The 139,613-nt window shown below is 59.0% G+C and overlaps 4 protein-coding genes across 4 annotated transcripts in view; 2 read left to right on the top strand and 2 right to left on the bottom strand.

Moving 5' to 3' along the window:
• Positions 1-5,581, bottom strand: part of FXYD3 (FXYD domain containing ion transport regulator 3) — a 5,962-nt gene extending 381 nt beyond the window's left edge. The window contains exons 1-8 of the mRNA XM_064440607.1: positions 5,542-5,581; positions 4,540-4,587; positions 3,759-3,794; positions 3,293-3,316; positions 2,517-2,591; positions 2,212-2,242; positions 1,673-1,716; positions 1-1,490 (exon numbers count right to left, since the gene is read on the bottom strand). The exon at positions 1-1,490 is cut by the window's left edge and continues 381 nt beyond it. Coding sequence (XP_064296677.1) covers positions 1,471-1,490; positions 1,673-1,716; positions 2,212-2,242; positions 2,517-2,591; positions 3,293-3,316; positions 3,759-3,794; positions 4,540-4,579 — 270 coding nt within the window. The 5' untranslated portion in view covers positions 4,580-4,587; positions 5,542-5,581 and the 3' untranslated portion in view covers positions 1-1,470. The remainder of the gene's footprint in view (positions 1,491-1,672; positions 1,717-2,211; positions 2,243-2,516; positions 2,592-3,292; positions 3,317-3,758; positions 3,795-4,539; positions 4,588-5,541) is intronic.
• Positions 5,582-25,195: 19,614 nt separating this feature from the next.
• Positions 25,196-73,726, bottom strand: FCGBP (Fc gamma binding protein). The gene is made up of 20 exons (XM_064440604.1): positions 73,674-73,726; positions 68,627-69,850; positions 68,198-68,532; positions 67,378-67,948; positions 65,001-65,602; positions 62,862-63,429; positions 60,790-61,376; positions 59,494-60,061; positions 58,691-58,890; positions 58,023-58,164; positions 57,121-57,452; positions 54,146-54,719; positions 52,234-52,832; positions 49,526-50,090; positions 47,104-47,711; positions 44,581-45,094; positions 42,860-43,059; positions 28,115-28,489; positions 25,851-26,135; positions 25,196-25,293 (listed from the first exon to the last, which is right to left on the bottom strand). The coding sequence occupies exons 1-20, from the start codon at positions 73,723-73,725 to the stop codon at positions 25,291-25,293; spliced, it is 8,904 nt and encodes a 2,967-aa protein (XP_064296674.1). The 5' UTR covers position 73,726; the 3' UTR covers positions 25,196-25,290.
• Positions 73,727-78,465: 4,739 nt separating this feature from the next.
• LOC104044312 (IgGFc-binding protein-like) lies at positions 78,466-108,928 on the top strand. The gene is made up of 19 exons (XM_064440605.1): positions 78,466-78,701; positions 79,286-79,330; positions 79,444-79,479; positions 79,851-79,981; positions 80,466-80,747; positions 81,691-81,828; positions 82,501-82,691; positions 90,270-90,343; positions 92,147-93,394; positions 94,686-95,002; positions 95,702-96,032; positions 96,455-97,050; positions 98,467-99,031; positions 99,921-100,513; positions 102,618-103,191; positions 103,738-103,937; positions 105,340-105,720; positions 105,920-106,206; positions 108,796-108,928. Exons 1-19 carry the CDS (start codon positions 78,551-78,553, stop codon positions 108,851-108,853), a joined length of 6,198 nt encoding a protein of 2,065 aa, XP_064296675.1. The 5' UTR covers positions 78,466-78,550; the 3' UTR covers positions 108,854-108,928.
• An 18,705-nt stretch (positions 108,929-127,633) lies between these two features.
• Positions 127,634-138,877, top strand: LOC135311475 (IgGFc-binding protein-like; the record flags this gene model as incomplete). Its single annotated transcript, XM_064440603.1, has 6 exons — positions 127,634-128,071; positions 131,763-132,171; positions 133,580-134,175; positions 135,507-136,020; positions 136,744-137,297; positions 138,289-138,877. Coding segments are annotated over exons 1-6 (3,100 nt in total), but the record flags the coding sequence as incomplete, so codon positions are not given.
• Between the last annotated feature and the right edge of the window lie 736 nt (positions 138,878-139,613).

The raw sequence follows: 139,613 nt of genomic DNA, 5'->3' as shown, positions 1-139,613 counted from the left end.
CGGACCCGGACACCTGAGGGACACGGCCATCAGCCATCCCATCACCACGGACGTGGCACCTGAGGGACACGGGGACGTGGAGACATCAGCCATCGTGTCACCTCACCACGGACACGGGTGCCTGAAGGGTATGGGGACATCAGTCGCCAGGTCGTCGTGCACCTGGGTGCCAAGGGGACATGGGGAGATGGGCCATCATGTCACCACAGAAGACCTGGTCACTGTGTCCCCAAAGACCTGGGGGACCTGGTCACCATGTCCCCATGGATGTGGGCACCTGGGGACATGGGGACATCAACCACCGCGTCATTTTGGACCTCCGTGCCTGAGGGACATGGGTTATTGGCCACCGTGAAGCTGGGCACCTGAGGGACACAGGGACCCTGGCCACCATGTCACAGCTGCCATGGCGGTGACGCCCCTGCTGGTGTCACCACCTGCACCACATTGTCCCCAAGCTCTCACGTCACTCCTGTCCCTTCCCAGTGCCTCCATCCACCCAACATTGTCCCCAGTGCCACCATTAGGCCCACATCATCTTGTCACTTCCTGGTGCCACCATCTACTTGACGTCCCCAAGGCCACCGTCAGCCCAGTGTCACCATCGGCCCCACGTCACCTTGTCACCTCCTGATGCCACCATCTACCTGACGTCCCCAAGGCCACCGTCAGCCCAGTGTCACCATCAGCCCCACCTCACCTTGTCACCTCCTGGTGCCACCATCTACCTGACGTCCCCAAGGCCACCGTCAGCCCAGTGCCACCATTAGGCCCACATCATCTTGTCACCTCCTGGTGCCACCATCTACCTGACGTCCCCAAGGCCACCGTCAGCCCAGTGCCACCATTAGGCCCACATCATCTTGTCACCTCCTGGTGCCACCATCTACCTGACGTCCCCAAGGCCACCGTCAGCCCAGTGTCACCATCGGCCCCACGTCACCTTGTCACCTCCTGGTGCCACCATCTACCTGACGTCCCCAAGGCCACCGTCAGCCCAGTGTCACCATCGGCCCCACCTCACCTTGTCACCTCCTGGTGCCACCATCTACCTGACGTCCCCAAGGCCACCGTCAGCCCAGTGCCACCATTAGGCCCACATCATCTTGTCACCTCCTGGTGCCACCATCTACCTGACGTCCCCAAGGCCACCGTCAGCCCCAGGCCACCCTGTCACCTCCAGGTGCCACAACCCACCCAACCTTGTCCCCAGTGCCACCACTGGCCCCTTGTCCCCCTGTCCCCTCCTTGTCCCCCTGATGCCACCACAGGGAACACTCCTCTTGCCTACAAATAACCAAATTTGCCTTTTTTTAACCATTTTTTTATTAATTTCCCCTTTTCTTGGATTTTTTTGGGGGGCTTCACCCCAAAATAAACCTGCTCCTCCCCCCTCCCTGCCTCCGCATGTCACCGGGGCCACCCGGACGCCAGGGTCCCCCCCGGGGCTGGGGGACACGTGGGGACACCTCAGCACGTGCTGGCGGCTCCTGCAGAGAGATGGGGGTCAGGGGGTGCCCGGACCCCTGGGTCCCCCCTCCCGGACCCCTGGGTCCCCCCTCCCGGACCCCAGGGTCCCCTCCCGGACCCCAGGGTCCCCCCGACCCGGACCCCTGGGTCCCCCCGACCCGGACCCCAGGGTCCCCTGGGCTGGTGGGGGGAGGGGACTTACCGGGGCCGACGAGGTGGGACATCTCTGGAGGGGGGCGGCGGCGGCTGCGGAGGGGAGGGGTTGGGGGGGGGTGACACCCCAATGGCCCCATGTCCCCCCCCGTGTCCCCCCATCCCAATGGCCCCGTGTCCCCTCGTGTCCCCCCCCCCGTGTCCCCCCATCCCAATGGCCCCGTGTCCCCTCATGTCCCCCCCCAATGTCCCCCCATCCCAATGGCCCCGTGTCCCCTCGTGTCCCCCCCCGTGTCCCCCCATCCCAATGGCCCCGTGTCCCCTCGTGTCCCCCCCCGTGTCCCCCCCCGTGTCCCCCCTCCCAATGGCCCCGTGTCCCCTCGTGTCCCCCCCCGTGTCCCCCATCCCAATGGCCCCGTGTCCCCTCATGTCCCCCCCCGTGTCCCCCCTCCCAATGGCCCCGTGTCCCCTCATGTCCCCCCCCCGTGTCCCCCATCCCAATGGCCCCGTGTCCCCTCATGTCCCCCCCCATCCCAATGGCCCGTGTCCCCTCGTGTCCCCCCCCCCCCATGTCCCCCCATGTCCTACCTGGCTTTGCTCCGGCACTTGCACTTCCCACCTTGGCGGGGGGGGGGGGACAGGGGGGACACAAGGGGGTGGACGGGTGCTTGAGGGGGGGGACACACACATGCCACACCCCCCCAGGGGACATCGAGCCCAGGGGACTCTGTGGGGACCCCCCCGGTGACACGGGGACACCCCCCCCCCAATTGCCACAGGGAAGCTCTGGTGACACAGGGATGCTCCAGGCAACACGGGGACCCTCGAGGTGACACGGGGACCCCCGCAGGTGACATGTGGGGACCCCCCCCACCCCCCCGGGTGACACTCACTGAGGAGGACGATGATGCCGATGACGCAGAGGATGGCAGCCACCACCAGCCCTGCCACGCGCAGGCGGTGCCAGTCTGGGGGGGGGACACACACACAGCGGGGACCCCCCTGTCACCCCCACCTTGGGGACACCCTGTAACCCCCCGTTGGGGACCCTCCTGTCACCCCCCCCTTGGGGACCCCCGTAACCCCCCCTTGGGGACCCCCCTGTCACCCCCCCCCTTGGGGACCCCCCGTAACCCCCCTTGGGGACCCCCCTGTCACCCCCCCCTTGGGGACACCCTGTAACCCCCCCTTGGGGACCCCCCTGTCACCCCCCCCCTTGGGGACCCCCGTAACCCCCCCTTGGGGACCCCCCTGTCACCCCCCCCTTGGGGACACCCTGTAACCCCCCCTTGGGGACCCCCCCTGTCACCCCCCCCTTGGGGACCCCCGTAACCCCCCCTTGGGGACCCCCCTGTCACCCCCCCCTTGGGGACCCCCCTGTCACCCCCCCCCTTGGGGACACCCCATAACCCCCCCTTGGAGACCCCATAACCCCCCCCCTTGGGGACACCCCATAACCCCCCCCTTGGGGACACCCCATAACCCCCCCTTGGGGACCCCCCTGTCACCCCCCCCTTGGGGACCCCCGTAACCCCCCCTTGGGGACCCCCCTGTCACCCCCCCCCTTGGGGACACCCCATAACCCCCCCCTTGGGGACACCCCTGTCACCCCCCCTTGGGGACCCCCCTGTCACCCGCCCCGGGGTCCCCCCTCCCCTGTCCCACTCACCATACTGGAAGGGACTGGTGGCATCTGGTGGGGAGGGGTCGGGTCATGGGGGGGGCACCAGTATGTGCCCCCCCCCCCGCCACCATATCCCAGTATCACCCACTCCCATTCCCAGTATGACCCCCCCTCACTCCCAGTATGAATCGCTCCCATTCCCAGTATGGCTCCTCCCCCCACCCAGTATGACACCCCCTCCGTGAGAACCTCCCCCGCCCAGTAAGACCCCACCCCATTCCCAGTAAGATCCACCCCTCCCAGTATGACCCCCCCACATCCCAGTATGACGCCCCTATATCCCAGTATGACGCCCCTATATCCCAGTATGACCCCCCACCCCTCCCAGTATGACCCCCCCACCATCCCCAGTATAACTCCTCCCCACTCCCAGTATAAGACCCCCCACTTCTCAGATGACCCCCCTCCCCAGTCCGACCCCCCCCCCTCCCAGTTTGTCCCAGTCTCTCACCGGGTTGGAGGGGGTTCCCTCTCGCCAGGGACACAACTGGGTGGGGCAGAAACCAGTTGGGGGGCTCAGCTGCCCCAGTTCCCCCAGTTGGGCCCAATTCCTGCCCACTTCCCCCCAGTTCCCACCCAGTTTCGTCCCAGTTTCCCCAGTGTCCCCCACCTTCCCTCCCAGTTTCCCAGTTCCCCCCAACTACCACCGGTTCCCTCCCAGTTCTGCCCCAGTTGCTCCCAGTTCCCTTCCAGTCCTTCCCAGTTTCCCACGTTCCCTCCCAGTTCCCCCCAATTCCCCCCAGTTGCTCCCAGTTCCCTCCAGTTCCCCCCAATTCCCCCCCAATTGCTCCCAATTCCCCCAGTTCCCCCCAGTTGCTCCCAGTTGCCCCCCCAGTTGCCCCCCAGTTGCCCACCCCAGTTCCCCCCCCCAGTTCCCCCCAGTTGCCCACCCCAGTTCCCCTCAGTTCTCCCCAGTTGCCCCCCCAGTTGCTCCCAGTTGCTCCCAGTTCCCCCCCAGTTGCCCCCCCAGTTGCCCCCCCAATTCCTCCAGTTCCCCCCCAGTTGCCCCCCCCCAGTTCCCCCCCAGTTGCCCCCCCCAATTCCCCCCCAGTTGCCCCCCCAGTTCCCCCCAGTCCCCCCCCAGTTGCCCACCCCAGTTCCCCTCAGTTCTCCCCAGTTTCCCCCCCCAGTTTCCCCCCAGTTGCCCACCCCAGTTCCCCTCAGTTCTCCCCAGTTGCCCCCCCCAGTTGCTCCCAGTTGCTCCCAGTTCCCCCCCAGTTGCCCCCCAGTACCTGCCAGCAGCACCAGGCCCCCCAGGGTGCCCCATGCCATCTTGTGACCTTTGACCCCCAGAGATGGGGGGGGGGAGGCAGTCCTGAGGACCCAGGCTTGGGGGTGGGGTGGGGGGGGTGCTCCCCTCCCCCCACGCTCCCAGTGGGCCCAGGCGTCCGGTGGGGGAGGGGCGGGTGAGTCACGGCGAATTCCTGACCGGGGCGTTACTGGGAGGGTCCCCTATGGAGGGGGGGGGGGGGGAGGGGCACACCCCGGGCGCCCGGAGCCCCTGTGGGTGGGGGTGGGGGAGGGGGCACAGCTCGGGTGCCCTATGGGTGGGGGTGGGGGAGGGGCACAGCCCGGGGCCCCTGTGGGTGGGGGTGGGGGAGGGGGCACAGCTCGGGTGCCCTATGGGTGGGGGTGGGGGAGGGGCGCAGCCCGGGTGCCCTATGGGTGGGGGTGGGGGCGCAGCCCGGGTGCCCTATGGGTGGGGGGAGGTGGGGGAGGGGGCGCAGCCCGGGTCCCCTGTGGGTGGGTGGGGGTGGGGGAGGGGGCGCAGCCCGGGTGCCCTATGGGTGGGGGTGGGGGCGCAGCCCGGGTGCCCTGTGGGTGGGTGGGGGTGGGGGAGGGGGCGCAGCCCGGGTGCCCTATGGGTGGGGGTGGGGGAGGGGGCACAGCCCGGGTCCCCTGTGGGTGGGGGTGGGGGAGGGGGCGCAGCACAGCCCGGTCCCAGATAAGGCAGGCGCGAGCCTGGCGGTACCAGCGTCCCCTGGGACACCCCGACCCCTGGGTGCTCTGCAGGGTGACACGGGGGTCCCCGACCCCTGGGTGCCCCCTACTCAGACCAAAGGCCCTGCCTTTGCAAGGAGGGACCCAGGCGTCCGAGGAACCCCCCCCCCAGGGGACCCCCCCCCATCCCAGGGCACCCAGGTGTCTGGGGGACCCCTCCCCCAGGGACACCCCCCCCCCCCCCCGGGACCCCCCACCCATGGGACCCAGGCATCTGGGGTGCTCCTACTCACCTTCCCACACCAGCAAAACAGGGAGGGGGGGGGGGAACCACACCTGGGGGGGGGGGGGGGGGGGGGAAGGACTACACCTGGGTGGGCGGGGTCACAACGAGGTGGGCGGAGCCACAGGTGCCAGGAGCCCCGCCCACCCCGGACGCCTGCTTCCTTGGGGCGCCCGATGGGGGGGCTGCCACCCTGCCTGGGTGCCCCCCCCCCCAAATGCCGGGGTTCCCACCCCCCCCACGGACGCCTGGGCCCCCCCCCCAGATACCTGGGTGCCACCGGGATGCCTGGGTGCCCCCCAAACTCCTGGGCTCCCCCCCCGGGTGCCTGGGTGCCCCCCCAGATGCCTGGGTGCCCCCCCCGGACGCCTGGGTGCCCCCCCAGATGCCTGGATCCCCCCCAGATACCTGGGGTGCCACCGGGATGCCTGGGTGCCCCCCAAACTCCTGGGCTCCCCCCTCGGGTGCCTGGGTGCCCCCCCAGATGCCTGGATCCCCCCCGGATGCCTGGGTGCGCCCCCCCCAGATGCCTGGATCCCCCCCCGGATGCCTGGGTGCGCCCCCCCCAGATACCTGGGTGCCCCCCCCGGGCGCCTGGGTGCCCCCCCAAAAGCCTGGGCCCCTCCCCCGGACGCGTGGGTGCCCCCCAAACTCCTGGGCTCCCCCCCCGGATGCCTGGGTGCCCCCCCCGGATGCCTGGGCTCCCCCCCCGGATGCCTGGGTGCCCCCCCCGGATGCCTGGGTGCCCCCCATCGCCTGGGGCCCCTCAGAGGGTTCAATAGAGCCTTGTTCTCCCCCGCACACCCGGACGCCTGGGTGCCCCCCCCCGGACGCCTGGGTGCCCCCCCCGGCCTTGACCCCGCTGCCCCCGGCCGCTGCCCCACAAAGGCCCCATTGAGGCCTTTTCCCGCCCCCTCCCCCCCCCCGTGGGGTCGCGGTGGGGACACCCGGACGCCTGGGTCCCCTCTCAGGGTGGGGGGTGTGTGACATATTCCTGACCGGCTGTTGGCTCTGCGCCTGACACCCCCACCGCACCCCCCGCACCCAGGGCACCCAGGCGTCCGGCCCCCAGGGCCATGGGGTGTTCCTGGTGCGGGTGTCACTGGTTGTATCGTGGTGCGGGTGCCGGGTGTCAGCTGGGTGTAGCACAGTTGCGGCACCGGGTGTTCTCCGGTTGTGGCACAGCGTGGCATCGTGCGGTGTTTTCTAGGTGTAGCCTGACACGGCAGTGCCTGAGCCGGGTGTTCTCCGGGTGTAGCGCAGTGTAGGCGTGTGCGAGCCGGCTGTTAGCCAGGTGTAGCCTGGCACGGCAGTGCCGGAGCCGGGTGTTCTCCGGGTGTAGCGCAGTGTAGGCGTGTGCGAGCCGGCTGTTAGCCAGGTGTAGCCTGGCACGGCAGTGCCTGAGCCGGGTGTTCTCCGGGTGTAGCGCAGTGTAGGCGTGTGCGAGCCGGCTGTTAGCCAGGTGTAGCCTGGCACGGCAGTGCCGGAGCCGGGTGTTCTCCGGGTGTAGCGCAGTGTAGGCGTGTGCGAGCCGGCTGTTAGCCAGGTGTAGCCTGGCACGGCAGTGCCTGAGCCGGGTGTTCTCCGGGTGTAGCGCAGTGTAGGCGTGTGCGAGCCGGCTGTTAGCCAGGTGTAGCCTGGCACGGCAGTGCCGGAGCCGGGTGTTCTCCGGGTGTAGCGCAGTGTAGGCGTGTGCGAGCCGGCTGTTAGCCAGGTGTAGCCTGGCACGGCAGTGTGTGAGCCGGGTGTTCTCCGGGGTAGCGCAGTGTAGGTGTGTGCGAGCCGGCTGTTAGCCAGGTGTAGCCTGGCACGGCAGTGCCTGAGCCGGGTGTTCTCCGGGTGTAGCGCGGTGTAGGCGTGTGCGAGCCGGCTGTTAGCCAGGTGTAGCCTGGCACGGCAGTGCCTGAGCCGGGTGTTCTCCGGGTGTAGCGCGGTGTAGGCGTGTGCGAGCCGGCTGTTAGCCAGGTGTAGCCTGGCACGGCAGTGCCTGAGCCGGGTGTTCTCCGGGTGTAGCGCGGTGTAGGCGTGTGCGAGCCGGCTGTTAGCCAGGTGTAGCCTGGCACGGCAGTGTGTGAGCCGGGTGTTCTCCGGGTGTAGCGCGGTGTAGGCGTGTGCGAGCCGGCTGTTAGCCAGGTGTAGCCTGGCACGGCAGTGCCGGAGCCGGGTGTTCTCCGGGTGTAGCGCAGTGTAGGCGTGTGCGAGCCGGCTGTTAGCCAGGTGTAGCCTGGCACGGCAGTGTGTGAGCCGGGTGTTCTCCGGGTGTAGCGCAGTGTAGGTGTGTGCGAGCCGGCTGTTAGCCAGGTGTAGCCTGGCACGGCAGTGCCTGAGCCGGGTGTTCTCCGGGTGTAGCGCGGTGTAGGCGTGTGCGAGCCGGCTGTTAGCCAGGTGTAGCCTGGCACGGCAGTGTGTGAGCCGGGTGTTCTCCGGGTGTAGCGCGGTGTAGGCGTGTGCGAGCCGGCTGTTAGCCAGGTGTAGCCTGGCACGGCAGTGTGTGAGCCGGGTGTTCTCCGGGTGTAGCGCAGTGTAGGCGTGTGCGAGCCGGCTGTTAGCCAGGTGTAGCCTGGCACGGCAGTGCCGGAGCCGGGTGTTCTCCAGGTGTAGTGCGGTGTAGGCGTGTGCGAGCCGGCTGTTAGCCAGGTGTAGCCTGGCACGGCAGTGCCGGAGCCGGGTGTTCTCCGGGTGTAGCGCGGTGTAGGCGTGTGCGAGCCGGCTGTTAGCCAGGTGTAGCCTGGCACGGCAGTGCCGGAGCCGGGTGTTCTCCGGGTGTAGCGCGGTGTAGGCGTGTGCGAGCCGGCTGTTAGCCAGGTGTAGCCTGGCACGGCAGTGCCGGAGCCGGGTGTTCTCCGGGTGTCTCCGTGTGCGTGAGATTGGTGCTGCCCAGGTGTAGCGTGGTACGGCGGCAGGTGTTCTCCGGGTGTAGCGCGGCGTGGCGCTGTGTGACGGCAAGCTGTGTGTCACCGTGTCAGCGCTGGGTGTCCCAGCATGCATCGGGGGGGTGTGTGTGTGGGGGGTATGCCTCCGCCTGTTGGCACTGGGCCCGTGGTGGCATCAGCGTCAGGCGGTGTCACCCCACACGGGGACAGCTGGGGGTGAGGACACGTGTGACACGTGTGCCGCTGCCCACACGCGTGTGTGCACACCCAGGCGCGCTCACAGGGTTCTTGGGGGGGTCTTTATTGGTGTTTCCATGGTAACATGTTCTCTGTGGTGGTGTCTCCTTCTGCGGGGGGGATGTGGGGCGCGGTTAGGGGACCCAGGAGTCCGGGTGTTCCCAGCTGGCACATCCTGCACCCCCAGCCCCAAATACTCGGGGTACCCAGGCATCCGGGCGCCCCCCAACCCCAGGGGACCCCAGCACCTGGGTGTCCCCATCCCCCCCCACCCCCAAGAAGACCCACACATCCCTGTCAGCCCCTCACCACTCGCAGATGTACACCTTCTCCTTGGTGGTCCTGCGCGGGGTGGGGGCCGGCGACTGGGTGCTGGGGGTCGGCGAGGGGGTGCTGGGGGTCTCCATGGGGGGTCCCTCGGTGACCGTGAACACGTCCACACGGAAGATCCAGCGCCCCGGCACCCCCACGTTGCTCTTCTGGCGGATCTTCAGCACCGTCGGCGAGCGCGAGCCCGGGATGTTGTAGTAGTGGACGTCGTCCCCGCTGTTGAACCCGGCCTGGGGATGTGGGGGGACAGGGTGGGGTACGGCGGGGGGTGGGGTGGGGCCTCCGGGGTGGGGGGACAGGAGCCGTCGGGGTCTGAGGAACCGTTGCTCTGCCCCAATCCCCTTCGCTCTGCCCCAAATCCCCTTAATTCCGCCCAAAATAACCTTAACTCTGCCCAAACCCCCTGAATTCCACCCCAAATCCCCTTAATTCCACCCCAAATCCCCTTAATTCCGCCCCAAATCCCCTTAATTCCACCCCAAATCCCCTTAATTCCGCCCCAAATCCCCTTAACTCTGCCCCAAATCCCCTTAATTCCACCCCAAATCCCCTTAACTCTGCCCTAAATCCCCTGAACTCTGCCCAAATCCCCTTAACTCTGCCCAAACTCCCTAATTCCACCCCAAATCCCCTTAATTCCACCCCAAATTCCCTTCACTCTGCACCAATTCCCTGAATTCCGCCCAAAATAACCCTAACTCTGCCCCAAATCCCCTTAATTCTGCCCAAATCCCTTAATCCCACCCCAAATCCCTTAATCCCACCCAAACCCCTTAATCCCACCCCAAACTCCTTAATCCCACCCCAAACTCCTTAATCCCACCCCAAATCCCTTAATCCCACCCAAATCCCTTAATCCCACCCCAAACTCCTTAATCCCACCCCAAACTCCTTAATCCCACCCCAAACTCCTTAATCCCACCCAAACCCCTTAATCCCACCCCAAACTCCTTAATCCCACCCAAACCCCTTAATCCCACCCCAAACTCCTTAATCCCACCCCAACCCCCTTAATCCCACCCCAACCCCCTTAATCCCACCCTAAATGCCTTAATCCCACCCCAAACCCCTTAATCCCACCCCAAACCCCTTAATCCCACCCCAAACTCCTTAATCCCACCCCAAATCCCTTAATCCCACCCCAACCCCCTTAATCCCACCCCAACCCCCTTAATCCCACCCAAATCCCTTAATCCCACCCCAACCCCCTTAACCCCGCCCCGGTCCCCTGAACTCCGCCCACCCGGGGGGTGGCGCCGGTCCCGTCGGGGGCACCCGGGGGTCGCGGGCACCCACCTGGGCCGGGGTGCCCCCGAGGCCGGTGCGGGCATCGCCCTGGTTGGAGATGCCCGTGGTCCATTGGAGGTCGCCGTAGTTGAGCAGGACGAAGGAGGTGGTCCCGTCGGTGGCCAGCACGGCCTGGAAGGTGTTCACCTGCGGGGGAGGTCCCCGCGTCACCCCCGCGTCACCCCGCGTCGCCGCTGTGTCACCCCGCGTCACCCCGCGTCGCCCCCGCGTTGCCCCGCGTCACCGCTGTGTCACCCCGCGTCACCCCCGCGTCACCCCCGCGTCACCCCCGCGTCACCACTGTGTCACCCCGCGTCACCCCCGCGTCACCCCCGCGACACCCCCGCGACACCGCTGTGTCACCCCGCGTCACCGCTGTGTCACCCCGCGTCACCCCCGCGTCACCCCCGCGTCACCACTGTGTCACCCCGCGTCACCCCGCGACACCCCCGTGTCACCCCACGTCACCGCTGTGTCACCCCGCGTCACCCCGCGTCACCCCGCGTCACCGCTGTGTCACCCCCGCGACACCCCCGCGTCACCGCTGTGTCACCCCGCGACACCCCCAGCGTCACCCCCGCATCACCCCCGCGTCACCCCACGTCACCCCGCGTCACCCCGCGTCACCGCTGTGTCACCCCGCTTCACCCCGCGTCACCCCGCGTCACCGCTGTGTCACCCCGCGACACCCCCGCGTCACCGCTGTGTCACCCCGCGTCACCCCCGCGTCACCCCCGCGTCACCCCACGTCACCCCGCGTCACCCCGCGTCACCGCTGTGTCACCCCGCGTCACCCCCGCGTCACCCCACGTCACCCCGCGTCACCCCGCGTCACCGCTGTGTCACCCCGCGTCACCCCGCGTCACCCCGCGTCACCCCGCATCACCGCTGTGTCACCCCGCGTCACCCCCGCGTCACCCCACGTCACCCCGCGTCGCCGCTGTGTCACCCCGCGTTGCCGCTGTGTCACCCCGCGTCACCCCCGCGTCACCCCCGCGTCACCCCACGTCACCCCGCGTCACCCCGCGTCACCGCTGTGTCACCCCGCGTCACCCCCGCGTCACCCCACGTCACCCCGCGTCACCCCGCGTCACCGCTGTGTCACCCCGCGTCACCCCGCGTCACCCCGCGTCACCCCGCATCACCGCTGTGTCACCCCGCGTCACCCCCGCGTCACCCCACGTCACCCCGCGTCGCCGCTGTGTCACCCCGCGTCGCCGCTGTGTCACCCCGCGTCACCCCCGCGTCACCCCTGCGTCACCGCTGTGTCACCCTGCGTCACCCCCGCGTCACCCCACGTCACCCCGCGTCACCCCGCGTCACCGCTGTGTCACCCCCGCGTCACCCCCGCGTCACCGCTGTGTCACCCCGCGTCGCCCCCGCGTCACCCCCGCGTCACCCCGCGTCACCACTGTGTCACCCCGCGTCGCCCCCGCGTCGCCCCCGCGTCGCCCCCGCGACACCCCCCGCCTCACCCCGCGTCACCCCCCGCGTCACCGCGACCCCCACCCCCGCACCTCCACCCCTGTGGCCCTTGTCCCCCTAAGTCCCCACATCCCTCCGCCCCCCACAATGTGGCCACCTTCTGGGTCCGTCCCCACGTCCCCACGTCCCCACGTCCCCACGTCCCGTCCCCACGTCCCATCCCCACGCCCCCACGTCCCCACGCCCCCACGTCCCCACGCCCCCACGTCCCGTCCCCACGCCCCCACGTCCCCACGCCCCCACGTCCCCACGCCCCCACGTCCCGTCCCCACGCCCCCACGTCCCCACGCCCCCACGTCCCCACGTCCCGTCCCCACGCCCCCACGCCCCCACGTCCCGTCCCCACGTCCCCACGTCCCCACGTCCCGTCCCCACGTCCCCACGTCCCCACGTCCCGTCCCCACGCCCCCACGCCCCCACGTCCCGTCCCCACGTCCCCACGTCCCCACGCCCCCACGTCCCGTCCCCACGTCCCCACGTCCCCACGCCCCCACGCCCCCACGTCCCGTCCCCACGTCCCCACGCCCCCACGCCCCCACGTCCCGTCCCCACGCCCCCACGTCCCGTCCCCACGTCCCCACGTCCCCACGTCCCCACGTCCCCACGTCCCCACGTCCCCACGTCCCCACGTCCCGTCCCCATGTCCCATCCCCACGTCCCCACGTCCCCACGCCCCCACGCCCCCACGCCCCCACGTCCCGTCCCCACGTCCCCACGTCCCCACGTCCCCACGTCCCCACGTCCCCACGTCCCCACGTCCCCACGTCCCGTCCCCACGTCCCATCCCCACGTCCCGTCCCCACGTCCCCACGTCCCGTCCCCACGTCCCCACGTCCCCACGTCCCATCCCCACGTCCCATCCCCACGTCCCGTCCCCACGTCCCCACGTCCCCACGTCCCCACGCCCCCACGTCCCATCCCCACGTCCCATCCCCACGTCCCCACGTCCCCACGTCCCCACGTCCCCACGTCCCGTCCCCACGTCCCCACGCCCCCACGTCCCATCCCCACGTCCCATCCCCACGTCCCCACGTCCCCACGTCCCCACGTCCCCACGTCCCATCCCCACGTCCCCACGTCCCCATGTCCCCACGTCCCATCCCCACGTCCCATCCCCACGTCCCGTCCCCACGTCCCCACGTCCCCACGTCCCATCCCCACGTCCCCACGTCCCCACGTCCCCACGTCCCATCCCCACGTCCCATCCCCACGTCCCGTCCCCACGTCCCCACGTCCCCACGTCCCCACGTCCCCACGTCCCGTCCCCACGTCCCATCCCCACGTCCCGTCCCCACGTCCCCACGTCCCGTCCCCACGTCCCCACGTCCCCACGTCCCATCCCCACGTCCCATCCCCACGTCCCGTCCCCACGTCCCCACGTCCCCACGTCCCCACGCCCCCACGTCCCATCCCCACGTCCCATCCCCACGTCCCCACGTCCCCACGTCCCCACGTCCCCACGTCCCGTCCCCACGTCCCCACGCCCCCACGTCCCATCCCCACGTCCCATCCCCACGTCCCCACGTCCCCACGTCCCCACGCCCCCACGTCCCATCCCCACGTCCCATCCCCACGTCCCCACGTCCCCACGTCCCCACGTCCCCACGTCCCGTCCCCACGTCCCCACGTCCCCACGTCCCATCCCCACGTCCCATCCCCACGTCCCCACGTCCCCACGTCCCCACGCCCCCACGTCCCATCCCCACGTCCCATCCCCACGTCCCATCCCCACGTCCCGTCCCCACGTCCCCACGTCCCATCCCCACGTCCCGTCCCCACGTCCCCACGTCCCATCCCCACGTCCCGTCCCCACATCCCCAAGTCCCCACGTCCCATCCCCACGTCCCATCCCCACGTCCCGTCCCCACGTCCCGTCCCCACGTCCCCACGTCCCATCCCCACGTCCCGTCCCCACATCCCCAAGTCCCCACGTCCCATCCCCACGTCCCATCCCCACGTCCCATCCCCACGTCCCATCCCCACGTCCCCACGTCCCGTCCCCACGTCCCGTCCCCACGTCCCCACGTCCCCACGTCCCCACGTCCCCATGTCCCCACGTCCCATCCCCACGCCCCCACGCCCCCACGTCCCATCCCCACGTCCCGTCCCCACGTCCCCACGTCCCATCCCCACGTCCCGTCCCCACATCCCCAAGTCCCCACGTCCCATCCCCACGTCCCATCCCCACGTCCCATCCCCACGTCCCGTCCCCACGTCCCCACGTCCCCACGTCCCCACGTCCCCATGTCCCCACGTCCCATCCCCACGCCCCCACGCCCCCACGTCCCATCCCCACGTCCCGTCCCCACGTCCCCACGTCCCCACGTCCCCACGTCTCCACATCCCATCCCCACGTCCCCACGTCCCCACGTCCCCACGCCCCCACGCCCCCACGTCCCATCCCCACGTCCCGTCCCCACGTCCCCACGTCCCCACGTCCCCACGTCCCCACGTCCCCATGTCCCCACGTCCCATCCCCACGCCCCCACGCCCCCACGTCCCATCCCCACGTCCCGTCCCCACGTCCCCACGTCCCCACGTCCCCACGTCCCCATGTCCCCACGTCCCCACGTCCCCACGTCCCCACGTCCCATCCCCACGTCCCCACGTCCCATCCCCACGTCCCGTCCCCACGCCCCCACGCCCCCACGTCCCATCCCCACGTCCCGTCCCCACGTCCCCACGTCCCCACGTCCCCACGTCTCCACGTCCCATCCCCACGTCCCGTCCCCACGTCCCCACGCCCCCACGCCCCCACGTCCCATCCCCACGTCCCGTCCCCACGTCCCCACGTCCCCACGTCCCCACGTCCCCATGTCCCCACGTCCCCACGTCCCCACGTCCCCACGTCCCATCCCCACGTCCCCACGTCCCATCCCCACGTCCCGTCCCCACGCCCCCACGCCCCCACGTCCCATCCCCACGTCCCGTCCCCACGTCCCCACGTCCCCACGTCCCCACGTCTCCACGTCCCATCCCCACGTCCCGTCCCCACGTCCCCACGTCCCCACGTCCCCACGTCCCCACGTCCCCACGTCCCCACGCCCCGCCCCAACACGGGTAGGTGACCCTGACCCCCACGCCCCACCTTGTTGGAGGCGGCCCCGAAGTAGGAGACACGATCCCAGGTGGCCACGAAGGCCCAGGTGGGCTGAGGGGGTGGGTCTGGGGGGGTCACGGCGGGGGCCAGCTCACGGGCCAGGCGGGCCAGCAGCTCCGGGTCCCGGCTCTGCCGGTAGAAGACATTTCCTCCCAGTCTGGTGTCCACGTCGGCCCAGTACGGAGCCACGAAGGGGCGGTGGCCGGGTAGGGGGAAGGGCTGGGGGGTGAACTCAGGGACCCCCGTCCCGAATGACAGCACCCCGTTGTTGTTCACCTGTAAGAGACAACCATCACCCCATGGTGACCCATCATCTGGGGGCCGTCCTCTGCGGTGGCCCTCAACCGCAGTGGCGCCAACCATGGTGGCCCCCCCAGGTCTTCAACCACGGTGGTCCCAGTCATGGTATCGCCAATCGTGGTGACCCCAACCACGTCAACCCCCAACTCTGGTGGCCCCAACCGTGCTGGCACCCAACCATCCTATCTCCAATCCATGGTGTCTTCAACCGTCTTGACCCCCAACCATGGTGGCCTCCAGTCATGGTGTCGCCTACCCACAGAGCCCCGGTTTTCATGGTGTCCCCAACCCCAGCATCCCCAACCCAGGTATCTCCACCCAGATTGGCTCCAACCCAGGGTACCTTCATCCACTGAGGCCCAAACCCATGGTGTCACCCAACCATGGTGTCCCCAACCCATGGTGTCCCCAACCCACGGTGTCCCCCAACCCATGGTGTCCCCCAACCATGGTGTCACCCAACCATGGTGTCCCCAACCCATGGTGTCCCTCAACCATGGTGTCACCCAACCATGGTGTCCCCAACCCATGGTGTCCCTCAACCATGGTGTCACCCAACCATGGTGTCCCCAACCCACAGTGTCCCCTAACCTACGGTGTCACCCAACCCATGGTGTCCCTCAACCATGGTGTTACCCAACCACGGTGTCACCCAACCCATGGTGTCACCCAACCCACGGTGTCCCCAACCCATGGTGTCCCTCAACCATGGTGTACCCAACCCATGGTGTCACCCCATATGGTGTCACTGAACCATGGTGTCCCCAACCCATGGTGTCCCTCAACCCATGGTGTCCCCCAACCATGGCATACCCAACCCATGGTGTCACCCCACCATGGTGTCCCCCAACCCATGGTGTCCCCCAACCATGGTGTCCCCCAACCCATGGTGTCACCCAACCATGGTGTCCCCAACCCATGGTGTCCCCCAACCCATGGTGTCCCCAACCCATGGTGTCCCCCAACCATGGTGTCCCCCAACCCATGGTGTCACCGAACCATGGTGTCCCCCAACCCATGGTGTCCCCAACCCATGGTGTCCCCAACCCATGGTGTCCCCCAACCCATGGTGTCCCCCAACCATGGTGTCACCCAACCATGGTGTCCCCAACCCATGGTGTCCCCAACCCATGGTGTCCCCAACCATGGTGTCCCCAACCCATGGTGTCCCCAACCCATGGTGTCCCCAACCCATGGTGTCACCCAACCATGGTGTCCCCAACCCATGGTGTCCCCAACCCATGCTGTCCCTCAACCATGGTGTCCCCAACCCATGGTGTCCCCAACCCATGGTGTCCCCAACCCATGGTGTCCCCCAACCATGGTGTCCCCCAACCATGGTGTCCCCAACCCATGGTGTCCCCAACCCATGGTGTCCCCCAACCATGGTGTCCCTCAACCCATGGTGTCCCCAACCCATGGTGTCCCCCAACCATGGTGTCCCCAACCCATGGTGTCCCCAACCCATGGTGTCCCCAACCCATGGTGTCACCGAACCATGGTGTCCCCAACCCATGGTGTCCCCCAACCATGGTGTCCCCAACCCATGGTGTCCCCAACCCATGGTGTCCCCAACCCATGGTGTCCCCCAACCATGGTGTCCCTCAACCCATGGTGTCCCGAACCCATGGTGTCCCCCAACCATGGTTCCCCAACCCATGGTGTCCCCCAACCCATGGTGTCCCCCAACCATGGTGTCCCCAACCCATGCTGTCCCCAACCCATGGTGTCCCCAACCCATGGTGTCCCCCAACCATGGTTCCCCAACCCATGGTGTCCCCCAACCCATGGTGTCCCCCAACCATGGTTCCCCAACCCATGGTGTCCCCCAACCCATGGTGTCCCCAACCCATGCTGTCCCCAACCCATGGTGTCCCCAACCCATGGTGTCCCCAACCCATGGTTCCCCAACCCATGGTGTCCCCAACCCATGGTGTCCCCCAACCATGGTGTCCCCAACCCATGGTGTCCCCAACCCATGGTGTCCCCCAACCATGGTGTCCCCAACCCATGGTGTCCCCAACCCATGGTGTCCCCCAACCCATGGTGTCCCCCAACCATGGTGTCACCCAACCATGGTGTCCCCAACCATGGTGTCCCCAACCCATGGTGTCCCCAACCCATGGTGTCCCCCAACCCATGGTGTCCCCAACCCATGGTGTCCCCCAACCCATGGTGTCCCCCAACCATGGTGTCACCCAACCATGGTGTCCCCAACCCATGGTGTCCCCCAACCCATGGTGTCCCCAACCCATGGTGTCCCCCAACCCATGGTGTCCCCCAACCATGGTGTCCCCAACCCATGGTGTCCCCCAACCATGGTGTCCCCAACCCATGGTGTCCCCAACCCATGGTGTCCCCCAACCCATGGTGTCCCCCAACCATGGTGTCACCCAACCCATGGTGTCCCCAACCCATGGTGTCCCCCAACCCATGGTGTCCCCAACCCATGGTGTCCCCCAACCCATGGTGTCCCCCAACCCATGGTGTCCCCAACCCATGGTTCCCCAACCCATGGTCTCCCCCAACCCATGGTGTCCCCCAACCCATGGTGTCCCCAACCCATGGTGTCCCCCAACCATGGTGTCACCCAACCCATGGTGTCCCCAACCCATGGTGTCCCCCAACCCATGGTGTCCCCAACCCATGGTGTCCCCAACCCATGGTGTCCCCCAACCCATGGTGTCCCCAACCCATGGTGTCCCCCAACCCATGGTGTCCCCAACCCATGGTGTCCCCAACCCATGGTGTCCCCCAACCCATGGTGTCCCCCAACCCATGGTGTCCCCAACCCATGGTGTCCCCCAACCATGGTGTCCCCCAACCCATGGTGTCCCCCAACCCATGGTGTCCCCAACCCATGGTGTCCCCCAACCCATGGTGTCCCCAACCCATGGTGTCCCCCAACCATGGTGTCCCCAACCCATGGTGTCCCCAACCCATGGTGTCCCCCAACCATGGTGTCACCCAACCCATGCTGTCCCCAACCCATGGTGTCCCCAACCCATGGTGTCCCCCAACCCATGGTGTCCCCAACCCATGGTGTCCCCAACCCATGGTGTCCCCCAACCCATGGTCTCCCCCAACCATGGTGTCCCCAACCCATGGTGTCCCCCAACCCATGGTGTCCCCAACCCATGGTGTCCCCCAACCCATGGTGTCCCCCCAACCATGGTGTCACCCAACTCATGGTGTCCCCAACCCATGGTTCCCCAACCCATGGTGTCCCCAACCCATGGTGTCCCCAACCCATGGTGTCCCCCAACCCATGGTGTCCCCCCAACCATGGTGTCACCCAACTCATGGTGTCCCCCAACCCATGGTGTCCCCCAACCCATGGTGTCCCCAACCCATGGTGTCCCCCCAACCATGGTGTCACCCAACTCATGGTGTCCCCCAACCCATGGTGTCCCCAACCCATGGTGTCCCCCCAACCATGGTGTCACCCAACTCATGGTGTCCCCAACCCATGGTGTCCCCAACCCATGGTGTCCCCAACCCATGGTGTCCCCAACCCACAGCCCCTCCCTGCCCCAGGGCCCGGGACCCACATAGACCGAGTGGTGGGATTGGCCATAGAAGGAGAAGGTCTCCCAGAGGAGGATCCTGGGGCTCATCCCGTCATCTTCACGGGGGGTGGCCTCGTCCCCCACCTCCGGCCCGAAGGGGTAGAGCAGCCCACCTGGGGGGCACCCAGCAGGGACCCACAGTGAGGAGTGGGACCCCCCCCCACACGCCGTGGGTCTGGGACCCCCCCCCCACGGTGGCCCAGAAGCCCCCATGTCACTGTGGGACCATCCAGGATGGGTCTGGGACCCACTGGGGTGATCCAGGACCTCTGATGTCACCCTAGGACCTCCCAGTATGAGTCGGAGACCTCCCAGTGTGGGGCTGGAACCTCCCAGTGTCACCTCGGAGCCACCCAGTATGGGTCTGGGACCTCCCAGTTTGGGCCTGGGGTCTCCCAGGGTCACCCCAGAACCTCCCAGTAAGGGCCTATGACTCGGGGGTAACCATGGGTGCCCCCCATGTCCCCATGGTGTCCCCACTCACCCGGGGGTCTCATGGGTGCCCCCCATCTCCCCATGGTGTCCCCACTCACCTGGAGGTCCCATGGGTGCCCCTCATGGTGTCCCCACTCACCCGGGGGTCTCATGGGTGCCCCCCATCTCCCCATGGTGTCCCCACTCACCCAGGGGTCCCGAGGGTGCCCCCCATGTCCCCATGGTGCCCCCACTCACCCAGGGGTCCCATGGGTGCCCCCCATGTCCCCATGGTGTCCCCACTCACCCGGGGGTCCCGAGGGTGCCCCCCATGTCCCCCCATGGTGTCCCCACTCACCCGAGGGTCCCGAGGGTGCCCCCCATGTCCCCCCATGGTGCCCCCACTCACCCGGGGGTCCCGAGGGTGCCCCCCATGTCCCCCCATGGTGCCCCCACTCACCCGGGGGTCCCGAGGGTGCCCCCCATGTCCCCCCATGGTGTCCCCACTCACCCGGGGGTCCCGAGGGTGCCCCCCATGTCCCCCCATGGTGCCCCCACTCACCCGGGGGTCCCGAGGGTGCCCCCCATGTCCCATGGGGCCCCCATTCACCCACGTGGCCGAGGAGGAGGAGGAGGAGGAAGAGGTGAGCCTTCATCTGCCCGGGCCGTGGGGAACAGGGGGGTGAGGGGTGCTCGCCCCTCCCCCGCCGTGTCCCCGTCCCCGTGTCCCACCCCCCAGCGCGCCCCCATGTCCCCCCCGACCCCATCTCCCCCCATGTCCCCCATGTCCCCCCCGACCCCATCTCCCCCCATGTCCCCCCATGTCCCCCCATGTCCCCCCCGACCCCATCTCCCCCCATCTCCCCCCATGTCCCCCATGTCCCCCCGACCCCATCTCCCCCCATCTCCCCCCATCTCCCCCCATGTCCCCCCATGTGCCCCCCGACCCCATCTCCCCCCATCTCCCCCCATGTGCCCCCCGACCCCATCTCCCCCCATGTCCCCCCGACCCCATCTCCCCCCATCTCCCCCCATGTCCCCCATGTCCCCCCCGACCCCATCTCCCCCCATGTCCCCCCATGTCCCCCCATGTCCCCCCCGACCCCATCTCCCCCCATCTCCCCCCATGTCCCCCATGTCCCCCCGACCCCATCTCCCCCCATCTCCCCCCATCTCCCCCCATGTCCCCCATGTCCCCCCCGACCCCATCTCCCCCCATCTCCCCCCATGTCCCCCCCGACCCCATCTCCCCCCATGTCCCCCCATGTCCCCCCATGTCCCCCATGTCCCCCCATGTCCCCCCCGACCCCATGTCCCTCCATGTCCCCCCATGTCCCCCCATGTCCCCCCATGTCCCCCATGTCCCCCCCGACCCCATCTCCCCCCATGTCCCCCCATGTCCCCCCATGTCCCCCCCGACCCCATGTCCCCCATCTCCCCCCATGTCCCCCCATGTCCCCCCCGACCCCATGTCCCCCATGTCCCCCCATCTCCCCCCATGTCCCCCCATCTCCCCCCATGTCCCCCCATGTCCCCCCCGACCCCATGTCCCCCCATGTCCCCCCATGTCCCCCCCGACCCCATGTCCCCCATCTCCCCCCATGTCCCCCCATGTCCCCCATGTCCCCCCATGTCCCCCCATGTCCCCCCACACCCCCATCTCCCCCCATGTCCCCAGTGTCCCCAGTCCCCCCCAGCTCACCAGGGTCCCGTGGGGCCAGTCCGGGCCCACAGCGCGGCCAGAGCCACTTTATCCCCTGGGGGGGGCGGGGGGGGCGGGGGGGGGGAGGTGGCACCTCCCAGGGCCCCGGGCAGTTCCGCCTCGCCCACACCTGGGGACTGGGATGGACTGGGATGGACTGGGATGGACTGTAGGCTCATGAAGGGGGGCACTGGGGGGGACTGGGACATGCTGGGGGGGGACTAGGGACACTGGGGGGGACTGGGACATGCTGGGGGGGGACTGGGACATGCTGGGGGGGACTGGGGACACAGGAGGGGACTGGGACATGCTGTGGGGGGGACTGGGACATGCTGGGGGGGGGACTGGGGACACAGGAGGGGACTGGGACATGCTGGGGGTGGACTGGGGACACTGGGGGGGGGACTGGGGACACTGGGGGGACTGGGACATGCTGGGGGGGGACTGGGGACACTGGGGGGGACTGGGACATGCTGGGGGGAACTGGGACATGCTGGGGGGGAACTGGGACATGCTGGAGGGGGACTGGGGACACTGAGGGGGGACTGGGACGTTCTGGGGGGCGACTGGGACATGCTGGGGGGTGGGCTGGGGACACTGGGGGGGACTGGGACATGCTGGTGGGGACACTGGGGACACTGGGGGGGACTGGGACATGCTGGGGGGTGGGCTGGGGACACTGGGGGGGGACTGGGACATGCTGGGGGGCACTGGGGACACTGGGGGGCACTGGGTACACTGGGGGGCACTGGGGATACGGGGGGGGACTGGGACATGCTGGGGGGGGACTGGGGACACTGGGGGGGGACTGGGGACACTGTGGGGACTGGGACATGCTGGGGGGGGGACTGGGGACACTGTGGGGACTGGGACATGCTGGGGGGGACTGGGACACTGGGGGGCACTGGGACATACTGGGGTGGCACTGGGACATGCTGGGGGGGACTGGGGACACTGGGGGGGGACTGGGACATACTGGGGGGCGACTGGGACATGCTGGGGGGGACTGGGGACACTGGGGGGGACTGGGACATGCTGGGGGGGGAACTGGGGGCACTGGGGGGACTGGGACATGCTGGGGGTGGACTGGGGCATGCTGGGGGGGGGACTGGGGACACTGGGGGGGGACTGGGACATGCTGGGGGTGGACTGGGGACACTGGGGGGGACTGGGGACACTGGGGGGGGAATGACACATGCTGGTGGGGGACTGGGGACACTGAGGGGGGACTAGGACATGCTGGGGGGGGACTGGGGACACTGGGGGGGACTAGGACATGCTGGGGGGGGACTGGGGACACTGGGGGGGACTGGGACAGGCTGGGGGGGCACTGGGGACACTGGGGGGGACTGGGACATGCCGGGGGCGGACTGCGGACACTGGGGGGGGAATTGGGGACACCGGGGGGGGACTGGGACATGCTGGGGGGGACTGGGAAATGGTGGGGGGGACTGGGACATGCTGGGGGGGGACTGGGGACACTGTGGGGGGACTGGGGACACTGTGTGGGGACTGGGACATGCTGGGGGGGACTGGGGTCACTGGGGGGGAACTGGGAACACTGGGGGGCACTGGGGACACTGGTGGGGACTGGAGGAGACGGGAGGGGACGGGGGGGCACATTTGGGCAGAGTAGGATAAACTGGGTGGACTGGGATGAGCTGGGAAAGACTAGAAAGACTAGGAGAGGGGACCCACGTGTCCGGGTGCCCCCCCCAAAGGGGACCCAGGTATCCGGGTGCCCCCCCCCAGAGGGGACTCAGGTGTCCGGGTGCCCCCCCCCAAATGGGACCCAGGTGTCCGGGTGCCCCCCCCAAAGGGGACCCAGGTGTCCGGGTGCCCCCCCCCAAAGGGGACCCAGGTGTCCGGGTGCCCCCCCCCAAAAGGGACCCAGATATCCGGGTGCCCCCCCCAGAGGGGACTCAGGTGTCCGGGTGCCCCCCCCCAAATGGGACCCACGTGTCCGGGTGCCCCCCCCAAAGGGGACCCAGGTATCCGGGTGCCCCCCCCAAAGGGGACCCAGGTGTCCGGGTGCCCCCCCCAAAGGGGACCCACGTGACCGGGTGCCCCCCCCCAAAGGGGACCCAGATGTCCGGGTGCCCCCCCCAAAGGGGACCCACGTGTCCGGGTGCCCCCCCAAAGGGGACCCAGATGTCCGGGTGCCCCCCCCAAAAGGGACCCAGATGTCCGGGTGCCCCCCCCAAATGGGACCCAGGTGTCCGGGTGCCCCCCCCAAATGGGACCCACGTGTCCGGGTGCCCCCCCAAAGGGGTCCCAGGTGTCCGGGTGCCCCCCCCAAATGGGACCCACGTGTCCGGGTGCCCCCCCCAAATGGGACCCAGGTGTCCGGGTGCCCCCCCCAAATGGGACCCACGTGTCCGGGTGCCCCCCCCAAATGGGACCCAGGTGTCCGGGTGCCCCCCCCAAAGGGGACCCAGGTGTCCGGGTGCCCCCCCCAAATGGGACCCAGGTGTCCGGGTGCCCTCCCCAAAGGGGTCCCAGGTGTCCGGGTGCCCCCCCCAAATGGGTCCCAGATGTCCGGGTGCTCCCCCCAAATGGGACCCACGGGTCCGGGTGCCCCCCCCCAAAGGGGACCCAGATGTCCGGGTGCCCCCCCCCAAAGGGGTCCCAGGGGTCCGGGTGCCCCCCCCCAAAGGGGTCCCAGATGTCCGGGTGCCCCCCCCAAATGGGACCCAGGTGTCCGGGTGCCCCCCCCAAAGGGGACCCACGTGTCCGGGTGCCCCCCCAAAGGGGTCCCAGGTGTCCGGGTGCCCCCCCCAAAGGGGACCCACGGGTCCGGGTGCCCCCCCCCAAAGGGGTCCCAGATGTCCGGGTGCCCCCCCTAAATGGGACCCAGATGTCCGGGTGCCCCCCCCAAAGGGGACCCACGTGTCCGGGTGCCCCCCCCAAATGGGACCCAGATGTCCGGGTGCCCCCCCCAAAGGGGACCCACGTGTCCGGTTGCCCCCCCCAAAGGGGACCCAGGTGTCCGGGTGCCCCCCCCCCCAAATGGGACCCAGGTGTCCGGGTGCCCCCCCCAAAGGGGACCCACGTGTCCGGGTGCCCCCCCCAAATGGGACCCAGATGTCCGGGTGCCCCCCCCAAAGGGGACCCAGATATCCGGGTGCCCCCCCCAAGGGGACCCAGATGTCCGGGTGCCCCCCCCAAATGGGACCCACGTGTCCGGGTGCCCCCCCCAAAGGGGACCCAGGTGTCCGGGTGCCCCCCCCAAAGGGGACCCACGTGTCCGGGTGCCCCCCCCAAAGGGGACCCAGGTGTCCGGGTGCCCCCCCCCAAATGGGACCCAGATGTCCGGGTGCCCCCCCCAAAGGGGACCCAGATGTCCGGGTGCCCCCCCCCAAAGGGGACCCAGATGTCCGGGTGCCCCCCCCAAAGGGGTCCCAGGTGTCCGGGTGCCCCCCCCCAAAGGGGTCCCAGATGTCCGGGTGCCCCCCCCAAAGGGGACCCAGATGTCCGGGTGCCCCCCCCAAATGGGACCCAGATGTCCGGGTGCCCCCCCCAAAGGGGTCCCAGATGTCCGGGTGCCCCCCCCAAAGGGGACCCACGTGTCCGGGTGCCCCCCCCAAAGGGGACCCAGATGTCCGGGTGCCCCCCCCAAAGGGGTCCCAGGTGTCCGGGTGCCCCCCCCAAATGGGACCCAGATGTCCGGGTGCCCCCCCCAAAGGGGACCCAGGTGTCCGGGTGCCCCCCCCCAAAGGGGACCCAGATGTCCGGGTGCCCCCCCCAAAGGGGACCCACGTGTCCGGGTGCCCCCCCCAAAGGGGACCCAGGTGTCCGGGTGCCCCCCCCAAATGGGACCCAGATGTCCGGGTGCCCCCCCCAAAGGGGACCCACGTGTCCGGGTGCCCCCCCAAAGGGGACCCAGATGTCCGGGTGCCCCCCCCAAAGGGGACCCAGGTGTCCGGGTGCCCCCCCCAAATGGGACCCAGATGTCCGGGTGCCCCCCCCAAATGGGACCCACGTGTCCGGGTGCCCCCCCCAAATGGGACCCAGATGTCCGGGTGCCCCCCCCAAAGGGGACCCACGTGTCCGGGTGCCCCCCCCAAGGGGACCCACGTGTCCGGGTGCCCCCCCCAAATGGGACCCACGTGTCCGGGTGCCCCCCCAAAAGGGCACCCACGTGTCCGGGTGCCCCCCCCAAAGGGGACCCAGGTGTCCGGGTGCCCCCCCCAGAGGGGACCCACGTGTCCGGGTGCCCCCCCCAAAGGGGTCCCAGGTGTCCGGGTGCCCCCCTCCCCCCCCAACACCCCATTTCCCCCCACACACATTTTTGGGGTTTTTGCTTTATTGCAAATCAAGGGCGGAGAAAAAACTCCATTTCTGGGAGGGGAAATGATCCGTTTTTAGGGTTTTTTTTCATATTTTCTTCCTTCCGGCCGTGATGACGTCAGCGATGACGCGCCCTGTCCCTCTTCCAGGCATTAAACGCCCTTTTTCTGCCTCACTGGGTAGGAAAAAAAACAGAACAATATGTTTAATCCCCCATTTTTGGGGCTGTTTTCCTGTTTTTTGGGGTTTTCTCCTCTTTTTAGCCCCCCCCCCCCTTTTAACATTTTTCACTCCTCTTTTGGGGCTCTTTCTCCCTTTTTCTCCACCCCGTTGAATCCGACAATGAACCCCCCCCCCCGCGGTTCCCCAGGGGTGATTTTGGGCCTGATTTGAGGTGAAAAAGGATTATTTTGGTTAAGATAAAGGTTGGCACCTGCAGGGGCTTCCCTTGCGTGAAATTTGGGGGAAAAAAGGCAGTTTTGGTTAATTTGAAGGGCTGAAGATGGGGGGGATGGCGGGATGAAGGGCAACGCTCCCCTTGGGTTAAATTTGGGGGGAAAAAAGGCGATTTTGGTTAATTTGAAGGGCTGAAGATGGGGGGGGATGGCGGGATGAAGGGCAACGCTCTCCTTGGGTTAAATTTGGGGGGGAAAAAGGCGATTTTGGTTAATCTGAGGGGATGAAGACGGGGGGGGATGGGGGGATGAAGGGTCCCGCGGTCGCCGCCCTCACGTGGGTGAAGTCGGGAGCCCTCCACGCCCGCGGCAGCCCCCCCGCGTCGGGCAGCAGCCGCCCGTCGGGCCCGCGGAGGTCGTCGCCGGCCTCCCCGTCGTTGTCGCCGCAGAGGCCGCAGGGCTCCGGGCCCCCACGGCGCGCCGTCACCGTCACCCCCCCGGCGGCGGGGTCGAGGCCGATGACGTAATCGGGGCGGCGGGTGACCCAGAGGGTGCCCCGGCTCTCGGTGACCGTCACCTCCCCGGGGACCTCCACGGGGAGGGCGGCGGCAACGCCGTTGACCTGCGGGGAGACAACGGAGAGGGTGGCGGCGGCGGCGGCGGGCGACGGGGGAGGCAACACCCACCCCCACCCCCCCACCCCCCCCACCCACCCACCCAGGAAACCCCATCGTTTCTCCGACGCCAAAATGGGGTGAAACGGCGCCGTTTTGGGTGCGGAGAGACGGAGGGAAGAGCCACCGGGGTGGGGGGGAAGACGTAGGGTGGGGTTGATTTCACGGGGGTCGTTCGCGCTTGGGGGGGTGGGGTGAGGGCGCGGGGGGTCCCCGCCGAGGGCCGGGAGGGGGGCGACGGAGGGCACCCATGGGTGCCCCCTTTCTGTTAAATTACTGAAAAAAACAGCAATTTTGGTCAATTAAAGGGCCCGAGAAGACGCATGGACACGTCGTGATGATGGTGGGATGAAGGACAGCGCCCGCGGGCACCTCGTGGGCGCGAAACTGCTGTAAAAACGGGCTGTTTTGGTTAAAACGGAGGGTTGGGTCAACGTGCGGCATCTCATGATGATGGTGGGATGAAGGACGGCGCCCGCGGGCGCGAAACTGCTGTAAAAACGGGCTGTTTTGGTTAAAACGGAGGGTTGGGTCAACGTGCGGCATCTCGTGATGATGGTGGGACGAAGGACGGCGCCCGCGGGCGCGAAACTGCTGTAAAAACGGGCTGTTTTGGTTAAAACGGAGGGTTGGGTCAACGTGCGGCATCTCGTGATGATGGTGGGAGGAAGGACGGCGCCCGCGGGCGCGAAACTGCTGTAAAAAGGGGCTGTTTTGGTTAAAACGGAGGGTTGGGTCAACGTGCGGCATCTCGTGATGATGGTGGGATGAAGGACGGCGCCCGCGGGCGCGAAACTGCTGTAAAAAGGGGCTGTTTTGGTTAAAACGGAGGGTTGGGTCAACGCGCGGCATCTCGTGATGATGGTGGGAGGAAGGACGGCGCCCGCGGGCGCGAAACTGCTGTAAAAAGGGGCTGTTTTGGTTAAAACGGAGGGTTGGGTCAACGCGCGGCATCTCGTGATGATGGTGGGAGGAAGGACGGCGCCCGCGGGCGCGAAACTGCTGTAAAAAGGGGCTGTTTTGGTTAAAACGGAGGGTTGGGTCAACGTGCGGCATCTCGTGATGATGGTGGGAGGAAGGACGGCGCCCGCGGGCGCGAAACTGCTGTAAAAAGGGGCTGTTTTGGTTAAAACGGAGGGTTGGGTCAACGCGCAGCATCTCGTGATGATGGTGGGAGGAAGGACGGCGCCCGCGGGCGCGAAACTGCTGTAAAAAGGGGCTGTTTTGGTTAAAACGGAGGGTTGGGTCAACGCGCGGCATCTCGTGATGATGGTGGGAGGAAGGACGGCGCCCGCGGGCGCGAAACTGCTGTAAAAAGGGGCTGTTTTGGTTAAAACGGAGGGTTGGGTCAAGGTGCGGCATCTCGTGATGATGGTGGGAGGAAGGACGGCGCCCGCGGGCGCGAAACTGCTGTAAAAAGGGGCTGTTTTGGTTAAAACGGAGGGTTGGGTCAACGCGCGGCATCTCGTGATGATGGTGGGAGGAAGGACGGCGCCCGCGGGCGCGAAACTGCTGTAAAAAGGGGCTGTTTTGGTTAAAACGGAGGGTTGGGTCAACGTGCGGCATCTCGTGATGATGGTGGGAGGAAGGACGGCGCCCGCGGGCGCGAAACTGCTGTAAAAAGGGGCTGTTTTGGTTAAAACGGAGGGTTGGGTCAACGCGCGGCATCTCGTGATGATGGTGGGAGGAAGGACGGCGCCCGCGGGCGCGAAACTGCTGTAAAAAGGGGCTGTTTTGGTTAAAACGGAGGGTTGGGTCAAGGTGCGGCATCTCGTGATGATGGTGGGAGGAAGGACAGCCCGTGTGGGTGCTTCCCTTGCGTGATACTGCCGGACGTTGCAATATATTGGTGGAAAAACATGGATTTTGGTTACAATTAAAGGCAAAAGGGGACTTTTTGGGTGGCAGCGGGGTGGGGACGACCTACCCACACCCTCTTGTCCCTCTTGACGGTGATGATGGACTGAGGGAGAAAGAGATGAAGGGCCATCACGACCGGCCGGTCCTGGTGCATCCCGACATCAGCCAGGAGCCGGGACCAGGCGGGGCGCTGAGGGTCGCACGTGGTGGTCAGCACGTAGATGCCGGGTGCCACGGCGGTGCCGGTGATCCCATCGAAGGTGACGAAGCCGGTGGCGGGGGACAGGGTGCAACGCCCCGGTTGCTCCACGCAACGGCGGACGCCGTCCTTGAGGCCACAGGCTTGGCCGAAGGGGCAGCCGGCCGGTTGGCAGCGCATGCCGCCGGCCGCTTGGCACGTGCACCTCTCGCTGCAGTCGGGGGACAAGACGGTCTCGGCGATCTGCGGGGTTGGGAGAGACGATAAAAACGCGGCGGTCAACAGGTTTCCCCTTGCGAAGGGGGGGAAGGTGAAGAAAGGCCGCGTGCAACCGTGTCATCCTTGCACGGATGGCAAACGTGCTCCTTGCAAGGGTGCAACGGTCCCCTTGCAAGGGTGCAACGCTCCCCTGGGGCGTGCAAGGGTGCAACGGTCCCCTTGCAAGGATGCAACGCTCCCCTGGGGCGTGCAAGGGTGCAACGGTCCCCTTGCAAGGGTGCAACGCTCCCCTGGGGCGTGCAAGGGTGCAACGGTCCCCTTGCAAGGGTGCAACGCTCCCCTGGGGCGTGCAAGGGTGCAACGGTCCCCTTGCAAGGATGCAACGCTCCCCTGGGGCGTGCAAGGGTGCAAGGTCCCCTTGCAAGGGTGCAACGCTCCCCTGGGGCGTGCAAGGGTGCAATGGTCCCCTTGCAAGGATGCAACGCTCCCCTGGGGCGTGCAAGGGTGCAACGGTCCCCTTGCAAGGGTGCAACGCTCCCCTGGGGCGTGCAAGGGTGCAACGGTCCCCTTGCAAGGATGCAACGCTCCCCTGGGGCGTGCAAGGGTGCAACGGTCCCCTTGCAAGGGTGCAACGCTCCCCGGGGTGTGCAAGGGTGCAACGGTCCCCTTGCAAGGGTGCAACGCTCCCCTGGGGCGTGCAAGGGTGCAACGGACCCCTTGCAAGGGTGCAACACTCCCCTGGGGCGTGCAAGGGTGCAACGGTCCCCTTGCAAGGGTGCAACGGTCCCCTTGCAAGGGTGCAACGGTCCCCTTGCAAGGGTGCAACGCTCCCCTGGGGCGTGCAAGGGTGCAACGGACCCCTTGCAAGGGTGCAACACTCCCCTGGGGCGTGCAAGGGTGCAACGGTCCCCTTGCAAGGGTGCAACGCTCCCCTGGGGCGTGCAAGGGTGCAACGCTCCCCTGGGGCGTGCAAGGGTGCAACGGTCCCCTTGCAAGGGTGCAACGGTCCCCTTGCAAGGGTGCAATGCTCCCCTGGGGCGTGCAAGGGTGCAACAGTCCCCTTGCAAGGGTGCAACGGTCCCCTTGCAAGGGTGCAACGCTCCCCTGGGGCGTGCAAGGGTGCAAGGTCCCCTTGCAAGGGTGCAACGCTCCCCCGGGGCGTGCAAGGGTGCAACGGTCCCCTTGCAAGGGTGCAACGCTCCCCTGGGGCGTGCAAGGGTGCAACGGTCCCCTTGCAAGGGTGCAACGCTCCCCCGGGGCGTGCAAGGGTGCAACGGACCCCTTGCAAGGGTGCAACGCTCCCCTGGGGCGTGCAAGGGTGCAATGGTCCCCTTGCAAGGGTGCAACGCTCCCCTGGGGCGTGCAAGGGTGCAACGGTCCCCTTGCAAGGGTGCAACGGTCCCCTTGCAAGGGTGCAATGCTCCCCTGGGGCGTGCAGGGTGCAACAGTCCCCTTGCAAGGGTGCAAGGTCCCCTTGCAAGGGTGCAACGCTCCCCTGGGGCGTGCAAGGGTGCAACGGTCCCCTTGCAAGGGTGCAACGCTCCCCCGGGGCGTGCAAGGGTGCAACGGTCCCCTTGCAAGGGTGCAACGCTCCCCTGGGGCGTGCAAGGGTGCAATGGTCCCCTTGCAAGGGTGCAACGCTCCCCCGGGGCGTGCAAGGGTGCAACGGTCCCCTTGCAAGGGTGCAACGCTCCCCTGGGGCGTGCAAGGGTGCAACGGACCCCTTGCAAGGGTGCAACGCTCCCCCGGGGCGTGCAAGGGTGCAACAGTTCCCTTGCAAGGGTGCAACGCCCCCCTGGGGCGTGCAAGGGTGCAACGGTCCCCTTGCAAGGGTGCAATGGTCCCCTTGCAAGGTTGCAACGCTCCCCTGGGGCGTGCAAGGGTGCAACGGTCCCCTTGCAAGGGTGCAATGGTCCCCTTGCAAGGGTGCAACGCTCCCCTGGGGCGTGCAAGGGTGCAACAGTTCCCTTGCAAGGGTGCAACGCTCCCCGTGGGGCGTGCAAGGGTGCAACGGTCCACTTGCAAGGGTGCAACGCTCCCCCGGGGCGTGCAAGGGTGCAACGGTCCCCTTGCAAGGGTGCAACGCTCCCCTGGGGCGTGCAAGGGTGCAACGGTCCCCTTGCAAGGGTGCAACGCTCCCCTGGGGCGTGCAAGGGTGCAACGGTCCCCTTGCAAGGGTGCAACGCGCCCCGGGGCGTGCAAGGGTGCAACGGTCCCCTTGCAAGGGTGCAACGCTCCCCCGGGGCGTGCAAGGGTGCAACGGTCCCCTTGCAAGGGTGCAACGCTCCCCCGGGGCGTGCAAGGGTGCAACGGTCCCCTTGCAAGGGTGCAATGGTCCCCTGGGGCGTGCAAGGGTGCAACGGGCCCCTTGCAAGGGTGCAACGCTCCCCTGGGGCGTGCAAGGGTGCAACGGGCCCCTTGCAAGGGTGCAACGCTCCCCTGGGGCGTGCAAGGATGCAACGGTCCCCTTGCAAGGGTGCAACGCTCCCCGGGGCGTGCAAGGGTGCAACGGTCCCCTTGCAAGGGTGCAACGCTCCCCCGGGGCGTGCAAGGGTGCAACGGTCCCCTTGCAAGGGTGCAACGCTCCCCCGGGGCGTGCAAGGGTGCAACGGTCCCCTTGCAAGGGTGCAATGGTCCCCTGGGGCGTGCAAGGGTGCAACGGGCCCCTTGCAAGGGTGCAACGCTCCCCTGGGGCGTGCAAGGGTGCAACGGTCCCCTTGCAAGGGTGCAACGCTCCCCCGGGGCGTGCAAGGGTGCAACGGTCCCCTTGCAAGGGTGCAACGCTCCCCGGGGGCGTTCAAGGGTGCAACGGTCCCCTTGCAAGGGTGCAACGCTCCCCCGGGGCGTGCAAGGGTGCAACGGTCCCCTTGCAAGGGTGCAACGCTCCCCTGGGGCGTGCAAGGGTGCAACGGTCCCCTTGCAAGGGTGCAAACGCTCCCCCGGGGCGTGCAAGGGTGCAACGGTCCCCTTGCAAGGGTGCAAACGCCCCTGGGGCGTGCAAGGGTGCAACGGTCCCCTTGCAAGGGTGCAACACTCCCGGGGGTGTGCAAGGGTGCAACGGTCCCCTTGCAAGGGTGCAACGCTCCCGGGGGCGTGCAAGGGTGCAACGGTCCACTTGCAAGGGTGCAAACGCCCCTGGGGCGTGCAAGGGTGCAACGGTCCCCTTGCAAGGGTGCAACGCTCCCCTGGGGCGTGCAAGGGTGCAACGGTCCCCTTGCAAGGGTGCAACACTCCCCTGGGGCATGCAAGGGTGCAACGCTCCCCTGGGGCGTGCAAGGTTGCAACGGTCCCCTTGCAAGGGTGCAACGCTCCCCTGGGGCGTGCAAGGGTGCAACGGTCCCCTTGCAAGCGTGCAACGCTCCGCTGGGGCGTGCAAGGGTGCAACGGTCCCCTTGCAAGGGTGCAATGCTCCCCTGGAGCGTGCAATGGTGCAACGCTCCCCTGGGGCGTGCAAGGGTGCAACAGTTCCCTTGCAAGGGTGCAACGCTCCCCCGGGGCGTGCAAGGGTGCAACGGTCCCCTTGCAAGGGTGCAACGCTCCCCCGGGGCGTGCAAGGGTGCAACGGTCCCCTTGCAAGGGTGCAACGCTCCCCCGGGGCGTGCAAGGGTGCAACGGTCCCCTTGCAAGGGTGCAACGCTCCCCCGGGGCGTGCAAGGGTGCAACGGTCCCCTTGCAAGGGTGCAACGCTCCCCTGGGGCGTGCAAGGGTGCAACAGTTCCCTTGCAAGGGTGCAATGCTCCCCTGGGGCGTGCAAGGGTGCAACGGGCCCCTTGCAAGGGTGCAACGCTCCCCTGGGGCGTGCAAGGGTGCAACGGACCCCTTGCAAGGGTGCAACGCTCCCCTGGGGCGTGCACGGGTGCAATGGTCCCCTTGCAAGGGTGCAACGCTCCCCTGGGGCGTGCAAGGGTGCAACGGTCCACTTGCAAGGGTGCAACGCTCCGCTGGGGCGTGCAAGGGTGCAACGGACCCCTTGCAAGGGTGCAACACTCCCCGTGGGGCGTGCAAGGGTGCAACAGTCCCCTTGCAAGGGTGCAACGCTCCCCTGGGGCGTGCAAGGGTGCAACGGTCCCCTTGCAAGGGTGCAACGCTCCCCTGGGGCGTGCAAGGGTGCAACGGTCCCCTTGCAAGGGTGCAACGCTCCCCCGGGGCGTGCAAGGGTGCAACGGTCCCCTTGCAAGGGTGCAACGCTCCCCCGGGGCGTGCAAGGGTGCAACGGTCCCCTTGCAAGGGTGCAACGCTCCCCCGGGGCGTGCAAGGGTGCAACGGTCCCCTTGCAAGGGTGCAATGGTCCCCTGGGGCGTGCAAGGGTGCAACGGTCCCCTTGCAAGGGTGCAACGCTCCCCTGGGGCGTGCAAGGGTGCAACGGTCCCCTTGCAAGGGTGCAACGCTCCCCCGGGGCGTGCAAGGGTGCAACGGTCCCCTTGCAAGGGTGCAACGCTCCCCTGGGGCGTGCAAGGGTGCAACGGTCCCCATGCAAGGGTGCAACGCTCCCCCGGGGCGTGCAAGGGTGCAACGGTCCCCTTGCAAGGGTGCAACGCTCCCGGGGGCGTGCAAGGGTGCAACGGTCCCCTTGCAAGGGTGCAAACGCCCCTGGGGCGTGCAAGGGTGCAACGGTCCCCTTGCAAGGGTGCAACGCTCCCGGGGGTGTGCAAGGGTGCAACGGTCCCCTTGCAAGGGTGCAACACTCCCGGGGGTGTGCAAGGGTGCAACGGTCCCCTTGCAAGGGTGCAACGCTCCCGGGGGCGTGCAAGGGTGCAACGGTCCCCTTGCAAGGGTGCAACGCTCCCCCGGGGCGTGCAAGGATGCAACGGTCCCCTTGCAAGGGTGCAACACTCCCGGGGGTGTGCAAGGGTGCAACGGTCCCCTTGCAAGGGTGCAACGCTCCCGGGGGCGTTCAAGGGTGCAACGGTCCCCTTGCAAGGGTGCAAACGCCCCTGGGGCGTGCAAGGGTGCAACGGTCCCCTTGCAAGGGTGCAAACGCCCCTGGGGCGTGCAAGGGTGCAACGGTCCCCTTGCAAGGGTGCAAACGCCCCTGGGGCGTGCAAGGGTGCAACGGTCCCCTTGCAAGGGTGCAACGCTCCCCTGGGGCGTGCAAGGGTGCAACGGACTCCTTGCAAGGGTGCAACACTCCCCTGGGGCATGCAAGGGTGCAACGCTCCCCTGGGGCGTGCAAGGGTGCAACGGTCCCCTTGCAAGGGTGCAACGCTCCCCTGGGGCGTGCAAGGGTGCAACGGTCCCCTTGCAAGGGTGCAACGCGCCCCGGGGCGTGCAAGGGTGCAACGGTCCCCTTGCAAGGGTGCAACGCTCCCCTGGGGCGTGCAAGGGTGCAACGGTCCCCTTGCAAGCGTGCAACGCTCCGCTGGGGCGTGCAAGGGTGCAACGGTCCCCTTGCAAGGGTGCAACGCTCCCCCGGGGCGTGCAAGGGTGCAACGCTCCCCTGGGGCATGCAAGGGTGCAAGGTCCCCTTGCAAGGGTGCAACGCTCCCCCGGGGCGTGCAAGGGTGCAACGGTCCCCTTGCAAGGGTGCAACGCTCCCCTGGGGCGTGCAAGGGTGCAACGGACCCCTTGCAAGGGTGCAACGCTCCCCCGGGGCGTGCAAGGGTGCAACAGTTCCCTTGCAAGGGTGCAACGCCCCCCTGGGGCGTGCAAGGGTGCAACGGTCCCCTTGCAAGGGTGCAACGCTCCCCTGGGGCGTGCAAGGGTGCAACGGTCCCCTTGCAAGGATGCAACGCTCCCCTGGGGCGTGCAAGGGTGCAAGGTCCCCTTGCAAGGGTGCAACGCTCCCCTGGGGCGTGCAAGGGTGCAATGGTCCCCTTGCAAGGATGCAACGCTCCCCTGGGGCGTGCAAGGGTGCAACGGTCCCCTTGCAAGGGTGCAACGCTCCCCTGGGGCGTGCAAGGGTGCAACGGTCCCCTTGCAAGGATGCAACGCTCCCCTGGGGCGTGCAAGGGTGCAACGGTCCCCTTGCAAGGGTGCAACGCTCCCCGGGGTGTGCAAGGGTGCAACGGTCCCCTTGCAAGGGTGCAACGCTCCCCTGGGGCGTGCAAGGGTGCAACGGACCCCTTGCAAGGGTGCAACACTCCCCTGGGGCGTGCAAGGGTGCAACGGTCCCCTTGCAAGGGTGCAACGCTCCCCGGGGTGTGCAAGGGTGCAACGGTCCCCTTGCAAGGGTGCAACGCTCCCCTGGGGCGTGCAAGGGTGCAACGGACCCCTTGCAAGGGTGCAACACTCCCCTGGGGCGTGCAAGGGTGCAACGGTCCCCTTGCAAGGGTGCAACGCTCCCCTGGGGCGTGCAAGGGTGCAACGCTCCCCTGGGCGTGCAAGGGTGCAACAGTTCCCTTGCAAGGGTGCAACGCTCCCCTGGGGCGTGCAAGGGTGCAACGGTCCCCTTGCAAGGGTGCAACGGTCCCCTTGCAAGGGTGCAACGCTCCCCTGGGGCGTGCAAGGGTGCAATGGTCCCCTTGCAAGGGTGCAACGCTCCCCTGGGGCGTGCAAGGGTGCAACGGTCCCCTTGCAAGGGTGCAACGGTCCCCTTGCAAGGGTGCAATGCTCCCCTGGGGCGTGCAGGGTGCAACAGTCCCCTTGCAAGGGTGCAAGGTCCCCTTGCAAGGGTGCAACGCTCCCCTGGGGCGTGCAAGGGTGCAAGGTCCCCTTGCAAGGGTGCAACGCTCCCCCGGGGCGTGCAAGGGTGCAACGGTCCCCTTGCAAGGGTGCAACGCTCCCCTGGGGCGTGCAAGGGTGCAACGGTCCCCTTGCAAGGGTGCAACGCTCCCCCGGGGCGTGCAAGGGTGCAACGGACCCCTTGCAAGGGTGCAACGCTCCCCTGGGGCGTGCAAGGGTGCAATGGTCCCCTTGCAAGGGTGCAACGCTCCCCTGGGGCGTGCAAGGGTGCAACGGTCCCCTTGCAAGGGTGCAACGGTCCCCTTGCAAGGGTGCAATGCTCCCCTGGGGCGTGCAGGGTGCAACAGTCCCCTTGCAAGGGTGCAAGGTCCCCTTGCAAGGGTGCAACGCTCCCCTGGGGCGTGCAAGGGTGCAACGGTCCCCTTGCAAGGGTGCAACGCTCCCCCGGGGCGTGCAAGGGTGCAACGGTCCCCTTGCAAGGGTGCAACGCTCCCCTGGGGCGTGCAAGGGTGCAATGGTCCCCTTGCAAGGGTGCAACGCTCCCCCGGGGCGTGCAAGGGTGCAACGGTCCCCTTGCAAGGGTGCAACGCTCCCCTGGGGCGTGCAAGGGTGCAACGGACCCCTTGCAAGGGTGCAACGCTCCCCCGGGGCGTGCAAGGGTGCAACAGTTCCCTTGCAAGGGTGCAATGGTCCCCTTGCAAGGTTGCAACGCTCCCCTGGGGCGTGCAAGGGTGCAACGGTCCCCTTGCAAGGGTGCAATGGTCCCCTTGCAAGGGTGCAACGCTCCCCTGGGGCGTGCAAGGGTGCAACAGTTCCCTTGCAAGGGTGCAACGCTCCCCGTGGGGCGTGCAAGGGTGCAACGGTCCCCTTGCAAGGGTGCAACGCTCCCCTGGGGCGTGCAAGGGTGCAACGGTCCACTTGCAAGGGTGCAACGCTCCCCCGGGGCGTGCAAGGGTGCAACGGTCCCCTTGCAAGGGTGCAACGCTCCCCTGGGGCGTGCAAGGGTGCAACGGTCCCCTTGCAAGGGTGCAACGCTCCCCTGGGGCGTGCAAGGGTGCAACGGTCCCCTTGCAAGGGTGCAACGCGCCCCGGGGCGTGCAAGGGTGCAACGGTCCCCTTGCAAGGGTGCAACGCTCCCCCGGGGCGTGCAAGGGTGCAACGGTCCCCTTGCAAGGGTGCAACGCTCCCCCGGGGCGTGCAAGGGTGCAACGGTCCCCTTGCAAGGGTGCAACACTCCCCTGGGGCGTGCAAGGGTGCAACGGGCCCCTTGCAAGGGTGCAACGCTCCCCTGGGGCGTGCAAGGGTGCAACGGGCCCCTTGCAAGGGTGCAACGCTCCCCTGGGGCGTGCAAGGATGCAACGGTCCCCTTGCAAGGGTGCAACGCTCCCCGGGGCGTGCAAGGGTGCAACGGTCCCCTTGCAAGGGTGCAACGCTCCCCCGGGGCGTGCAAGGGTGCAACGGTCCCCTTGCAAGGGTGCAACGCTCCCCCGGGGCGTGCAAGGGTGCAACGGTCCCCTTGCAAGGGTGCAATGGTCCCCTGGGGCGTGCAAGGGTGCAACGGGCCCCTTGCAAGGGTGCAACGCTCCCCTGGGGCGTGCAAGGGTGCAACGGTCCCCTTGCAAGGGTGCAACGCTCCCCCGGGGCGTGCAAGGGTGCAACGGTCCCCTTGCAAGGGTGCAACGCTCCCCGGGGGCGTTCAAGGGTGCAACGGTCCCCTTGCAAGGGTGCAACGCTCCCCCGGGGCGTGCAAGGGTGCAACGGTCCCCTTGCAAGGGTGCAACGCTCCCCTGGGGCGTGCAAGGGTGCAACGGTCCCCTTGCAAGGGTGCAAACGCTCCCCCGGGGCGTGCAAGGGTGCAACGGTCCCCTTGCAAGGGTGCAAACGCCCCTGGGGCGTGCAAGGGTGCAACGGTCCCCTTGCAAGGGTGCAACACTCCCGGGGGTGTGCAAGGGTGCAACGGTCCCCTTGCAAGGGTGCAACGCTCCCGGGGGCGTGCAAGGGTGCAACGGTCCACTTGCAAGGGTGCAAACGCCCCTGGGGCGTGCAAGGGTGCAACGGTCCCCTTGCAAGGGTGCAACGCTCCCCTGGGGCGTGCAAGGGTGCAACGGTCCCCTTGCAAGGGTGCAACACTCCCCTGGGGCATGCAAGGGTGCAACGCTCCCCTGGGGCGTGCAAGGTTGCAACGGTCCCCTTGCAAGGGTGCAACGCTCCCCTGGGGCGTGCAAGGGTGCAACGGTCCCCTTGCAAGCGTGCAACGCTCCGCTGGGGCGTGCAAGGGTGCAACGGTCCCCTTGCAAGGGTGCAACGCTCCCCTGGAGCGTGCAATGGTGCAACGCTCCCCTGGGGCGTGCAAGGGTGCAACAGTTCCCTTGCAAGGGTGCAACGCTCCCCTGGGGCGTGCAAGGGTGCAACGGTCCCCTTGCAAGGGTGCAACGCTCCCCCGGGGCGTGCAAGGGTGCAACGGTCCCCTTGCAAGGGTGCAACGCTCCCCTGGGGCGTGCAAGGGTGCAACGGTCCCCTTGCAAGGGTGCAATGCTCCCCTGGGGCGTGCAAGGGTGCAACAGTTCCCTTGCAAGGGTGCAATGCTCCCCTGGGGCGTGCAAGGGTGCAACGGGCCCCTTGCAAGGGTGCAACGCTCCCCTGGGGCGTGCAAGGGTGCAACGGACCCCTTGCAAGGGTGCAACGCTCCCCTGGGGCGTGCACGGGTGCAATGGTCCCCTTGCAAGGGTGCAACGCTCCCCTGGGGCGTGCAAGGGTGCAACGGTCCACTTGCAAGGGTGCAACGCTCCCCTGGGGTGTGCAAGGGTGCAACGGACCCCTTGCAAGGGTGCAACACTCCCCGTGGGGCGTGCAAGGGTGCAACAGTCCCCTTGCAAGGGTGCAACGCTCCCCTGGGGCGTGCAAGGGTGCAACGGTCCCCTTGCAAGGGTGCAACGCTCCCCTGGGGCGTGCAAGGGTGCAACGGTCCCCTTGCAAGGGTGCAACGCTCCCCCGGGGCGTGCAAGGGTGCAACGGTCCCCTTGCAAGGGTGCAACGCTCCCCCGGGGCGTGCAAGGGTGCAACGGTCCCCTTGCAAGGGTGCAACGCTCCCCCGGGGCGTGCAAGGGTGCAACGGTCCCCTTGCAAGGGTGCAATGGTCCCCTGGGGCGTGCAAGGGTGCAACGGTCCCCTTGCAAGGGTGCAACGCTCCCCTGGGGCGTGCAAGGGTGCAACGGTCCCCTTGCAAGGGTGCAACGCTCCCCCGGGGCGTGCAAGGGTGCAACGGTCCCCTTGCAAGGGTGCAACGCTCCCCTGGGGCGTGCAAGGGTGCAACGGTCCCCATGCAAGGGTGCAACGCTCCCCCGGGGCGTGCAAGGGTGCAACGGTCCCCTTCCAAGGGTGCAACGCTCCCGGGGGCGTGCAAGGGTGCAACGGTCCCCTTGCAAGGGTGCAAACGCCCCTGGGGCGTGCAAGGGTGCAACGGTCCCCTTGCAAGGGTGCAACGCTCCCGGTGGTGTGCAAGGGTGCAACGGTCCCCTTGCAAGGGTGCAACACTCCCGGGGGTGTGCAAGGGTGCAACGGTCCCCTTGCAAGGGTGCAACGCTCCCGGGGGCGTGCAAGGGTGCAACGGTCCCCTTGCAAGGGTGCAACGCTCCCCCGGGGCGTGCAAGGATGCAACGGTCCCCTTGCAAGGGTGCAACACTCCCGGGGGTGTGCAAGGGTGCAACGGTCCCCTTGCAAGGGTGCAACGCTCCCGGGGGCGTTCAAGGGTGCAACGGTCCCCTTGCAAGGGTGCAAACGCCCCTGGGGCGTGCAAGGGTGCAACGGTCCCCTTGCAAGGGTGCAAACGCCCCTGGGGCGTGCAAGGGTGCAACGGTCCCCTTGCAAGGGTGCAAACGCCCCTGGGGCGTGCAAGGGTGCAACGGTCCCCTTGCAAGGGTGCAAACGCCCCTGGGGCGTGCAAGGGTGCAACGGTCCCCTTGCAAGGGTGCAACGCTCCCCTGGGGCGTGCAAGGGTGCAACGGACTCCTTGCAAGGGTGCAACACTCCCCTGGGGCATGCAAGGGTGCAACGCTCCCCTGGGGCGTGCAAGGGTGCAACGGTCCCCTTGCAAGGGTGCAACGCTCCCCTGGGGCGTGCAAGGGTGCAACGGTCCCCTTGCAAGGGTGCAACGCGCCCCGGGGCGTGCAAGGGTGCAACGGTCCCCTTGCAAGGGTGCAACGCTCCCCTGGGGCGTGCAAGGGTGCAACGGTCCCCTTGCAAGCGTGCAACGCTCCGCTGGGGCGTGCAAGGGTGCAACGGTCCCCTTGCAAGGGTGCAACGCTCCCCCGGGGCGTGCAAGGGTGCAACGCTCCCCTGGGGCATGCAAGGGTGCAATGCTCCGCTGGGGCGTGCAAGGGTGCAACGGTCCACTTGCAAGGGTGCAACGCTCCCCCGGGGCGTGCAAGGGTGCAACGGTCCCCTTGCAAGGGTGCAACACTCCCCGTGGGGCGTGCAAGGGTGCAACAGTCCCCTTGCAAGGGTGCAACGCTCCCCTGGGGCGTGCAAGGGTGCAACGGTCCCCTTGCAAGGGTGCAACGCTCCCCTGGGGCGTGCAAGGGTGCAACGGTCCCCTTGCAAGGGTGCAACGCTCCCCGGGGCGTGCAAGGGTGCAACGGTCCCCTTGCAAGGGTGCAACGCTGCCCCGGGGCGTGCAAGGGTGCAACGGTCCCCTTGCAAGGGTGCAACGCTCCCCCGGGGCGTGCAAGGGTGCAACGGTCCCCTTGCAAGGGTGCAATGGTCCCCTGGGGCGTGCAAGGGTGCAACGGGCCCCTTGCAAGGGTGCAACGCTCCCCTGGGGCGTGCAAGGGTGCAACGGTCCCCTTGCAAGGGTGCAACGCTCCCCCGGGGCGTGCAAGGGTGCAACGGTCCCCTTGCAAGGGTGCAACGCTCCCCTGGGGCGTGCAAGGGTGCAACGGTCCCCTTGCAAGGGTGCAACGCTCCCCCGGGGCGTGCAAGGGTGCAACGGTCCCCTTGCAAGGGTGCAACGCTCCCGGGGGCGTGCAAGGGTGCAACGGTCCCCTTGCAAGGGTGCAACGCTCCCCCGGGGCGTGCAAGGATGCAACGGTCCCCTTGCAAGGGTGCAACACTCCCGGGGGTGTGCAAGGGTGCAACGGTCCCCTAGCAAGGGTGCAACGCTCCCGGGGGCGTTCAAGGGTGCAACGGTCCCCTTGCAAGGGTGCAAACGCCCCTGGGGCGTGCAAGGGTGCAACGGTCCCCTTGCAAGGGTGCAAACGCCCCTGGGGCGTGCAAGGGTGCAACGGTCCCCTTGCAAGGGTGCAAACGCCCCTGGGGCGTGCAAGGGTGCAACGGTCCCCTTGCAAGGGTGCAAACGCCCCTGGGGCGTGCAAGGGTGCAACGGTCCCCTTGCAAGGGTGCAACGCTCCCCTGGGTCGTGCAAGGGTGCAACGGACTCCTTGCAAGGGTGCAACACTCCCCTGGGGCATGCAAGGGTGCAACGCTCCCCTGGGGCGTGCAAGGGTGCAACGGTCCCCTTGCAAGGGTGCAACGCTCCCCTGGGGCGTGCAAGGGTGCAACGGTCCCCTTGCAAGGGTGCAACGCGCCCCGGGGCGTGCAAGGGTGCAACGGTCCCCTTGCAAGGGTGCAACGCTCCCCTGGGGCGTGCAAGGGTGCAACGGTCCCCTTGCAAGCGTGCAACGCTCCGCTGGGGCGTGCAAGGGTGCAACGGTCCCCTTGCAAGGGTGCAACGCTCCCCCGGGGCGTGCAAGGGTGCAACGCTCCCCTGGGGCATGCAAGGGTGCAATGCTCCGCTGGGGCGTGCAAGGGTGCAACGGTCCACTTGCAAGGGTGCAACGCTCCCCCGGGGCGTGCAAGGGTGCAACGGTCCCCTTGCAAGGGTGCAACACTCCCCGTGGGGCGTGCAAGGGTGCAACAGTCCCCTTGCAAGGGTGCAACGCTCCCCCGGGGTGTGCAAGGGTGCAACGGTCCCCTTGCAAGGGTGCAACGCTCCCCTGGGGCGTGCAAGGGTGCAACGGTCCCCTTGCAAGGGTGCAACGCTCCCCGGGGCGTGCAAGGGTGCAACGGTCCCCTTGCAAGGGTGCAACGCTGCCCCGGGGCGTGCAAGGGTGCAACGGTCCCCTTGCAAGGGTGCAATGGTCCCCTGGGGCGTGCAAGGGTGCAACGGGCCCCTTGCAAGGGTGCAACGCTCCCCTGGGGCGTGCAAGGGTGCAACGGTCCCCTTGCAAGGGTGCAACGCTCCCCCGGGGCGTGCAAGGGTGCAACGGTCCCCTTGCAAGGGTGCAACGCTCCCCTGGGGCGTGCAAGGGTGCAACGGTCCCCTTGCAAGGGTGCAACGCTCCCCCGGGGCGTGCAAGGGTGCAACGGTCCCCTTGCAAGGGTGCAACGCTCCCGGGGGCGTGCAAGGGTGCAACGGTCCCCTTGATAGGGTGCAAACGCCCCTGGGGCGTGCAAGGGTGCAACGGTCCCCTTGCAAGGGTGCAAACGCCCCTGGGGCGTGCAAGGATGCAACGGTCCCCTTGCAAGGGTGCAACACTCCCGGGGGTGTGCAAGGGTGCAACGGTCCCCTTGCAAGGGTGCAACGCTCCCGGGGGCGTGCAAGGGTGCAACGGTCCCCTTGCAAGGGTGCAAACGCCCCTGGGGCGTGCAAGGGTGCAACGGTCCCCTTGCAAGGGTGCAAACGCCCCTGGGGCGTGCAAGGGTGCAACGGTCCCCTTGCAAGGGTGCAAACGCCCCTGGGGCGTGCAAGGGTGCAACGGTCCCCTTGCAAGGGTGCAACGCTCCCCTGGGGCGTGCAAGGGTGCAACGGTCCCCTTGCAAGGGTGCAACACTCCCCTGGGGCATGCAAGGGTGCAACGCTCCCCTGGGGCGTGCAAGGTTGCAACGGTCCCCTTGCAAGGGTGCAACGCTCCCCTGGGGCGTGCAAGGGTGCAACGGTCCCCTTGCAAGGGTGCAACGCTCCCCTGGGGCGTGCAAGGGTGCAACGGGCCCCTTGCAAGGGTGCAACGCTCCCCTGGGGCGTGCAAGGGTGCAACGGTCCCCTTGCAAGCGTGCAACGCTCCGCTGGGGCGTGCAAGGGTGCAACGGTCCCCTTGCAAGGGTGCAACGCTCCCCTGGAGCGTGCAAGGGTGCAACGCTCCCCTGGGGCGTGCAAGGGTGCAACAGTTCCCTTGCAAGGGTGCAACGCTCCCCTGGGGCGTGCAAGGGTGCAACGGTCCCCTTCCAAGGGTGCAACGCTCCCCCGGGGCGTGCAAGGGTGCAACGGTCCCCTTGCAAGGGTGCAATGCTCCCCTGGGGCGTGCAAGGGTGCAACGGTCCCCTTGCAAGGGTGCAACGCTCCCCTGGGGCGTGCAAGGGTGCAACGCTCCCCTTGCAAGGGTGCAACGCTCCCCTGGGGCGTGCAAGGGTGCAACGGTCCCCTTGCAAGGGTGCAACGGTCCCCTTGCAAGGGTGCAACGCTCCCCTGGGGCATGCAAGGGTGCAACGGTCCCCTTGCAAGGGTGCAACGCTCCCCGTGGGGCGTGCAAGGGTGCAACGGTCCCCTTGCAAGGGTGCAACGCTCCCCTGGGGCGTGCAAGGGTGCAACGGTCCCCTTGCAAGGGTGCAACGCTCCCCTGGGGCGTGCAAGGGTGCAACGGTCCCCTTGCAAGGGTGCAATGCTCCGCTGGGGCGTGCAAGGGTGCAACGGTCCCCTTGCAAGGGTGCAACGCTCCCCTGGGGCGTGCAAGGGTGCAACGGTCCCCTTGCAAGGGTGCAGGCCTCGAGAGCAGCACCCACCTTGAAGTAGCGGCCGTGGTGCAGGCACCCGCAGGAATCCATGGGGACGCATTTGTCCCCGTTGAAGAGGAAGCCCTCATTGCACTGGCAGCCCTCGAAGCACTTGCTGGTGCAGGCGGTGGGGGCGGAGAGGCTGGCGCAGGTGTGCTCGCAGGTGTGGGTGCAGAGCTCGTAGTGGCTGTTGGGAGGGCAGGAGAGGGCTGGGGGGAGGGGGAGCGGAACGAGAAGCAGTGATTTCACTATTTGCTCTTTTATTTTCTCCAAGGGAAAGAAAAAAAAAAACCCACAACCTCTTTGCAGCAGCCCTTAGAAGGGTAAACACTGTGCAAAGGCGGGCGCTGCCGGCGAACCACTTCCTCCAGCAAAAAAACCCTCCCCAGCCGAAGGCGGGGACCCGGTTTCGCCCTTGCAAAGAAACGCAAAGCAAACCCAAATCCCTTCGTGCAACAGGCAATATTTGCAGAGCTAAAGGAGAGCGGCACGCGATGGCAACCCCGTGCAGAGACTGAAACCGGCTGCGTGCAGCCGACTTACTTCTCGCAGCATTGGCAAGGCGACAGATGCTGCATGCAACGAGTATCCCCTGCAGAAACACAGACCCGCTGCGTGCAACCCCTTTCCCTGCAGAAACACAGACCCGCTGCGTGCAACCCCTTTCCCTGCAGAAACACACACCCGCTGCGTGCAACCCCTTTCCCTGCAGAAACACAGACCCGCTGCGTGCAACCCCTTTCCCTGCAGAAACACAGACCCGCTGCGTGCAACCCCTTTCCCTGCAGAAACACAGACCCGCTGCGTGCAACCCCTTTCCCTGCAGAAACACAGACCCGCTGCGTGCAACCCCTTTCCCTGCAGAAACACAGACCCGCTGCGTGCAACCCCTTTCCCTGCAGAAACACACACCCGCTGCGTGCAACCCCTTTCCCTGCAGAAACACAGACCCGCTGCGTGCAACCCCTTTCCCTGCAGAAACACAGACCCGCTGCGTGCAACCCCTTTCCCTGCAGAAACACAGACCTGCTGCGTGCAACCCCTTTCCCTGCAGAAACACACACCTGCTGCGTGCAACCCCTTTCCCTGCAGAAACACAGACCTGCTGCGTGCAACCCCTTTCCCTGCAGAAACACACACCTGCTGCGTGCAACCCCTTTCCCTGCAGAAACACAGACCCGCTGCGTGCAACCCCTTTCCCCTGCAGAAACACACACCCGCTGTGTGCAACCCCTTTCCCCTGCAGAAACACAGACCCGCTGCGTGCAACCCCTTTCCCCTGCAGAAACGCAGACCCGCTGCGTGCAACCCCTTTCCCTGCAGAAACACACACCCGCTGCGTGCAACCCCTTTCCCCTGCAGAAACACACACCCGCTGCGTGCAACCCCTTTCCCTTGCAGAAACGCAGACCCGCTGCGTGCAACCCCTTTCCCTGCAGAAACACAGACCCGCTGCGTGCAACCCCTTTCCCTGCAGAAACACACACCCGCTGCGTGCAACCCCTTTCCCTGCAGAAACACAGACCCGCTGCGTGCAACCCCTTTCCCCTGCAGAAACACAGACCCGCTGCGTGCAACCCCTTTCCCTGCAGAAACACACACCCGCTGCGTGCAACCCCTTTCCCTGCAGAAACACACACCCGCTGCGTGCAACCCCTTTCCCCTGCAGAAACGCAGACCCGCTGCGCCCCCCGGCCCCCCCGGCCCCCCCGGCCCCCCGGCGCACTCACGGCACTTGGCGGCCCCCCGCCACTCCCGCAGCTGCCCCCCGGCCGCCTGGCACGCCGCCGCGTAGGCCTGCAGGACGCCGCAGCGCGCCTCGGCCTCGTGCCGCCCGCAGGCCTCCTGCGCGCACGCGGCCGCCGCCTCCCGCGGCGCCACCCACTCGTGGCACCCAGCAAAGGGCCCCTCCGCGTCCAGCAGCGCCTCGCAGGGCCCCGGGGTGGCCGTGGGGCAGGTGGGGGGCGAGGACCCATGGGTGCAGGAGGCCGTGAGGTTGCCCCAAGCGGCGCCCAACGCCTCGGGGTCGGAGGGGTCGTCGTCGGCGTTGCCGTTGAAGTCGCCGCAGAGGCCGCGGGTGCGGCGGCGGTAGGTGGCCGGGAGGGTGAGCAGCACGTAGCCGTCGCCGTCGTAGAGGAGTTTGGGGCCGCCGCGGAGCTGCAGCACCCGGTAGGTGCCCTCCTGCGACACCGTCACGGCCCCCTCGGCCAGCGACAGCGGCAGGAGGTGCTGCTCGCCGTCCACCTGCGGGGAGAGGAAAGAGAGGGGGTTGGCAGCCCAAAACAGGGTCTGCACGGCCTGCAGAGCGGCCCAAAGCAAGGGTTTGCAGCCCAAGGCAAGGTCTGCGCATCCCGCTGCGCGCCCCAACACCAGATCTGCACCCAAAAGCAGGGTTTGCAAGCTAAAGGAGGGTTTGCGTGCTGGGGTTTGCACCCCAAAAGCAGGGTTTGCAAGCTAAAGGAGGGTTTGCATGCTGGGGTTAGTACCCCAAAAGCAGGGTGTGCGAGCTAAAGGAGGGTTTGCATGCTGGGGTTTGCACCCCAAAGCATGGTTTGCAAGCTAAAGGAGGGTTTGCATGCTGGGGTTAGTACCCCAAAGCATGGTTTGCAAGCTAAAAGAGGGTTTGCATGCTGGGGTTTGCACCCCAAAAGCAGGGTTTGCAAGCTAAAGGAGGGTTTGCATGCTGGGGTTAGCACCCCAAAAGCATGGTTTGCAAGCTAAAGGAGGGTTTGCATGCTGGGGTTTGCACCCCAAAAGCAGGGTTTGCAAGCTAAAGGAGGGTTTGCGTGCTGGGATCCGCACCCCAAAGCAGGGTTTGCAAGCTAAAGGAGGGTTTGCATGCTGGGGTTTGCACCCCAAAGCAGGGTGTGCAAGCTAAAGGAGGGTTTGCATGCTGGGGTTTGCACCCCAAAGCATGGTTTGCAAGCTAAAGGAGGGTTTGCATGCTGGGGTTAGTACCCCAAAGCATGGTTTGCAAGCTAAAGGAGGGTTTGCGTGCTGGGGTTAGTACCCCAAAGCATGGTTTGCAAGCTAAAAGAGGGTTTGCATGCTGGGGTTTGCACCCCAAAAGCAGGGTTTGCAAGCTAAAGGAGGGTTTGCATGCTGGGGTTAGCACCCCAAAAGCATGGTTTGCAAGCTAAAGGAGGGTTTGCATGCTGGGGTTTGCACCCCAAAAGCAGGGTGTGCGAGCTAAAGGAGGGTTTGCATGCTGGGGTTTGCACCCCAAAAGCAGGGTGTGCGAGCTAAAGGAGGGTTTGCATGCTGGGGTTTGCACCCCAAAAGCAGGGTGTGCGAGCTAAAGGAGGGTTTGCATGCTGGGATTTGCACCCCAAAGCAGGGTGTGCAAGCTAAAGGAGGGTTTGCATGCTGGGGTTTGCACCCCAAAAGCAGGGTGTGCAAGCTAAAGGAGGGTTTGCATGCTGGGGTTTGCACCCCAAAAGCAGGGTGTGCGAGCTAAAGGAGGGTTTGCATGCTGGGATTTGCACCCCAAAGCAGGGTGTGCAAGCTAAAGGAGGGTTTGCATGCTGGGGTTTGCACCCCAAAAGCAGGGTGTGCAAGCTAAAGGAAGGTTTGCATGCTGGGATCCGCACCCAAAAGCAGGGTTTGCAAGCTAAAGGAGGGTTTGCGTGCTGGGGTTTGCACCCCAAAGCAGGGTTTGCAAGCTAAAGGAGGGTTTGCATGCTGGGGTTTGCACCCCAAAAGCAGGGTTTGCACACCTTGCTGTGCACCCCAACCTCTCATCTGCACCCTAAAGCAAGTTTTGCAAGGTAAAGGAGAGTTTCCATGGTGGGATTTGCACCCCAAAGCAAGGTTTGCACCCTGGAGCTGGGTTTGCACATCCTGTTGTGGACCCCAAAGCAAGGTTTGCACCCTGGAGCTGGGTTTGCACATCCTCTTGTGCACCCCAAAGCAAGGTTTGCACCCTGGAGCTGGGTTTGCACATCCTCTTGTGCACCCCAAAGCAAGGTTTGCACCCTGGAGCTGGGTTTGCACATCCTCTTGTGCACCCCAAAGCATGGTTTGCACCCTGGAGCTGGGTTTGCACATCCTCTTGTGCGCCCCAAGGCAAGGTTTGCAAGCTAAAGGAGAGTTTGCACGCTGGGATTTGCACCCCAAAGCAGGGTTTGCACCCCAAAGCAAGCTTCGCGCCTCTTGGCCGTGCACCCCAAAGCAGTTTGTGAGCTAAGGAGGGGCTTGCACGCTGGCCTTCGCACGCCAAGGCCATTTTTGCACCCCAAAGCAGCCCCGCTCACCGTCACCACCCACTGGGTGCCCCTGGCCACGGCGACGGTGACTCCGTGCGCGGTGACCAGCAGCCGGCTCATCACCGGTCCCTCCTTGCCGCTCCCCTTCTCCACCTCCACCGCGAAAGGCACCAGCGGTTCCTCGTCGCCGCCGCCGCCGTCTTCGACCGCCGCCAACATGTAGGTGCAAGTGCCGGCGAAATGCAGCAGGCGCCCATCGAAGGTTCTGTAGGAAACGGCGCCCAGCACCTGGCAGAGGCCGCACTCGCGGGGGTAGCAGCCTCGCACGCCGTCGTGCACCGCGCACTCCTCGCCCGCCCTGCAACCGTCCGGCTCGCACTCCAGCGCCCCGGCGCCTTTGCAAGTGCAACGCTCGCTGCACTGAGGGCAGGCGTAAAACACCTCGCCCGTCTTGTAGTAGCGACCCTCGTGCAAGCAGCCGCACTCGGGCAGGGGGACGCAGCGGTCGCCGCTCCGTAAGAAGCCGTCGTTGCAAAAACAGCCCTCGGTGCAAGGCGCGGTTTCGTCACACGCTTCCACTTCTGTTTGGCCCCAGCACGTGGCCGGGCAGGCTGGGCCGCAGAGCTCGTAGTGCTGGTTCCGGGGGCAGATGAAGCCTAGGGGGTGCGGAGGGGGAGCAAAATCAGCAGGGGTGGTGTTTGCAGAGCTCCAAACCTCCCGTGCAAATCTGCAAGCCTCCGTGCGTGCAAGCCCTTTGTGCAAACCACAGCGCCTTCGTGCACGCGAGCCCTAAACCCCTCGTGCAAAGCAGAAAGCCTCCATGCACGCAAGCTGCGAACGGCTTGTGCGTGCAAACCCCAAACAGTTTGTGCATGCAAGCCCCAAACCCTCTGTGCAAATCAGGCAGCCTTCGTGCGTGCAAGCCTCAAAACCTCTGTGCAAACTAGAGAGCCTCTGTGCACGCAAGCCCCAAATCCTTTGTGCAAGCAAAAAAGCCTTTGGGGTTGCAAAAAAATGCAAACCCAACCACCTTTGTGCGTGCAAACCCCAAAACTTTTGTGCAAACCCCAGAGCCTTCATGCAGGCAAGCCCCAAACCCTTCGTGCAAGCAAAAAAGCCTTTGGGGTTGCAAAAAAATCCATGCCCAAAACCTTTGTGCAAACTAGAAAGCCTTCGTGCATGCAAACGCTTCACTGTGTGAGCCCCAAAGGCTCCGTTCATGCAAGCCCAAGCGCAGCTGTGCAAACTAGAGAGCCTTCGTGCGTGCCAGCCCTTGGTGCAAACGACAAAGCACTCGCACATGCAGGCCCCAAGTCCTTTGTGCAAGCAAAGAAGCCTTTGGGGCTTGCAAAAAATGCAAACCCAACCACCTTTGTGCGGGCAAACCCCATAACCTTTGTGCAAACTAGAAAGCCTTCGTGCATGCAGGCCCCGAGTCCTTTGTGCAAGCAAAGAAGCCTTTGGGGCTTGCAAAAAATGCAAACCCAACCACCTTTGTGCGTGCAAGCCCCAAAACGTTTGTGCAAACCCCAGAGCCTTCGTGCATGCAAGCCCCTCATGCAAATGACAAAGCACTCGTGCATGCAGGCCCCAAGTCCTTTGTGCAAGCAAAGAAGGGTTTGGGCTTGCAAAAAATGCAAACCCAACCACCTTTGTGCGGGCAAACCCCCAAACCTTTGTGCAAACCCCAGAGCCTTCGTGCAAGCAGGCCTCGAGTCCTTTGTGCAAGCAAAGAAGCCTTTGGGGCTTGCAAAAACGCAAACCCAACCACCTTTGTGCGTGCAAGCACCGAATCCTTCTTGCAAACCCCAGAGCCTTCGTGCACGCAAGCCCTAAAGCCTCTGTGCAAAGCAGAAACCCTCCGTGCACACAAGCTGCAAATGGCTTGTGCATGCAAACCCGCAACAGTTTGTGCAAATCAGGCAGCCCTCGTGCGTGCAAGCCTCAAAACCTCTGTGCAAACTAGAGAGCCTTTGTGCGTGCCAGCCCCTCGTGCAAACGACAAAGCACTCGTGCATGCAGGCCCCGAGTCCTTTGTGCAAGCAAAGAAGGGCTTGGGCTTGCAAAAAACGCAAACCCAACCACCTTTGTGCGTGCAAGCCCCAAAACGTTTGTGCAAACCCCAGAGCCTTCGTGCGTGCCAGCCCCTCGTGCAAACGACAAAGCACTCGTGCATGCAGGCCCCAAGTCCTTTGTGCAAGCAAAGAAGCCTTTGGGGCTTGCAAAAATGCAAACCCAACCACCTTTGTGCGTGCAAGCCCCAAAACGTTTGTGCAAACCCCAGAGCCTTCGTGCATGCAAACGCTTCACCCCAAAGGCTCCGTTCATGCAAGCCCAAGCGCAGCTGTGCAAACTAGAGAGCCTTCGTGCGTGCAAGCCCCAAACCCTTCGTGCAAGCAAAAAAGCCTTTGGGCTTGCAAAAGTGCGAACCCCACCCCTCCTGTGCGTGCAACCCCCCAGCCCCACGTACTGCAGAAGGTGTCGGTGCGCCACGGGCCGATGCGGATGCCCTGGCTCTGGCAGGCGGTGGCGTAGGCGCTGACGGAGCGGCAGACGGTTTCCTGATGCCCCTCGAAGAGGCAGGTGTCGAAGAGACAATTGTTGAAGTAGGGGTTGGGGTCGATGGCGCCGTGGCAGGGGGCGAAGGGTCCCTTCTTCTTCACCAGGACCCCGCAGTGTTTGTCGCCCCGGTAGATGCGTTTCTCCGCTTCGGTGCAAACTTGGCACCCTTCGGTGCAGCCGGCCCCGCACCCGGGGACGTCGGCCACCTTCCAGGAGCCGGCAAACTGGATTTCGTTGGTGGCCCGTTGCCCGTTGGGCAAAGCGAAGTCGTCCTCGGGGTCGCCGTTGGCGTCGCCGCAGAGGCCGCAGACGGCGTGCGAGTAGGTGTCGGGGAGGATGACCCTGGCGTAGCTGTGCCAGTCGAAGGTGACGATGACCTCGAAGTCGGTCTTGATGAAGCCGTGGACGCCGCTGAGGTAGACCTGGAGTTTGTCGCCGTGGCTGAAGGGCAGGTCCACCAGGATCCCGTTGACCTGGAAGGACACCACGGGGCGCGTGACGCCGTGCAAGGACTCGGAAGCCCGCCAAGACACCGCGCAACAAGCTGGCAACCCGGCCGTCTGCCCTACAACCGTACGCCCGTGCAAACGCCGAGCAACGACCTTGCAAATGGACCAGGCACCGCGCAATGGCCTTGCAACCAAACCCAACACCTTGCAAGCCACCGAAACACCACACAAGGACTTTGCAGCCCGCCCAGATGCCATGCAATGAGCTTGCAACCCAACTTGACGTCATGCAACGACCTTGCAACCCATCTAAACACCACACGAGGACCTTGCAGCCCAACCCAGATGCCATGCAATGAGCTTTCAACCCACCGAGATGCCACACAACGACGTTGCAGCCCGCCCAGATGCCATGTAACGGCCTTGCAACTCAACCAGGCATCAAACAAACACCTTGTAACCCAGCTGGACACCATTCAATGACCTTGCAACCCACCTAGACACCACACAAGGCCCTTGCAGCCCAGCCCGATGCCATGCAATGACCTTGCAACCCAGCAGGACACCGTGCAATGACCTTGCAACCCCCCTAAAGACCATACGTCGACCTTGCAGCCCACCCAGATGCCATGCAATGAACTTGCGACCCACCTAGACACCACACAAGACCCTTGCAGCCCACCCAGGTGCCTTGCAACGAGTTTGCAGCCCAGCAGGACACCATGCAATGGCCTTGCAACCCAACAGGACGGCATGCACCCACCTTGCAACCCAACCCGATGCCATGCGATGACCTTGCAACCCACCTAGACACCACACATGGCCCTTGCAGCCCACCCAGCTGCCGTGCAATGACCTTGCAACCCAGCAGGACGCCATGCAATGAGCTTGCAACCCATGCAAACACCACACAAGGCACTTGCAGGCCGCCCAGATGCCATGCAATGACCTTGCAACCCAACTTGACGTCATGCAACGACCTTGCAACCCATCTAAACACCACACGAGGACCTTGCAGCCCAACCCAGATGCCATGCAACGAGTTTGCAGCCCAGCAGGACACCATGCAATGAGCTTGCAACCCATGCAAACACCACACAAGGCACTTGCAGGCCGCCCAGATGCCATGCAATGACCTTGCAACCCATCTAAACACTGCACGAGGACCTTGCAGGCCTCCCAGATGCCATGCAATGACCTTGCAACCCACCTAGATGCCACACAACGACGTTGCAGCCCGCCCAGATGCCATGTAACGGCCTTGCAACTCAACCAGGCATCAAACAAACACCTTGTAACCCAGCTGGACACCATTCAATGACCTTGCAACCCACCTAGACACCACACAAGGCCCTTGCAGCCCAGCCCGATGCCATGCAATGACCTTGCAACCCAGCAGGACACCATGCAATGGCCTTGCAACCAAACCCAACATTATTCAGTGACCTTGCAACCCACCTAGACACCCCACAACGACCTTGCAGCCCACCCAGATGCCACGCAATGACCTTGCAACCCACCTAGACACCCCACAACGACCTTTCAGCCCACCCCAGATGCCGTGCAATGACCTTGCAACCCACCTAGACACCCCACAACGACCTTTCAGCCCACCCCAGATGCCGTGCAATGACCTTGCAACCCACCTAGACACCCCACAACGACCTTGCAGCCCACCCAGATGCCGTGCAATGACCTTGCAACCCACCTAGACACCCCACAACGACCTTGCAGCCCACCCAGATGCCGTGCAATGACCTTGCAACCCACCTAGACACCCCACAACGACCTTGCAGCCTAACCCAGATGCCATGCAATGACCTTGCAACCCACCTAGACACCATGCAATGACCTTGCAGCCCACCCAGCTGCAGTGCAATGATCTTGCAACCCACCTAGACACCATGCAATGGCCTTGCAACCAAACCCAACATCATTCAATGACCTTGCAACCCACCTAGACACCACAACGACCTTGCAGCCCAGCCCGATGCCATGCAATGACCTTTCAACCCACCTAGACACCCCACAACGACCTTGCAGCCCACCCAGATGCCGTGCAATGACCTTGCAACCCACCTAGACACCCCACAACGACCTTGCAGCCCACCCAGATGCCGTGCAATGACCTCGAGCCAACCCAAGCAGGCGCTTCACTCTCCCCTACCTTGAGCTTCTGGGGGTGCTCCTGGCTGAGGCTGAGGGTCATGTTGTAGACTTTCAGGGTGACCTCCTTGGTGTAAGAGACCACCCGGCTGCCTCGGTGGTTGTTCTCCACCAGGACGGTGAAGGGGACGAGGGTGGGGTCGTCGGAGCAGAGGGCAGCCAGCTGGTAGACACAGGTGCCCATGAAGTCGTAGTGGCGCCCGTCGAAGGTGGTGTAATGGGGGTCGCCGGCGGCCACGCAGACGGAGCGGCTCTTGGCCACGCAGCGCCGCACGCCCTTCACCACGGCGCACTTCTCGCCCAGCTTGCAGCCGGCTTCCTTGCACACCACCATGCCCAGCTCCGGGTCGCACCGGCACCAAGACTGGCAGGTCTCGTCGGCCCAGAACTCCTCGCCGGGAGGGTGGTAGCGGCCGTTGTGGGTGCAGCCGCAGCTGGACGCTGCCACGCACTGGCTGCCGCTGAGGACGTAGCCCTCGTTGCAGGCGCAGGTCTCCACGCAGGGCTGGGTGCAGGCGGCCGGCGCGTCCCGGTTGGTGCAGGTGGCTGGGCAGGCGTTGCCACAGGCTTCGTAGTGGCTGTTTTTAGGGCAGGGTAATGCTGCGGGGGAGGAAAGGGGGTGATTAGAGAGGGAGGGTGCAGCAGCATCACAGGGTATTGCAAAGAGTTCATGCACCGAGTGGTGTGCGTGCAATGCCCTGGGGGGTGGGTATTGCACCGTGCAAATGCACCGAGTGCTTTGCATGCAAGTCCCTGGGGGGTGGGTATTGCACCGTGCAAATGCACCGAGTGCTTTGCTTGCAAGTCCCTGGAGACGGATATTGCACCGTGCAAATGCACCGAGTGCTTTGCGTGCAACGTCCTGGGGGGTGGATATTGCACTGTGCAAATGCACCGAGTGCTTTGCTTGCAAGTCCCTGGGGGGTGGATATTGCACCGTGCAAATGCACCGAGTGCTTTGCATGCAAGTCCCTGGGGGGTGGATATTGCACCGTGCAAATGCACCGAGTGCTTTGCATGCAAGTCCCTGGGGGGTGGATATTGCACCGTGCAAATGCACCGAGTGCTTTGCTTGCAAGTCCCTGGGGGGTGGATATTGCACCGTGCAAATGCACCGAGTGCTTTGCGTGCAACGTCCTGGGGGTGGATATTGCACCGTGCAAATGCACCGAGTGCTTTGCGTGCAGGTCCCTGGGGGGTGGATATTGCACCGTGCAAATGCACCGAGTGCTTTGTGTGCAACGTCCTGGGGGGTGGATATTGCACCGTGCAAATGCACCGAGTGCTTTGCGTGCAAGTCCCTGGGGGGTGGATATTGCACCGTGCAAATGCACCGAGTGCTTTGCGTGCAACGTCCTGGGGGTGGATATTGCACCGTGCAAATGCACCGAGTGCTTTGTGTGCAACGTCCTGGGGGGTGGGTATTGCACTGTGCAAATGCACCGAGTGCTTTGCGTGCAACGTCCTGGGGGTGGATATTGCACCGTGCAAATGCACCGAGTGCTTTGCATGCAAGTCCCTGGGGGGTGGATATTGCACCGTGCAAATGCACCGAGTGCTTTGCATGCAAGTCCCAGGGGGGTGGATATTGCACCGTGCAAATGCACCGAGTGCTTTGCATGCAAGTCCCAGGGGGGTGGATATTGCACCGTGCAAATGCACCGAGTGCTTTGCATGCAAGTCCCAGGGGGGTGGATATTGCACCGTGCAAATGCACCGAGTGCTTTGCATGCAAGTCCCAGGGGGGTGGATATTGCACCGTGCAAATGCACCGAGTGCTTTGCATGCAAGTCCCAGGGGGGTGGATATTGCACCGTGCAAATGCACCGAGTGTTGTGCGTGCGTCACCCTATGCTAGATATTCCCCTTCTTTGCTAAAACCACATAGCCCGAGGAGGAAACCCATTACTTACGGCAGTCCGATGGCGTCCTCCAGTCACGCACGACGGCCCCGTGCTTCTTGCAGGTGGATGCATAAGCCTCCAGCACCTTGCAGAGGATTTTCTTCGCCCCGTTGCTCATGCACACATCGTAGAGGCAGTTGCGGTAGAAATCACGGGGCTTGACGACGTTGTGGCAAGCCTTGAAGGGCCCTTGGAAGGTTTTCTTGATGAGGCCGCAGTAGTGGTCGCCCCCGTAGAGCTCTTTTTTCTCCTCCTCGCACACCGGGCAGGTGCCTTCGCAATAATCCCAGCAAAACGGGTCGTCCTCGTCGGGGGATTTCCAGCTTTTGGCCCAGTCCACCAGGGCGGTGAGGTTGCTGCCGTGCTGGGGGACGTCGTCCTCGGGCTTGAGGTTGAAGTTGCCGCAGAGGCCGCAGGTGTGTTTGTAGTAGCTGCTGGGGAGGTCGATAACCAGATGCCAGTTCCAGTCGTACATTACCCGGAGCCCAAAATCCGTCTCCAACACGGCGCTGAGCCCGCTCTGGAAGACCTGCACCTTGCCATCTTCCAGGCTCACTGGGAGCAGCGTCCCCACCCCGTTCACCTGCGGGTGGGGAGCAGCAGACGTGAGCCCGCCGCAGCAAGGCCGAGGCCGTGGAACGGCTGCTTGATGTGCAACGGGTGCTGCGGTGATCCTGCAGCGTGCAACCACCCCCTGCAGAGCGCGGTATTTGCTGGGGCGATGCTACGGGGTACAAACACCTGCCACGGCGTGCCAGCACTGCTGAGGAGCGCAATTGCCCGCCGCAGTGATGCTGTGCCCTGCCAACACCCGCTGCAGCAATGCACATATAGCGTGTGGCTTTGCAGCGTGCAACTGCCAGCTGCAGCGTGCAACCGCTCACCGGGGTGGGAAATCAATGCTGCAGCACCCCCAGAGCGTGCAACCCCCCGCTGCAGCGTGCAACCGTTCACCGGGGTGGGAAATCAAGGCTGCAGCACCCCCAGAGCGTGCAACCGTTCAGCAGGGTGGGAAATCAATGCTGCAGCACCCCCAGAGCGTGCAACCCCCCGCCGCAGCGTGCAACCGTTCACCGGGGTGGGAAATCAAGGCTGCAGCACCCCCAGCGCGTGCAACCCCCTGCTGCAGCGTGCAACCGCTCACCGGGGTGGGAAATCAAGGCTGCAGCACCCCCAGAGCGTGCAACCGTTCACCGGGGTGGGAAATCAATGCTGCAGCACCCCCAGAGCGTGCAACCCCCCGCTGCAGCGTGCAACCGTTCACCGGGGTGGGAAATCAAGGCTGCAGCACCCCCAGAGCGTGCAACCGTTCACCGGGGTGGGAAATCAATGCTGCAGCACCCCCAGAGCGTGCAACCGTTCACCGGGGTGGGAAATCAATGCTGCAGCACCCCCAGAGCGTGCAACCGTTCACCGGGGTGGGAAATCAATGCTGCAGCACCCCCAGAGCGTGCAACCGTTCACCGGGGTGGGAAATCAATGCTGCAGCACCCCCAGAGCGTGCAACCGTTCACCAGGGTGGGAAATCAAGGCTGCAGCACCCCCAGAGCGTGCAACCGTTCACCGGGGTGGGAAATCAAGGCTGCAGCACCCCCAGAGCGTGCAACCCCCCGCCGCAGCGTGCAACCGTTCACCGGGGTGGGAAATCAAGGCTGCAGCACCCCCAGAGCGTGCAACCGTTCACCGGGGTGGGAAATCAAGGCTGCAGCACCCCCAGCGCGTGCAACCCCCTGCTGCAGCGTGCAACCGCTCACCGGGGTGGGAAATCAAGGCTGCAGCACCCCCAGAGCGTGCAACCGTTCACCGGGGTGGGAAATCAATGCTGCAGCACCCCCAGAGCGTGCAACCCCCCGCTGCAGCGTGCAACCGTTCACCGGGGTGGGAAATCAAGGCTGCAGCACCCCCAGAGCGTGCAACCGTTCACCGGGGTGGGAAATCAAGGCTGCAGCACCCCCAGAGCGTGCAACCGTTCAGCAGGGTGGGAAATCAATGCTGCAGCACCCCCAGAGCGTGCAACCCCCTGCCGCAGCGTGCAACCGTTCACCGGGGTGGGAAATCAAGGCTGCAGCACCCCCAGCGCGTGCAACCCCCTGCTGCAGCGTGCAACCGCTCACCGGGGTGGGAAATCAAGGCTGCAGCACCCCCAGAGCGTGCAACCCCCCGCTGCAGCGTGCAACCGTTCACCGGGGTGGGAAATCAAGGCTGCAGCACCCCCAGAGCGTGCAACCGTTCACCGGGGTGGGAAATCAAGGCTGCAGCACCCCCAGAGCGTGCAACCGTTCACCGGGGTGGGAAATCAAGGCTGCAGCACCCCCAGAGCGTGCAACCGTTCAGCAGGGTGGGAAATCAATGCTGCAGCACCCCCAGAGCGTGCAACCGTTCACCGGGGTGGGAAATCAATGCTGCAGCACCCCCAGAGCGTGCAACCCCCTGCCGCAGCGTGCAATCGCTGCTGCAGCAAGACAACACCGTTACAGGGTGCAACTACCCACCGCGAGCTCTGTGCCCTCCTGGCAAGAGCCAAACCTGGAGCTAAGCTCATCAGGGGCTGCTGAGGTGCTCTGAGCATCAAACCCCCCTCCAGTTTCATGACATCACCGCCTTCATCGGGCTTTACTTTTCCCTCACCTGAGTCACACGCGCTGGCTGCCATCGCAAACCTCCCGGGGGGGGGTGTCCCACCGGCTTTGAGGTTTCTTGGGGACCCGCTGCAGCTGCCTTTTTGTGGTTTTGGCCTCCCCAAAGGTCAGAAAACAACCTCAGGTTGCCTCATGCACGGGAGCGTATTCCCGGCGTCTCCCAACATTGCAAAAATGCACATTCCGGTTTGCCGGATTTAGCCAAAAATAACGGTGGCCGTGATGGCGCGGGAAGAGGTGTTGAATGCGATGGAGGAGAGGCACGGAAAAGGAGGTGGGGAAGAGATGGATGAAGAAAAGAGGTGGGGAAAGGCCAATTTTCCCCTCAATTTTAGGCCAACTCACCCTGACTTTGCCCAATTCCTTCCGGTGGATGGAGACCTGTTGGCCGTAGACATTGATGTTGGCCAAGCTCACATAGGAGACCGATTTCACCCCACCGCGGATGTCGTTCTTGCCCTCCACCTTGAAGGGCACCAATCTGGTGTCGTTCCCGCAGGATTCGGCCATGGTGTAGGTGCAGGTGCCTTGGAAGTCGAAATCGAGATTGTCGAAGGTGTGGTAGTGGGGGTCCCCCCAACCCCAGCAGGTGGCAACCAGCGATGGGACACACTTGGCTTGGCCATCCTTAAACTGGCAGTTCTCCTTGGGCCGGCACTGAAGGGCTTTGCAGGGGTCTGGAAGGAGAAGAAACCGTGGCAGAAACCACGGGGCATGTCCTGGTGAGGTGCACGTCCCATGTCACCGTACAAACCAAGCTCCTTCACCAGTGTTGAGGTCCCACCGAGTGTCCTCTGCCCCCTCTTTGAGCTTTGGTGGGAGATTGGCAGCTCTGAGACGTAAATCAGAGCACAACAATCCATCGCCAAACCCGAATTCCCCCTTTTCAGCTGCCTTTCCCTACCCGTGGCTTGGAAAAAAGGTCAAGATTGGGTTGGTCGTTACCCAAGGTCGCCTCCATCCTTCATGAAGGTGCCACCATGGTTAAAATAGGACACCTGGGTGGATGCAAAGCCAAGGGATGGCTTTCCCGAAGCACTTTGCTCTTCCAAAACCCTCCTACCACATCCCTGACCCTCTTAGGGTTGGAGGTGGGACCTGCGGCTGCGGCCTCCCCTTGCCCTTGGGTTCCCACCTCAGCCCAAACCTCTAAATCAAAGCTCCAGGATCTGCTCTGCCTCCAAGAGACGCCCCCCCCCCGCCTTATTTTTTCCTTGATTCACCCAAGCAGCCCCATTTTTCCTTACTTTGATTGATGCAACCCCAGACCCCGTCCCGGATGTCGCAGGTTTCGTCATCGGTGCAGCTGTGGCTGCTGCAAGTCAAGCCCTTGCCGGGGACGCACGTGCATCGCTGCTGGCAGCTGTCCTTCAAGAGCGTCTCGTGGGGCTGCAGGGCGAGAGGTTGCGAGGAGGAGAGCGAACTGTTACACGTAAACGCGTGAAAACGCGAACGTGAAAAAGCAGGGGGGGGGGGAAAAAAATCACATATTGAGGTCTACGGGAGAGAATAAGCAGCTTTGCGAAATGCAAAATTGCTGAGGAATTGATTGCAAGAAAGAAAATGCAGGGGAAAAAAAAACATCCCTTTGCCATCTTCGCGTCTTCTGAAGGAAAAATATGTTGTTATTTAGCGCCTTCGGCTGTGGAAAGCGCAGCTACCCCCCGGGCAGCCACGCCTGTGCTAGCACCTGTGTGCCAAACCATAAAAGAGATGGAAATGACCCAATTTTCTTCATATAAAACCACAGAATTGCTTGGCAGATGGAAAATTTTGAGGTGTTGGGGGGTTTTTTTTGTCCCCTACAAGGGGTTTGGCCCCTGTGCTTCGCCTTTGGAGCGACGTTCTGAATGCGGGCAGGAGGAAAATGTTAAAAAACCCCCCCAATCCCGCCCAAACTCGGGGGGTTTAATACCTTGTAATATCTCCCATCCACAAAACAGCCGCATTTGTCCTTGGGAACGCAGCTGTGCCCATCAAAGCGATACCCTTTATCGCACTGGCAGCCTTCGACGCAGGTTTTGGGGCATTTGGAGGCATCTACAAGCGCTGCGCAGCTGTTGATGCAGAGGTTGGTGCAGAGGGAGTAGCTGCTCTTGTCCGGGCATCTGAGGGCTGGAAGGAAAAAGGGTGATAAAGCCAAGACCCAACGTTGGGTGGAAGAGCGGTGCCAACCCAGGGTTGCACCCCAGGGTGATGGCGGAGCTTGAAAAGGCGACCCGTTGGCGCTCGGTGTTGGGGGCGAGTGGGAAAAGCCAACGCAAGCACCGGCCAGGTGAATTTTTTATTGGTGTTGGCTTTTCCCACTCGCCCCCAGCGCCATTGAAACGTCACCCCGTTGGCGCTTGCCTTGGCTTTTCCCACTTGCCCCAAACGCCAACATAAATCCGCCCATGGAAACGTCACCCCGTTGGCGCTTGCGTTGGCTCTTCTCATTTATCCCCAACGCCGATGAAAACGCAACACCCCCCCCCACCCCAGCGACGGCTTTTCCCAGGTGCAATTGTTTTCACGCCTTCATCGCCCTCCTCACCTTGGCCTCCCAACCCAACAGCACCACTCGCATCACCCCATGCATCAAGGGTGGTCAGCACAGACACCCAGCCCCAAAATTCCTTAGAAATAAACCCTAAAGCCCTGCTTATTTTTCAATTAATCCCGATGAGGTGCGACTTCCCGGCCACGGAGGAGGTTTCCCACCCGCGTCCCCCCGCTTACGGCAGAAGGATGGTTTTCTCCAAGCCTCGATCATGACACCGGCTTCTTGGCAAGCGGCGGCGTAGCTCTGGATGCTCCGGCAGAGGACGTGGGTGTTTCCCTCTGCGAGGCAAGTGTCGTGGAGGCAGGCTTGGAAATAGAGGTCTGGGTTGATGAGGTGGTGGCAGGACTGAAAGGGGCCCTTCGAGAGCGTGAGGATGCCACAGTAGTTGCGTTTCTGCAGGACCGCCTTCTTCTCCTCCGTGCAGGCGGGGCAGTCGTCCTTGGGGCACTCATCAGCGCAGGGCACATCACCCGTTTTCCAACCGGAACCAAAGACCCTCGTGTTGGGGGCCTTCTGGCCACTGAGGAGGAGGAAATCATCGTTGCGTTGCAGGTTGTAGTTGCCACAGAGCCCACAGAGTTGGCCCTGGTAGCTCTTCGGGACTGTGACTGCCACGTGGTGGAGGAGGTCATAGTAGATGATGAGGCCGAAGTCAGTCTCAAGAAGGACGCCCATCCCGTGTTTGTGCACCTGGACCCGTCCCTGGCTCAGGATGGCTGGGAGGTGGTGGGTTATGGAGGCCACCTGGGGTGGGGAGAGAGAAATCCTCCAGTGAGCCTCAAGGGTGCTGCAAGGAGAAGGCTATGGAGGTAGGAACGAAAAACGTTGGGGGAAAAGCACCTTCCAACCAAGGTTTTAATGAATTTATGGCTCCCACTCCGACACTGGAAGGCAATGTGAGGATGAGCATGGCTTTGTCCTGGAGATAGGGGGGAGGTCTTCCCTCCGTCAAGGAAAAAAACCCAAATTTTGGGGCTCCCATATTCCCACCTGATAAGAGGTGGGCCACAAAACATGGCCTTGCTGTAACCACACAGCTCTTCCTTCGCACCAGAGCCAACCTCAGCCTGTAGACTTTGACACCGGCACGCTTGCGACCAAAAGGAGGTAAGGCTGTGCTTCGCGATCCACCACGACAGGCCCCTGGTTGCCTCCCACCGGGGTCAACACGACCCTGTAGACGTTTGTCACCAAAACATCCACGCTCAAAACAAGAGATGGGCCACAAAGCACAGACTTACCGTGACGGTTCCCCTCTCGCCTTGTGTCAAGGTCAACAGGAGCCCATAGACTTTGACACCGGCATGTTTGCACCCTAAAAGAGGTGAACCCCCGCACGTGGTGGACCGCCACGCGTGGACATACTGCGACCGTGTCCCTCTCACCTCATGGCAAAGTCAACGTGAGCCCATAGACTTCGTCACCGACACGTTTGCGCCCAGAAAGGGGTAAACCACGAAGTAGTGCCTTACCGTGACGTCTCCCCTCTTGCCTCGCGTCAAGGTCAACGTGAGCTCGTAAACTTCGACGGTCAGTTCTTGGATGCCGGAGGCCTTCCCCTTCTGCCGGGCGTCCTTCGTGATTTTCACAACAAATGGTGTGACATTCTCGCTGGTACAGGTCTCTGTGAGGATGTAGGAGCAGGTGCCGGAGATGTTGAAAGCCGACCCATCAAAGGACATATAGCTGCGGTCACCGGTGGCCACGCAGGTCCCAAGCATGGCAGATGGGCATTGGAGGACCCCATCAATGACCGTGACTTCGCTGTCTCCAGGGCAAGAATGTTTTTTGCAGGCCACCGAGCTGCCAGCCTTGCACTGACATTCCTCCTTCTTGCTGGGGAAGAAAGTCTCCCCCACCTTGTAGTAGAAGTCCTGATGGAAGCATCCGCACTGGGACGTGGGGACGCACTCGTCGCCGCTGAGCACGAAGCCTTCGTCGCACACGCAGCCCTCCCTGCACCGCTCCGAGCATTTCACCGGGGAGTGGATGCCGCCGCAGGTCTGCTGGCAGTCCTCGGCGCAGACCTCGTAGTGGCTGTTTGCAGGGCATGAAAGACCTGCCACGAGACAAAGCGATGCGTTAGGAGCGAGGAAATTACGGGGCGGATCCTGCAATTTTTTTCCCGCAATTAGGGACAGAGTCGTGCCTGGTGGCGAGGTTCACCAGATGGAGATTTTATTTTGTTTTACCCAATTGCTCCATGGTTAAATTTCACAGAAACACAGAATCCCAGGTTGGAAGGGACCTCAGCGATCATCTAGCCCAACCTTTCTGGGAAGAACCCAGTCTAGACAAGATGGCCCAGCACCCTGTCCAGACGACTCTTGGCGGTGTCCAACGTGGCCGAGTCAACCACGTCCCTGGGGAGATTATTCCAACGGTGACTGTCCTCAGTGTGAAAAATTTCCCTCTGGTGGCCAATCGGAATCTCCCCAAGGGCAACCTGTGTCCATCCCCCTTGTCCTCTCTATGGGACTCCGTGTAAAAAGGGAGTCCCCACCTTCTTCGTAGCTGCCCCCTAAGCCCTGGTACACGGGGATGAGATCCCCTCTGAGCCTCCTTTTCTCAAGGCTGAACAAACCCAGCTCTCCCAGCCCATCCTCGTATGGCAGCTTCCCAGTCCTTGGATCATCCTGGTGGCCCTTCTCTGGACCCCTTCCAGCCTGGCCACATCCTCTTTGTAGAGCGGGGACCAGAACTGGACACAGGCCTCCAGGTGTGGCCTGACCAGCGCTGAGTAGAGCGGGATGATGACTTCCTTCTCTCTGCTGGCGATGCCCTTGTTGATGCCACCCAGCACCCCGTTGGCCTTCTTGGCCGCAGCAGCCACTGTTGGCTCACGTTGAGCTTCCCCCCACCAGGACCCCCAGGTCCCTCCCCACAGAGCTGCTCTCCAGCCAGGTGGGTCCCAGGCTGTGCTGCACCCCCGGATTATGTTTCCCATGTGCAGGACCTCAAACTTCTCCTTGTTGACCTTCATAAGGTTCATAAATTTCACCTCTTCCTCAGCGTGGACATAGTGAGGGAAGGCATGTCCATAAGGGACATTTCAACCCTTCTGAGGTGGGGGTTTTAGGCCCCTGAATCACCTCATTTTCCCCATTGTCACGGAGAAAATGAGGGCGTTCCCTCAAGCAACAGGATTCCTCCTGCACTGGGTCCCCAACCAACTTTCAGGGCCTGTCCTTCCCCCCTCATTTAAATATTTTTGGTGCATCTCATGTGTTTTACCCTCTAAGCCATCCAGGCAGTCACCGCTCGCTCTCATTTTCGCCAACGCAAAGAAATTGCCGCTCGTTGGGGCTAAATTATTTGACCCTTCGTAGCCAGGTGGGACATCTTGTCCCCTCGAAGGGTTTGTTTCTGGGCATTGGCTGTAAATCGAGATGATGGGACCAACTTCGGGTGGGATAAAGCACCACTAAGTGAGAGGATTCCCACCTCTGGTTTGACCCCACGTGGGTGTGGCGCAAGAATGGGGTTCCCTTGGATGCTCGTGACCCCCCCGTGAAGAAGAAACCCTCCAATTAGCTCAACTTACTGCAGAAATTGTCCGTCCTCCATTTCTCGACGGTCGCACCGGCGGCCTGGCAGGCAGCGGCGTAGCGGGCGATGACGTGGCACATCACACCTTCCTGGTCTGGGAAGAGGCAAAAATCATGCACGCAGTTTTGGAAGTGTTGCGCGCTGTCCACAAGAGCATGGCAAGCTCTGAAGGGTCCGTCCGCCTGCTGGATGATCCCACAACCCATCTTCAAGACTTTCTGGCGCTGCAGAGCCGCTGCGATGGCAGGACATTCCACCTTCGACAGCTCCACGCAACCCAGCGTGTCGCTGACCTTCCAGCTGTGCCCGAAGGCGTCTGGCTTTGACGTCACTTGGCCGTTCTTCATCATCATCTCGTCGCCCACGTTCCCATTGTAGTTCCCGCAGAGGCCGCACAGGGCGTTCGCGTAAGTGCTGGGCACCGACACGGTGACTTGGCTTTGCCAGTCGTAGGTGACGGTGAGGCCAAAGTCCGTCTCTACCACCGCTTCCCGCCCACCTCTGTAGACGGAGATCTTCCTGTCTCTGTGGCGATACGGTAGGTTGGCCAACCGGTCGTTGATCTGGGGAACAAAAGCCATAAAAACCCACCACCAGTTATTAAAAATCTGGTATCCAACGGTAAAGGCAAGTTGCGTTTTCACGCCAGCTGCAATTTAGGCTCCAGCCAAAGCACCCGAATTCTGTAGACGAAGACTTTTCAACTTGAATCATCTGCCCCAAAAGACGCCCACCAGCTTTGAGGTGAAGGGTGCCTAGAGGCTCCCTGGCTCGTGTCAGCCACCGACCTCCCGCCTCAGGTAGAGCGCCTTACGTGTCGGCAATTAAATCCCGCCTCGATTAACACGGGGCAAAGGGACCTTGGAGGTCTCTTTTTTCCTTGGAGGAAAATCCTCAGCGCTCCCCAGTGCAGGGCAAAAAATATTAGAGGGGCGAAGGTGGGGGAGAAGAAACGGGACGAAGAGGTTGGGGTGAGGAGCAGAGAGCAAAGAAAGATCAAGATGAGGTAAAGATCAAGATGAGATAAATGCCAAGACTAAAGATTAAAGATAAAGATTAAAGATAAAGATTAGATTAAGATGAAGATTAAAGATGAAGATTAAAGATTAGATAAATATCAAGATTAAAGAATAAAGATAAAGATTAAAGGTAAAGCTTAAAGGTAAAAATTAGATAAAGATTAGATAAAGAAAAAATTAGATAGAGATCAAGACTACAGAGAAAAATTAAAGATAAAGAGAAAAATTAAAGATCAAGATTACAGAGAAAAATTAAAGATAAAAATTAGATAAAGATCAAGATTACAGATAAAATTAAAGATAAAGATTAAAAGTAGATAAAGATCAAGATTACAGATAAAAATTAAAGATAAAGGTTAGATAAAGATCAAGATTAAAGATAAAAATTAGATAAAGATAAAAATTACATAAAGATAAAGATTAAAGATAAAGATTAAAGATAAAAGATAAAGAGTAAAGATAAGATAAAGATTAAAGATTAGATGAAGATTAATATTAAAGATTAAAGATAAAGATAAAATTTAGATAAAGATTAGATAAAGATTAAAGATTAAGATTAAAGATTAAAATTAGATAAAGATTAAAGATTAGATAAAGATTAAGATTAAAGATAAAGATTAAAGATTAGATAAAGATTAAGATTAAAGATAAAAATTAGATAAAGATTAGATAAAGATTAACATTAAAGATAAAAAATAGATAAAGATTAGATAAAGATTAAGATTAAAGATAAAAAATAGATAAAGATTAGATAAAGATAAAAGTTAAATACAGCTAAAGATTAAAGATAAAGATTAAAGATAAAGATAAAGATTAGGTAAAGATCAAGGTTAAAGATCAAGCTTAGATAAAGATCAAGCTTAAAGATAAAGATTAGGTAAAGATCAAGGTTAAAGATCAAGCTTAGATAAAGATCAAGCTTAAAGATAAAGATAAAGATTAGGTAAAGATCAAGGTTAAAGATCAAGCTTAGATAAAGATCAAGCTTAAAGATAAAGGTTAGATAAAGGTAAAGATAAGGATTAGATAAAAATAAAGATTAACGATCAATATTAAAGCTAACGACCAAGATTAAAGATAAAGATTAGCTAAAGATCAGCGTTAGACAAACTCACGGTGATTTTCCCGGGGCGCTCCTGGCTGATCACGACGGTTTTGTCATAGACTTTGACCGCGACGAGAGCGACGGCCGAGAGCAGCGCGGCGTCCTGGCGGCCGTTCTGCACCAGCACCTGGAAGTCCACCAGGCCTTGGGTTTTCCCGCACAACCCGGCCAACTGGTAGATGCACGTGCCCTGGAAGACGAACTTCCCGCCGTCGAAGCTCGTGTAGTGGGTGGCGCCGACGGCTGTGCAGGTCCCGTAGCTCTTCGGGTAGCAACCCTGGACGCCGTCCTCCACCCGGCATTCTTCCCCGGCACGGCAGCTGGCCCGCCGGCACGCGGCCATCCGCGACGTCTCGTCGCAGACGCAACGTTTGGAGCAGGTGCTGTCACCCCAAAACGCCTCGTGGAGGCCGTGGAGGTGACCCTCGAAGACGCAGCCGCACTCGGCCCGGGGGATGCACTCGTTGGCGTCGAAGACGAAGCCGTCCTGGCAGGCGCAGGCCTCCACGCAGGGCGAGGCTTCGCAGTCGGCGGGCGCGGCGGCGGCGTTGCAGGTGGCGGGGCAGGCGGCGCCGCACGCCGTGTAGTTGCTGTTCTTCGGGCAGGGGAGAGCTGTCGGCGGGGCGAGACACCGTCGTCACGGTGGGGGTAACGCTGCTTTGGCGGAGCGCTAAGGGAACCTGGGTGGGCTTCGTGGAGACTTACAGGGTCTACCTAGGGTCTGCCTAGGGCCTCCATGGACTCCCTTCACCTTCTGCATGGGTTTTTGGGAGGCTCCATGACTCTCCCGACCTTCTGCATGGGTTTTTGGGAGTCTCCATAAGTCTCCCGACCTTCTGCGTGGGTATTTTGGGAGGCTCCATGGACTCCCTTCACCTTCTGCATGGGTTTTTGGGGGTCTCCGTGACTCACCCGACCTTCCGCATGGGTTTTTGGGAGGCTCCATGACTCCCCAGACCTTCTGCATGGGTTTTGGGGTGTCTCCATGGACTCCCTTCACATTCTGCATGGGTTTTTGGGAGGCTCCATGACTCCCTGACATTCTGCATGGGTATTTTGGGAGGCTCCATGACTCCCCCGACCTTCTGCATGGGTTTTAGGGGTCTCCATGACTCCCTTCACCTTCTGCATGGGTTGTTGGGGGTCTCCATGACTCCCTTCACCTTCTGCATGGGTTTTTGGGGGTCTCCATGACTCCCTTCACCTTCTGCATGGGTTTTTGGGGGTCTCCATGACTCCCCCGACTTTCTGCATGCATTTTTGGGGGTCTCCATGACTCCCCAGACCTTCTGCATGCGTTTTTGGGGGTCTCCATGACTTTCCCGACCTTCCGCATGGGTTTTTGAGAGTCTCCATGACTCCCCCGACCTTCTGCATGGGTTTTTGGGAGGCTCCATGACTCCCCTGACTTTCTGCATGGGTTTTGGGGGTCTCCATGACTCCCCTGACCTTCTGCATGGGTTTTTGGGAGGCTCCATGACTCCCCTGACTTTCTGCATGGGTTTTGGGGAGGCTCCATGACTCCCCTGACTTTCTGCATGGGTTTTGGGGGTCTCCATGACTCCCCCGACCTTCTGCATGGGTTCTGGGGAGTCTCACTGGACTCCCTCGACTTTCTCATGGACTTTTGGGATTTGCACTTTCGGCACAGACATTCTAGAGCCTGCATGGGTTCCCTGGACTTTCAGCAGAGACTTATTTGGTGTCTCAAAGGACTCTGTACCTTCTGAAGGGACTTTCTGCATGGATTTTTTGGGACTTGGACTTTTGGGAGTCTCCACAGACTTCCTGGATCTTCTGCATGGAGATGCTTCTGGGGCCTGCATGGACTTTCATCAGAGACTTTTTGGAGTCTCAAAGGACTTTCTGGACCTTCTGAACGGGTTTTCTGGACTTTCAGCAGAGACTTTTGGGAATCTGCACAGAATTTTTGGATTTTCTGCTTGGACTTTTGGGACTTGGACTGGGAGACGTGGAGTTTCTACACAGACTTTCTGCATGGACTTTCTATATAGACTTTCTGGAGTTTCTGTGGACTTCCTGGAGTCTGCATAGACTCTTTAGGTTTTCTGCTTGGATTTGCCTCAATAACAGTTTCCAGCCCATGAATCTGCATGATTTGGGACCCGCAGCCCTTTCAGACCCAACTTTGTGCAGCCTAATTCAAAACGACCTGGCTCCGCCTCGTTTGGGAGACCAAGAGCACTAAGTGGGGAGATCAAGAGTGTTAAGGAGAGCCAAATATCCCCGTTGGTGCAATTTCCCTTTTATGGCTGTTTTCTGCTCGTTCTCATCCCACTGCGCCTTAATTAACCCCACCTTCATTAGCATCACAGCACCCTGCCCACCCAAGGGGAGGACTGTCCTGTCAACCAGGAGCTACTCACAACAACGTGCCAGCGTCCTCCAGTCAGAAAGAGTGATTCCCTCCTCCTGGCAGTCGTCTGCGTAGGCTTCGAGGGCTTGGCACAGCACGGTGTGGAGCCCATCATTCACGCAGAGGTTGGAGATGCAGTTTTTCAGGTAGACGTTGGGGTTGACGGTGGCGTGGCAGCGCTCGAAGGGCCCCGGGCGTTGGGTGAGCAACCCGCACGACGTCTCCTGCTTGTACTTCACCTCCTCGTCCCATTGGCAACGTCCGCAGTTCCCGCTGCAGCTGTCCCGGCAGCGACGGCTCTCGCTGGTCACCTTCCAGCTCTTGCCCAGCTCCACGGCGTCCTGCACCAGTTTGCCACTGGGAATGAGGAAATCATCCTCGGGGTTGCCGTTGCCGTTGCCACACATCCCGCACACTTTGCCAAAGAACCTACTGGGGATCTTTATCACCACGTGGTCACCCCAGTCATAGAGGATCTTCAGCCTGAAGTCGGTTTTAATCAGCAAGGTCTTGCCCTTCTGCTGCAGCTGGAGTTTCCCTTGGGCAAGGGAGATGGGGAGGTGGGAACGATGGTTGTTCACCTGGAGGAGGGAAAAAAACCAACCAAACAAAGAAATAACATCAAACATGGGGCAAAAAATGGAGTTTGTGGAGCTTTGAGGTGCCTTCTTGCAAGAGATGACCATGCAGTAGCGTCACCTACTCATGCACAGCAAATCATAGAATCATTTAGGTTGAAAAAGACCCTTAAGATCATCATTAAATGACATTAAATTAAATTAAATGACCATAATATTGCTTTGGATTCGATGATTATTTTTCTTGCATACCCTCACGATCCCGTTCTCGGACCTGACCGCAGTGATGGTGATGTCGTAGACACGGAGGGTCACGGAGCCAACGTAGGAGACTTTCCGGTTACCCCTGTGTTCTTTTCTGGCCTCGATGCTGAAGATGGGCAGGGTTGGATCCGTATCACAGGTCTTGGTCAAGGTGTAGGTGCACGTGCCCGTGAAATCAAAGGCTTTCCCATCGAAGGTTTGGTAGTGGAGGCCACTGGTGGCCCAGCAGGTTGAGAAGGTTTCTTGGACGCACGTGGGTTCTTCATCCACCACCTCGCACTTCTCCTTGCAGTCCAGGTCTTTGCAGGAAAGAGGAGCAGAAGCTGCAGAAAGAGAGGGAAAAAAAACCCCATGGGTGACAACCATGGAGAAGACCCGGCCGTTGGCAAGACGCAACTGTGTGTTGGTCCTACTTACGTGTGGCGCAAAGACCAGTGAAACCATAACCAGCATAATTCAGGAAGGCGAAGACCAGGACCCCGATGGGTGACTGGTGGTGCTCAACGCTCTGGATTTCTCCTGGGTTTCTCATGGTGATGATGGCCCAGGAGAAGCCCGTGCTGGGAATCGGATGCCAGGTCACGCTCTCGTCCGTATTCTGGTTGATGGTGACGGTGCTGGTGTCAGTGTTTTGGGCGATGAGGATCACGTGGTTGTAGTAGCCATCCATGCTGTTAACCCGGTAGGATGTGCAGTAGGTGGAGATGGGTGGGATGTTGATTATGTAGGAGTCTCGCTTAAACGAGCCCTCCCTGGCACTGGTGAAGAAGAAAACCACCTGAACTGCAGCTGAAGAGCTCACGTGAAGAGGTGAACGTTGGCTAATCACCAACTCTTTGACCTGCCCCTCCATCATGACCTCACTGATGACAAAATCATCCTTGTTGTAGCTGATGGAGGTTTTCTCGGCTGCCACAACGTAGACAAGGTCGGTGTTCGGCTGGAAGGGGTTGGGGGGGATGACGTAGGCTTTCCCCCACATGTTGACAGGCAGAAGCTGCTCGACCACGTAGTCACAGCTACGGACCACCTTCACGCAACTGTGTCCGCTGAGGACCGCGACGGGGTTGTCCGATATCACCTTGCTGCCGGACAAATCGTAGGTGCTTTGCAGTTGCAAGCTGTGGTAGGGTTTCAAGAAGACTTGAAGGGTGGACCCGGGGGAGTAAATATTCCCTTCGTAATAAATCGTGCCCTTGGTGTTGATGAAAACGGTGGCCGCGGTCTTCCCGGCTGCCACAACAAACTGCTTCAAGCCGCTTTTGGTGGCGCCGCTCGGTGTCACCACGTAATAGCTGCTGCCCAGCTTATTTACAGGCAACACGGTGGTGCCACCCACGGTGTGGGTTTTGTAGCTGACCCAGGCCACAGAGATCTCCTTGGTGGATTGAATCAAGATGGCTTTGTTCAAAATCCTGTTGCCGACAAGCTCTAGGCTCTCGGGGATGCGGAGGGAAACCGTCTTGTCTTTGTCGAGGGTGACGGTCTCGGTGAAGGTGCCACCGCTCATCGTCACCGTCACCTTGGTGGAGCTGGAGTAGGAGGTGAAGAGGAGGTCGATGAAGGCTTGGGTGCCTTCGACATCGTTCTGCAGGAAGACGGTGAAGAATTCCTTGCCACGGAAAGTTGCCGTGGAAAGACCTGGGAAAAGTAGGAAAAAAAAAAGGGGGGGGTTGGGTTTGTTTTTGGGTTGTTGGGTTTTTTTGGTGCAGAAATTAGAGTAAAAAATTTCGGGGGTAAAAACCGAATAGACAGAAAGCAAATCAAGACGTAACGGTGCTGCTTTTCTGGTGCGGAAACCTGCGATAGGAGGTTCTCCAAAAAACAAGGAATGAGGGCTTCGGGGCTGAAAAAACCTGCCATAGAACGGTCTGAAAAAAACCCTACAAAATCAAGAATAACATTTTTTTTTTTGCTGCAGAAACACACCAGGAGGCTCTGAAGAAACGAGGAAGTAAATTTTGCTGCGGAAATGGCAATGGGAGTTTCTGAAAATCAGAAATGAGAAAATAAGAAAAAAAAATTGGGGTTTCTTCTTGCAGAAGCATACAGTTAGAGAGTCTTGAAAAATAAAAATGGGGAATAAAAGCTTTTTGCTGCAGAAACTGCAATAAAAATTGGGCGGGGTTATGTGTGTGTGTTGGGTTTTTTTTTTTCTTCTTCTTAAGGGGTTTTATTGCAGAAATTGTAAGAGGAAGACCTGAGAAATAAAAATCAGGTATAAAGGCGTTTTGCACAAGAAACACGTGGAAAGTTTTGAGGGGAAAAAAGGGTGGGGGAAAGATTTTCTTTGGTGAAGGAATCGCAGTAGAAATTCCTGGAAAACTCCACTGGAAATAAATCTTTTTATTTGCTGCTGAACCGTGCAGTAAGAAGTCTGAAAAACCAGGTACTAAGGGCTTTTGTTGCTGAGGGAAATAGAAATAAGAGTCTTTTGCTGAGGAAAAATTGGGGTATATGGGCTTTTGCTGAAAAAATAAAAGTAATAAGGGATTTTTGCTGAAAAGAAAACAGGTTTAAATGCTTTTTGATGAAAGATTCCTATGCACTAAGGGTTTCTCCTTGAAAAACAAACACCCAAAAACCAAGTAAATGGCTTTTTTCTTCTTTTTTCCTTTTTCCCCTTCCCCCTCTTTTTCACCATTTCCCTCCCCCTTCCCCCCCCTTTCCTTCCTCCCCTTCCCCCCTCCTTCCTGCCCCCTTTTCCCCCCTTCCTTCCTGCCCCCCCTTTCCCCCCTTCCTTCCTCCCCCCTTCCCCCCCTTCCTTCCTGCCCCCCCTTTCCCCCCTCCCTTCCTCCCCCCTTTCCCCCCTTCCTTCCTCCCCCCTTCCCCCCCTTCCTTCCTCCCCCCTTTTTCCCCCCTTCCTTCCTGCCCCCCCTTTCCCCCCTTCCTTCCTCCCCCCTTCCCCCCCTTCCTTCCTCCCCCCTTCCCCCCCTTTCCTTCCTGCCCCCTTTCCCCCCTTCCTTCCTCCCTCTTCCCCCCCCCTTCCTCCCCCTTCCCCCCCTTCCTTCCTCCCCCCTTTTTCCCCCCTTCCTTCCTGCCCCCCCTTTCCCCCCTTCCTTCCTCCCCCCTTCCCCCCGTTCCTTCCTCCCCCCTTCCCCCCCTTTCCTTCCTGCCCCCTTTCCCCCCTTCCTTCCTCCCTCTTCCCCCCCTTCCTTCCTCCCCCTTCCCCCCCTTCCTTCCTGCCCCCTTTTTCCCCCCTTCCTTCCTCCCCCTTCCCCCCCTTCCTTCCTCCCCCCTTTCCCCCCTTCCTTCCTGCCCCCTTCCCCCCCTTCCTTCCTGCCCCCTTTTACCCCTTCCTTCCTCCCCCTTCCCCCCCTTTCCTTCCTCCCCTTCCCCCCCTTCCTTCCTCCCCCCTTCCCCCCCCTTCCTTCCTCCCCCCTTCCCCCCCTTCCTTCCTCCCCCCTTCCCCCCCCTTCCTTCCTCCCCCCTTCCCCCCCTTCCTTCCTCCCCCCTTCCCCCCCTTTCCTTCCTCCCTCTTCCCCCCCTTTCCTTCCTCCCCCTTCCCCCCCTTCCCCCCCCTTCCCCCCCCTTCCTTCCTCCCCCCTTTCCCCCCTTCCTTCCTCCCCCTTCCCCCCCTTTCCTTCCTCCCCCCTTCCCCCCCCTTCCTTCCTCCCCCCTTCCCCCCCCTTCCTTCCTCCCCCCTTCCCCCCCTTTCCTTCCTCCCCCTTCCCCCCCTTTCCTTCCTCCCCCTTCCCCCCCTTCCCCCCCCTTCCTCCCCCCCCCCTTCCCTCCCCCTTTCCCTTTTTATATTTGTTTTTTTAAGAAAAACCCACCCAGGTGTGGGGCTGGGGTTTTTTTGTCCTAAAAAATACAGATCAGGGCTTTTTCTGAAAGCGAAAAAAAAAACCAAACCCAGATAAGAATGTTTTGGTGAGAAACCAAACGTTTTTGGGGCGGGACGTGGTCCAGGACACGGGGGTGTTGGGTTGGTGCTTGGACTCGGCCTTAGAGGGCTTTTCCAACCCTAATAAATCAATGATTCTATGAAAAAACCCAGGTGATAAAGGCTTTTTTTCTCTCTGAGAAAGGAGGTAATAAGGGGGGTTTGGGGTTTTTTGGGGCTTTTTAATGCTACAAAACCATCAGGGATTAAAGGCTCCCAGCCCCCCCCAAAAAACCCCCTTCACGACCTAAAACAGGTTAAAAAGGGCTTTATTTTTTATTCTTAAGGAAAAAAAAGAACACAAACCGAACAGGCAATGTGGGGTTTTTGGTGAAAAAAAGCAGGAAATTAGGGCTTCTGGTGAAAAAACCCCACAAACCAGAGGTGATAAAGGCTCTTTGTTAAAAAGAAGGAAAAAAGCGCCCCGAAACAATAAAACTCCTCAGGTGATAAGGGGTTTTTTTATGGAAAAACCGGGTAAGAAGGGCTTTTTTTGGTAAAACCCTGAAATTTGGGCTTGTTTTTTAAATTTTTTCTTTGAAGAAAACAGGGGAAAAGGGCGCTTTGGTGAAAAAAACAGAGAATAACGAGGTTTGGCTGGAAATAAAAACAGGTGAGAATGGCTTTTTTTGCCTGAAAGGAAAAATAAATGATTTTTTTTTGCCTGAAAGACAAATAGCTAATAAGGGTTTGGGGTTTTTTTGGCTGAAAAACAAAGTTGGGATCGTGGGGGTTGGTGAAAAACCAGGAATTTATTTCGTAACAAAAACGGTGATAAGGGCTTTTTTTTTAATTCCATAAAGGAAATTGTGATAAGGGCTTTTTTTTTCCTGAAAAAAACAAAAAATTAAGGGCTTTTTGGTGAAAAAGAGCATTTGAGTGACAAAAAACCCCGGGGAATAATGACTTTTTGGTGGGGGGGGGAAAAATACAGGTGGGGAGGGCTTTTTTTCTGAAAGAAACAGGGAATAAAGACTCTTTTTCTGAGGCAAAAAATCCCAAACACACAAACAGGTAAATAAGGAAGAAGGACTTTTTTTTCGTAAAAGAAAAACAAATAAAAGGGCTTTTTCCTTCAAAAAGAAAAAAAAAGAGGCTACAAGGGCCTTTTTTCCCCCAGAAAAAGAAAGCGCCGGTGTATAAAGGCTTTTTCTTTTCTGGAAAAAACCCAAACTGCTAATAAATGTGGGTTTTTTAACCACAAAAATACGCCAACCGCAAAGAAACAGGGGAGCAAGTGCTTATTTTCCTTCAAAAAATGAGGAAATAAGGGCTTTTTATTTTCCTGGGGGATAAAAAAAACAAAGAAAAGGAAAGAAAGTGATAAGGACTTTTTGGTGGGAAAAAAAAAACCAGGGGATGAGACATTTTTGGTGAAAAGGCAAAGAAATAATAAAAACCTTTTATTTTTGCTGGGGGAAAATGAGGGAATAAAGGCGATTTTCTGAAAAAAAAAAAACCAACAGGGAATAAGGACTTTTTGCTGTGGAAACCTGTCATAGAAAATCCTAAAATAACCCTAAAAATGAGGGAATTTGGTGGTTTTTTGGGGGGGAATAGGGTTGGGTTGGTGCTCACCGCAGAAGAGAGCCAGCCACGCCGGGAGCCGCCACGTCCTGCCTGTCGCCATCGCTGCAAAAAAAAGCCCAAAAATATGAAAACACACATTTTTTGGGGGGGAAAAATTCCATGCGGGGACGAGGAGGAGCCTAGAAAGGACCCAGGTATCCCCAAAAATCCCCTTTTCACCCAAAATTGTCCAAAAAAAGGCTTTTTCGACCCCTTGGAAACCTCTCGAAGCTCTGGATTTGGGCTCAATTCTGCTCGACCAACGACGGCCCAATTGTCCCCTTGCGTCCGACCCAACACCCCGAAGACCCCACCCTCCCCCCTCTTTCCACCCCACCCTCCCCGTAACCTTCGAAAAAACCTCCCAAGGACAAAATCTCCCTCTCAAAATACCAAAAATTTAGGTGAAAAAAACGGGAAAACCCTCCCTCGCAGCTCCTGGATGTTCTCAGAGGTGCTGCTCCCCCACCGACACCCAACACCCATCGGGGTTAATCCCGGGTTGTTGCACCCAGTGAGGATTTATGGCCCGGGTTTTACCAAAAACAACCCAATTTTAGCTCAGGAGAGAGGAAAAAAAACCCTTTCTTATATCATTTTAGAGTCAGGTTCATTACCTGGGACACCTGCGTGGTGGGTGAAGGCATCACCGACGCCTTGTTTTGCGCCAGTGGGAGACACCTGGGCTCACGCCCCAAAATACACGGGGTATAAAAAGGCAAAATAAGACCCCAACCCCCCTCGACCACTCACCGGCGGGCGCTTTTCTGCCTCAGCGCCTCTCTCCGCTCTCCCCGAAGTCCATGGACGCGTGAGGATGGATGACAAAAACCTGCAGGGTTGGTCCCCAAACCTCCCTTTTTATAACCAGATGAGGCTTATCCCTGTTTTCCTGAGAAAATCATCGCAGAGCTCCTCCCTGGGACCAGCAGGAGAAGGAACTGGCTCCGAAACGGGCTGATTTCAGCCGATTCAGCAACATCTTCGGAAAGGGGTCGCGTGTCGGGGCTGCGAAGTCCTGGCGCAGCCCCCGGGAGGTCACGTTGCAAAACTGCCCCCGGAGTTCCTGAGAACTGGAGTTTCTGGCGTTCGTGGCCCAGCCGGGGGATGAAATCGTGCAGCTGGTTTCCTTCACCTGCAACGGTTTCCTGGCAAATCCTGCTGAAGAGGCTGTGACGGGTGCTGGGTCCACATCGTGAGGGGTGCTGGGTCCTCAGGGGACGTTCTCATGGGTCTAGGGTCAGCAGGAGACGTTGTGATGGGTGCTGGACCCACGGGGGATGTTGTGATGGGTGCTGGATCCATGGGGGATGTTGTGATGGGTGCTGGATCCATGGGGGATGTTGTGATGGGTGCTGGACCCACGGGGGATGTTGTGATGGGTGCTGGGTCCTCAGGGGACGTTGTCATGGGTCTAGGGTCAGCAGGAGACGTTGTGATGGGTGCTGGACCCACGGGGGATGTTATGATGGGTGCTGGATCCTCAGGGGACGTTGTCATGGGTCTAGGGTCAGCAGGAGACGTTGTGATGGGTGCTGGACCCACGGGGGATGTTGTGATGGGTGCAGGATCCACGGGGGTCGTTGTGATGGGTGCTGGGTCCTCAGGGGATGTTGTCATGGGTCTAGGGTCAGTAGGAGATGTTGTGATGGGTGCAGGATCCACGGGGGACGTTGTGATGGGTGCTGGACCCACGGGGGACATTGTGATGGGTGCTGGACCCACGGGGGATGTTGTGATGGGTGCTGGATCCACAGGGGACATTGTGATGGGTCTAGGATCAGTAGGGGATGTTGTGATGGGTGCAGGACCCACGGGGGATGTTGTGATGGGTGCTGGATCCACAGGGGACATTGTGATGGGTCTAGGATCAGTAGGGGATGTTGTGATGGGTGCAGGACCCACGGGGGATGTTGTGATGGGTGCTGGATCCACAGGGGATGTTGTGATGGGTGCTTGATCCACAGGGGACATTGTGATGGGTCTAGGATCAGTAGGAGATGTTGCGATGGGTGCAGGACCCACAGGGGATGTTTTGATGGGTTCTATGGTGGCGTGACTGACTGGGTCGACGAAGGGAGAGCAGTGGATGTTGTCTGTCTCAACTTCAGTAAGGCGTTCGACCCTGTCTCCTATAACATCCTCACGGACACGCTAAGGAGGTGTGGGTTGGAGGAGGGGACAGTGAGGTGGATTGAGAACGGGCTCAACAACAGAGCTCAGAGGGTCCTGATCAGTGGGGCAGAGCCTGGATGGAGGCCTGTCACTACTGGTGTTCCCCAGGGGTCTGTGCTGGGCCCAGTCCTGTTTAATGCATTCGTCAATGACCGGGATGATGGGACAGAGTGTCCCCTCAGCAGGTTGGCTGGTGACACCAAGCTGGGAGGGGCGGCTGATACACCAGAGGCTGTGCTGGCACCCAGCGAGCCCCGGCCAGGCTGGAGAGCTGGGCCCGGGGGAGCCTCAGGGAATCCAACAGGAGCCAGTGCTGGGTCCTGCCCCTGGGGAGGAACAGCCCCCCGCACCAGCACAGGCTGGGGGGGACCTGCTGGAGAGCGGCTCTGCTGAGAGGCCCTGGGGGTGCTGGGGGGCAGCGAGGTGACCCTGAGCCAGCACCGGGCCCGTGGGGCCAAGAAGGGCAATGGGATCCTGGGCTGCATGGAAAGGCATGTGGGCGGCAGGGCGAGGGACGTTATCCCCCACCTCTGCTCTGCCCCAGTGAGGCCACATCTGGGGGGCTGCGTCCAGTTCTGGGTCCCCCAGCTCAAGAAGGGCAGGGAACTGCTGGAGCAAGTCTGGCAGAGAGCTACGGAGGTGATCAGGGGCTGGAGCATCTCCCTGGTGAGGAAAGGCTGAGAGACCTGGGCTTGTTCAGCCTGGAGGAGAGAAGGCTGAGGGGGGATCTCATCGGTGCCTATAAATATCTGAAGGGTGGGTGTCAGGGGGATGGGGCCGGGCTCTTTTCAGTGGTGCCCAACGCCAGGCCAAGGGGCCACGGGCACAAGCTGGAACACGGGAAGCTCCCCCTGAACATGAGGACAAACCCCTTCCCTGTGCGGGTGCCAGAGCAGGGGCACAGGCTGCCCAGGGAGGCTGTGGGGTCCCTTCCCTGGGGACATTCACCCCCCGCCTGGACGCGGCCCTGTGCCCCTGCTCTGGGGGTGCCTGCTCCAGCAGGGGTGGGACGGGGTGAGCTCCAGAGGTGCCTCCCAACCCCCACCAGTCTGGGATTCTGCGGGTGCTGGATCCACAGGGAACATTGCAATGGGTGCAGGATCAGTAGAGGATGTTGCGATGGGTGCAGGATCCACGGGGGACGTTGGGAAGTGTTCTGGATCCACAGGAGATGTTGTGACGGGTGCTGGATCCACAGGGGTCATTGTGATGGGTGCAGGACCCACAGGAGATGTTGTGACGGGTGCTGGATCCACAGGAGATGTTGTGACGGGTCCAGGATCCACAAGGGTCATTGTGATGGGTGCAGGACCCACAGGAGATGTTGCGATGGGTCTAGGATCAGTAGCTGGTCCAATGGGTGTAGGACCCACAGGCGACTTTGTGATGGGTGCAGGATCCACAGGGGACATTGTGATGGGTGAGGGATCCATAGGAGATGTTGAGACGGGTGCTGGATCCACAGATGTTCCACTGGGTGCAGGATCCACGGGGGATGTTGTGATGGGTGCAGGATCCACGGGGGATGTTGTGATGGGTGCAGGACCCACCAGGGACGTTGTGATGGGTGCAGGACCCACAGGGGATGTTGTGATGGGTGCAGGATCCATGGGGGATGTTGTGATGGGTGCAGGACCCACGGGGGATGTTGTGATGGGTGCAGGATCCATGGGGGATGTTGTGATGGGTGCAGGATCCACAGGGGATGTTGTGATGGGTGCAGGATCCATGGGGGATGTTGTGATGGGTGCAGGACCCACGGGGGATGTTGTGATGGGTGCAGGATCCATGGGGGATGTTGTGATGGGTGCAGGATCCACGGGGGATGTTGCAATGGGTGCAGGATCCACAGGGGATGTTGTGATGGGTGCAGGACCCACCAGGGACGTTGTGATGGGTCCAGGACCCACGGGGGATGTTGTGATGGGTGCTGGATCCACGGGGGATGTTGTGATGGGTGCAGGATCCACGGGGGATGTTGTGATGGGTGCAGGACCCACCAGGGACGTTGTGATGGGTCCAGGACCCACGGGGGATGTTGTGATGGGTCCAGGATCCACAGGGGATGTTGTGATGGGTGCAGGATCCACAGGGGATGTTGTGATGGGTGCTGGACCCACGGGGGACATTGTGATGGGTGCAGGACCCACAGGGGATGTTGTGATGGGTGCAGGATCCACGGGGGATGTTGTGATGGGTGCAGGACCCACCCCGGCCCTTGCTAATATCATTTAATATTCCTTTACTCTTGCAAATGCCTTTGGACGGATAAATCGCATGGGCGATGCCCCCAGCTGCACCCCAGCACCCTTCGGAGCCTCCCACTCTTCCCCTCTCCCAAATCTCATCAACTTGATGGAAACGGCGTATTTCCCCCAGTGACCCCCCCTCATTCGCTGCCTCCGGGGGGAGGTTGGGGGACGGGGAGGGGGGGAATGGGTGTTTTTCTGAGATGAATTAGAAAAATCCCTTATGGGGCTTCCTGAGAACTGCAAACCCACCCTGCATCTGCTGCGCGTCCTTGCCAAAGCCTTATCTGAGCTTCAGAAGAAAAAACAACAACAAAAAAAGGAAGATCAGGAGGAGCCAAATATCTCCTGTCTCCTGAAATCTGCCTCTCCGGAGACCCTGGGGGACGATCGATCCACGCCGGGCAGAAAGTTGGCGGATTCCACCACTTTTACAAGCTGTTTTTTAAACTTTTTTTTTTAATGGTGAAGGGGGGCCGGGAGGGCTGTGTGTTAAAAGAAGGGGCAGTATGCAAGAGAAAACCCATTTCTTGGTGGCTGAGCTCGTGTCAGTGCCTCCTTTCTCTTCTTCTCGCCTTTCCCTGGGGAAATTTGGAAGCAGGGAGGTACCGAGGTAAGAGATTTTTATCTCCGTTGTAGGCGTCCATCGCTCCCTTAAACCCTCTCCCTTCAAACTGCCTGAATCCGAGCAGCCGCTGCCTTCGAACGGCTTAAAATCGCACGAAGTCGGGCAGGAAAAAAAAAAATAAACTCCTGAAAAAGCACCCGATTTGGTGCAAAGGAGGCTCCTGCTGCTCCAGAGGACGTGGGCGCTCATCAAATCCCCCCCGCCTCGCATCGTGCGTCCTCCGTCCTGCCTCGGTTTCTCTTCTTCCAGCCAGGAAAACAACTAGATGGGTTATTTTTTTCACCCAAAACTCCTCCAATTTATGCCTAGTTTTGCTCCCGAGGGGCGGGGGGGGATTCCCATAGGCAGCACCTCTGGGTTCTGTCCCCAAGTTGGGGCAAAATGGGTTAAAACCCAGGAATTCTTGTTTTTTCTCAACTCTAAGTCAACAATAAAAAGAAAAACTTTGATAATCATGCAAATCTTTTAAAAATAGTGAAAATAATTCATCCCACTGCCATCATCGAGTGCTTCATCAGTTTGTTGGGTGGTTTTTTTTTAGTTTTTACTGTTTTTTCATGATTTTGCAGGAGCTGCGATGAAGCTTCCCTTCACTTTCCTGCTCCTGATGTCAGGTAGGCTAAAAAAAATTAAGATTTTTCTTCTGAGGATGCTCCAAGGTGGAAAAGTGACGGGTGATGGTCATTCCTGGGTTAATATTTCCCCCCCTCCCCTTTCTCTTCTCCAGGAGCCGTGGTGGACGCCCAACCGGTGCAAGAAAAAGGTGGGTATTTGGGTTGCATTAACAGTATTTCCACCCAAAACGGGGTCGTTTCTGCTTTGATTTGGGAAGCGGGAAGGGAGCAGAGCCTCCCCCCAGCTACACCGTGGGGATACGGAAATCAAACGTTCTGGTTTTGCACTGTTTGTCCTCAAATCTGCGTGTACCCCACGGGGCGATTCCCTTCAGCCCCAGTTTCACCCCCAACCGTTGGACGCCCAAGTCAAGCCCGTGTTTAGGTAACCTGGAGCACAGGCCCCATTTAAAAATCAGGAATCCCAAACCTGGTGGGCTTCACCCCAAAGTGCATGAGGTTGGGAGGGTTTGGGGGGAGGGGAGTGTCCCCCAACACCTCAACCTCTGCCTTCCTGCAGCATCCCTGCTCTACCCCTACGGTCTGGACCAGCATGACCGTATGACCCCCAAACTTGACGATGGGACATCAGAGGAGGTCTCCCTCACTATGCCTTTCACCTTCTACAGCAAAAAGTACCAAAGCCTTTACGTACGTGAGTCAAAATTCCACGTTTTCCTTGCACGTCTCTCAATTTTCCGATTTCCCCTCTTTTTTTTTCTGCTGTTTTTCCAGTCCTTTTTGTCATCCCCTCCCCAACAAAATCTACCTCCCCATGGGATTGACCTGGTTGCCTTAATATAAGGCTTTTTTCTGGCGCACCAAAGCATCTTCATATGGTTGGTGGGTCTTGGGAGGAGACCTGCACCCTTCTGGAGCAGTGGTCGGGAGATCCATGGCCAAGTTTAGGGTGTCACATCCCACCACCGCCCTCTTTCCGCTAGAGCTGTAGGCGCGATAGCGACCTAAACACCTCCAATATGGTCGCAGAGATGCAGAAGCCGGTGGTAAGACCACGTCTGGATCCTGCGTCCATCTCCAGGGCGCCACAACCACGTCAAGGTGTTGACCCCGTGGTAGGGCTCCAACGTAAGTTGCCGGCACGTCAGGGTTGACCCCGTGGTGTCTTTTGCAGGTGAACAACAACGGTGTGGTTTCCTTTAACAGCCGGGTGAAACAATACACCCCTGACCCCCTCCCCCTGGCTGACGGACGCGCCTTCGTGGCCCCGTACTGGGCGGACGTGGACAACGTGCGGGGAGGGGATGTCTTCTACCGAGAGACCACCGACCCGACCCTGCTGGCGCGCATCACCAAGAACATCAACGAATACTTCCCCAAGATCTCCTACACCGCCAAATGGGCTTTCGTGGCCACCTGGGACCACGTGGCCTACTTTGGCTCTACCTCCAATAAGGTAAGGTCCATGGTCATGACCTGAAGGCCAGGTAAGGTCACGGACGTGAAAACTAATTTATCCCACCCTGATTCGGTGGAGGGAACAAGCACGTGGCCGCGGACGAGTGCGTTTTGGAGGGCAAAACGAATCGTGGCCTCGGGTCCATCAATTTGATGACCGAGGATCGAGACAAGCTCGATTTGTTGGCCTTCCCAACCCATTCATTCGACCTCGTAACCCATGTGTTGGCCTTATGACCCTCATGTTGGCCTTACGACCCGCTCGTGGGCTCTCCTACCCCACTTGTTGTCCTTATGACCCATCTGTCGGACTGGCAACGCTTTTGCTGTCCTTACATTCCATCCGTTGGCCTTCGTGACCCACCCATGGGCCGTCACAACCCCATTTGTCAGATCACGGCCCATTTGTTGGCCTTACAATCTATTTGTTGGCCTTTGTGACCTCTTCCTGGGCCTTCACGTTCTGTCTGTGGCCTTCACGACCCGTTTGTTGGCCTCCATGACCCATCCATCGGTCTTTACCACCCATTCATTTGCCTTCTGGATATTTGAGGTGAACGTGTGTCCTTCAGTCCCTCTGTCCTACCTGCCAGCCCTGGATGGGTACAAACACCCCATGGAGCTCCTCAACTCTCCCGAGGTGCTGACATGCAGATGTCACATCCAAACCTTTACTCCCTGATTAATTTACGGGTTTTTTTCCTGTCCTGTTCCTCCGTCCACCTCGTGCAGAGGAAAAGGCTATGGTAGAGCACCAAAAGCACTCATCTGAAGGTAGACACCAAAAAACCCAGCCTGGATGGGCCGTGTTTGACCAAGATGGTTTCCTTGCACAGCTCTGGGCAAGGACTCCACACCTGGGTGCAGCCCTCAGGGCTAAATCCCATCCGTAACTGCTCCTCCCACCATCGATGGCATCATCTCCCCCTTCCTTTTTGCAGGGGAACACCTTCCAAGCCGCCCTGACCACCGACACCGAGACATCCTTCATCATCCTCAACTATTGGGACATCCAGTGGACTACGGGCTCAGCAAGCGGCGGTGACATCGAAACAGGTCTCGGCGGCACCCCGGCCCATGTACGTGGGGCTGAACGACAAGCAGAGGGAAACGGGATGAAGGGAGTTGATGAATGGGGGAGGACATTGACCAGTAACGGGTATTTTTTGGGGGGGGGACAACACCAGGTTTGCCAAAGGTGGGTCTTTGGCCCACAACTTTTTTGGGGAAAACAACACCGATCGTAGGACTTTGGCCCATCATCTTTTTTGTAGAAGGCCGTGCCGAAGGTAAGTTGGCCCATGATGTTTTTTGGGGGACAACACCAGGTTCATCCAAGACTGGAAGTCCCCCCATTTTGGGGGTGGGACACAACAACGCCAGTGGGAGGACGGTGGCCCACAACATTTTGGGGGGAAAACGCCATGTTCACTCACAGTAGGAGGTTGTCCCATATCATCTTCTGGGGCCGGCGATGCCAAAGGTCAGATGTTGGGTTGATGGTTGGACTTGATGCTCCTAGAGGTCTTTTCCAACCTTAATGAGTCTACGTTGGCCCACAACACTTTCTGGTGACAACACGGTCGAGGGCAGGAGGTTGGCTGGTAACATTTTTGGGGGACAACACCAGGTTCCGAAGGTTGGACGTTGGCCCATAACAGGTTTTGGGGGGGACACCGTCACCACCAGGACGCGGTTGCCCCACGCTATTAATCCCTCTGAATCCTCTATTTTGGCTCATTTTTTTCTAGGCCGGCTTCAACAGCGGAGATGAAACCAACTTCTACAACATCCCCGGCTCCCAGACCGAAGCCATCATCAACATCACCAAGACCTCCAACGTCAACGTCCCAGGGCGTTGGGTCTTCCAGGTGGACAACTTTAAGGTGACGGGGGTCCCCACCGAGGTGCCCAAGGGCACCAAAAGCAACAACTGCTTTTTGTAAGTTGGGTTTTTGAGGGCGGAAACCTAGAAGAAAGGGAGAATTGAGAGTTCCTTGGCAAACCCTTTCCTTCTCTTGAGTTCTTGGTTTCTTCCCGCAGATAAATGGAGGCACCCGGGGCAGAGGGACCGTCCCCGTTGTCCCCACCCCGTCCTTGTCCCCCCGTCACGGGCGTAGGGCGGGGTCGCACGGAGGGATGCATCAACCCCTACCGGAGCAATAAAACTGCAGCTGAGACATCACGGCTCCCGTGTCGGCTTCGTTTCTCGCGCGTGTCCGTGCGCTTGTAGGGGGTTTTGGGGCTGGACGGCCGCAAATGCGTCATTTTTTGGCCGCTTTGCGCAGTAATTTATGGGGTTTTTGCATTCTGTGTGCATGAATTTACAATTTTTTGCCCTCTGCACACACAAATATATGGGGGGTTTGTGTCTCTATACACGAATTTAGGATTTGTTGCCCTCCGCGCCCATGAATTTATGGTTTTTTTTGGTACCCCAGGCATGCGATGATGACTTTTTGCCCGTTGTGGGCACAAATTTATGATTTTTCTTGCCTGCACGTTCAGGAATTTGTGATTTTTTTGCACTCTGGGCACAAATTTATGATCCTTTATGCCTCTCTGTCTGCATTTGTGATTTTTTTTTGTATCTGTGTGCACAAATTTATGATTTATTGCCCTCGGTGTGTGTGAATTTATTATTTTATTTACTCTATGTGTAAAAATTTATTAAGTTTTGCCTTCTGCATGCAAAAATTTATGATTTTTTTGGCTTTTTTGTGCACAAATTCATGATTTTCACCCTCTGTGTGTAAGAATTGATGATTTTCTTCCCTCTCTCTGCACAAGTTTATTAAATTATTTTTGCCTGGGTGCATGGATTGAATTTGTTGGATTCTACGTGGAAACATTTATGACGTTTTGTCCCATTTTTATGAATCTATGGGGTTTTTGCCCTCTGTGTGGTAGGAATTCCTGATATTTTTTTTGCACTATGTGCACAAATTTGTAATTTTTGCCCTCTTCGTGCATAAATTTACCATTTTTTTGCCATCTGTGAGCACAAATCTCTTCTTTTTTCTCATTCTATGCACATGAATTTTTTTTTTGCCCGTATGTGTGATTTTTTTTGCACTCTGTGCATAAATTCATGATTTCTTGTGTTTTATGTCACATGTTTATGATTTTCTTCCCCTCTTCTGCAGAAATTTAGGAATTTTTTTTGCCCTCTGGGAGCACGGGAGGGAGAATTTCTGCTCTCAAGCTTTCCCTGCCTGCGAAAAAGTGTCACATGGCTTTCTGAAAATAAAAAAAAGGGGAAAAAAAAAGGAAAAAAAAGCAGAAAAAAAAAAAAGCTCCAAACTCAGGGTCTCTGAGCAAGAAAAAAACCCAACATCCAAACCCAATATGCCAAAAAATTCTTTCCAAATCCTCTGGCCTCATTTTATTTGTGATAATCCTGGATTTTCCCTCTGTTTATGGTCATTTTCCTACAGGGACACGAGGTCTGGGTTGTGCCAAAAGCCCAAGTGATTAATTTAGGGGAAAAATACAGATTTTACAGGGGGAAAAAAATCACCTAAAAACCCCAAAGTGGGAAATTTTTGACTAAAGAGGAGTTTTTTTTCCCCCAAGGAGGAAGCGGCTGTGCCCGCGGCCGACACCCGCCCTACACCGTCCGACAGCACCCCACGGGGGAGGCGCCGGCACCCACAACCCACCCGCGTGTGCCCTGAACACCCACCACGGGCGACGCTGCGCAGACCCGCCGCGCCCGCAACGCGCGACAGGCGACGCGGCCCGAGCACGCCCGGATCCCCCCAAAACACCCTCTGACGTGGCACAACACGCGTGACGTGGCACAAACACCCCCAAAACACGCCCTGACGTGGCACAACACACAAACACACACAACCTGACCCAAACACCCCAACGCTTTGCACCCACAACAAGCTCTGACATGACACAACACACACAACCTGGCACAAACACCCCAAAATATGCTTCGACATGACACAACACACAAAACTTGGCAAAAACACCCCAAAAACCCACAACATGCCCTGACGTGACACAACACACACACACACAACGTGGCATAAACACCCCAAAACACACTTTGACGTGACACAACACACAAACACACACAACCTGGCACAAACACCCCCAAAACACGCCCTGACGTGACACAACACACACACACAACCTGGCACAAACACCCCAACGCTTTGCACCCACAACACACTCTGACATGACACAACACACACACACACACAACCTGACCCAAACACCCCAAAATATGCTTTGACATGACACAACACACACAACTTGCCTCAGACACCCCCAAAAACCCGCAACACGCTCTGATGTGACACAACACACACGACTTGGCACAAACACCCCCACAACATGCTTTGATGTGACACAACACACAAAACTCGGCAAAAACACCCCAAAAACCCACAACACGCCCTGACATGACACGACACACACACACACACACAATGTGGCATAAACACCCCAAAACACACTTTGACGTGACACAACGCAAAAACACACAACCTGGCCCAAACACGGCAACACTTTGCACCCAAAACACACCCTGATGTGACACAACACACACAATGTGGCACAAACACCCCCAAAACACGCTCTGACGTGACACAACACACACAAGTTGGCACAAACACCCCAAGACACACTTTGACGTGACACAACACACACAACTTGCCTCAGACACCCCCAAAAACCCGCAACACGCTCTGACGTGACACAACACACACAACCTGGCACAAACACCCCAGCAACGTGCTTTGACGTGACACAACACACACAACGTGGCACAAACACCCCAAAAACCCACAACACGCACTGACGTGACACAACACACAAAACACACACAACCTGGCCCAAACACCCCAACGCTTTGCACCCAAAACACGCTCTGACGTGACACAACACACATGACTTGGCACAAACACCCCAAAACTACGCACCCACAAAATGCTTTGACGTGACCCAACACGCAAACACACACAATGTGGCACAAACACCCCAAAACACGCCCTGACGTGACACAACGCACACACCATGGCATAAACACCCCAAAACACACTTTGACATGACACAACACACAAAACTTGGCACAAACACCCCAAAAACCCACAACACGCCCTGACGTGACACAACACACACACACACACACAACGTGGCATAAACACCCCAAAACACACTTTGACGTGACACAACACACAAACACACACAACCTGGCACAAACACCCCAAAATTTGCACCCACAACACGCCCTGACGTGACACAACACACAAAACTTGGCACAAACACCCCAAAACACGCGCTGACGTGACACAACACACACACACACAAGTTGGCACAAACACCCCAAGACACACTTTGACGTGACACAACACACACACACAACCTGGCACAAACACCCCAACGCTTTGCACCCACAATACGCTCTGACATGACACAACACACAAAACTTGGCACAAACACCCCAAAACACGCGCTGACGTGACACAACACACACACACAACCTGGCACAAACACCCCAACAGTTTGCACCCACAACACTCCCTGACGTGACACAACACACACAACGTGGCACAAACACCCCCAACAACATGCTTTGATGTGACACAACACAAAAAACTTGGCACAAACACCCCAAAACCCACAACACGCTCTGACATGACACAACACACACACAAGTTGGCACAAACACAAAGACACACTTAGACGTGACACAACACACAAACACACACAACCTGGCCCAAACACCCCAACGCTTTGCACCCACAACGTGCTGTGAGGTGACACAACGCACACCATGACACAAACACCCCCAAACATTGCACCCACAACACGCCCTGACGTGACACAACACACACACACACACACAACGTGGCATAAACAGCCCAAGACACACTTTGACGTGACACAACACACACACACAACCTGGCACAAACACCCCAACGCTTTGCACCCACAACACACTCTGACATGACACAACACACACACACACACAACCTGACCCAAACACCCCAAAATATGCTTTGACGTGACACAACACACACAACTTGCCTCAGACACCCCCAAAAACCCGCAACACGCTCTGATGTGACACAACACACACGACTTGGCACAAACACCCCCACAACATGCTTTGATGTGACACAACACACAAAACTCGGCAAAAACACCCCAAAAACCCACAACACGCCCTGACATGACACGACACACACACACACACACAATGTGGCATAAACACCCCAAAACACACTTTGACGTGACACAACGCAAAAACACACAACCTGGCCCAAACACGGCAACACTTTGCACCCAAAACACACCCTGATGTGACACAACACACACAATGTGGCACAAACACCCCCAAAACACGCTCTGACGTGACACAACACACACAAGTTGGCACAAACACCCCAAGACACACTTTGACGTGACACAACACACACAACTTGCCTCAGACACCCCCAAAAACCCGCAACACGCTCTGACGTGACACAACACACACAACCTGGCACAAACACCCCAGCAACGTGCTTTGACGTGACACAACACACACAACGTGGCACAAACACCCCAAAAACCCACAACACGCACTGACGTGACACAACACACAAAACACACACAACCTGGCCCAAACACCCCAACGCTTTGCACCCAAAACACGCTCTGACGTGACACAACACACATGACTTGGCACAAACACCCCAAAACTACGCACCCACAAAATGCTTTGACGTGACCCAACACGCAAACACACACAATGTGGCACAAACACCCCAAAACACGCCCTGACGTGACACAACGCACACACCATGGCATAAACACCCCAAAACACACTTTGACATGACACAACACACAAAACTTGGCACAAACACCCCAAAAACCCACAACATGCCCTGACGTGACACAACACACACACACACACACAACGTGGCATAAACACCCCAAAACACACTTTGACGTGACACAACGCACAAACACACACAACCTGGCACAAACACCCCAAAACACGCGCTAACGTGACACAACACACACACACACAAGTTGGCACAAACACCCCAAGACACACTTTGACGTGACACAACACACACACAACCTGGCACAAACACCCCAAAATTTGCACCCACAACACGCCCTGACGTGACACAACACACACACACACACACACAACGTGGCATAAACAGCCCAAAACACACTTTGACGTGACACAACGCACAAACACACAAAACTTGGCACAAACACCCCAAAATTTGCACCCACAACACGCCCTGACATGACACAACACACAAAACTTGGCACAAACACCCCAAGACACGCGCTGACGTGACACAACACACACACACAACGTGGCACAAACACCCCCAACAACATGCTTTGATGTGACACAACACAAAAAACTTGGCACAAACACCCCAAAAACCCACAACACGCTCTGACATGACACAACACACACACACAAGTTGGCACAAACACAAAGACACACTTAGACGTGACACAACACACAAACACACACAACCTGGCACAAACACCCCAAAAACCCACAACACGCTCTGACATGACACAACACACACACACAACGTGGCATAAACACCCCAAAACACGCTTTGATGTGACACAACACACACAAAAGTTGGCACAAACACCCCATAACACACTTTGACGTGACACAGCACACACAAACACACACAACCTGACCCAAACACCCCAACGCTTTGCACCCACAACGTGCTGTGAGGTGACACAACGCACACACCATGGCACAAACACCCCCAAAACACACTCTGACGTGACACAACACACACACAAAAGTTGGCACAAACACCCCAAAACACACTTTGACGTGACACAACACACAAACACACACAACCTGACCCAAACCCCCAACGCTTTGCACCCACAACGTGCTGTGAGGTGACACAACGCACACCATGACACAAACACCCCCAAACATTGCACCCGCAAGAACTGACGTGAAACACCCACCCCCCCACCCAGAACTTGGCACAAACACCCCCAAAATGTTGCCCCTACAACGCGCCCTGACGTGACGCGACACCCCCAACAACAACAACTTCGCACGACCCCCCCCAACCGTCCCTCTAGTCCCAAAAGGTATTTTTTGGGGGAAAAACTCTCCCTCCCCCCCTTTTTTCCTTTTTTTTTCTGCTTTTTTTGGCCCATTTCTGCAAAAATAATAAACCCCAAACCCACCCATTTTGTCCCCCTCACCCCCGCTTGCAATTTTGGGGCAATTTCAACCTCTCCATCAATAAAAAAAAATCTCTATTTAATAATTCTGGGGGTTTTTTTTGCCGTTTGCATCAACCCCCGGCCTGACTTTAATCAAAACAATATTTTCCTCCCCGTTTTTCACCTTTTTTGCTTGCCAAAAATGATGTCAAAGCTCCGGGTGGGTCAGTCCCTCGGGGTCGTCTGTAGTTGTCATTTTCTTTTTTCCCATTTCTGCAAAAAATAATAAAGGGAGGAGCAGGAGGCGGCTGCCCCAGGGTCGCTCTCGGCATTTGCATCAAAGATTTAAGGACAAACTGGAGCTTTTTGGGGCTGGATAAAAAGACAGAGGCAGGTAAGGTTAAATTTATATATTATTTTAATTTTTTTTATACATATATAAAAATGAATTTAATTTTTTTTGTGGCAAAGAGCCCAAAGTGTGAACGCACATCTGGAAATTCCTCAAATATCCTCCCCAGCCCTGGGTTTGTTCCCAGTAGCAGCTGAATTTGACTGTTTCTGGGAGGATTTAGGCAGGAAAAAGGGGGGAAAGGGGGGAGGAGAGGGAAAAAAGGGGGAAGAAAGGGAAAAAAGAGGGGATCTGGGGGGGGGGAAGGGAAAAAATGGGGCAAAATAAACAAGGGAAATAGGGAAGAAAAAGAAAAAGAGGGAAAATGGAAAAAAGGGGGAAGGAGAAAAAAAAAGGAGAGAAATGGTAAAAAGGAAAAAAGAGGAAAAGGGAAAAAAGGGGAAAAGAGGAGAAAAAAGGGGGGAGATGGGGGGGGAAAAGCAAATATGGTCAGAGGAGAGCTTGAATTTTGTAAAAAATTCGGGGGGAGCCAAACGCAGCGTTTCCATGGAGACGGGACATGATGGGGGGGGCGGCCTTGGATGGGGGGAGGGTGGCCGTAAGTGGCAGAAACAAGCAGATTTTGGGTTTAGGTGCAAGTGCAATAAAATATAGATTTTTGGGGGGTGGGTGTATGTGCAATAAATTATGATTTTGGGGATGAGTATGAGTGGGGAAAAAAAAACAGGTTTTGGGGGTATACGTGAGTGGAAAAACCAGGCTTTTGGGGCAAACGCGATAAAACACTCATTTTGTGGATGATTCCAAGGACATAAACCGCAGATTTTTGGGGAGACGTGTGAGTCCGAGCGCAAAAACGTGTTGAATTTTGGGACTTGTACGAGCGCAATAAACCTCAGAATTTTGGGCCATGGGCAAACACAAATGCAATTAAAAAAAAAAAATAAATAAAATCAGGTAATTGGATCATTTTCTTACCTTCTACAGCCAAAACATGGATGGCAGCCCGGGCCTGGGAAAAGCTGATGTGCTGCTGCGGGTCTGGACTGTCGTGATATGGGGTGAGTCCAAACAGGGTGGGGAATTGTAGAATTACCTGTAAAATACACACACACACACAAAAAATTGTGAATCGTCTCAAAATATGATTTTCCAGTGCAAGAAGCCACGTTTCACCCCCACCCCCGTACTCTGAAATGATTGAGAAGAGTCGAAATTCCCCCTGTAACATGTAGAGGGGAAACTAAGAGGCAAAGAGCCCACCCAAGGCATGTTTGGGGAGGATTGGATGAAAATAGGGCAATTTTCCCCCTGGTCACAACCCAGCGCCAGTCGTGGTCCTTCTGAGCCCGGCTGCCCACATTCCCACCCCCGTGGCCTTTCGGAGGTGAAAGGGGACACCTTAAAAATCTCAATTGCTCCCTTCAAATTCCTCTGTCGGGCACAAAACCCACCCAAAAACCTCATCTTTTGCCCAGGGAATTAATTGTTATTTCGTCAAACTGCTTGTTGTCCCAGTTATAGTCCTCGAAAGGAACTCCTTCAATTCAACATTTGTTCAAACCAACAGACCTTGTTTCTCCAACTTGATAAGCCATCAAATCAATAGTTCGTCAAACTGAAAGTCCATCAGATCAATAGTTGATCAAAAGTCCATCAAATCAATAGTTCATTAAATCAAGTCTATCAAATCAATAGTTTGTCAGAGTAAAAGTCCATTGAATCAATAGTTCAGCAAATCAAAAGGCCATAAAATTAATAGTTCATTAAATCAAGGGTATAAAATCAATAGTTCATCAAATCAATACTTAATCAAATCAATACTTAAATCAATAGTTGATCAAATCAAAATTCCATCAAATCAATAGTTCATTAAATCAAGTCTGTAAAATCAATAGTCCATCAAATCAAAAGCCCATCAAATCAATAGTTCATCAGATCAAGAGTTGATCAAAAGTCCATCAAATCAATAGTTCATCAAATCAATAGTTTGTCAGAGTAAAAGTCCATCAAATCAATAGTTCATCAAATCAATAGTTTGTCAGAGTAAAAGTCCATTGAATCAATAGTTCAGCAAATCAAAAGGCCATAAAATCAATAGTTCATTAAATCAAGGGTATAAAATCAATAGTTCATCAAATCAATACTTAATCAAATCAATAGTTGACCAAATCAAAATTCCATCAAATCAAAATTCCATCAAATCAATAGTTCATCAAATCAATAGTTCATTAAATCAAGTCTGTAAAATCAATAGTTCATCAAATCAAAAGCCCATCAAATCAATAGTTCATCAGATGAATAGTTGATCAAAAGTCCATGAAATCAATAGTTCGTTAAATCAAGTCTGTAAAATCAATAGTTCATCAAATCAATAGTTTGTGAGATTAAAAGTCCATTGAATCAATAGTTCATCAAATCAAAAGGCCATAAAATTAATAGTTCATTAAATCAAGGGTATAAAATCAATACTTCATCAAATCAATAGTTAATCAAATCAATAGTTGACCAAATCAAAATTCCATCAAATCAAAAGTCCATCAAATCAATAGTTCATCAGATCAAGAGTTCATTAAATCAATAGTTCGTCAGGTCAAGTCCATCAATTCAATAGTTCATTAAATCAAGTCTCCATCAAATCAATAGTTTGTCAAATCGAAACTTCATCAGATCAATAGCTGATCAAATCAAAATTCCACCAAACCGAAAGCCCACCGAGCCGCTGTTCCTTATCTGCCAAGACTAGACCAGGTGCCACCCCGGGCCCAGCCTGGCTCTTGGTGCCCAGCCTGGGCTGCCAGAGCTGACCTCAGGGGTGACGACGGCACTGACGGCAAATTCTCCTCTTCCCGCAGCTTTTCTAGGTGTTTTTTACTTGCCCGGCGTCGCCGCGCCGGCTCCGCATCACCTGGGGGAAGACTTTGTGGTGGCCTTCATGCAAAACGGTTTGCAGCAGACCCTCAGCAGCGACTTCAAGCTGCTCATCACAGGTTATTCGCCCTTCACGTCCGTAACCATCTCCATGAAGAAGCCGGGCTTGAGGATGACGGTGCAGACAACCACAGGCCAAACCATGCTCGTGAAGATCCCGCCCCAAGCAGAGATGGTGGGGATGAAACTCTTCGACAACGCCGTGGTGGTGAGGGCCAACAACGCCATCTCCTTGGTGATGGTCAACGAGAAACCCACCTCGGTTGACTCAGCCGTGGTCTACCCGGTCCACAGCTGGGGCAGGGAGTACCACGTTGTGACGCCCAACGTCGGCACCGACCACTACGGCGAGTTCGTGGTGGCCGCTTGGGATGAGCCCACCACGGTTGACGTGCACCTCAAAGCCACGGTGACCTACCAAGGCCGGTCTTACCCCCGGGGCTCAGTGCTCCCCATCAGGCTGGAGCCCTTCCAAGCAGCCCAACTCCAAAGCCCCTCTGATATGTCTGGCACAAGAATCGTGGCGCAGAAACCTGTGGCCGTCTTCACCGGCCACACTTGCTTGGCCAGGTTCACCCACTGCGACCATTTGGTGGAGCAGCTCCAGCCCGTTTCCAGCTGGGGCACCACCTTCATCGTACCGCCGTTGCCTTTCGAGACTCAGTCCGATATCATCTACGTCTCCACCTCCCAACCGACGCGCGTGGAGTCTCAACACGGCGTGACCAAGGCCGTCCGGCAGCTACGGCCCAGCCGGTCGACGCTCTACGGACTCCAAGCCTTAAATACTTTGTACCTCTCCGCCGACGCCGGCATCCAGGTTATTTTTTTTGCCGACGGAGGTCATAAAGACGCCATCTCTTACGACCCGTTCTTTATGACCGTCCCAGACATCTCCAGCTACTGCCAATCCTACAACATCTTTGCCCTGGACGATTACGATAATTACGCCCTGCTGATAGCCAAGACCTCGGAGACATCCGGGTTGACGATCAACAAAACGCCGTTGAGAAACGTCGCGTGGAAACCGGTCCCCGGCACCGATTACTCCTGGGCCGGGCACGGTTTGGGCAGGCAATTCGCCGTCCATACGGTGGAGCACAAGACGTCCCCCTTCGGGTTGCTCAGCGTGGGGATCCGACAGGAAAAAGCCTACGGGTCGGCGGCCGTGTGCGACAGCGGTGAGCGCCCCGAGGCCGCCTCCAGCTCCCTCCGCCCCCTTTTTGCTTCCCTCCTGCAAATCGAGTTCATCCCTCCGAGCCAGGTGCCGGTCACATCCCCTTTCCATGCCCATGGCTGATAAACCCTGAGCTTGCACCTAGAAAAGTATCTAAAATTAGCTATTTTTAGCCAAAACTGAGCTTTTCTCTCGTAGCACAAGGATAGGCAGGTCTGAAAGGGGATAATTCATCCAGCATGGCTTTGGAGGGGATAATTCTTCTATAGAAATATCATTTATAAGTAATCTATAAATAAATATTCTATAAATAATCTGTAAAGTAATAATCTATACTTAAATAATCGATAGAAGGAGCCTCAAGCGATCAACCCAGACGTTCAAGTCTAAGCTTAAGGTGGCTAAACCTACCTGGGATAAATGTTTATCTATGAATAATCTCTAGATAAATAATCTATAATTAAACAATCAATGAAAGGAGCCTCAAATGATCAACCCAGACATTCAAGTCTAAGCTTAAGGTGGCTAAACCTACCTGGGATAAATGTTTATCTATAAATAATCTCTAGATAAATAATCTATAATTAAACAATCAATGAAAGGAGCCTCAAATGATCAACCCAGACATTCAAGTCTAAGCTTAAGGTGGCTAAACCTACCTGGGATAAATGTTTATCTATAAATAATCTCTAGATAAATAATCTATAATTAAACAATCAATGAAAGGAGCCTCAAATGATCAACCCAGACATTCAAGTCTAAGCTTAAGGTGGCTAAACCTACCCGGGGTAATTTTTTATCTGTAAATAATCTATAAATAAATAAGCTATAAATAAACTGTAAAGTAATAATCTATAATTAAATAATCAATTGAAGGAGCTTCAAGTGATCAACCCAGATGTTCAAGTCTAAGCTTAAAGTGGCTAAACCTAACTGGGATAAATTTTTATCTATAAATAAATAATCTATAATTAATCAATCAATGGAAGGAGCCTCAAATGATCAACCCAGATGTTCAAGTCTAAGCTTAAGGTGGCTAAACCTACCTGCGATAAATTTTTATCTATAAATAACCTATAAATAAATCATCTATAATCAATCAATGGAAGGATCCTCAAACGATCAACCCAGACGTTCAAATCTAAGCTCAAAGTGACTAAACCTCCCTGGAATAAAGCTCCCCTTTAATACAGGAGAGAGCTGGAGGTACTGGTTGACCGCCCACGGCGTCAGTGCCGCCTGCGGCACCCTCGAGGCCGAGTCACCCCCCACAAACCATTTGTGACCTCTTCCAGATCCCTGCCGGCTCGTGCGGTGCCGCGCGAAGGAGACGTGCAAGGCGGAGAAGGGGGCGGCCGTGTGCGCGCACGACTACATGGGAACCTGCACGGGGTCACCGTCGCTGCAGTACCACACCTTCGACGGGGTGACCGTGGGCATCCGGGGCGGCTGCGCCTACACCGTCGCCAAGTATTGCGGCAACGATCCCGCCCTGGTGCCTTTCGTCGTGGCGGAGAAGAAGAGCGAAGGCCACGCGGAGGAGTGGTTGACCAACGTCTACGTGTACAACTACAACATCTCCATCCACACAGGAGAAGGAGGCAAAATACAGGTGGGTTTTTCCAGGCTGTGCCAATTCCGGACAAAGCCTTTCGCGCCGAGTGGAAAAAGGGTAAAACGTCGCGGCGGGAGAGGTTGAACTATTTAAAAAAAAAAATAAAAATGAGGGGAGATCCACCAAAACCACCGAGTATTGGGAAATTCTGCATTACAAATCAAGGCGTGGCGAAGGAAGGGTGTTTTGTACCCAGCTCGAGTTGCCCTCAGAGGTGTCTCCCATTAAACCATGCTCAACTTTTGGTCAACATCACGAAAAAGGGAATTTTATGTATGTAGTTCATCCATGAGGTTGGCGTTATCTGTGGGGTCCACCAACCACGGAGGCCTACCGCAAACAAGGAGCCTAGGTGAGACTTTAGTCTGTTTTGCAAGGTTAGAAGAGGTTTTTTTTCCCAGCTGTCCGGTTGGATGGTCTTAACATAAACGGGGTTTTAAGCTCAGAAGTCGAAGGAGATGGTTCTCCCATGACACACTGGCGTTTTGATCTTTTCCTGCTAAAGCATATCTACAAGACATGGGGCAAAACTGATGGTTTATGCCCATAATTGCTTCTTCCTGAAAGAAATTTCTCTTTCTCATTGTATTTATATGATTATTTTTTTTTTTCCGGGGGGGAGGGGGATGTTTGCGCGCTCTTAGCAAAGCCACCACCCGATGCGATTTAATCCTCCTTCTTCTCCTTTCCTCCAAGGTCAACAACAAACTCACCAACCTACCGGCCACCCTGGAAGCGGGGAAGATCCAGATCTCCCAAAACGAGGGTCGGACCATCCTGCAAACGGATTTTGGGCTGCAGTTGACCTACGACGACGACCGGGCCGTCATGGTGGCGGTGCCCAGCAGCTATTTTGGGGCCACCTGTGGACTCTGCGGCAACTTCAACGAGGACACGGAAGATGAGATGACATTTTCCAATGGAACTCAAGCTTCCAGTGTGGAGGATTGGGCCGAGAGCTGGCGAGATCCCTCCTGCCAGGATGATTGCGGAGACCAGGGGATGCTGCAGGGCACGGAAGGCTGTGGTGAGCTCAGATGGGGGGGTCCCTGAGCATTCTGGGGAGAAAGAAGGGGATCTGCATGAGGATCTGGCTGTGGGGGTACCTTAGAGTTGCTGCCCGGCCCACCAAGTTAATGCTTGTAGGCATCAACTTAGTCAACACCTCCAGCATCAGGGAAGGGTTGTGTTGCTCTTTTCATGCCAAACCACCCCCAAAATCCACCTTAGCTGATGTCAGATGTCCATAAAGCACAGAATTATGTAGGGGTTTTCCTGAGGGCCCCCCCCACGGGATGTCTCATGGACTGGGAACCGCTTGTAGGCATCAACGAAGCCACCACCTCCAGCGTAGGAACCCGACGTCCCTCTAAGGAAAGCGTTTAGCTCCTCCCTTGTGTTGCCCCCTTTTTTTTTTTGAGCTCTTCTTCTCAAATATCCTCCCCACAGCCCAGAAGTGCCCCAAAAACAGCCGCTTCGAGGCCTGCGGGACGGCGTGTCCCGCCACCTGCGCCGCCCCCGAAGCCCCCGCGTCCTGCGGCGAGCCGTGCAGGCCGAGCTGCCAGTGCAACGAGGGCTTCGTCCTCCACGAGGGCGCGTGCGTCCCGGCCGAGACCTGCGCTTGTTTCCACGACGGCCGCTCCTACAACACGCGGGAGGAGTTTTGGGAGGACGGGAGGTGCCAGAGCCGGTGCCGATGCGAGGCAGGGGGCAAGGTGGCTTGCAAGAAGGCCGGCTGCAAGGCCCACGAGAAATGCGTCATGGTGGACGGCGTCCCCAGGTGCCAGGCGAACAAGTACTTCACCTGCATCGGGACGGGCGATCCTCACTACACCACCTTCGACGGGTTGCGATACGATTTCCAAGGGACTTGCATCTACCAGTTCGCAGCCCTTTGCACCCAGGACCCCAAACTGGTCCCTTTCACCGTCACGGTGGAGAACAACAACCGGGGCAGCAAAGCCGTGTCCTTCACCAAAACCGTCACGTTGGAGGTCTACGGCAACCTCATCAGCATGAGCCAGGAGCATCCGCGCAAGGTCAAGGTAGGGGCCTGCCGAGGCGTGAAATTTGCGCCTAAACGGCTGATTTGCTACGTTTTTCCCCCCAAATCCCCCCTTTTTATGGTCACGCGCGCCTCCGTAGAGGCATCAATTCCTGCCTGCCGCCTCCAGAGGGAGCCCTCAGCGCCTCGTTTGGATTTAAACACTTTATTTTTAAACACTTAACGCGGTTCGTGTTAAAAAAAAGAAGGAAAAAAAAAAATCCCCACGCCTTGTTTATGGCGCGCTGGAAACAGCCCGTTTTCGCTCTGGCGAACCAAGGGGGTGTAAAATACCCATGGCAAAGAGCAAAAACGCTTCCCCGTCAAGACTTCGCTTGGCGTCTTCGGCTTCCTTTTCTCTCGCTCCCACGCGGCTCTCGGAGCTCAGCTTTCCTCTCTCGCCGACAGCGGCAAACTGACTCAATCCGTTCGGGAAAGGTTCAGATCCCGCCTTGTTCCAGCCAGGGTTGCACAAAAGGCTTGGCTACAGCTTCTCCTCTCCTTTTTTTTCCCCCTGAAAAATCATATTTTCCACTTCGTGTCGAACGCCGGGCCTGAAAATCCTCCCCGCGCAAAAGGGTTTTACAGGAACACCCAAATCTCAAGCGATTTGAGTTTTGCCTGGAAATTCTCCTTGGGCAAAATATTTACTGAAATATTTACTTGGCTGATTTGAATTCGCCCAAAAACCCTCCCCGTGCAAAAAGGCTTTGCAAAACCCCTCAAATTTCACCTGATTCGCATAAAAAACCCTCCCTGTGCAAAAAGGTTTTGCAAAACCACTCAGATTTCACCTGATTCTCATAAAAAAACTTCCTGTGCAAAAAGGCTTTGCAAAACCCCTCAAATTTCACCTGATTCGCATAAAAATCCTCCCTGTGCAAAAAGGCTTTGCAAAACCCCTTGAATTTCACCTGATTCGCATAAAAAAACTCCCTGTGCAAAAAGGTTTTGCAAAACCCCTCAAATTTCACCCAATTCACATAAAAACCGTCCATGTGCAAAAAGGCTTTGCAAAACCACTCAAATTTCACCCAATTCACATAAAAACCCTCCCTGTGCAAAAAGGCTTTGCAAAACCACTCAGATTTCACCTGATTCTCATAAAAAAACTCCCCGTGCAAAAAGGTTTTGCAAAACCACTCAAATTTCACCTGAGTCACATAAAAACCCTCCCTGTGCAAAAAGGCTTTGCAAAACCACTCAAATTTCACCTGATTCGCATAAAAAACCCTCCCTGTGCAAAAAGGCTTTGCAAAACCACTCAAATTTCACCTGATTCACATAAAAACCCTCCCTGTGCAAAAAGGTTTTGCAAAACCCCTCAAATTTCACCTGATTCGCATAAAAAACCCTCCCTGTGCAAAAAGGCTTTGCAAAACCACTGAAATTTCACCCGTTTCGCATAAAACCCCAGCTCAACGGCGCCTTCGTGACGCTCCCGTTCGCCCAGCACGGCCAGTTCGAGCTCTACCACAGCGGCGTCCACGGCTTCGCCCGCACCGCCTTCGGCTTGCGGGTCAGCTTCGACTGGCACAGCTACGCCCGCGTCATCCTCCCCGACGCCTACGCCGGCGCCGTCTGCGGCCTCTGCGGCGACGCCAACGGCGACCCCGACGACGACTTCGTCGCTCGCGGCGGCAGACGGGCCGCGGATGAAATCCAGCTGGCCGACAGCTGGAAGGTGGGAGACGTCCCCGGCTGCTCGTCCGGTTGCGTCGGGGATTGCCCGACGTGCGACGAGGAGCAGAAACAACCCTACCGCAGCGACGGCTATTGCGGGGTGATCGCCAGAGCTGGGGGGCCCTTCCGGGCTTGTCACCCCGTCGTCGACCCCGCGCCCTTCCTCGAGGATTGCGCCTTCGACGCCTGCCACTACAAAGGCCACCGGGACACGTTGTGCAAAGCCGTCGCCGCCTACGTGACCGAGTGCCAGAGCCACGGCGTCGGCGTGGAGCGGTGGAGGACGCCGTCCTTCTGCGGTGAGCAGGGCCAGGAGGGGATTCCGCCCCCCACCCAGCTCCTCTTCCCCGTAAAAATAAAGGGTTTTGAGCCCAACCGCCCACCTTCGGCTTTGCCAAAGCCAACGGAAAACTCCAAACACCTCCAAAATTGGCTTTATTTACCCCGTTTCCAACATCTTGCAATGCGGTGACTTCATGCCCGCCCTCCGCAGCCCCGAGGCCGAACGATGAGTTTAGATAACAACTACGGGTGGGGGGTGGGGGGGGGAAAATTCCCCCTGACTCGTTTCCAACGCAAAATTCATCCCTTCCTTCAGGCAACGGTGCGAAATAAACCCCCGGGTTCTGCCCTCCTGCAAGGGGGGGGCGACACAAAATCAGTCCCTGTTGCTCTCCAGAGCGGTATTGACGCTCACCCCACCCCAGCTTTGCTCGGATTTGCACCCTAGGCTTTGGGCCGATGGAGAAATAGGGTTTATCAGCCCTGTTTCCCACCCTTCCTTCTAGAGAAAGAAATGACTTTTCTTCTCTCCCTCCGCGCCCCCGAGGCCAAACGATGAGTTCAGACCCGAATACGGACGCAGGAAAACTCCCTCCGGCTCATTTCTGAAGCAACATTCGTTCCTCCGTCCTGCAACGGAGCAAAATAAACCCAAATTGCCCTCCTTCGTGCGAGGAAAGAGGAACACAAAATAAATCCCCATCGCGTTTCATTAACGCAAGGGAAGGGGAAGGGCAAAAATCAGTCCCCTTTGCCCTCCAGAGCGATATTGAGGCCCCACCGCCGAAGAGTTGCTTAATTCCCCCCCCCCCCCCAACCCCAAGCTTCGGTGCGATGACGGAAACGCGACGCTTTCGGCCCCAAATCCAAGCCGGGCTTCACGTTTTGCTCCTCTGCTTCTCGCAGGCGCCTCCTGCCCCCGGCATTCACACTACGAGCTCTGCGGGAGCAGCTGCCCGGCCACGTGCCGGGGCCGAGGCATCCCCGAGGGCTGCGCCTCGGTGCCGTGCACCGAAGGCTGCTTCTGCGACGAGGGCTTTGTCCTCAGCGGCGACGAGTGCGTGCCGGCGGGCGAGTGCGGCTGCGAGCACCGGGGCCGCTACTACAAGAAGGGCGAAGCTTTCTACGCCTCGTGCCGGGAGAGGTGCCGCTGCGAAGCCGACGGGGCGGTGGAGTGCGAGGAAGGCTTCTGCGGCACCCACGAGGAGTGTCGGGTAGAGGACGGGGTGCTGGGGTGCTACCCCACCAGCTACGGGCGGCTGGTGGTGTCGGGCGACCCGCACTACGTGACGTTCGACGGACGAGCCTTCGACCTCCGGGGTTCCTGCACCTACATCCTGGCGCGGCTCTGCAAGCCGGAGGCGCGGCTGACGAACTTCTCGGTGCTGCTGGAGCATGACGTGGGCGGGCGGGGCAACGCGGCGCTGGTGAAGAAGGTGGTCGTCTCCGTCCACGGGTACGCAGTCAGCATGGAGAGGGGACGGAAGTGGGAGGTGATGGTAAGTCAGGAGGGCCCCGCGCCCGGGTGCAGGTGGGCGTGCAAAATCTGCGGTGTACACGTGCGCGCAAACTCCCGTGGTGCGTGCAAACTCCCTCTGTGCATGCAAAAGCCCTCGGTGCGTGCAAAATCCCTCGGTGCGTGCAAAATCCCTCGGTGCGTGCAAAATCCCTCGGTGCACGCAAAAGCCCTCGGTGCGTGCAAAATCCCTCGGTGCACGCAAAAGCCCTCGGTGCGTGCAAAAGCCCTCGGTGCGTGCAAAATCCCTTGGTGCACGCAAAATCCCTCGGTGCCTGCAAAATCCCTCTGTGCACATAAAATCCCTCTGTGCACATAAAATCCCTCTGTGCACATAAAATCCCTCTGTGCACATAAAATCCCTCTGTGCACACAAAATCCCTCGGTGGGTGCAAAATCCCTCGGTGCACACAAAATCCCTCGGTGCATGCAAAATCCCTCAGTGCACACAAAATCCCTCTGTGCGCACAAAATCCCTCTGTGCACACAAAATCCCTCTGTGCACGCAAAATCCCTCTGTGCACACAAAATCCCTCGGTGCACGCAAAATCCCTCGGTGCGCACAAAATCCCTCTGTGCACACAAAATCCCTCGGTGCCTGCAAAATCCCTCTGTGCACACAAAATCCCTCTGTGCACACAAAATCCCTCGGTGCACGCAAAATCCCTCGGTGCATGCAAAATCCCTCGGTGCACGCAAAATCCCTCGGTGCGCACAAAATCCCTCGGTGCGTGCAAAATCCCTCGGTGCACATAAAATCCCTCGGTGCACACAAAATCCCTCTGTGCACACAAAATCCCTCGGTGCATGCAAAATCCCTCGGTGCATGCAAAATCCCTCGGTGCACGCAAAATCCCTCGGTGCGTGCAAAATCCCTCGGTGCGTGCAAAATCCCTCGGTGCACGCAAAATCCCTCTGTGCACACAAAATCCCTCGGTGCATGCAAAATCCCTCGGTGCGTGCAAAATCCCTCGGTGCACGCAAAATCCCTCGGTGCACGCAAAATCCCTCAGTGCATGCAAAATCCCTCGGTGCACGCAAAATCCCTCTGTGCACACAAAATCCCTCGGTGCATGCAAAATCCCTCGGTGCGTGCAAAATCCCTCGGTGCACGCAAAATCCCTCGGTGCACACAAAATCCCTCGGTGCACGCAAAATCCCTCTGTGCACACAAAATCCCTCGGTGCGTGCAAAATCCCTCGGTGCGTGCAAAATCCCTCGGTGCACGCAAAATCCCTCAGTGCGTGCAAAATCCCTCGGTGCATGCAAAATCCCTCGGTGCACACAAAATCCCTCAGTGCGTGCAAAATCCCTCGGTGCCTGCAAAATCCCTCTGTGCACACAAAATCCCTCGGTGCATGCAAAATCCCTCGGTGCACACAAAATCCCTCAGTGCACACAAAATCCCTCTGTGCACACAAAATCCCTCGGTGCGTGCAAAATCCCTCAGTGCGTGCAAAATCCCTCGGTGCACGCAAAATCCCTCGGTGCGTGCAAAATCCCTCGGTGCACGCAAAATCCCTCTGTGCACACAAAATCCCTCGGTGCGTGCAAAATCCCTCGGTGCGTGCAAAATCCCTCGGTGCGTGCAAAATCCCTCGGTGCACGCAAAATCCCTCGGTGCACACAAAATCCCTCAGTGCGTGCAAAATCCCTCGGTGCCTGCAAAATCCCTCGGTGCCTGCAAAATCCCTCGGTGTGTGGAAAATCTTTCGGTGTGTGCAAAATCCCTCTGTGCACACAAAATCCCTCGGTGCATGCAAAATCCCTCGGTGCACACAAAATCCCTCAGTGCACACAAAATCCCTCTGTGCACACAAAATCCCTCAGTGCACACAAAATCCCTCGGTGCACACAAAATCCCTCAGTGCGTGCAAAATCCCCTGCGCACACGTGCATGCACACGCGCCCGGAGCGTGCAACATCCCTCCCCCTGTAAGTCAGGGCGCCTCTGCCCCTCAGCGCACCCGCACGCGCGCGTGTGCAATCCCCCCCCTCCCCGCGCTTGTGCACGCCGCATCCCCCCGGCGCGCCGCCGCCGCGGCAGGGTCTGCAAACCCCCTCCCCACCCGCCGTGCTCCTCGCAGGTGGGCGGCGAGCGCTACACGCTGCCGCTGGTGACGGAGGACGGGAAGCTACGGGTCGGCCAAGAAGGGAACAACATCGTCCTCCAGGCGGCCGCCGGCCTCCGCCTCCTCTACGACGCGGCCACCTACCTCCTCATCACCATCCCCGACTCCTACCGCGGCCGCGTGTGCGGACTGGGCGGCAACTTCAACGGCGACCCCGGTGACGACTTCCAGCTGCCCGGCGGCTCCCTGGCACAGAGCACCGAGGAATTTGTCGCCTCCTGGAAGACGCCGACGGAGAGCGGAGGCTGCGCCGACGGCTGCGACGGCAAAGCCTGCCCCACCTGCGACGCCACCGCCGCTGCTCCCTACGGCGCGGGGGATTCCTGCGGGCTCATCCGCGACCCGGCGGGGCCTTTCGGGCCGTGTCACCCCCGGGTGAGCCCAGCGGAGTATTTCAACCACTGCCTCCACGACGTCTGCGCCGCCAACGGCGCCCGCGAAGTCCTGTGCCACAGCCTCCAAGCCTACGCCGCCGCTTGCCAAGCCGCGGAGGCCGAGATCGGCGGGTGGAGGACGAGCGCTTTTTGCCGTAAGTGCTCCAAAATATCTCCACAAAGCCGCTCCGGCCGCTCTTTTCCTCCAAAACCCTCCGATTTTGCCACCCTGCCTTTTTTTCCCCCCCGCCCCCTGCTGTCAAGGCGTTATCCGGACCAAGACGACATACAAATGGCCTGCGTGATGTCATGCAAGGCTGCCTTTTGCTTAACTCCCCCCCAAAATCTATCAAATAGCCCAGAATTTATTCTCAAACCTCCCCCAAAACCTCATTTTGGGGTTTCAATCACTTATTTCCCACCAAAAACACCCCAGAAAAAAGAAATTCCAGGTCACCCCCCCCCCAAAAAATATATTATTTGTGTTAAAAGAGTTCAAAACGCCCTGATCGGTGCCACGGAGATGCTTTCACTGGGACGTTAAAACCAAGATCAGGTTGTTTTAGCACCTCGGAGCCATCAGAGGTGCCCAAGACCGTTGGTGGACGCCCCATTGGGTCAACAAAAAAAACAGTCATGATTTTTTGGGGGGGCGTAATAATAGTATTTCTCCCTCTTTTTTCCCCACCCCCCGCCCCCAGCCCTCTCCTGCCCACCCCACAGCCACTACGAGCTCTGCACCCGAACCTGCGCCTTCACCTGCGCCAGCCTCTCCGTGGCGGCCCCGTGCAGCTGGACCTGCTTCGAGGGCTGCCAGTGCGACGATGGGTACCTCTTCGACGGCCAAGCCTGCGTGTCCCCGGAGCAGTGCGGCTGCGTCACCCACGGGCGGTATTTCAAGGTGAGGTTGAGCGTCGAAGCTCGGCGTTGGGGTTTTTTTTGGGTGGAAATCAGATTGGGGAGAGATTGTGGGGTGGGTTGGCCCATCTGGATGATGCAACTGGTTTGGGGATTTAGTCTTTGATGGGATAGGTTGTCCCAGCTCATCGAGGCAACTGGTTTGGGGATTCGACCTTCAGTAGGTTCTTCCATGGTTTGGGGACTCGACCTTCAGTAGGTTCGTCCATGGTTTGGGGAGTCGACCTTCAGTAGGTTCTTCCATGGCTTGGGGAGTCGACCTTCAGCAGATTCTTCCATGGTTTGGGGAATCGACCTTCAGTAGGTTCTTCTATGGTTTGGGGAGTCGACCTTCAGTAGGTTCTTCCATGGTTTGGGGACTCGACCTTCAGCAGGTTCTTCCATGGCTTGGGGACTTGACCTTCAGCTGGTTGTTCCATGGTTTGGGGACTCGACCTTCAGTAGGTTCTTCCATGGTTTGGGGACTCGACCTTCAGTAGATTCTTCCATGGTTTGGGGACTTGACCTTCAGTAGGTTCTTCCATGGTTTGGGGACTTGACCTTCAGCAGGTTCTTCCATGGTTTGGGGACTTGACCTTCAGTAGGTTCTTCCATGGTTTGGGGACTCGACCTTCAGTAGGTTCTTCCATGGCTTGGGGACTTGACCTTCAGTAGGTTCTTCCATGGTCTGGGGACTTGACCTTCAGTAGGTTCTTCCATGGCTTGGGGACTTGACCTTCAGTAGGTTCTTCCATGGTCTGGGGACTTGACCTTCAGTAGGTTCTTCCATGGCTTGGGGACTTGACCTTCAGTAGGTTCTTCCATGGTTTGGGGACTCGACCTTCAGTAGATTCTTCCATGGTTTGGGGACTTGACCTTCAATAGATTATCCCAACTCGATGATGTAACTGGTTTGTGGCCTCACTTATGGATGAGTTGGGTTGTCCCATCGAGTCGATGCAACTCCCTTGGGGGTCTCCATCTTCAGCGAGGTAGGTTGTCCCATCCGGATGATGCAAGAGGTTTGGGGACCCATCTGGGGAGGTGGGTTGTCCCGTCTAGGTGATGCAATGGATTTGGGGATTCTGACTTTGATGAGGTTGGTCGTTCCATTTAGTCAATGCGACTGGTTTGGGGGCTCAATCTGCGGTGAGGTGGGTTGCCACTTCATTTTAAGGAATTATGGGCAAAGTAATGAAATCAATAACGTCCTAAAATGTCTATTTTTGCTCGGCTGGACGAGGGGAAAAAGGACGATTCATTTGTTGACTTGCACAAACTCCACCAACTCAAGCTCATGGTTTTTTCTCTCTCTGGGATTTCACCCCCCCTTGAAGGCAGGAAATTCCCCCCAAAATTTGGAGGCGGTCTCCATGTGGGTTAACCTCTGAGCTTTTCCTCTCTAGGCGGGTGAGACCATCATCTCCAGCAACTGCTCCACAAAATGCAATTGCCACCCGTCCCGGGGGCTTGTCTGTGAGGACGTGCGGTGTCCCCCGGGCGAGGCCTGCGCCACGCGGGACGGGGCGCAGCAGTGCGTCAAGCGGGAAGGCCGGTGCCGCATCTCCCCGGGGGCTTCTTTGACCACGTTTGACGGCGCCGGGGGAAAGCTCCTCGCCAGCGGCACGTACAAAGTGGCTGCCCTTTGCAACGAGAAGTCACCCGATTGGTTCAAGGTGGTGGTGGAGGTCAGCGAGTGCCGGGACGACGGCATCCCGGCCGCCGTCGCCGTCTTCGTCTTCTTCCGCGAAGCTTTTATCACCGTGAATAGCAACATGGAGGTGTGGGTAAGCCGGGGCAGGGCATGGCCAACCCTTGAAGACGAGCAAGATGAGTCATGAAATTAAGATGGATTTTGGGCGGGGTTTATCCTCCTTTAGGCACCCGTAAGCGCTCAACCCCGACGATATCTTTGTGCTGTACTAATTTTATGGGGCGCTCTGGGATCTTTTTAACCTTATTTCCGGCATTTCAACCTCGCTGCAGGTGAACGGCCTTTTCACCCGCCTTCCCGCTGCGGTGTCCAAAGCCATTTCCTTGAGCGCGGTGGTGGGGAACGTCACCATCTCCCACACGTCGGGGATGGACGTGCTCTTCAGCCCCAGCGGGGAGGTGACAGTGACCGTAGGGTCCGCCTTAATCAACCGGCTCTGCGCTCCCTGTGGCAACTTCAACGGCGACCCCCGCGATGACCTGAAGCTGCCCGACGGCCGGACTGTGAAGACCATCGCGGACGTTGTTGACGCCTGGAAAGCCAGGGATTTTGCGGGATGGTGAGTGACCCCAAAAGGCGCCCCTCCCCCCCCAAAAAACCCCATGGGTTGATTTTATTTTTAAGCCTGGGCAAGCAAGAGGGTAGGGAATGACCTCCATGGGGGCATCGATGGGTTGGGCTAGGCAGCATCCGGGAAGGACTTCTCCATCTTCTTTGGTTTCATCCACAGCGACTGACACACACACCCAAGGAAATTATTCTGGTAAGTGACTCTTCTCCTTCACTGCCGCATTTCATGCTACAAACGCTCCTGCGGCCCCGTGATTGGATGAGGCTTAGTTTGTTTGACCCTTCCCTAATTAATTACCTGAATAATTGGGGGGTTTTGGTGCCTCAGCGTGGACCAGGCTTAGAGACACCTGTATGAAGAGTGGCCACCCAACGCCTTAGCTTCGATGTAGGGCCTCCTGTATAAAATGGGTATCGACCAAAATCACGGCGCCCGGGAAAGTTTTTCTTTGTAGAAAGAAAAAACGAGCCAAGATCGAGCTGAAAATTGGTTCTTCGGTGTCCCGTGGGATGCCTTCGCTGTGCTTCGGGTTTGTGCCCATGAGAAGCAGAAAGAGGCAAACACGGGGTGGCTTTGTTGACTATAGATAGATTTCATCGAGTGTAGAGCGGTCCTGCTGAACACAGGGTAGTTTTGCCCCAAAATAGATTGATCTGGCTGAGCGCAGGGCCTTCTTGCAAAATACAGAGCGGTTTTAGGGCAACTTTGCCAAATATAGGGTGGTCTTGCCTAATACAGAGCAATCTTGCCCAATATAGGGTGATCCGGCTGAACACAGGGCCGCCTTGCCAAATATAGAGCGATCTTACAGAATATAGAGTGATCTTACAGAATATGGAGTGATCTTACAGAATATAGAGTGATCTTGCCAAATATAGAGCGATTTTACAGAATATAGAGCGATCTTGCCAAATATAGAGCGATTTTACAGAATATAGAGTGATCTTGCCAAATATAGAGCAATTTTACAGAATATAGAGCAATTTTACAGAATATAGAGCGATCTTGCCAAATGTGGAGCGATCTTACAGAATATGGAGTGATCTTGCCAAATATAGAGCAATTTTACAGAATATAGAGCGATCTTGCCAAATATAGAGCAATTTTACAGAATATGGAGTGATCTTGCCAAATATAGAGCAATTTTACAGAATATAGAGCGATCTTGCCAAATATAGAGCAATTTTACAGAATATGGAGTGATCTTGCCAAATATAGAGCAATTTTACAGAATATAGAGTGATCTTGCCAAATGTGGAGCGATCTTACAGAATATAGAGTGATCTTGCCAAATATAGAGCGATCTTACAGAATATAGAGTGATCTTGCCAAATATAGAACAATTTTACAGAATATAGAGCGATCTTGCCAAATGTGGAGCGATCTTACAGAATATGGAGTGATCTTGCCAAATATAGAGCGATCTTACAGAATATAGAGTGATCTTGCCAAATATAGAACAATTTTACAGAATATAGAGCGATCTTGCCAAATGTGGAGCGATCTTACAGAATATGGAGTGATCTTGCCAAATATAGAGCAATTTTACAGAATATAGAGCGATCTTGCCAAATGTGGAGCGATCTTACAGAATATGGAGTGATCTTGCCAAATATAGAGCAATTTTACAGAATATAGAGCGATCTTGCCAAATATAGAGCAATTTTACACAATATGGAGTGATCTTGCCAAATATAGAACAATTTTACAGAATATAGAGTGATCTTGCCAAATATAGAGCGATCTTACAGAATATAGAGTGATCTTGCCAAATATAGAGCGATCTTACAGAATATAGAGTGATCTTACAGAATATAGAGAAATCTTACAGAATATAGAGCGATCTTGCTGAATATAAGGTGATCTGGCTGAATATATAGTGATTTGGCCAAACAGTGAGCAATCTTGCCTAATATAGAGCCCTTTCACCACATATAGAGCTATTTTCCCCCATATAGAGCCATTTTGCCCCACATAGACCCATTTTGTCCCATATAGAGCCGTTTTACTGAGCGTAGAGGAGCCCCAAATCCACCGCCAAGGGGTAATGAAGATCCCTCTAAGGGCCGCCCCACCTTCCGCTTGCTCGCCCGGCACACCTCGCCCTTGGGCGCCCACCAGCCTGCCCTCACTCCGCCGCCTTTCCCGCCCCTCCACCGCGCTGCCTGTCCTGCACGGCCCCTCCACACCAACGCCTAACACCCCAACGTGCCCTAACGTGACCAGTTAACCCCTTCTTCCCCTCTTCTGCTGGCTACAGGGACGCTCCGGAGCGAGATACAGGGTGGCGGGTGGGGAGGGAACCGCAGTATTTTGGTGACATCCATGACGTGGAAGATGAAGACAACAATGGCTTCAGGCGGGCTCGGAAAGTCTTTTTTGAGCGTAATCCCACCCACGGGGGACGGGACCCACCCCATAAAACCACGGTTGCATTGAGCAAAACTCACCGTTTGGAAAAGGGGAAGGCGCGACTTCCCGCCTCCCCACGGGGACGCGATGACGAGGGTGAGGAAGGGCTGTTGGTTCCTCTTCAAAGGGGGACCCTGACGGCTGCCGGCGTTTCGTCTCTTTCAGCCGCGCCTCCGACCTCGTGCGGGCAGAAGTGGAAGCCCCCGTTTACCCTATGCAATAGGCGAAACCACGAGGGGACCGATGCAAGAGGACGGGTCCCGCGCGCACCACGTCATGCGCTGCTTGTAAATACTCCTGCGGGGGGGTGGGGGGTTTTTGCGCCTCTAGAGGCACCAACCGGCGTCTCAAGTTGAGTTTCTGCAAGCGCAGAAGGAAAAAGGGGCACCGAGCTACGACGGGTGTCTGCAGGAGCAGGTCGTGCGGCCTCAAATACCTGCAAAACAGGGGGAAAAAAAAGGGGGGGGCAAACGCTTGATTTGGCCTCAAATTGGTGAGGAAAAAAAGGTGTATTTTAAAGACTTGAGCTACTTAAGGTAGAGCCTAAAACTGAGATGATCCGTCTGCACCAGAGCGGCCAGAAGGAAAGCGAGATAAATGCCTCAAGCCGAAATAAACGTAAAATTGAGATCAACAGGCCCAAATCCCAGCCATTTTTCCCCCAAAATGCACTATTGTCGTGGACTGTTTTCAGTGTAACGCTGCCTGCCGTTGGGTAAATCAATAAACCCTTTATACAACGATTTTTCTTGGGGGTTTGTGGGTTTTTAGTTGGTTTTTTTTTTCTTGCTTTGTAAGTCCGGGGGTGGGTGGGTGGGAATGGGAATTGCCTTCTTTGGTGGGAAAACACCCCCATGTGATTTCCCACAGTGAAACTATCCTTGTATTTCCCATGATGAAACAACCTGACGTGTCGCCCACAGCCAAACAACGCCTCCCATGGGCAAACAACCCACCCAACGAGTCTTCCCATGGTCAACCAACCACCCAACACGTCTCCCGTGGTCAAACAACCCACCCAACATGTCTCCCATGGTCAAACAACCACCCAACACGTCTCCCATGGTCAAACAACCACCCAACACGTCTCCCATGGTCAAACAACCCACCCAACGGGTCTCCTGAGGCCAAACACCCCAATATGTCTTCCCGTGGTGAACAATGTGTCTCCCATAGTCAAACAACCCACCCAACACGTCTCCCATGGTCAAACAACCCACCCAACATGTCTCCCATGGTCAAACAACCCACCCAACGTGTTTCCCATGGTCAAACAAGCCACCCAACGTGTCTTCCATGGTCAAACAACCCACCCAACGTGTCTCCCATGGCCAAACAAGCCACCCAACGTGTCTCCCATGGTCAAACAAGCCACTCAATGTGTTTCCCATGGTCAAACAACCCACCCAACACATCTCCCATGGTCAAAAAAGCCACCCAACGTGTCTCCCATGGTCAAACAACCCACCCAACGTGTCTCCCATGGTCAAAAAAGCCACCCAACGTGTCTCCCATGGTCAAACAACCCACCCAACACATCTCCCATGGTCAAACAACCCACCCAACACGTCTCCCGTGGTCAAACAACCACCCATCGTGTCTCCCATGGTCAAACAACCCACCCAACACGTCTCCCATGGTCAAACAACCCACCCATCGTGCCTCCTGTGGCAAAGCACCCCAACACATCTCTCGCAGTGAAACACTGCAATTTTCCATGGAGAAACACCCCGGCGTATTTCCCGTGGCAAAACCCCCCAGATTATCTCCGGGCTCAGGCGGCGGCCGAATCGCCGCGGGGGCCGGGCCTTTTTTTGTAGGTGCCACGAACACAACCTCGGCTCTTGCGTCGCTTCACGGGGCGATAACGACCCGCTGAGTAATGAAAAGCAACTTGTGGGGGGGGGGGAGGAAGAGAATTGGCCGCTCGAGAAGTAAATCCTTGGGCTCGTCGGAGCCCGAAGCTCGCTGGGGTTGACGGCCACGCGCATGCGCCTCTGCGCAGCCGCTGTCCCCCGCTCTGGGAGGTGGTTTTTAAAAGATATTTCAATATCCCCACTTGAAAACATTAAAAAAAGTGGGGAGGGAAATAAAAACCACTATTATTTTTCCTGCGGAGGCCACGCAAGGTCACTCTGTTTCCACCGAAACCTTCCCTTCCATCGAGTCAGCAGGAAAACGGTGCCACCAGCAGCAGCTCGATTTCGCTGGAAGCAGGAAAAAAAAAACAAACAACCCCAAACAACCCCAAAACCCACAAGAATTACGGGGCTTGCGCAATCCCACGCGACCAGAGCGAGCCGGGGAACGTCCCGGCGGGCTGAACAGCAACAAAAATAAATCCCGTGTCATTAATCAGCTCAGAGCCCGGCGCAATTATAAAAATCCTGAAGTATTTATAAGAAACCCCGGAGTATTTGTTCCGTCTCAAAGCGACTCTGAAATTCCGGAGAAGCTACGCCTTCTCTCAAAGCATCTACAGCGAAGCCCGAAGCGATAAGTGGAAACCCCTGAAGTGGTTCCACGTTATCCCCAGGGGATTCTAGCAAGTCCCCGAGCAACCGAAACAAATCCCAAAGCAATTAAGTGGAATGGCAAAGGATTAAAGCAAAATCCCCCAAATTAAAGCAAAATCCCAAAGAATTAAAGCAAAATTCCCAAAATTAAAGCAGAATCCCCCGAAGGAATTAAGTAAAATCCCAAAGAATCAAAGCAAAATTCCCCAAATTAAAGCAAAATCCCAAAGGAATTAAAGCAAAATCCCCCAAACTAAAGCAAATTCTCAAAGAATTAAAGCAAAATTCCCAAAATTAAAGCAGAATCCCCCAAAGAATTAAATAAAATCCCAAAGAATTAAAGCAAAATCCCAAAGGAATGAAATAAAATCCCAAATAGTTAAAGCAGAATCCCCCAAATTAAAGCAAAATCCCAAAGAATTAAAGCAGAATCCCCCAAATTAAAGCAAAATCCCAAGGAATTAAAGCAAAATCCCACAAATTAAAGTAAAATCCCAAAGAAATTAAAGCAAAATCCCCCAAAATAAAGCAAAATCCCAAAGAATTAAAGCAAAACCCCAAAGAATTAAAGCAGAATCCCAAAGAATTAAAGCAAAATCCCAAAGAATTAAAGCAGAATCCCACAAATTAAAGCAAAATCCCAAAGAATTAAAGCAAAATCCCCCAAAATAAAGCAAAATCCCAAAGAATTAAAGCAAAATCCCAAAGAATTAAAGCAAAATCCCCCAAATAAAGCAAAATCCCAAAGAATTAAAGCAAAATCCCCCCAAATAAAGCAAAATCCCAAAGAATTAAAGCAAAATCCCAAAGAATTAAAGCAAAATCCCAAAGAATTAAAGCAGAATCCCAAAGAATTAAAGCAAAATCCCAAAGAATTAAAGCAAAATCCCCCCAAATAAAGCAAAATCCCAAGGAATTAAAGCAAAATCCCCCCAAATAAAGCAAAATCCCAAAGAATTAAAGCAAAATCCCCCCAAATAAAGCAAAATCCCAAAGAATTAAAGCAAAATCCCAAAGAATTAAAGCAGAATCCCACAAATTAAAGCAAAATCCCAAAGAATTAAAGCAAAATCCCCCCAAATAAAGCAAAATCCCAAAGAATTAAAGCAAAATCCCCCCAAATAAAGCAAAATCCCAAAGAATTAAAGCAAAATCCCCCCAAATAAAGCAAAATCCCAAAGGAACTAAATAAAAACCCAAAGGAATGAAATCAAATCCCAAAGAATTAAATAAAACCCCAAAGAATGAAAGCGAAACCCCACACAACTGACTAAAACCCCACCGTATTTATAAATTTTCCCCAAAGAATTCGAACAAACGCCCAAAAAAGAACGACAAAACGCGACGAACCCTGTGGGTTTGGCCTCGGGCAGAACCCCCCGCCGCCACCGCCTCCCCCCGAGCTGCAAAGTCACCACAAATCCGGCAAAAACCGGCCGAAATCGAAGGGAATTCGTCGCTTGCGGGGTTTGGACCTGGACGCGGGCCTTAATTTGCTGGTTTTGAGCCCAAATATTTGCGAGGAGACGGAATTTGCTGATTTCCCCAGAAGAAAATGTTTTCTTTGCAACCTGCAGAACGGTGCGTTGCAACCCAAAACGTGGTGCATTTCATTCTGCAGAATGGTGCGTTGCAACCTGCAAAACAGTGCATTGCAACCTGCAGAATGGTGCGTTGCAACCTGCAAAATGGTGCATTGCAACCCAAAACGTGGCACGTTGCAACCTGCAGAACAGTGCATTGCAACCCAAAACATGGTGCATTGCAACCTGCAGAATGGTGCGTTGCAACCTGCAAAATGGTGCGTTGCAACCTGCAGAATGGTGCGTTGCAACCCAAAACGTGGTGCATTGCAACCTGCAAAATGGTGCGTTGCAACCTGCAAAATGGTGCGTTGCAACCTGCAGAATGGTGCGTTGCAACCCAAAACATGGTGCATTGCAACCCAAAACATGGTGCATTGCAACCTGCAAAACAGTGCATTGCAACCTGCAGAACAGTGCATTGCAACCCAAAACATGGTGCGTTGCAACCCAAAACATGGTGCATTGCAACCTGCAAAACAGTGCATTGCAACCTGCAGAATGGTGCATTGCAACCCAAAACATGGTGCGTTGCAACCCAAAACATGGTGCATTGCAACCTGCAAAACAGTGCATTGCAACCTGCAGAATGGTGCATTGCAACCCAAAACGTGGTGCATTGCAACCTGCAGAACGGTGTGTGGCAACCCAAAGCGTGGTGCATTGCAACCTGCAAAATAGCGCGTGGCAACCGAAAATGTGCTGCATCGCAACCTGCAATGGGATGCATTGTAACCTCCAAGATGATGCATTGCAACCCACAGCAATGTGCTTTGCAACCCAAAGCAACAGGCTTTGCAGTTTGAAGAGAGGTGCGTCCGGATGCAAACCAATGCGCATTGCAATCCAAAATCAGCGGCGCTGCAACCCAGAGCAAGGCCCGTTGCAATCCAAAGTGGCAGAGTTTGCAAACCGCAGCGAGGGGCGTTGCAACCCAGAACAAGGGGCGTTGCAACCTGCAGCGAGGGGCGTTGCATCCTGCAGTGAGGGGCATTGCATCCTGCAGCGAGGGGCGTTGCATCCTGCAGCAAGGGGCGTTGCATCCTGCAGCGAGGGGCGTTGCAACCTGCAGCGAGGGGCATTGCATCCTGCAGCGAGGGGCATTGCATCCTGCAGCGAGGGGCGTTGCATCCTGCAGCAAGGGGCATTGCATCCTGCAGCGAGGGGCGTTGCATCCTGCAGCGAGGGGCGTTGCAACCCAGAACAAGGGGCGTTGCAACCTGCAGCGAGGGGCGTTGCATCCTGCAGCGAGGGGCATTGCATCCTGCAGCAAGGGGCATTGCATCCTGCAGCGAGGGGTGTTGCATCCTGCAGCGAGGGGCGCTGCAACCCAGAACAAGGGGCGTTGCATCCTGCAGCGAGGGGCATTGCATCCTACAGCAAGGGGCATTGCATCCTGCAGCAAGGGGCGCTGCATCCTGCAACGAAGGGCATTGCATCCTGCAGCGAGGGGCGTTGCATCCTGCAGCGAGGGGCGTTGCAACCTGCAGCGAGGGGTGTTGCATCCTGCAGCAAGGGGCATTGCATCCTGCAGCAAGGGGCGTTGCAACCTGCAGCAAGGGGCATTGCATCCTGCAGCGAGGGGCGTTGCATCCTGCAGCGAGGGGCGTTGCAACCTGCAGCGAGGGGTGTTGCATCCTGCAGCAAGGGGCGTTGCATCCTGCAGCAAGGGGCATTGCATCCTGCAGCGAGGGGCGTTGCATCCTGCAGCGAGGGGCATTGCAACCTGCAGCGAGGGGCATTGCAACCTGCAGAAAGTGCCATAGCAATCCAAACCAACAAACACCGCCAACCCCAGCGAGGTTTTTCGCAACCCGAACCCAGCCGGCGCTGGAATCGCAGGCCCCAACCCTTCCAGCCCCAGTTACGCAAGCTTCGCCGGCGGGGGAGGGGGTGGCGGAACCCTGAATTCAGTTTTATTTACCTCCAGGGGGAGCAGAAATATCAGGTGTCTCCCCCTTCCCCCCCCAGGGGTGGGCACATCTCAGCTTGCAAAGCAAGAAACAATACTGTGTATATATATATATTTACAAAAATGAAAAGGAAGGCGCGGGAGGAGCAACCGCTTTTGGCAAGCGGCCGCTTGAATTTCCCCGAAACCCGCCAGCAGCTGGCGGGACGCCCGGTTGCTTTTGCAACCCGAGCTGCGGCCCTTGGCCCCGGCTTGCGAGCAAAAAAAGGTGGATCCTGCAAAAAAACCACCCATGCAAAGGGTTTCTTTTTAACCCCAAAAGGTTTTGCAAAGAAATCCCGGCTGGTGGGTGCAATTCTGGGGGGGTGGAAAGGGGAAGAGGGGCAGGAAAAGCTGCAGCGCGTGAAAAACCGAGGGGTTGCTTTACCCCGTGCAACCAAACACGCAAAGCAAGGAGCAAAAGGCTTCCCCCGGGGTTAACCCCCCTCCCAACCTTTCGCAATCCCCCACCCCCGCCTCTGGACGCGAAGCCTTCCCTTATTGAAGCGGATTTTGCTTCTTTTCCCCCTTCCTCCCCCCCAAAAAATGAACCCGGATCTGGGCAGGGTTTGGGTGGGGATGGTTTGAAATTCGGCTGGATGGAGGTGGTGGGGAAGGAGGGGCGGGGAGGGAGGGGGAGGCCGGGAGGGGGAGCGGGGATGCAAAATGGGGGGGAATCACCCGCTCTGGGGGCAAATGCCAGCGGTGCAATGATTTAACGTGGTGCAAATGCAAAGAAATGGGGGGAATCACCCGGTGTGGGGGCAAATGCCAGCGGTGCAATGATTTAACGTGGTGCAAATGCAAAGAAATGGGGGGGAATCACCCGGTGTGGGGGCAAATGCAAGCGGTGCAATGATTTAACGTGGTGCAAATGCAAAGAAATGGGGGGGAATCACCCGGTGTGGGGGCAAATGCAAGCGGTGCAATGATTTAACGTGGTGCAAATGCAAAGAAATGGGGGGGAATCACCTGGTGTGGGGGCAAATGCAAGCGGTGCAATGATTTAACGTGGTGCAAATGCAAAGAAATGGGGGGGAATCACCCGGTGTGGGGGCAAATGCCAGCGGTGCAATGATTTAACGTGGTGCAAATGCAAAGAAATGGGGGGGAATCACCTGGTGTGGGGGCAAATGCAAGCGGTGCAATGATTTAACGTGGTGCAAATGCAAAGAAATGGGGGGAATCACCCGGTGTGGGGGCAAATGCCAGCGGTGCAATGATTTAACGTGGTGCAAATGCAAAGAAATGGGGGGGAATCACCCGGTGTGGGGGCAAATGCCAGCGGTGCAATGATTTAACCCGGTGCAAATGCAAAGAAATGGGGGGGAATCACCCGGTGCGGGGGCAAATGCCAGCGCTGCAATGATTTAACGTGGTGCAAATGCAAAGAAATGGGGGGGAATCACCAGGTGTGGGGGCAAATGCCAGCGGTGCAATGATTTAACGTGGTGCAAATGCAAAGAAATGGGGGGGAATCACCCGGTGTGGGGGCAAATGCCAGCGGTGCAATGATTTAACCCGGTGCAAATGCAAAGATATGGGGGGGAATCACCCGGTGTGGGGGCAAATGCAAGCGGTGCAATGATTTAACGTGGTGCAAATGCAAAGAAATGGGGGGGAATCACCCGGTGTGGGGGCAAATGCAAGCGGTGCAATGATTTAACGTGGTGCAAATGCAAAGAAATGGGGGGGAATCACCCGGTGTGGGGGCAAATGCAAGCGGTGCAATGATTTAACGTGGTGCAAATGCAAAGAAATGGGGGGGAATCACCCGGTGTGGGGGCAAATGCCAGCGGTGCAATGATTTAACCCGGTGCAAATGCAAAGAAATGGGGGGGAATCACCCGGTGTGGGGGCAAATGCCAGCGGTGCAATGATTTAACGTGGTGCAAATGCAAAGAAATGGGGGGGAATCACCCGGTGTGGGGGCAAATGCAAGCGGTGCAATGATTTAACCCGGTGCAAATGCAAAGAAATGGGGGGGAATCACCCGGTGTGGGGGCAAATGCCAGCGGTGCAATGATTTAACGTGGTGCAAATGCAAAGAAATGGGGGGGAATCACCCGGTGTGGGGGCAAATGCCAGCGGTGCAATGATTTAACGTGGTGCAAATGCAAAGAAATGGGGGGAATCACCCGGTGTGGGGGCAAATGCCAGCGGTGCAATGATTTAACCCGGTGCAAATGCAAAGAAATGGGGGGGAATCATCCGGTGTGGGGGCAAATGCCAGCGGTGCAATGATTTAACGTGGTGCAAATGCAAAGAAATGGGGGGGAATCACCCGGTGTGGGGGCAAATGCCAGCGGTGCAATGATTTAACCTGGTGCAAATGCAAAGAAATGGGGGGGAATCACCCGGTGTGGGGGCAAATGCCAGCGGTGCAATGATTTAACCCGGTGCAAATGCAAAGAAATGGGGGGGAATCACCCGGTGTGGGGGCAAATGCCAGCGGTGCAATGATTTAACGTGGTGCAAATGCAAAGAAATGGGGGGGAATCACCCGGTGTGGGGGCAAATGCCAGCGGTGCAATGATTTAACCTGGTGCAAATGCAAAGAAATGGGGGGGAATCACCCGGTGTGGGGGCAAATGCCAGCGGTGCAATGATTTAACCCGGTGCAAATGCAAAGAAATGGGGGGAATCACCCGGTGTGGGGGCAAATGCAAGCGGTGCAATGATTTAACCCGGTGCAAATGCAAAGAAATGGGGGGGAATCACCCGGTGTGGGGGCAAATGCAAGCGGTGCAATGATTTAACGTGGTGCAAATGCAAAGAAATGGGGGGGAATCACCCGGTGTGGGGGCAAATGCCAGCGGTGCAATGATTTAACGTGGTGCAAATGCAAAGAAATGGGGGGGAATCACCCGGTGTGGGGGCAAATGCCAGCGGTGCAATGATTTAACCTGGTGCAAATGCAAAGAAATGGGGGGGAATCACCCGGTGTGGGGGCAAATGCCAGCGGTGCAATGATTTAACCCAGTGCAAATGCAAAGAAATGGGGGGAATCACCCGGTGTGGGGGCAAATGCAAGCACTGCAATGATTTAACCCGGTGCAAATGCAAAGAAATGGGGGGGAATCACCCGGTGTGGGGGCAAATGCCAGCGGTGCAATGATTTAACGTGGTGCAAATGCAAAGAAATGGGGGGGAATCACCCGGTGTGGGGGCAAATGCCAGCGGTGCAATGATTTAACGTGGTGCAAATGCAAAGAAATGAGGGGGAATCACCCGGTGTGGGGGCAAATGCCAGCGGTGCAATGATTTAACGTGGTGCAAATGCAAAGAAATGGGGGGAATCACCCGGTGTGGGGGCAAATGCCAGCGGTGCAATGATTTAACCCGGTGCAAATGCAAAGAAATGGGGGGGAATCACCCGGTGTGGGGGCAAATGCAAGCACTGCAATGATTTAACGTGGTGCAAATGCAAAGAAATGGGGGGGAATCACCCGGTGTGGGGGCAAATGCAAGCACTGCAATGATTTAACGTGGTGCAAATGCAAAGAAATGGGGGGGAATCACCCGGTGTGGGGCAAATGCAAGCACTGCAATGATTTAACGTGGTGCAAATGCAAAGAAATGGGGGGGAATCACCCGGTGTGGGGGCAAATGCAAGCACTGCAATGATTTAACGTGGTGCAAATGCAAAGAAATGGGGGGGAATCACCCGGTGTGGGGGCAAATGCAAGCACTGCAATGATTTAACCCGGTGCAAATGCAAAGAAATGGGGGGGAATCACCCGGTGTGGGGGCAAATGCCAGCGGTGCAATGATTTAACGTGGTGCAAATGCAAAGAAATGGGGGGGAATCACCCGGTGTGGGGGCAAATGCCAGCGGTGCAATGATTTAACGTGGTGCAAATGCAAAGAAATGAGGGGGAATCACCCGGTGTGGGGGCAAATGCCAGCGGTGCAATGATTTAACGTGGTGCAAATGCAAAGAAATGAGGGGGAATCACCCGGTGTGGGGGCAAATGCCAGCGGTGCAATGATTTAACGTGGTGCAAATGCAAAGAAATGGGGGGGAATCACCCGGTGTGGGGGCAAATGCCAGCGGTGCAATGATTTAACCTGGTGCAAATGCAAAGAAATGGGGGGGAATCACCCGGTGTGGGGGCAAATGCCAGCGGTGCAATGATTTAACCCGGTGCAAATGCAAAGAAATGGGGGGGAATCACCCGGTGTGGGGGCAAATGCCAGCGGTGCAATGATTTAACCCGGTGCAAATGCAAAGAAATGGGGGGGAATCACCCGGTGTGGGGGCAAATGCAAGCGGTGCAATGATTTAACGTGGTGCAAATGCAAAGAAATGGGGGGGAATCACCCGGTGTGGGGGCAAATGCAAGCACTGCAATGATTTAACGTGGTGCAAATGCAAAGAAATGGGGGGGAATCACCCGGTGTGGGGGCAAATGCAAGCACTGCAATGATTTAACCCGGTGCAAATGCAAAGAAATGGGGGGGAATCACCCGGTGTGGGGGCAAATGCAAGCGGTGCAATGATTTAACGTGGTGCAAATGCAAAGAAATGGGGGGGAATCACCCGGTGTGGGGGCAAATGCCAGCGGTGCAATGATTTAACGTGGTGCAAATGCAAAATAATGGGGGGGAATCACCCGGTGTGGGGGCAAATGCCAGCGGTGCAATGATTTAACCTGGTGCAAATGCAAAGAAATGGGGGGGAATCACCCGGTGTGGGGGCAAATGCCAGCGGTGCAATGATTTAACCTGGTGCAAATGCAAAGAAATGGGGGGGAATCACCCGGTGTGGGGGCAAATGCCAGCGGTGCAATGATTTAACCCGGTGCAAATGCAAAGAAATGAGGGGGAATCACCCGGTGTGGGGGCAAATGCAAGCGGTGCAATGATTTAACGTGGTGCAAATGCAAAGAAATGGGGGGGAATCACCCGGTGTGGGGCAAATGCAAGCACTGCAATGATTTAACGTGGTGCAAATGCAAAGAAATGGGGGGGAATCACCCGGTGTGGGGGCAAATGCAAGCACTGCAATGATTTAACCTGGTGCAAATGCAAAGAAATGGGGGGGAATCACCCGGTGTGGGGCAAATGCAAGCACTGCAATGATTTAACCTGGTGCAAATGCAAAGAAATGGGGGGGAATCACCCGGTGTGGGGGCAAATGCCAGCGGTGCAATGATTTAACCCGGTGCAAATGCAAAGAAATGGGGGGGGATCACCCGGTGTGGGGGCAAATGCCAGCGGTGCAATGATTTAACCTGGTGCAAATGCAAAGAAATGGGGGGAATCACCCGGTGTGGGGACAAATGCCAGCGGTGCAATGATTTAACGTGGTGCAAATGCAAAGAAATGTGGGAAATCACCCGGTGTGGGGGCAAATGCAAGCACTGCAATGATTTAACGTGGTGCAAATGCAAAGAAATGGGGGGAATCACCCAGTGTGGGGGCAAATGCAAGCACTGCAATGATTTAACGTGGTGCAAATGCAAAGAAATGGGGGGGAATCACCCGGTGTGGGGCAAATGGAAGCGGTGCAATGATTTAACGTGGTGCAAATGCAAAGAAATGGGGGGGAATCACCCGGTGTGGGGGCAAATGCCAGCGGTGCAATGATTTAACCTGGTGCAAATGCAAAGAAATGGGGGGAATCACCCGGTGTGGGGGCAAATGCCAGCGGTGCAATGATTTAACGTGGTGCAAATGCAAAGAAATGGGGGGGAATCACCCGGTGTGGGGGCAAATGCCAGCGGTGCAATGATTTAACGTGGTGCAAATGCAAAGAAATGGGGGGGAATCACCCGGTGTGGGGGCAATTACAGCGGTGCAATGATTTAACGTGGTGCAAATGCAAAGAAATGGGGGGGAATCACCCGGTGTGGGGGCAAATGCCAGCGGTGCAATGATTTAACCCGGTGCAAATGCAAAAAAAAGAGACAAATTCTTAAAGCTGACGTAAATGCAAATAGTGCAATAATTAAACTTGATGCAAATGCAAAAACTGGGTGGAATTATCCGGCCTGGGCGCAAACGCAAACAATGAAACGATTAAAAATGACGCAGATGCAAAATGCGGGAGGAAAAAAGAAGCCCCGGGCCCGAGGGCCGCAGCCAACGGCGCAAGGGCCTCCCCCGACGCAAACGCAGAGAATTAAAGGCCGACGCCGCCGGCGCCGCGGTGAAGCCTGGTGCCAGGGCAGAGCACATGAAGAATGGGGGGCAACAGAGCAACCCGGGTGCAAATGCAGTCCCGGCTCTCGGGGTTGTCCCCCCTCTTCCTGGATGCCAGGGTTCTCATCGCCCCCTCCCCCGCCAAGACCCCTGGGTCCCCCCTGAATACCTGGGTCCCCCCCCCCAGACCCCTGGTTCTCCCACCCCCAGACACCTGGGTTGCCCCCCAAGACCCCTGGGTCCCCCCAAGACGCCTGGGTGGCCCCAAAAGCCCTGGGAGGCCCCCGGATGCCTGGGTCACCCCAAAACCACTTGGTTCCCCACCAAGACCCCTGGGTCCCCCCTGAATGCCTGGGTCCCCCCCCGGACCCCTGGGTTGCCCCCCAAGACCCCTGGGTCCCCCCAAGACGCCTGGGTGGCCCCAAAAGCCCTGGGAGGCCCCCGGATGCCTGGGTCACCCCAAAACCACTTGGTTCCCCACCAAGACCCCTGGGTTACCCCTGAACACCTGGGTCCCCCCCAGACCCCTTGTTCTCCCCCTCAAGACCCCTGGGTCACCCCCCACGATCCCTGGTTCCCCCCTGAATGCCTGGGTCCCCCCAAGACCCCTGGGTCCCTCCCCAAGACCCCTGGGTAATCCCAAGACCCCTGGGCCCCCCCGAATTCCTGGGTCCCCCCCAGACCCCTTGTTCTCCCCCCCAAGACCCCTGGGTCACCCCCCACGATCCCTGCGTCCCCCCTGAATGCCTGGGTCCCCCCAAGACCCCTGGGTCCCTCCCCTAGGCCCCGGGGCCCCCCCGAATACCTGGGTCCCCCCAAGACCCCTTGTTCTCCCCACCCCAAGACCCCTGGGTTACCCCTGAACACCTGGGTGTCCCCCCCCAGACCCCTGGTTCTCCCCCCCAAGACCCCTGGGTCACCCCCCACGATCCCTGGTTCCCCCCTGAATGCCTGGGTCCCCCCAAGACCCCTGGGTCCCTCCCCTAGGCCCCAGGGCCCCCCCGAATACCTGGGTCCCCCCAAGACCCCTTGTTCTCCCCACCCCAAGACCCCTGGGTTACCCCTGAACACCTGGGTGTCCCCCCCCAGACCCCTGGTTCTCCCCCCCTTAAGACCCCTGGGTCACCCCCTACGATCTCTGGGTCTCCCCAAGACCCCTGGGTCCCCCCTGAACACCTGGGTCCCCCCCCAGACCCCTTGTTCTCCCCCCCCAAGGCCCCTGGGTCACCCCCCACGATCCCTGGGTCCCCCCTGAATGCCTGGGTCCCCCCAAGACCCCTGGGTCCCTCCCCAAGACCCCTGGGTACTCCCAAGACCCCGGGGCCCCCCCGAATGCCTGGGTCCCCCCAAGACCCCTGGGTCCCTCCCCAAGACCCCTGGGTACTCCTAAGACCCTGGGCCCCCCCTGAACACCTGGGTCCCCCCAAGACCCCTGGTTCTCCCCACCCCAAGACCCCTGTGTCCCCCCTGAATGCCTGGGTTCCCCCAAGACCCCTGGGTCCCTCCCCAAGACCCCTGGGTACTCCTAAGACCCTGGGCCCCCCCTGAACACCTGGGTCCCCCCAAGACCCGTGGTTCTCCCCACCCCAAGACCCCTGGGTTACCCCTGAACACCTGGGTGTCCCCCCCAGACCTCTGGGTTGACCCCCAAGACCCCTGGGTCCCCTCCCACGGATGCCTGGGTCCCCCCAAGACCCATGGCTCCCCCCCCAAGACACTGGGTCCCCCCGAATGCCTGGGTCCCCCCAAGAACCCTGGGTGTTGTCCCCCCCCCCCGACGCCTGGGTCCCCTGGGGCGGGTGCCAGTCAGTCCCAGTATCTCCCATCAGTTCCCAGCCGCGGGGGACGCTGGCACCGGGCCAGGCTGTGACGACATGACCAGGGGTGGCAGCACCCATGGGTGCTCTCAGACCTGCCGGGCACCCGCTGGGGCACCTGCTGCAGCGGCGACAGCGTGCGGCAGCGCACCCGTGGGGGGCACCAGGCACCGGGGGGACACAGGTATCGGGGGGCACCCAGGCATCGGGGGGATACAGGTATCGGGGGGCACCCTGGTATTGGGGATCCCAGGCACCAGGAGACCCAGGTATTGGGGAGCACCCAGGTATCGGGGGGACCCAGGTATCGGGGGGCACCCAGGTATCGGGGGCACCCAGGTATCAGGGGGCACCCAGGCATCGGGGGGACACAGGTATCGGGGGCACCCGGGTATCGGGGGACCCAGGTATTGGGGGACCCAGGCATTGGAGGGCACACAGGTATCGGGGACACTCAGATGTTGGGGGCACCAATGTATTGGGGAGCACCCAATTATCGGGAGCACCAGGTTTTGGGGGGACCCAGGCATTGGGGGGCACCTAGATATTGGGGGGCACCCAGGTATCGGGCGCACCCAGGTATCGGGGGGCACCCAGGCATCGGGGAGCACCCATGTATTCGGGGGACTCAGGTACTGGGGGACACAAGCATTGGGGGGCACCCAGGTTTTGGGGGGACCCAGGCATTGGGGGGACCCAGGTATTGGGGGGACCCAGCTATTGGGGGGCACCCAGGTATTGGGGGGACACAGGCATCGGGGGACCCAGGTATTGGGGGGCACCCAGGTATCGGGGGACCCAGGTATCGGGGGCCCAGGTATTGGGGCACCCAGGTATCAGGGGGCACCCAGGTATTGGGGGACCCAGATATTGGGGGGCACTCATGCATTGGGGAGCACCCAGGTATTGGGGACACCCAGATATTGGGGGGCACCCATGCATTGGGGAGCACCCAGATATTGGGGACACCCAGGTATTGGGGCACTCACCTATTGGGGGGCACCCAGGCATTGGGGGCACCCAGCTATTGGGGGGACCCAGCTATTGGGGGGACCCTCCACACAACAACACCCAGGTGTTTGGGTGCCAACAGCACCCCCTTACCCCCGCCCAGCACTCCCAGACCTCGGGGGGGACCCCCAGGCATCGGGGACCCCCCCTTACCCCCCTCCCATTTCCAGCCATGATGGGGATGGCCATGAAGGTGCTGGCGGGGGTCGCACTGGTCTTACTGGGAGGTACGTGTTGGGGGGTCGGGGTCCCCCCTCTCTGCTGCCACCTGCTGCTCAGACATGCTAATGCACGCTAATGTATGCGAATGAATGCTAATGTATGCAAAGTACGGGACCGCGCACCTGCACACCCTCTTGCGCGTGGTCACCCCCCTTTTCTCCCCCTCTGCACCCCCTTTGCACCCCCTTTGCTCCCCTTTGCACCCCCTTTTCTCCCCCTTTGCTCCCCCTTTGCACCCCCTTTGCTCTCCCTTTTCTCTCCCTTTGCATTCTATTTGCACCCCCTTTGCACCCCCTTTGCTCCCCCTTTGCACCCCCTTTGCTCCCCCTTTGCTCCCCCTTTGCTCCCCTTTGCACCCCCTTTGCTCCCCCTTTGCACCCCTTTGCACCCCCTTTTCTCCCCCTTTGCTCCCCCTTTGCACCCCCTTTGCTCCCCCTTTTCTCTCCCTTTGCATTCTATTTGCACCCCCTTTGCACCCCCTTTTCTCTCCCTTTGCATCCCCTTTGCACCCCCTTTTCTCCCCCTTTGCATCCCCTTTGCACCCCCTTTTCTCCCCCTTTGCCCCCCATTTGCACCCCCTTTTCTCCCCCTTTGCCCCCCCTTTGCTCCCTCTTTGCTCCCCCTTTGCACCCCCTTTGCAGTCCCTTTGCACCCCCTTTCTCCCCCTTTGCTCCCCCTTTGCACCCCCTTTGCACCCCCTTTTCTCCCCCTTTGCATCCCCTTTGCACCCCCTTTTCTCCCCCTTTGCCCCCCATTTGCACCCCCTTTTCTCCCCCTTTGCCGTCCCTTTGCAGTCCCTTTGCACCCCCTTTCTCCCCCTTTGCTCCCCCTTTGCTCCCCCTTTGCACCCCTTTGCTCCCCCTTTTCTCCCCCTTTGCTCCCCCTTGCACCCCTCATTTGCACCCCCTTTTCTCCCCCTTTGCTCCCCCTTTGCTCCCCCTTTTCTCTCCCCCTTTGCTCCCCCTTGCAACCCTCATTTGCACCCCCTTTTCTCCCCCTTTGCTCCCCCTTTTCTCCCCCTTTGCACCCCCTTTGCTCCCCCTTTGCTCCCCCTTTGCACCCCCTTCTCTCCCCATTTAGACCCCTGTTTTTCCCCACATTTTCCACCCTTTGCTGCCCCATTTGCCCCCCCTTTTTCCCGGCATTTGCCCCCGCATTTTGCACCCCATTTTCACCCCATTTGCCCCACTTTGCACCCCATTTACCCCATTTACACCCCATTTGCCCCCATTTGCACCGCATTTGCCCCCCCATTTCCCCCATTTTCCCCCATTCCCCCCATTTCCCCCCATTTCCCCCATTTCCCCCCATTTCCCCCCATTCCCCCCCATTTCCCCCCATTTCCCCCCCATTTCCCCCATTTCCCCCCATTCCCCCCATTTCCCCCCCATTTCCCCCCAATTCCCCCATTCCCCCCATTTCCCCCCATTTCCCCCCATTTCCCCCCATTCCCCCCATTTCCCCCCATTTCCCCCCATTTCCCCCATTTCCCCCATTTCCCCCCAATTCCCCCATTCCCCCCATTCCCCCCATTTCCCCCCATTTCCCCCCCATTTCCCCCATTTCCCCCCATTCCCCCCATTTCCCCCCCATTTCCCCCCATTTCCCCCCATTTCCCCCATTTCCCCCCATTTCCCCCATTCCCCCCATTTCCCCCCATTTCCCCCCATTTCCCCCATTCCCATTTCCCCCCATTTCGCCCATTCCCCCCATTTCTCCCCATTTCCCCCCATTTCCCCCATTTCCCCCCATTTCCCCCCATTCCCCCCATTTCCCCCCATTTCCCCCCATTTCCCCCATTCCCCCCATTTCCCCCATTTCCCCCATTTCCCCCCATTTTCCCCCATTTCCCCCCCATTTTCCCCCCATTTCCCCCATTCCCCCCATTTCCCCCCATTTCCCCCCATTCCCATTTCCCCCCATTTCCCCCCATTTCCCCCCATTCCCCCCATTCCCCCCATTCCCCCCCATTCCCCCCATTTCCCCCCATTCCCCCCCATTTCCCCCATTCCCCCCCATTCCCCCCATTTCCCCCCATTTCCCCCCATTTCCCCCCATTCCCCCCCATTTCCCCCCCATTCCCCCCCACCCCCCCCCCACTGACACCCCCTTCGCACCCTCCCTCTCCCCCCTCGCAGCCTCCTCCAGCCGCCCTTCCCCCGCCGCCGGCCCCGCCCGGCCCCGCCCCTCCCCCACCAGCACCCGCCGCCGCCCCTCCCCCGCCGCCGGCCCCGCCCCGCCGCCCTCGTGGCTCCACGGCCTCGTGGCTCCCGCCGACGCCGCCGACGCCCTCCCGGGGCCCGCCCCCCGCCGCCGCCCCGCCGCCCTCCGGCCCTGGCGGGTCGCGACCTCCGTCACCGGCCCCGCCGTCGCCGACCCCTCGGCGCTCGAGGGGCGACCGTTGGGTGCCGGCGGGTGGCGGCCGGTGCCCGGCGGCCGTTTCTGGTGGCGGCCGTTGAGGCCGGAAGGCGGCGCCCACCGTTCGCAGCGGCTCAACGGCGCCTTCGGGGTCTTGAGTTACGGCGTCGGGCGGGACGGGGCGGCCTCCGTCAGCTGGGCCGCGTGCGAGTGCGGTCAGTGGCTGCGACCTCCTCCGGGTGCGAGGGTGGGGGTGCAACCGCCTCGGGGTGCAACGGTGGGGGTGCAACCTCCTGGGGGTGCGAGGGTGGGGGTGCACGCTCCTGGGGGTGCAACAGCGGTGGTGCAACCACCTTGGGGTGCAACAGTGGTAGTGGTGCATGCTCCTTAGGGTGCAACAGTGGGGGTGCATGCTCCTTAGGGTGCAACAGTGGGGGTGCACACTCCTGGGGTGCAACGGTGGGGATGCATGCTCCTTAGGGTGCAACAGTGGGGGTGCACGCTCCTGGGGTGCAACGGTGGGGATGCATGCTCCTGGGGGTGCAAGGGTGGGGATGCACGCTCCTGGGGGTGCAAGGGTGGTGGTGCATGCTCCTTAGGGTGCAACAGTGGTGGTGCATGCTCCTTAGGGTGCAACAGTGGGGGTGCACGCTCCTGGGGTGCAACAGTGGGGATGCATGCTCCTGGGGGTGCAAGGGTGGTGGTGCATGCTCCTGGCAGTGCAACAGTGGTGGTGCAACTGCCTCGGGGTGCAACGGTGGTGGTGCATGCTCTTGGGGTGCAACAGTGGGGGTGCACGCTCTTGGGGTGCAAGGGTGGTGGTGCACGCTCCTGGGGGTGCAACAGTGGGGGTGCAACCTCCTTCGGGTTCAACGGTGGTGGAGCATGCTCTTCGGGGTGCAACGGTGGTCGTGCAACCCTCCTTAGGGTGCAAGGGTGGGGGTGCACGCTCCTGGGGGTGCAAGGGTGGGGGTGCAACCGCCTCAGGGTGCAACGGTGGTGGTGCATGCTCCTGGCGGTGCAACAGTGGTATTGCAACTGCCTTGGGGTGCAAGGGTGGTGGTGCATGCTCTTGGGGGTACAAGGGTGGTTGTGCAACCTCCTTGGGGTGCAACGGTGGTGGTGCATGCTCCTGGGGGTGCAAGGGTGGTTGTTCATGCTCTTGGAGGTGCAAGGGTGGTGGTGCATGCTCTTGGAGGTGCAACGGTGGTGGTGCATGCTCTTGGGGGTGCAACGGAGGTCGTGCAACTTCCTTGAGGTGCAAGGGTGGGGGTGCATGCTCCTGGGGGTGCAAGGGTGGTGGTGGGACCACCTCGGGGTGCAACGGTGGTGGTGGTGCATGCTCCTTAGGGTGCAACAGTGGTGGTGCACGCTCCTGGGGTGCAACGGTGGGGGTGCATGCTCTTGGGGGTGCAACGCCGATGCAGCACGGCCCTAGGGCTGCAGCCCCTCCGGGTTGCACCCGTTTTCAACCCCTTTTCCCCCTCTTTTCCCTCCTCAGACCACCCCAACCCCTGCCACGGCGTCCTGTGCCGCCCCGGCGAGCGCTGCCACGTCTCCTCCGGCCGCCCGCGCTGCCAGGCCGCGCCCGAGGCCACGTGCCAGCTGCGACCCGCCGCCCGCCCCTTCGCCTCCGCCCGCCCCTTCGCCTCCGCCCGCGCCTCCGCCCTGCCCAGCCCCTGCCGCTACGTCGTGGCCCGCGCCTGCAGCCCCGACGCCTCCCTGCCCGCCTTCAGCGTGGAGGCCGAGGTGCTCGGCGCCGCCGTCACCTCCCTCCTCGTGCGCGTCTACAACGTCACCGTGGCCGCCCGGCAGGGCGAGGAGGGATTCGTCCGGGTGAGGGGGGCGGCGGGTGGGTCTGGGGGCGGGGGCGGGCCGAGGCAGGCTCTTGCACGTGGCTGCAGGCTCTTGCACGTGGCTGCATGCTTTTGCACGCTGATGCATGCTCTTGCACGTGGCTGCATGCTCTTGCACATGGCTGCAGGCTCTTGCACGTGGCCGGATGCTCTTGCACGTGGCTGCATGCTCTTGCACGTGGCCGGATGCTCTTGCACGTGGCTGCATGCTCTTGCACGTGGCTGGATGCTCTTGCACGTGGCTGGATGCTCTTGCACGTGGCTGCAGGCTCTTGCATGTGGCTGGATGCTCTTGCACGTGGCTGCATGCTCTTGCACGTGGCTGCATGCTCTTGCACGTGGCTGCATGCTCTTGCACGTGGCTGCAGGCTCTTGCACGTGGCTGCATGCTCTTGCACGTGGCTGCAGGCTCTTGCACGTGGCTGCATGCTTTTGCACGCTGATGCATGCTCTTGCACGTGGCTGCATGCTTTTGCACGCTGATGGATGCTCTTGCACGTGGCTGCATGCTTTTGCACGCTGATGGATGCTCTTGCACGTGGCTGCATGCTTTTGCACGTGGCTGGATGCTCTTGCATGTGGCTGGATGCTCTTGCACATGGCTGGATGCTCTTGCACGTGGCTGGATGCTCTTGCATGTGGCTGGATGCTCTTGCACGTGGTTGCATGCTCTTGCACGTGGCTGCATGCTCTTGCACGCTGATGCATGCTCTTGCACGTGGCTGCATGCTTTTGCACGCTGATGGATGCTCTTGCACGTGGCTGCATGCTCTTGCACATGGCTGCGGGCTCTTGCACGTGGCTGGATGCTCTTGCACGTGGCTGCATGCTCTTGCACGTGGCTGGATGCTCTTGCACGTGGCTGCAGGCTCTTGCATGTGGCTGGATGCTCTTGCACGTGGCTGCAGGCTCCTGCACGTGGCTGGATGCTCTTGCACGTGGCTGGATGCTCTTGCACGTGGCTGCATGCTCTTGCACGTGGCTGGATGCTCTTGCACGTGGCTGGATGCTCTTGCACGTGGCTGCAGGCTCCTGCACGTGGCTGCATGCTCTTGCACGTGGCTGGATGCTCTTGCACGTGGCTGCAGGCTCTTGCACGTGGCTGGATGCTCTTGCACGTGGCTGCAGGCTCTTGCACATGGCTGGATGCTCTTGCACGTGGCTGGATGCTCTTGCACGTGGCTGCAGGCTCTTGCACGTGGCTGGATGCTCTTGCACGTGGCTGGATGCTCTTGCACGTGGCTGCAGGCTCTTGCACACTAATGCATGGTCTTGCATGTTCTTGCACGTGGCTGGATGCTCTTGCACACTAATGCATGCTCTTGCATGCTCTTGCACGTGGCTGCAAGGTCTTGCACACTAATGCATGCTCTTGCATGCTCTTGCACGTGGCTGCAAGGTCTTGCACACTAATGCATGCTCTTGCACGCTCTTGCACGCTGATGCAGGCTCTTGCACGTGGCTGGATGCTCTTGCACGCTGATGCTGGCTCTTGCACATGTCTGCTTGCTCTTGCACGCTCATGCAGGCTCCTGAATGTGTGTCCACACTCTTCCATGAGATTTATGGCTGTTGCACAAGACTGCACGCTCTTGCATGCCCATGCATGATCTTGCAAACTTGTGCCTGCTCTTGCACGCCCACACATGCCTTTGCACGCCCACACAGGCTCTTGCACACCTGTGCACCCTCTTGCACACCTGTGCACACTCTCGCACACCTTTGCAAGCCTGTGCATGATCCTGCATGCATTTGAACGCTCTTGCACACCTGTGCACACTCTTGCACGCCCATGCATGATCATGCAAGCCTGTGCCTGCTCTTGCATGCCCACACATGCTCTTGCATGCACATGCCTGGTCTTGCATGCCCGTGCCTGCTCTTGCATGCCTGTGCCTGCTCTTGCACGCTAACGCATGCTCTTGCACACCTGTGCCTGCTCCTGCACACCCGCCCATGCTCTTGCAAGCCCGTGCCTGCTCCTGCATGCCCGTGCCTGCTCTTGCATGCTAACGCATGCTCCTGCACACCCGTCCATGCTCTTGCATGCCCGTGCCTGCTCCTGCATGCCCGTGCCTGCTCTTGCACGCTAACGCATGCTCTTCCACACCTGTGCATGCTCCTGCACACCCGTCCATGCTCTTGCAAGCCCGTGCCTGCTCTTGCACGCTAACGCATGCTCTTGCACACCTGTGCATGCTCCTGCACACCCGTCCATGCTCTTGCAAGCCCGTGCCTGCTCCTGCATGCCCATGCCTGCTCTTGCACGCTAACACATGCTCCTGCACACCCGTCCATGCTCTTGCATGCCCGTGCCTGCTCCTGCATGCCCGTGCCTGCTCTTGCACGCTAACGCATGCTCCTGCACACCCGTCCATGCTCTTGCAAGCCCGTGCCTGCTCTTGCACGCTAACGCATGCTCTTCCACACCTGTGCATGCTCCTGCACACCCGTGCATGCTCTTGCAAGCCCGTGCCTGCTCTTGCACGCTAACGCATGCACTTCCACACCTGTGCATGCTCCTGCACACCCGTCCATGCTCTTGCAAGCCTGTGCCTGCTCTTGCACGCTAACGCATGCTCCTGCACACCCGTCCATGCTCTTGCAAGCCCATGCCTGCTCTTGCACGCTAACGCATGCTCTTGCACACCTGTGCATGCTCCTGCACACCCGTCCATGCTCTTGCAAGCCTGTGCCTGCTCTTGCACGCTAACGCATGCTCCTGCCCACCTGTGCATGCTCTTGCAAGCCCGTGCCTGCTCCTGCATGCCCGTGCCTGCTCTTGCACGCTAACGCATGCTCCTCCACACCTGTGCATGCTCCTGCACACCCGTCCATGCTCTTGCAAGCCTGTGCCTGCTCTTGCACGCTAACGCATGCTCCTCCACACCTGTGCATGCTCCTGCACACCCGTCCATGCTCTTGCAAGCCCGTGCCTGCTCTTGCACGCTAACGCATGCTCTTCCACACCTGTGCATGCTCCTGCACACCCGTCCATGCTCTTGCAAGCCCGTGCCTGCTCCTGCATGCCCATGCCTGCTCTTGCACGCTAACACATGCTCCTGCACACCCGTCCATGCTCTTGCATGCCCGTGCCTGCTCCTGCATGCCCGTGCCTGCTCTTGCACGCTAACGCATGCTCCTGCACACCCGTCCATGCTCTTGCAAGCCCGTGCCTGCTCTTGCACGCTAACGCATGCTCTTGCACACCTGTGCATGCTCCTGCACACCCGTCCATGCTCTTGCAAGCCCGTGCCTGCTCTTGCACGCTAACGCATGCTCTTCCACACCTGTGCATGCTCCTGCACACCCGTCCATGCTCTTGCAAGCCTGTGCCTGCTCTTGCACGCTAACGCATGCTCTTGCACACCCGTCCATGCTCTTGCAAGCCCGTGCCTGCTCTTGCACGCTAACGCATGCTCTTCCACACCTGTGCATGCTCCTGCACACCCGCCCATACTCTTGCAAGCCTGTGCCTGCTCCTGCACACCCGCCCATGCTCTTGCAAGCCCGTGCCTGCTCTTGCACGCTAACGCATGCTCTTGCACACCTGTGCATGCTCCTGCACACCCGTCCACGCTCTTGCAAGCCCTCGCACGCAACATCCCCTTGCAAAACCCCCCCCAACCCTCCGTCCTCCATCTCCCCCCTTTGCCCTTCCCCTCGGCCAGGTGAACAACCGGAGCTTGGCGCTGCCGCTGGCCGTGCGCGGGGCGCGCGTGCGGGCGGCGCGGGGCGGCGCGGGGCTGCTGCTGGACACCGACTTCTCCCTGCGCGTGGCCTACGACTGGCGAGGGGCCGCCAACGTCACCGTCCCCGGCGCCTTCGCCCGGAGCATCTGCGGCATCTGCGGCGGCGACGCCGGTTCCTCCGAAGGCACCGAAGCCTTTTGCGGGCGCTTGGCCCTGGGGGAGCTTTTCGGGGTGTGCCAAGGGGTTGTGGATCCCCGGGGGTACCTCGAGGGGTGCGTGGGGGAGCCCTGCAGCAACGGCAGCGCTTGCCGGGCCCTGGAGAGCTACGCGGCGGCGTGCGAGGAGCGCGGGGTGCAAGTGCCCGACTGGCGGAGGGCGGAGGGGTGCGGTGAGTGGGGAGCGGGGGGCTGGCGCCTTGCGAGGGGGATGTGGGGCTGCAGTGCAGGCGTTGCGCGGGGATGTGGGGTTTGCACGGGGATGTGGGGTTTGCACGGGGGTTTGGGGTTTGCACGGGGGTTTGGGGTTTGCACGGGGATGTGGGGTTTGCACGGGGGTTTGGGGTTTGCACAGCGGTTTGGGGTTTGCATGGGGGTTTGGGGTTTGCACGGGGGTTTGGGGTTTGCACGGGGATTTGGGGTTGCAATGCAGAGGTTGCACGGGTCATTTGGGGTTGCAATGCAGATGCTGCACAGCGATTTGGGGTTTGCACGGGCATTTGGGGTTTGCACGGTGGTTTGGGGTTTGCACGGGGGTTTGGGGTTTGCACGGGGCATTTGGGGTTTGCATGGACATTTAGGGTTTGCACGGGGCATTTGGGGTTTGCACAGGGGTTTGGGGTTTGCACAGGGGTTTGGGGTTTGCACGGGCGTTTGGGGTTTGCACGGGGGGTTGGGGTTTGCACGGGGGTTTGGGGTTTGCACGGGGATTTGGGGTTTGCACGGGGGTTTGGGGTTTGCACGGGGGTTTGGGGTTTGCGCTGGGATTTGGGGTTTGCACGGGGATTTGGGGTTGCAATGCAGATGCTGCACAGCAATTTGGGGTTTGCACGGGGATTTGGGGTTTGCACGGGGCATTTGGGGTTTGCACGGGGGTTTGGGGTTTGCACAGGAGTTTGGGGTTTGCATGGGGATTTGGGGTTTGCAGGGGCGTTTGGGGTTTGCATGGGGGTTTGGGGTTTGCACGGGGATTTGGGGTTTGCAGGGGCGTTTGGGGTTTGCACAGCGGTTTGGGGTTTGCACGGGGGGTTGGGGTTTGCACGGGGGTTGGGGTTTGCACGGGGGTTTGGGGTTTGCAGGGGCGTTTGGGGTTTGCACAGCGGTTTGGGGTTTGCACGGGGGGTTGGGGTTTGCACAGGAGTTTGGGGTTTGCACGGGGGTTTGGGGTTTGCAGGGGCGTTTGGGGTTTGCAGGGGCGTTTGGGGTTTGCAGGGGCATTTGGGGTTTGCACGGGGGTTTGGGGTTTGCACGGGGGGTTGGGGTTTGCACGGGGGTTTGGGGTTTGCACAGCGGTTTGGGGTTTGCATGGGGGTTTGGGGTTTGCACGGGGGTTTGGGGTTTGCACGGGCGTTTGGGGTTTGCACGGGGGTTTGGGGTTTGCACAGCGGTTTGGGGTTTGCACGGGGGTTTGGGGTTTGCACAGCGGTTTGGGGTTTGCACGGGGGGTTGGGGTTTGCACGGGGGGTTGGGGTTTGCACCGCAGAGGTCGCTCCCGGGGTCAGGGTTTGCATCGCAGCCCTGGCGCCGCGGCCCCCGCCCGCGCTGCAGCTTCGAGGGCCGTGACTCCCCTCCTGCCCCCAGCCCTCTCCTGCCCGGAAAACAGTCGCTACAACCCCTGCGGCTGCCCCCGCACTTGCGCCCACCTCCACGACCCCCAAAACTGCTCGACCCCCTGCCGGGAGACCTGCGAGTGCGCCGAGGGCTTCGTCTTCGTCAACGGCACCTGCGCGGCGGCGGCGGCGGCCTGCGGTTGCCACCACGGCGGGCACCGTTACGCCCCCGGGCAGCGGTTTTGGGGGGGGGATAATTGCACCCGCAGGTGTTTTTGCCACCCCGGGGAGCAGCGGGTTCGGTGCCGGGAGGACGGGTGTCGCCAGGGCGAGAGGTGCCGGGTGGTGGAGGGGGTTCGGGGCTGTTACCCCGAGAATTACGGGACGTGTCGCGCCGGGAGGGACGGGGTTTACGTCACCTTCGACGGGCGGCGGGGTGATTTTGCAAGCCGTTGCCGCCGCGAGTTCGTGGGGGGGCGAGGGGCGAGGGGTGGGTCGGGGGGTTTCCGGGTGTTGGTGGGAAATGAGGGGGAGGAACCGTACGGCACCGCCGGCGCCCGCTCGGTCCAGGTCGTCGTCTACGGCTACAACGTCACCCTCAGCCACGACTTCCCGGGAAGGGCCATGGTGAGGGCGGCCCCACCGCGGGGCTCCGGGGGGGGTGGGGGGTGGGGGAGGGGATGGGGGCGGGGATGGGGGGGGCACCTGGGGTTGGGAGGGGCGGTTGGGTTGGGGTTGAGGGGGAGGTTTGGTTTGGGGTTGGAGTTGGGGTTGAGATTGGGTTGGGGATGGGGTAAAGGTCAGATTTAGGGTTGGGTTTGGGGTTGGAGTTGGGGTTAGGCTTGGGCTTGGGTTGGATTTGGGGTCAAGGTCAGGCTTAGGGTTGGGTTTGGGGTTGGAGTTGGGGTTAGGGTTGGATTTGGGGTCAAGGTCAGGCTTAGGGTTGGGTTTGGTGTTGGACTTGGGGTTAGGGTTGGATTTGGGGTCAAGGTCAGGCTTAGGGTTGGGTTTGGGGTTGGACTTGGGGTTAGGGTTGGATTTGGGGTCAAGGTCAGGCTTAGGGTTGGGTTTGGTGTTGGACTTGGGCTTAGGGTTGGATTTGGGGTCAAGGTCAGGCTTAGGGTTGGGTTTGGGGTTGGAGTTGGGGTTAGGCTTGGATTTGGATTGGGGTTGGGGTCAAGATCAGGTTTTGGATTGGGGTTGGGGTCAAGGTCAGGGTAAGGCTTGGATTTGGGATTGGATTTGGGGTCAAGGTCAGGCTTAGTGTTGGATTTGGGGTTGGAGTTGGTGTTAGGCTTGATTTGGGATTGGATTTGGGGTCAAGGTTGGGTTTAAGGTTGGATTTGGGACAGGAGTTGGGGTTAGGCTTGGATTTGGATTGGATTTGGGGTCACGGTCAGGCTTAGGGTTGGAGTTGGGGTTAGGCTTGAATTTGAGTATGGAGTTGGGGTTGAGGGTGGGGGTTCAAGGTGGGGGTTCAAGGTTGGAGTTGGGGGTCAAGGTTGGGATTGGGGTTGGGGTTGAGTTTTGGGTTGGATTTGGGATTGAGATTAGGGGTCAGGGTTGTATTTGGGATTGGGGTTTGGGGTTGGGGTTGAGGTTGGAGGGTTGAGGTTGGAGGGTTGATGTTGGAGGGTTGAGGTTGGAGGGTTGAGGTTGGGGTTGGAGGGTTGAGGTTGGGGATTGAGGTTGGGGGTTGAGGTTGGAGGGTTGAGGTTGGGGGGTTGAGGCTGGAGGGTTGGGATTGAGGTTGGGGGTTGAGGTTGGGGGGTTGAGGCTGGAGGGTTGGGATTGAGGTTGGGGGTTGAGGTTGGAGGCTTGAGGTTAACGTTTGGGCTTGAAGTTGGGGTTTGGGGTTGACCTTTGTGTTTGGGTCCGGTTTGGGGCAAACAACGGGGCTCTGCCCCGCTTGGGGTGCTTTGAGCACCCCTTAACTCCCCCACCCCACCCCCTCCCAGGTTGACGGTCTATTGGTCAACCTCCCCCACACCCTCCCTGGGGGCAACGTCTCCATCACCCGCCGGGGCTGGGGCACCATCTTGCGCACCGATTCCCACCTGACCGTCTCCTTCGACGGGCAGAGCCACTTGGCTGTCACCGTCCCCAGCACCTACGCCGGGGCTCTACGCGGCCTCTGCGGCAACTTCGACGGCGACCCCCGCAACGACTCCCCCCCCGAGGCGACGCCGGGTTGCGAAGAGCCAGCACCGCGCCCATGCTCCAGCCGCGCCGTCATCGGCCGCAAGCAACGGGCCAACGGGGAGGAATGTGGGCTCATCTTGTTACCCGAGGGGCCGTTCCGGTCTTGCCACCCCCGGGTTGACCCCGAGAGCTATTTCCAAGCTTGCGTCACCGATTATTGCGTCTTCCGAGGGCACAAGGCCATCGTCTGCCAGGCGGTGAAGGGCTACGCCGCTGCCTGCCAGGAGGCCGGGGCTGTCCTCGAGCCCTGGCGTTCCAAGGCCTTCTGTGGTAGGTGGTTTGCCAAGACACTGGGAGTAGGAAAAAAAGAAATACCCCGGATTAGGATCTCCGTCCAAGCTAGTTGGAGTAGGAAACGCTTAGGATAGGGGTTTCTATCGGAGACGGGGTCAGGAGGGGACTGGGAGCATCCTCAGAGGGGGAAAATCCCAGATTGGGATCTCCATCCAAGCTCGCTGGAGGAGGAGAAGCCTTGGATAGGCGTCTCCAGCCACGTTGGGGTCAAAAGGGGCGCTGGGAGCATCCTCGGAGGAGGGAAGTCCTTGGATAGGGATGTCTGTCCAATCTGGACTCGGGAGGGAGATGGGAGGATCCTCAGAGGTGGGAAAACCCGGAGAGGGATCGTCATCCAACCTAGTTGGAGTAGAAGAACCTTTGGGTGGGGATCTCCGGCCACGTTGGGGTCAAAAGGGGCGCTGGGAGCATCCTCGGAGGAGGAAAATCCCAAAGGGGGATCTCCGTGTGAGGTCATCGCGGTGCAAAAACCCCCGGGTTGGGATTTCCAGCTGGTTTGGGGTCAAAAAGGAGACGCGAAGATCCGTGGAGGAGGAAAACCCCAACAAGCACCTTCATCCTCAAAAACCCCCCCAACCCCTATAATATGCAAAACCGAGTAGTTTTAGGGACACCACCTTAGTGCCACGCCCCGTGCCCTTCCCAGACCCCAAATCCCCCTTTTCTCACCCCAAACCACCCCACAACCTCCCCCCCCAGCACCCGCCTGCCCCCCGCACTCGCACTACGAGCTCAACGGCACCGCTTGCCCGACCACGTGCAACCAACCCGCCAACGCGGCGACCTGCAACCTACCGGCCACCGAGGGTTGCTTCTGCGACGAGGGTTTCGTCCTCAGCGGCGACCGTTGCGTGGCACCACCCGACTGCGGTTGTCACCACCGGGGACGTTACTACCACCGGGGAGAGGAGTTTTACCCCGGGGACGGGTGCGACGAGCGTTGCCGTTGCACGGCGGCGGGGACGGTGACGTGTCGGGCGGCCCCGTGCGCCCCGGGGCAGGAGTGCCGGGTGGAAAACGGCATCCGGGGTTGTCACGGTGGGCAGCGTGGCCGGTGCGTCCTCTTGGGCGCTCGGCGTTTGGTCACCTTCGACGGGTTGAATTTTACCCTCGGCGGTTCTTGCCGCTACGTCTTGGCCAAGGTCTACCACGGCGACGAGTTGGAGGTGACGCTGGAAAATGACGGGGGTGTCACCGTGGCGGTCGGGGGCTCCCGCGTCACCGTGCCGAGTGGGAGCATGTGGACCGTTGACGTGAGTGTTCCTCTTCTTGGTCAACCATCAGCTCAAGCCCTTTGAGCCATAACCCCACCCCCAATGGGTCGCCCTTGGATGGATCCCACTAACCTCAGCCAACCGGGCGCTGCTTGTCCTCTTCATCGGCCCTAAAAAGCTCTCTGAGATCCTCCTCCTCCTCTTCACCTCTCCTAAAGAGCTTTCCAGATCCTTGTTTTCCTCTAATCTCCCCCCCAAAATGGTTTGAGATCCTAATTCTTTTATTTTCCAAAGAAAAATGTGTCCAAGATCCTTCTTTTCCTCTTTGTCTCTCCTAAAAAAGCCCTTCAGGATCTTCTTGGTCTCCTCTCATTTCCCCAAAAAGCTCTCCAAGAGCCTTCTCCTCTTCTAAAAAGCTTTCCGGGATCCTTCTTTTCCTCTATTCTCCCCCCAAAAATGGTTTGAGATCCTCATTCTTTTATTTTCCGAAGCAAAATCGTCCAAGATCCTTCCTTTCCTCTATGTCTCTCCTAAAAAAGCTCTTCAGGATCTTCTTGGTCTCCCCCAAAAGCCCCCAAGAGTCTTCTCCTCTTCTAAAAAGCTCTTCAAGATCCTTCGTTCCCTCTAATCTCCCCCAAAAAGCGCCCTGAGATCCTCCTCCTTTTATTTTCCAAAGAAAAATTGTCCAAGATCCTTCTTTTCCTCTTCAACTCTCCTAAAAAGGCCCTTCAGGATCTTCCTGGTCTCCCCCAAAAGCTCTCCAAGAGCCTCCTCCTCCTCTTCCTCCCCCCAAAACAGCCCCCCTGGGCCTCGTCCCTGTTCCTCCCCCCGCCTTTGGCCTCCGACGCGGTTCCTCTCCCGGGGAACCCACCTCTCGCCCAACCGAAGGCGGGTTTAGCCCTCGGGAAAAAAATAAGGCCGGGCTGAGGCCGGGGGGTGGGATTGGGGGGGGGAGGGGGGGGCGAAGGGGCAAAGGGGAGGGGGACACCTCGCCCCTCCCCCACCCCACTTCCTTCCCTTTTGCCCGCAGGTGGACGGGGAGACGCGGGCTTTGCCGTTATCGGTGGGCGACGGGAAGACTTGGGTGACCCAAGAAGGGACCAACATCGTCCTTCAAACGACCTCCGGCCACCGTCTCGTCTACGGCGGCGCCGTCCTCTTGCTCACCGTCCCCGCCGGCGCCGCGGGGCGGACGCGCGGCCTCTGCGGCGACTTCGACGGCGACGGCGGCAACGATTTGGCAGGAGCCGACGTCGCCCGGCTCAACGGGAGCCGAGAATCGGCGACGACGGGCAAATCCGCGGCGGCCTGTTGGCAGGAGGGCGGCGGGACGTCCGCCGGCCGCTCGCCGGATGCCGCCGGGCCCTACCGCGGCGAGGAGTCGTGCGGGATGATGGTGGCGGCGGCGGGACCCTTCGGAGGCTGCCACGGGACGGTGGCGCCCGAGGAATTCTTCGAGCATTGCCTGCGGGAGATGGTGGCGGGCGGCGGGGCCGCGGAGCCGCTCTGCCGGAGCCTGCAGGCCTACACGGCGGCGTGCCAGGAGGCCGGAGCGCCGCTGAGGGGGTGGAGGACGGAGAGCTTCTGCCGTGAGTCGCTGCGCCGGGAGGAGGGGGGAGGTTGGGATGGAATGAGGGGGTGGGGGTGGGAATGATGGCGTGGAGATGGTGGGATGGGTTGGGATTGGGATTGGGATGGGGTTGGGTTGGATTGGGGTTGGGTTGGGGTTGGGATGATGGGTTGGGTTGGGGTTGGGTTGGGGTTGGGTTGGGGTTGGGACGATGGGATTGGATTGGGATGGGGTTGGATTGGGGTTGGGATGGATTTGGGATGGGATTGGGTTGATGGGATTGGGATGATGGGATGGGTTGGGATTGGGATGGGATGGGATGGATTTCGGATGGGATTAGGTTGGGGTTGGGATGATGGGATTGGGATGGGATTGGGTTGGGGTTGGATTGGGATGATGGGATTGTCTTGGGATTGGGATGATGGGATTGGATTGGGATGGGGTTGGATTGGGGTTGGGATGGATTTGGGATGGGATTGGGATGATGGGATTGGGATGATGGGATGGGTTGGGATTGGGTTGGTGTTGGGATGGATTTGGGATGGGGTTGGGTTGGTGTTGGGATGATGGGATTGGGATTGGGATGGGATGGGATTGGGATGATGAGATGGGTTGGGACTGGGTTGGAGCTGGGATGGATTTGGGATGGGATTGGGATGGGATGTGTTGGGATTGGGTGTTGGGATTGGATTGGGATTGGGATGGGATGGGTTGGGATTGGGATGATGGGATTGGACAGGATTGAAACAATGGGATTGGGATGGGGATGGGATTGGGATGATGGG

This window comes from Phalacrocorax carbo, unplaced genomic scaffold, assembly GCF_963921805.1.
Source record: "Phalacrocorax carbo unplaced genomic scaffold, bPhaCar2.1 SCAFFOLD_136, whole genome shotgun sequence".
Classification (NCBI taxonomy): domain Eukaryota; kingdom Metazoa; phylum Chordata; class Aves; order Suliformes; family Phalacrocoracidae; genus Phalacrocorax; species Phalacrocorax carbo.
Note: the sequence above shows the minus strand (reverse complement) of the source record. Positions and strands in the feature narration are given on the sequence as shown.

Excerpts from the sequence above, each read along its gene's own strand:
- LOC104044312 (XM_064440605.1), top strand. The coding sequence starts at position 78,551 with ATGGTGAAGGGGGGCCGGGAGGGCTGTGTGTTAAAAGAAGGGGCAGTA. Across the intron at positions 79,331-79,443 it reads TTTCCTGCTCCTGATGTCAG|GAGCCGTGGTGGACGCCCAA; the intron begins GTAGGCTAAAAA and ends TCTCTTCTCCAG. Across the intron at positions 80,748-81,690 it reads TTGGCTCTACCTCCAATAAG|GGGAACACCTTCCAAGCCGC; the intron begins GTAAGGTCCATG and ends TCCTTTTTGCAG.
- FCGBP (XM_064440604.1), bottom strand. The coding sequence starts at position 73,725 with ATGGCGACAGGCAGGACGTGGCGGCTCCCGGCGTGGCTGGCTCTCTTC. Across the intron at positions 69,851-73,673 it reads GTGGCTGGCTCTCTTCTGCG|GTCTTTCCACGGCAACTTTC; the intron begins GTGAGCACCAAC and ends TACTTTTCCCAG. Across the intron at positions 68,533-68,626 it reads CACTGGTCTTTGCGCCACAC|CTTCTGCTCCTCTTTCCTGC; the intron begins GTAAGTAGGACC and ends CTCTTTCTGCAG.